The sequence below is a fragment of the Myxocyprinus asiaticus genome, chromosome 17 (genome assembly GCF_019703515.2).
Source record: "Myxocyprinus asiaticus isolate MX2 ecotype Aquarium Trade chromosome 17, UBuf_Myxa_2, whole genome shotgun sequence".
NCBI lineage: Eukaryota > Metazoa > Chordata > Actinopteri > Cypriniformes > Catostomidae > Myxocyprinus > Myxocyprinus asiaticus.
This window is the reverse complement of record NC_059360.1, coordinates 1348135-1492313: the sequence shown is the minus strand read 5'-3', so window position 1 is coordinate 1492313 and position 144179 is coordinate 1348135. Positions and strand designations below refer to the sequence as shown.

General features: G+C 36.9%; 2 protein-coding genes and 1 pseudogene across 4 annotated transcripts in view; 1 reads left to right on the top strand and 2 right to left on the bottom strand.

Annotated features, from left to right (window-relative positions):
* The window catches only part of LOC127455357 (serine/threonine-protein kinase Nek9), a 20086-nt gene extending 6620 nt beyond the window's left edge, over nt 1-13466 (bottom strand). The window contains exons 1-14 of the mRNA XM_051723188.1: nt 13046-13466; nt 12467-12644; nt 12138-12193; nt 11974-12044; nt 11763-11868; nt 9090-9221; nt 8814-8924; nt 8638-8702; nt 7009-7059; nt 6379-6571; nt 6063-6207; nt 1735-1935; nt 1601-1647; nt 725-886 (exon numbers count right to left, since the gene is read on the bottom strand). Coding sequence (XP_051579148.1) covers nt 725-886; nt 1601-1647; nt 1735-1935; nt 6063-6207; nt 6379-6571; nt 7009-7059; nt 8638-8702; nt 8814-8924; nt 9090-9221; nt 11763-11868; nt 11974-12044; nt 12138-12193; nt 12467-12644; nt 13046-13225 — 1698 coding nt within the window. The 5' untranslated portion in view covers nt 13226-13466. The remainder of the gene's footprint in view (nt 1-724; nt 887-1600; nt 1648-1734; nt 1936-6062; nt 6208-6378; nt 6572-7008; nt 7060-8637; nt 8703-8813; nt 8925-9089; nt 9222-11762; nt 11869-11973; nt 12045-12137; nt 12194-12466; nt 12645-13045) is intronic.
* Nucleotides 13467-26357: 12891 nt separating this feature from the next.
* Nucleotides 26358-28776, top strand: LOC127455409 (zinc-binding protein A33-like; annotated as a pseudogene).
* Nucleotides 28777-29161: 385 nt separating this feature from the next.
* On the bottom strand, nt 29162-137456 carry dph6 (diphthamine biosynthesis 6). 3 transcript variants are annotated; one of them, XM_051723208.1, is made up of 15 exons: nt 137355-137456; nt 136868-136959; nt 136392-136585; nt 123086-123159; nt 120194-120312; nt 101533-101594; nt 101326-101420; nt 100869-100962; nt 90980-91133; nt 88159-88284; nt 83924-84053; nt 83632-83806; nt 50513-50752; nt 38544-38913; nt 29162-31123 (listed from the first exon to the last, which is right to left on the bottom strand). In XM_051723208.1, exons 1-15 carry the CDS (start codon nt 137375-137377, stop codon nt 31005-31007), a joined length of 2067 nt encoding a protein of 688 aa, XP_051579168.1. In that variant the 5' UTR covers nt 137378-137456; the 3' UTR covers nt 29162-31004. The 3 variants fall into 3 exon arrangements, with proteins under 3 accessions (XP_051579168.1, XP_051579169.1, XP_051579170.1); XM_051723209.1 differs by having other exon boundaries at nt 38544-38910; XM_051723210.1 differs by lacking the exons at nt 29162-31123; nt 38544-38913; nt 50513-50752; ... (1 more) ...; nt 83924-84053; nt 88159-88284 and adding an exon at nt 89603-89741.
* Between the last annotated feature and the right edge of the window lie 6723 nt (nt 137457-144179).

Sequence of the window (144179 nt, the reverse complement as noted above, 5' to 3'; positions counted from 1 at the left end):
AATTTGGTCACAAACTGTACAAGTGCTACTTTTTATTTATAGAAAACCATTGATAATTCTTTTCAGGATTTTTTTTGAATGTGTGTATGTTTAGATGGTAAAAAGAATAAAAGTTGCAATATTTTATACCATTGCGATCAACAATGCAATTTTATCAACAAATAAAATTAAAATCTTAAAAATTGAGGGTTAAAGCATCATAGGTGCACTACAGACACAAAGGCTGTTTCAAATGGTAAGTATCTTAATTAAGTCACCTTCTTTTTGTCAAATTCTAAAATAATAAAAAAATAAAATAATAATAATAATCCAAGATGGCGGATGAAATGGGAGAAATGTTGATTATTAATATATTTCATTCAATAACAAAAAGTATCACTAAATGTTCAATCTAATTAAAAATGGACTACTTTACCAATATCTGTGTGTGCTGTGCATTGTTATGCTTATTACAGTATTGCACAGTTAGCTTTGCAACATGCAAACATCAAAAACTAAAATCAATAGTGAGTTGACGCTCCCGAGCACTTCACATGAGGAGCGCCATTTGTGTCGTGCCTATGTCGAGTATTGCAAATCAGTCACTTGTGAGGTCCTTTGACAGTTAGGATGCTGCCTGTAGGAAGCAGACAGTGAGGCAGCACACCAAGTTTTAGACCAGAGCTATTTAATAATGCATTACACCAACAGTAGAGTGTACGCTCTCTTTTCTTATAGTACATACTTCCCCTGGGTGGTTTTTGATTCCAGTGATGCCCTGATTCAGACCCAGTTTGTTCAGTTCATTGTTGCCGCACGCTAAAACCTTTCCAGATTCTGTCAGGAAGAATGTTCCATCACTGCCGCAGAACACAGAGTCAATGAACGCACCTTTAGGAACCTCCAGCTACATGTGACACACAACAACAAACAAAAAATCATAAAACAACAACAAAAAAATAATGATCAATATGTTTTCTCAATAGCTGATGCCAGAATCTAGGGATTAAGTGGCCAATATAATGCAGATATATAGGAGATAAAACAATTATACATGACTGTCTAGAATACTTGATTGTGATTGTCATTGATCATGTCAATGGGTGATCAAATATTTGTGTATAATGAGTGCTAAACTGATTAACCTCGGCAACTGGTTTTGGCCATTATCACTTCATGGACTTTTTCATATCAGTGCAAGTTAGTATGACTACTTGACGCCATTTAGTGACTGAAAATGGCTACTGACTGAAGCTAAAAAGGCCTTGGAGTTGCTTGGCCTTAGACATCAGAATTCAGTATAATACATAAAGTGAGCATAAAACTTTTGATAGATGGCCAGAAGTTCAGGGGTCTCCCATAAAAGCAAGAAAACGAAAACATTGCTAGGAAGAACAACAAAGCAGTAAGAGACACAAAGAGATGGATGAGAGAGAGAACTTAAAATAAAGGAAAACATGTTACACTGGAGCTAAACATGTTCATAGAAACCATAGAGCTGCATGCATTATAAAAGATTTAGAAAATGCTGTTTAAAATCGAGTTTAGCATGTCACACCACAGGACTGTCAACTTTCCACAGACTGTTTTCTGATTCCTGAACTGTAATAGTGTCACTCACTTGCATTGGAGAGGAGAAATCATCCTCACAGTCGAGACCGAGTCGACCTGTGGAGAGAACATAAGATGACCGTCACTGATGATGTCATTGTCTGTAACAGTCCATCAGTGATGTGATTGTGTAAGTGAGCTCACCGTGTTCTCCACACCCCCATGAGAAGATTTCTCCGCTCTGAGTCAAAGCCACCACATGATTATCTCCACACGACACCTGCTTCACCGGACGCTCCTCGAAGAACTTCAGCAAAACCGGCTCCAGAACCTCCATGCCCAGCTCGTTCTCCACACCAATGCAGCCGTAGTAGTCTGACCCGAACATATACATCTGATCCTCATCTGAGAACACGAAGAACACGAGCAAACCTCTTCAAACAAACACAAATGCGATATGATTTCTAGACTGTCCATTTTATGTAACATTTGACTTCAAGTGAACAATACGTTGAAGTAAATACTGTAAATATACGCTTAGCTAGGTTTTGCTGGTGAGAAGCATGGCTATGACCAGCAGCAAACCAGCATAAACCAGCTTGGACCAGTATGGGAATCACATACTGGTTAAGCTGGTCTTTTTAGCAGGGAAGTTGACAAATGTAGTTGAATTTGAGTTCTGTGTCTCTTTTGTTTTAATGTCAGCAGGAACAAAATCTGATGATCATGTTCTCCAGCATGATTTGAGATGCTCCAAAGAGCATCTTGTGTGCTTCAATTAGGTAGACCGTACGATTAATCGTGCCGATATTTTTTCATTCCTCTTTGCTGCTCAATCTTTCATCACTGACAATATTCATCCATATTTTTTATCCTAAATTCAATGCATATTTTGTTATTTTGATTAAATAATCAAGTATCTAAATTGAAGGGGCCTGGGTATCTCAGCGAGTACTGACACTGACTATCACCCCTGGAGTCGTGAGTCCGAATCCAGGGCATGCTGAGTGACTCCAGCCAGGTCTCCTAAGCAACCAAATTGGCCCGGTTGCTAGGGAGGGTAGAGTCACATGGGGTAACCTCCTCGTGGTCGCTATAATGTGGTTCTCGCTCTCAGTGGGGTGCGTGGTGAGTTGTGCGTGGATGCCGCGGAGAATAGCGTGAAGCCTCCACACGCACTATGTCTCTGTGGTAATGCGCTCAACAAATCAGGTGATAAGATGCGTGGATTGACGGTCTCAGACGCGGAGGCAACTGAGATTCATCCTCCGCCGCCCGGATTGAGGCGAGTCACTACGCTACCATGAGGACTTAAAGCGCATTGGGAATTGGGCATTCCAAATTGGGAGAAAAAGGGGAGGGAAAAAAAAAATTCTAGATTTGATCTAAATTGAAGCAAGGACATGCAACAAAAAATCTTCAACTTCATATCTTGTAAATAATAATAAACCTTATTCCTCATTAAACCACATCTGGTAAAGTATAAATATATTTATACCATGGTCTGTTCTAATACTCTATTCTGATTGGCTGGAATGCGTGCGGTTCAAACCGTTGAATGCACAGGTAGTTCCAGTCAGTTTTAATCACCGTTCGATATTAATGTGCTGTTTATAACCCTAGCAACATAACATAAAACAATTCCTAAACCACTTTCATCAGCATAGCTAATATAATGGAATTCAGCTTGTTTTGCACGGAAGGTGAGAGAAGGAAATCAGGACCTACTGCTGCCCGATAAGGCAATGCAAGTCTTGTGTATGTTACGTTGCTGAGCTGAAGTGCCGCCGATAGCCACTAAAGCCCCCCCAGCGCTCACACATCTCTGACTCAAACGCTGAAGGAGAAGCATGTTTACATTTGCGGTGAAATGCTACCATTCAAGGACAAATTGCAATTTCATTCTTAATTCAGTCAATCGTGCAGCCTTGATGGAAACCATACCGATGTCTGAGAGGTCCAAATCTGCAGGTTCCAGAGTGTTTCGAATGGGTTTCCCCTTATCATACAGTAAGTGCTACTTTTACTCTCAATGCCATGTTTATAATGTCGGTTTTCCCACATTTATGTGAATGAATAAAAATTTAATAATACATTTTCTCTGGATTGACAACCCCTCTACCTTCTGTGGATATTATTATTTCTGGATTTAAATTCACAGTTTTGACCAAGTGTGTGTTCACACTACTTTTTCTCTGTGTCTGAATAGGCAGAGCTGCAGATCTAACGGCACTTAGATAAAATTAACCGTTATTTTTTGTTCTTCCAGTCAAAATTTGCCCTGCAAAAAAATGTATGACAGCTGTAACTAATCAATTCTGGCAAGTGACCATGGTATAAGCGGGATACGTGTGCCTTATCCTCCGCTTCGCATCGGGTGGTTCTTTGCCTCCACGTTGTGCATTTAAAATTGTTTAATGCACATCTAGCCGTGGATTATCCCTTACATATATAACCCTTCATCTGGTAAATATATAGGCTATAAAATGCTTAATTTGTTTAATACTTATATATAGAGCATTGTAACAGGACCAAGTCTCCGTTATTTCAAAATAAGAGTCTCCATTGTGTTTTAGACTTGTTTATAGTTAAAAGTCCCGCGTAATGCCCCAAATCTCCTTCTTTTCTGATTATTATTGGGATTTTGGTTGAACAATAAACTTTTATTTTATTTTGGACTCTTGTAGCCTCTGTGTCTGTGCAAGTCTTGGTAAGAAAAGAATGAGAAATAGTTTATAAATCATTCTATAAATAGATTTTAAAAACTGTCGGCTGATTAATCGGTTATAAACCTTTTCCACAACCTTAGTTATCGGTATCGGCAAAATCCACAATCAGTTGATCTCTAGTCTGTACAAAGAGTTCACGTGATAAATGACACTAATTTACTTACATTTCATTAGTAACCCAGAAATGGTGAGAATCTTAAAGGTGCACAAAGGTTTTTTTTTCTTTTGCTAATTGCTAATCTTTTCAACAAAAAAGAGTTATTCTCTTTTTTATGGGTGTTTCTTCAACTTCAGGCACTTTGGACTTCTAGAAAGAAAAGTCTCATTACAACATTCTCAAACTCTCACTAGTTTTTTAATTTGTCTACTAACAATGTCATTTTATGTCTTTATAGATTTATGTCATTTTTGTGTCATTTCCAACACATCTCAAATTCTATGTAAATGCAGCGTAGTTCTAGCGGGAAGACTAGCAGCTGTACATCATAGCACCATTAGCTAGGTAACTCCTAGCCAATCACAAGTCAGCCATTGCTTTATAAGTCTGCTCACAATCTATCACATTGCTGTTTCAGTGTGCTAACCCCTCCACCACCCCACCGCCACCAGTTGAGTCCCGTCCTGCACGGGGGTAGGCTCCTCGCCCCTGCCTCCTATCTCCGGCAGGATATGACGGTTCCGAATACAACTTCTTCGGACTGCCAGACGGGGCTTACACCAAAGAGAGACATTACATTTCTGTTTTATATTCATCAAATAAATGTCATCTTCAATTTCACTCAAGTCTGCGAGTCTTCCTGATAGAAGTGTTGTGTTTAATAGAATTCTGTGCTGGAAATGACGCTGATGGAAGTGCCATTTTTAACACTTTAAAAAAAACAATGACAGACACCTATGTCTTGCTAAGGTTAATTACATAGCTAAAAACACCTCTTGTTATAAAAACAGTTCCCATACATAGTTTTATGTATCCTAAATTCACAATTAAATCATATATTCACACTTTTTGCATATTTTTGCAAAATTACAACTTGATTAATAAAAATATTCTGCTCACAAGTGATATTTCCCTTGATTTTTCGTTGTTTTGTCTCATATTTCATCTCCAGCGTGCTCTTCACTGACAGTTTTGTCCACTTGGTTAACAAGTACACTAACTTCTGAACAAACTTTATTAGGGGCAAAAATGTTTGGTGAGGTGGAAAATGATGCTACAACTGTGGGACAGTTGTAATTGTTGAAAAAAAGGATCAAAATCATTTTCACACAAAAATATTGAAATGTTTTATGTTTATTTCACTCTTTGTTTAGATTAACAGTTTTAAACATGTAATGTGTATTTTTATAATGTATTTTCATAGTTTAATATTGAAAGTCTGGGTCTGGCACTAAAACAGTCAAATCTGTGCATAAAAGACATTTGAAATATATAAATGATGAAGTCCTAGTAAAAAGTCAGTTTTAATGAGACCTTCTTATAATAATAAAAATAATAATAATAATAATTTTATATATATATATATATATATATATATATATATATATATATATATATATATATATATATATATATATTTTTTTTTTTTTTTTTTAAAGCAATCCCTGGGACATGAAAGTGCCCGAAGTTGAAGAAGAACTCTTCAACTTCACTGGGTTCAAACTTTTGGACCCAACTGTATATCTCATCTTACAGTACAAAGTCCCTTTCAGTGTCTCCAATAATAATAAATTCAACAGCTGTTTTCTCAAATGTACACTCCAGCTTTTAGACTCTCTGGCATTTAATAGTGTGTCTTTACTCACCGGTGATGCAGGCAGTGAAATCAGCCCCGCACGACACCTGTCTGATGGCTTTCCCCTGCAGACGCTCCACGCGCCGTGGCTGACGGTACGAGGCCTGATCACCATGACCCAGCTGACCCACCATCTTCGCCCCTCCCTGAACACTCTACAAACACATCAACGTTCAACAAGAACATTTATTTCTGTAATTCTTACTCTGTCCATTTTATTTCATCTCCTTCCATACGTACTACATATGTATAGACCTTTAACGAACAACATAGATTGATGGTCAGTTCATTTCTATACTATGAGAAAACAAGATATGAATGCATACAGCCCAAGTGTACAGCTCTTTCTCTACTGTAACGACTGCAAAATGCGTCTCTCCTGCGCACACGTGCTGCGCGCTGCTGCCCCCTTTAAACATGTCCAGCTTCTGCGGTGTGAACTTCCCCCCGCCCCAGAAATACACCTCCCGGGAGCGTGTGGTCACCACGGCAACCGACGTCTCCGTCACTGTGCTTAACCTGAAACAAATATAGCCGGAAAAGTCATCAACAGGGTTCCAGATGATCCACAGAATATTTGCACATTTGGTCAATTTAAATGAATAGATCCTGCAAATGTTGCTTTACCACTGTTTTAGTCAAATTTGAACTTTTTTGACAAAGTAATGAGGATTGTTTAAAGTGCCAGAAAATTGGTGAAATTTGGCACGTGTCTTCAGAATGTCAGGGTCAATTAGTCTTTCAAGTCCATGCCCAGACATTTACTTGGCTCAAATCTGAAAAACAAGCTGACTAATACAATCTTTTTTTTTATGCTTATGATAACTTTTTTTCAGGATGAAAAATGTCAAATTCCATGTAAATCGAATAGAATGTCCTTCAATTAAACACCCCGATTTTATAAACAGGGCATTCCAGAAAGACTTGTGGATTGTTGGTAATGAAACTTCACTTACTTTGGTTTCTTGATGGCAGAATTGAGCGCTGCCACTCTCTCCTCCAGCTCTCTAAACACACACACGAGAATCACTCATCATGTCAACATCATCAGTGTTCTACATCCTGCTTAAAAATCTGTCTGCTTAATTGGACAAGTGGGAAAATCTCATTAAAACACGTAAGGGTCATATTTCACCCCAAAATCAAAAGAAAAAAAACAACAATTAAACAAAAATATTTTCAGAACCATTCTTCATGAATGTCTGTTAAATCGGCTTAAATTCAAGGCAGTAAATACTTTATTTAACCTCGTGCGACCCCACGTACACATGCGTGGACGTTGTATTTTGGCTTCGCTATATGCAACGCATAATTTCATTTAAACCGACTGATCTCAGTTCAGGAGACTCTGGGCAGTCAGTACAGGGCTAAACTTTCGATGCACTGAGTCATGTGACAAAATAACTCTGCGCAGACCACAGCAGAGTTTGTCTTTGGGAAAAATGCCAACAAAACTACATCTGGTAAGAAAACGAATTATGTTTTTACATCAAAACCTGATTGAGTCAAAAGATTAGAGTCTCTAGTTTTATCCGATATGCCAATTTTTTAATTTGAGCAATTTATCGCGAAATGGCACGCTGTTAAACACAATGACCACATATGTGGACTACAGGCTAATTTTCCTTAAAATATCCTATGTTTACTGTGCATTATCACATTGAGAATTAATGTGTTCATCCAAAAGCTGAAAAATGTTGCTTTCAGAGGCTTTATATGGAGTTAAGATGAAAATAAGGTGCATTTCAAACTGTTCTGAGACCAGTGCAGACAGACAGCACACTGGAGGTTAAGTCATTCACTAAATAGGGAGCAAGGGAGCAACCTATAGCTCTCTATGCAGTTAAGTGCATTCACTCCTAAAATCTGATCAAAAGTTCAGTTTCAGGCTGCAGATGATGTTTGGATCACTCAACATGTTTGACAGACATGTGACAATGATAATCAGTACATAGATTCAGAATTTATAATGTATCATTTTATTTTAACATGATTGACAGTGATTGAATGATGCTGGACATTACTTTGAATCAGAATTAATTATGCTAATTTCTGATGTAATGTCTGTAACGTCTCATCATAATAAACTATTTGATGAAAAAAGTCAGACTTTCTATAGTTTGGTATTTCTTAACATTTCCCAACTTAGTCCCGCTGTCCACATATGAGACATTCATTTTTAGGAAAACTACTTGCTCTAAAAACATTATTTTTTTACAAATCAAATCAAAAAGGGAGATGGGGATGGAAAATCCACACAGCAGTCACGCTTGGGTCTCAGGAGGTTAAATATTATGTTCTAATATACTTTTAATAAATAGAACTTTTTTGCATTACAGTAATTAGAATTGATGGGGAAAATGTATACATATTTGTAAACATTCTAAGTGGCTGGAAAAGCTCTGCAGCACTTCAGCAGTAGAACGGGGCATCCGTTTACTGTCGGCGCTATGCGACGCGCCGCAACTGACGCTTCCAGTGTAGACAGCGTCATTGATAAGAATGGGAAAGATATGCTTTTACCGCGACGCTTGCGTCCAGTGTAGACAGGGTGTAAGTGTACAGTAGATCACGTGTTTACTCACGGTCTCACACGAGAGATGACAGGCTGCTCTAATATCTGCTCGGCTGTGGGTCTTTTTTCAGGGTCCTTCAAAATCAACACACATTAAATATCATCATGACATCATGATATTTATGATCGACAGACACATTAACCCATAAACACTCATTTATTAAAATGATAAGAGCAGGGCAGCACCTGATCTAAACACTCATACACCAGCTTGATGAGTTCAGATGAATAAACATCAGAGTTGATCTCCATGGTCCAGTTGCCCTGAACGATCTTCACACACAAGTTCAGAGGATTCTGAGAAAAGAGCAAACACACATCTGTTACGAAAGCTTGAAGAACACCTCATGTCATTTGATTAACAAATCAGACGAGTGCTTTACAATCTAAAGTCTGTGATGGAAAGTAAGTATCTCTTAAAGGACAGTGATGTTGATTCACATTTCAGATAAAGATAATTACCGTGGCATCAAAGGTCCTGGTGAGGGCGAGCAGCTCAAATAAGACACATCCCATAGCCCAGATGTCTGATTTAAAGTTATATTTCACTCCTTGACAGAGCTCAGGAGACATGTAGTATGGAGTGCCAACACACTAGAGTAAAAATACATCACATCAGATACATAAACATAACTCCAATGCAGAGTGATGTGAGAGATTTGATTTGACAATGAATAGGGACAACAGAGACTTATAAATAAAGAAACGCGTTTTCTGAAGTTATAGGCACTCCAACTTTGGAAAACAACACAATCTCTCCCATTTTTGGACTCTCACCATTGGCATATAATGCAACAAGAGGTGCTGATGTCAACTGATTTTAGTAATAGATCAACCCATCTCTGTGTACAAATAAAATTATGATGCGGACACATTTCTAGGGTTATTTTTTCACCTGTAGTCTTGCTCCAAAATCATAGGCGACAATTGTCATTTTGACCCCCTATACAAAAGATTTGTTTAACTTAATTCAATTGTGGACATTGGTTCCATAAAATGAAAATGAGTTTCTTTTTTTTTTCTTTTTTTATTAAAATGTAGGCTCTACTCAAATACTTTGTATTGCAAAAATAACTAACTTAACTCTATTGAATCTCACAGCTTGTTGCTAACTAGCAACAAACACTTTAGCATATCATAAATATATTATTGTATAACAAGGATGGTGCTTCTGAGACTTTAGAGATCCCCAATCAGTCTTTTTACTGATCTCAGTATTTGCTCCATAAAGAAAAGCAATACACACTGGTTTTTCAGTAGTAATGTACCCAACCTCGAACTAACCATTAGCTCCACTCTTCTCCACAATGGTAAAAATTCAACATGACAGAACATTAAACACTAACAAGTATCCTACTTGTTTCATTTTGCATAGAAATACATCAAAATAACACTTAATTTTAAAATGTACTCTCCCAATCCAGTCCCATACAAAGCATGCTGGGAACTGGAAATCCCTTGCCCAGTTTCAGCAACACATTGATGCAACATATATTATTCACTTAGTCCCAACACAATTGGATTAAGTAAAAATAGATGAATTGTACACAAAGAAATTAAGTTGAGACCAAATGCTAAAGGATTGTGTTGCATTAGCTCTTTTTAAATAACTAAAGGGGTCATTACTCAAAACTTGATCTTTTGATATATAAGAGGTCATTGTACTATAAAAACATACTGTAAATTTCAGAACTGAAAACTTCCTCCTTAATAGAAAAAGAGCATTTAATTAAACCAAGCTGCAAAAACATCTCGTTTGGAATTCACAGAACTTGTGATGTCACAAAGACCAAATACATCTGCATATACAACACCTATTTTTCTGTCATTGCACCCTTGGCCACGCCCACTGGTGCTTATTTACACAGGTGAAGAGGAGAGTGATGGGCCCGTCATGGGAGATTCATCCTAAATGGACTTACACATGTCACCTTCATGTGACGGTCTGGATTTAAATGTTTTTCTACATAAACATGCACAGACAGACATCTTTAACTGCTTGATACATATCTCGGGCCGCTTTTAAAAGACGCAGTGTCAAGTTACAACTCTGAAGAGGAGAAGCTCTCTGTCATGGACATGTACTTTCACCCATCTGCACTATTTTTAGTTGTAAGTGTATGAAGACATGATGGAATTGTGGCGGGCGGGGCCGAGCGATGAAGTGTGCGGAGCGAGGCCAGGATGGACACCTGGGGCAAATGATCTCGCCCAACTGTTGGTGATTGCGGTGTTGGCAGGTGAGGGATAAAGCCGTGACCAGAGCTGCAGTCGGAAGTGAGACACCGAGAGAGAGAGACGCAACAAAGCTGTGTGTCTGTGTGTGTGATTGACAGCTGCTACTGATAAGCAGAGCGACTGAGAGGTCAGTGAGCTGGAAAGCCACTAGGGTGCGTGCTGCTGGAAAAGCAATGTGTGAATGGGAAGACGCTGAAAAGTGTGAAAAGAAATGTCATATGTTTGGATGTGCACCCAGCTCCCACTTCCTTTTTCCCAAACAAGCAGAGGCACAGGAGTGAAACTGGAAACTGGATGTGTCTTCAGCGTATTTCAGCATGGATTGCTTGTGAACAGTCATAAAATGATTCAAGCTTTGCAAAGGAACTGTTATTGAAGGATGGGGCAGTTTAAAACACTTGGACCTGATGCAAAACAGTAAGTAAACGGTTCCATTCATTAATATTTAATATGTCATGACTGTTTGATAGTTTATAGTGCTGACATCCTGTTTACACCAGGCGTGTCCATTGACATGTCACGAAGCAACGGCTTGAGGCTGTTTACACCGAGCGTGTAGACACGAACTGTCTAAACCGTTTATTTGTGTTGTTGGCAGTAGTTGCGCCAGCGCGTGTAGCACAAAATGGAACGGGACATCTGTTTACTGTCGGCACAACATGACGCGCTACAACGTATGCTTCCATGGTAAACAGCATCATTGATTATAACGGGTACTATTGCTTTTGACATGACTCTTGTTAAATTTCATATTTTGGATTTCATCATCATCATCATCGTTTATATTTCTTCAGAAAAAATGTAAATTAATGAAATAAAATGTGTTGATTTGACATGGAACAACTCATCTGTGACATACTGAGTCATATACAGAAGATAATGTATGCATTAACTCACAGTTTCAGCCATGGAATATTGCGAGTCGAGTTTCTTTGCCAACCCATAATCTCCTAACTTTATCAGGTTGGTTTTGGTGAGGAAGATGTTCAAGGTTTTGATGTCCCTTTTAAAGAGACACAAACTGTTTAATGGAAATCCTAGAAGAGCTTTGATTATAGAAATGTATTGATCATATTAGAGATTACAATCCTGAAATGAGATCATTTACCTGTGTAAGACACCTGCTTTATGAATATGAGCGACAGCTGCGGCGATCTGATACAAGTACCATATGACGACCTACGAGAAAGAGATTATTCAAATAAAAACCTTTTTGTGCCATACGTGTCATGCAGAATAAAACATCTGAACAGGTTTTGGTTATAACTGTACCTCTTCCTCGAAGAGTGTCCCTTTCTGCTGGTTGATTTTTTCATAAAGATTTCCACCTGCATTAAAAACATTCAATTATTGGTTGTTTTATTCTTTTGTGATCAGACTGTATTATGTTTATTGTATCATCCAGGACAAATAAATCATAACCCAAACATATTCATCATCATTATCATCATCATCATGACAATGGAAATCATCTTTAAATAATAACAGCAAACACAAACAGGGATGGGAGTGGTAACAATGTTACTGTAGATGTTATTGGTTTATAATGATCCTCTGTGTCTCTGGAGTGTTGTATTTAACATTAGACGGTGGTGTCGTACCGTTGCAGTATTCCAGCTCTATGAGCAGCGTGTTTTTGTCCATGAAGTGATTGAAGTATGCGATGATGTTGTTGTGCTGTAGAATGGACAGGATGCTGATTTCATTCATGACGTCTCTGCGCTTCTTATCGGAGAGATTGTTCAGATCGATCTCCTTCCAAACCACCAGAGAATTATCCTGAAGAGACCACAACGTGTGTAAATGACTCAAATACTAAGACCATCATGAAACAGACCATGTTATCAACTTTTACTTTTCACAAGCACTCACAAAGAGCAATATTTAGCCAATTAAAAATGATAGAAATGTCACTGATTTCCAGGCCTTGAAATCACTATTTTAAAATGACTGATATCTCCCTGTATAAACTCTACTGTATTCTTCCTATTGGGTTCAATGGACTTTAAAGTGATCATCGAGATTAATTTGTTGAGGTTACTTGAATTTATAACCCTTCAAGCAGTGGGCGTGACCAAAACACCCCAATCCACCAATCAGAGGGGTTCCACATACTTTTGACCACACTGTCAACACTGTATTTGTTTTCATTAGTATATTCATGACTTGTTGTTGTTTACCTCAGTGCGTCTGTACAGTGTCGCTTCTCCAAAAGCCCCTTTTCCCAGCACTCGAATGGGAATATAATGTAACTTCTCCTCTTCTCCACTGTAAGATGTTGAAGATCTTCCACTGACGGATTCACATCCAGACTCCGAGTTTAAAGAGGCGTAATGCCTCTCATACTCCTCTAAAGACATCTTACTCACTACACCACACTGGAGATCACACAGAAAACACACTTTAGGGTTTGTTTGGTGTCTTGGCCTGTTCAGTTCAGATAGACAGAACAATCAAACATCTGTCTGTCGCTCAAACGAACTTTCTAGTATTTTAATTCGATGATTTCGCTGCGCTCCGTCTCGAAGTTGCTGTTGAGAGTTGTTTCCAGCAAGGAATCGATTCCCTCTGTCACAAGTCTACGTTCAAGCGAGTCTAAATGAATCTTTGAGAGTCGACTCACTATTGACATCTCTGTTCGGACAGAAACAACAACATCCTTTTCCGGAACCGGAAGTGGCCGGAAACTGGCTTTTATTTCAAAATAATGTGCCAGCAAACTATATTTATTTAACATGTAGTTCTAAAATGTATTTATATTAAAAATAAAAATCACAGAGACAACGTTAATATTTTTCACCATTGTATGTTCAAAACCACTTGTATATATATATATATATATATATATATATATATATATATATATATATATATATATATATATATATATATATATATATATATATATATATAAAATAAAATACAATTTATTGCAAATAATTGATTAAATTAAAAGAGGTCTCTGTATAGGCTATTATATTACTTTTTGATAAACATATATTTAACATATTAAAATTACAGAAATTAATGTTTGTAAAGGAAGAATTGTTGACAGATTTTTTGTTTTTGTTTTGTTTTTGTGGTCAGATGAATGAGTGAAAAAAAAAAAAAAAAAAAACCTTAAATAAAATTTTATGTCCATGAAAAAAACAAAAAAAACAAACTAAAAACAAGGTTTGATTCATTACCATTTGTACAAGTGAAATTTGTCAAAAATATATTTTAATTTTAAAGTGTTATTAATAATGGGGAAGCCAGAGTTACAATCCAGGAACAAGATCATAGTGTCATTAATTTCAATTATTTTCAGTCAACAATTAACGCTGTGTTGTAAAATCAGATTGTAGGACATAACAAGTTAGAAGTGGTTTAAGTACTTTGTTTCCCCTATGTAATAATATACTTATTGTTTGATGAATTCTTTTGAAAGTTTACCTGATAATTTGACTTTTCATTAACAAACACTATCTCTGAATTTGTATTGTTAGTGGATTGAGTAAGAAAGCATCTGCCAACAGCATCAATGTTGTGGACATGATATAATACAGGGAGTTGTGATATTGTGAAATACCAATGCTGAACAAAACTGGAACATTTACATGATCTTATAAACTAAATATGTAACTCCTAAAACCAAAATGTAACTAATTTTTCGCTATAAGTCTTGAAGTGTTTCAAATCATGATCGTGCCAGTTATATTACAGATGTCAAGATTTATAGTGAAAAATACGTGCCTTGTGAATAAGTGAAACATTTAAACTCTATTCCAGCAATTTCTTTATTAATTTAATATTTTAAATATGCTATAGGTGTTTACCCCTTTTTTTTAGTACCTTTTCCTGTGAACTCAATTTAACACTCCTTTTAACACAGAAAAGTGGTTCTGTGTCCCACAACACAGTGCTCAAGGTAAACAGTGTAGATTTAATGGGATGTGTCATGAATCACGCTCGACACACACAGGATGACAATGCTAAAAACACACATAAACGGCTGAATCCAGACAGCACTAAGTGAGATTGTTTGCACTATTGAATTCACTCATATATTGTATTAATTATTTATATCTCAGCTAAATGGTTGCTAGGGTGTTGCTAGGCAGTTGCTGGTGTTATTATAAAATAATGTATTCCATTGTAACAAGGTCAGAAGGACTGTGAATGTGATTCTGTGGCTGGCTGCATGAAACCCCTTAAAGGGATTGTTCACCCCTCTCATCATTTACTCACACTCATGCCATTCCAGATGTGTATGACTTTCTTTAGGGGTGTTGCCATCATTTCAGAAGTGATGGGGACAGAATGTCAGATGTAATACCACTTTTTACTGATCACTGACTAATTACCGAGGTTTATTTCTCTCACATCTCTACTTGCTCTTAATTGGTTTAAAGGATTAGTTCACCCAAAAATGAAAATTCTTTCATGATTTACTCTCCTTTAAGCCATGCCAGATGTGCATGACTTTTCCAGAACTGAAATGAAGATTTTTATAAGCACATTTCAGCTCAGTTTGTCCATACAATGAAAGTGAATGAGTGGCATCAGACTGCTGTCTGTTTGACGGTCCAAAAGTCATATTTAGGCATCATAAATGTAATCCACATGACTCCATTCGATCAATTAATGTCTTCTGAAGCAAACCGATAGGTTTGTGTAAGAAACAAATTGATAATTAAAACATTTTTAATTTTAAATCATTGCTTCCGACCAGCTCTGTATTATTGTTTTAAATGACCTAACTCTCATGTGACGTTCATTCCTCTGTTGTAAACAAAGCACGCGCTTCCGACTTCTTGTGTGAACGCGCCATTGCGCTTACATCACTGATGTGTCGACTGCTGGCAGGAAGCTATTATATAAAGTTAATAACGTTTCAATTATCAGTCACTGGCAGATGGGAAACTGACAGTGGCAGCTCACAAGACCTGCCACTCTGTACTGGTAGGAGGCAGTCCTCTAGTGGCAGATCATGTGATCAGCCACTTCGGCAAATGGCATGAACCATTGACAGCTGGCAGAAGTATGAGGATTTTTAATCTAAAAGGTATATTTACAAAGCTCAGAATTTTGTTCTTTTCCTTTTACTGTCACTCCAAGGAATCATTTTCACTTATTCTCATGGATCTAATCATATGCATTAACGGCGTTTTACAGAACTTACTTGCTATTAAAGTGGTCGAATTACCATGATCCCAACAGCTGCTATTTCATTGAAGCTTCGAATTTTGAATTCCTCCTTCTGCTCTAAATGGAATTACAGTAATAGACACTCATACTGGTGGGTAAGTTATGCATTAGAAGTTTTTTTACTGTATTTATTTGTTATTAAAGCTGTCTTCTGACCTTGAGCCCAGAAAAATTCCGCTTGTTCTCATATAGACATTTAGCCCACCGTCTTTTGCAATATTCCTTTCATTACACCGTGTAACAATTTTTTTTTGGTTCCTGGGTAGTAAGTGTTATTTCCTAATTGCTTATGCCTCAAAAGTATAGAAAATGGCTATTATTCCCCACAAACTTTGCTTTTGTGACCAGGACAGTGATATTTTGAAATTTACCTATTTTCCAGAACATTCCAGATAGATTCAGTGCTGAGTAAACTAACCCCAGTAATATAAATAGTAGTATATATACACCAGCCCAGCAGTTCAGTGTAGTTCCAGCTGCATAAATGGATACATATCTGCATTTTTCTGAGATGGCAAAAATAGGGTGACCATATTCTGGTTTTCCAAAAAGAGGACACCTTTTTTTTCGCCGGGGGGTGGGGGACTGTGGTGGGGTGGAATAATAGTTTTCAAAACAGTGTTACTATGAATGCAAACTTTAATACAATAAAGACAATCTATTAGCATAACATATATATATATATAAATAAACATTTCCAACATTCTTTTGAATGTCCATGTACTAAAATAAAATATTTGATGCCATGAGTGTACCTTCATTTACTATTACTATTATTTTGAATGGCCATGGAAAATGAAGCAATGTGATAACAATTTTAGTAGTCCGTTAATTCACCTGATGAACTTTCACCTTTTGCTGACCCTTTATGCTTTGCAGAGCTAATGTGTGCTTCTAAATCATTTGCATCTTTATTAGCAACTGACACATAAGTGCCAGCTTTACATGTCATACATTCTGCTTCCCACGGATCTCGATCTGGACGAAAACATGGGAATTTGTGTGCAAATCTTCAGTAAATTTGCACTTTGGTTTGGGCATTGTTTCCACTCAGCTGTCATTTGTTGCTACTGTCAAGCAGCTGTTTGATGCTGAACACAACAGCGCTTCTCGCATTCGCGGAGAGACTGACAGGCAGGAATTTGGCCAATAGTTGCTGCAAGCCTCTTATAATCGACCAATTGGTGTGCGAGAAGGCGGGACTTACAAAGAGGGGTTAAAGCAATGCAAATATGCGTGCACACACAATGAAGTATTAGACCAGATGCACATCATAATGCAACTAAAACCGAATTCCGGATATTTTTGCAAATGTAGAAATCCCGGCCGGATGCTTTTTTAAGGTCCGAAAAGAGGACATGTCTGGGAAAAAGAGGACGTATGGTCACCCTAGGCATCAAGAGGCTGCAAGCATCCGGCACACGCATTTTGCCATGTCTGTGGCCAATTTATCAAGAGAAGAATGAGAAAGTACTCCGTGGAAGCATCTGCTAAGATGTGTGAGGCCTACAAGGCATATTTCGGCATGACTGTTGGGGATCAAGACAAACCCTGGGCACCTCATTTCACCTGCGAGCACTGCAAAAAAACTTGGAAGTTAAGATGGACAATTATTGCTCGGAATTTTATGTTATAAAATTTGTTAATTTTTAAAATTGTAAAAGTTTTTAATTTTAAAATGTTTTACAATTTTCAATGTTATTGAAAAAATATATCATATATGAAAAATGTTGTGAGAATCTCTTACACATCAGTCATGAGTGAAATAAATGTATTTTTGTAGGATGGTACAGAGGGGAAAAGAGAGCCATGAAGTTCACTATCCCAAGAATTTTGCGGGAACGCACTGACCACTCAAGCAACTGCTACTTCTGCATGGTGGACCCTTCCAAACATTGGACTGACAAGAATGCACCTGCTATCACGTATCCGGACCTTCCTTCATCCATAGCCCTGGTGCCACACTCCCATGAGCTCCCCGTACCCACTCGTCCGGAGAGAGAGTAGCCGTCTTTTGAAGAGAGCAGCAAGTCAGAGCGCGAGGAAGATGTTGTAGATCCAGATGACATTTTCAGAGGTGGAGCTGAGGAGAGAAACCCATACTACCCCAACCAAAAAGACCTCAACGACTTGATTAGAGATCTTGGTCTCACCAAGTCCAATGCCAATGCTTTTGACGTCCTGGCTCAAGCAGTGGAATTTGTTGGATGAAAGTGTGCAAGTCGCAGATCAGAGGAAGCGTCACCAACCTTTTTGAGTGGCACCTCTTCATAGACAGCTCATCCATGAGCCTCAAAGCCGTGCTGCTCCATAATGTAACCAGTACCCGTCTCTTCCCCTGGCTTACTCTGTGCACCTCAAAGAGGATTACAACAGCATCAAGACCTTGCTGGACGCTTTGAAGTATGATGAGTACATTTGGGAGCTGATTCATGAAAGTGATTTACAGTATAATTGTAAATCTCAAAAAACTACTCACTTCTAAATATTTTGTAGTCATTTTTGTATTACTTTAGTATAAATACATGTTCATTTGGATTCATATGTTGTTTTATTCTGACTTTATGTGAACGAAAAGAATGGAAATAGGTAAATTTCAACATGTCACTGTCCTGGTCACAAAAGCAAAGTTTGTGGGGAATATTAGCAATTTTCTATACTTTTGAGGCATCAGCAATTAGGAAATAATACTTACTACCCAGGAACAAAAATTGTGTTACATAGTGTTATCACTCCCAAAGAATGAAATTAATTGGTTTGTATAGATCTATTTTTATGCATTCGAGGTTTTTAATTTTTTTTTTTTTTACTGTATTTATTAGTTATTAAAGCTATTTCGTCATATTAAGAGTAAAATGTTGACAAAAAAGAACTAATTCATCATCAAAATGAGGTATTGTGTGAGCTGCCACTGCCATCTCCCCATCTGCCAGGTGTTGGTGGCAGGTCACATGATCCACCAGTGGCAGCTTCTGCCAACCAGCTAGAGACTGAACCTCTTCTCAAGAAACATCACAAGAGTCTGTTTATAAAAGAGTTAGAGCACGTTCTGGTCTTGACACTTGTCCAGAGCACATTTTTCCAGAGTGAACAGCTGGAGCAGACCATGACTATGCAGTATCTCCTCCTCAGTCCGAAAAACAAAAAGTATGAGTACAATTTCTTTTCAGCTTTATGAAATAGTTCAGTTTCAGTTCTCTCACTTTGAACTAAATCTTAATATCATCTTAACCTGTTCAGACCCAAAATTTGTTCCAGGGACACAGAAAATATGACCATGCTTAAAGGTGCACTCAGTAATTTATTCCTCATTAAAAAAGTTGACCTCCTAAAGACATGAATTGTAATTTTGCAATATATGTATGAAATCATGAGCACTCTTATTAAAATGAAGACTCCAGTCCAGTCCAGTCCCAAAACCTTATAAAAGCTGTTTTATTCTACATGGAGAGGGTCCGCACATGTTACAATCACATGACCAGCAGAATACTACTCACTAACCTAACCCTAACCCTAACTAACCCTGCATTCAAGCCGCTAGGTGTAAGTCCAAGACCTTTAAATGCAGCACAATTGATAAACAATCAATTGGTTTACATTTTAAAATGTCCCATCGACAATCATCATTGGTTCTGAACAGCAGTCAGATAATTATACAGATACATTTATAAGTCATGTCAAGAAAATCTTAAATGAATTATAAGGTAATGCAAAGTCATGATGCTATATACACTACCGGTCAAAAGTTCTGAAACACTTGACTGAAATGTTTCTCATGATCTTAAAAATCTTTTGATCTGAAGGCGTATGCTTAAATGTTTGAAATGAGTTTTGTAGACAAAAGTATAATTGTGCCACCATATTAATTTATTTCATTATAAAACTAAATTTAATAAAAATAAAAAAAAGTTTTTGAAATGGATGACTTGGACCAAATAATAAAGAAAAGCAGCCAATAAGTGCCCAACATAGATGGGAACTCCTTCAATACTGTTTAAAAAGCATCCCAGGGTGATACCTCAAGAAGTTGGTTGAGAAAATGTCAAGAGTACATGTCTGCAAATTCTAGACAAAGGGTGAGTACTTTGAAGATGCTCAAATATAACACAGTTTTGATTTATTTTGGATTTTGTTTAGTCTCAACATAATTCCCATAGTTCCATTTATGTTATTCCATAGTTTTGATGACTTTACTATTATTATAAAATGTGAAAAAACAAACAAACAAACAAACAAACAAACAAACAAACAAACAAACAAACAATTATAATAAAGAATGAGTAAGTGTTTCAAAACTTTTGAGCGGTAGTGTATATATATATATATATATATATATATATATATATATATATATATATATATATATATTGTGTGTGTGTGTGTATATTTATACTGTAGATTCAAATACATTGCGACCCAACATGTATGGCTATGCGAACCAATTTGGTTTATAGTTTAAGGAACTCTGGTATAGAGAGAATACCAAATGCATTTTGGTCCCTTACCACACCATCCACAGTTGTAGCACAATGTGTGGACTTTTCAGACGGTCCCTTACCCACTGTAGGCAAAATTTCCAATGAATATCAAGGTTAAATTAATGATCTTGATCGATACTGCTGTGACACCAGCAGACCAGCTTAATCATGGGACAAATCACGTTCTGTATTGATTCGATATGGGACACATAACTTCATCTTTAAATACAGGACGATCCCTTATTTTACAGGATGGGTGGCAACCCTTATTACAACATGCTTTCCATCAATTGCTCCTATGTAACTGGGGAGGTTTCATTTTCTCTCAAGTCCCTCCACAATGGCTTCCCGATCACTTTTTTTGGGCTATACCAGAGATACCCAATACTAGCTCCAAAAGTGCTTCAATGAGAAATCATTACTATCTATGATAAACCTCTTTTAGGGTTTTGTTTAGGTTAGTAACGCAGATCACTAATAAGTATTTAGAAGAAGTCTCAACACTGTTATTCAGGATAAACTTCTGTTCTATTAGTACTGTTCATGATGAGCATATATCTCTGAGTTCTTTAAACAGGTTTGATCTCCCGATCCCCATTGACTCATGATGTGGTTGACAGAGAGACTCAGTGCACTCATGTCTGAGTGAGATTTAGAGCAGGCTCTCAGTCACTTTAAACGTGCACGAGCTGAGTCAGATAACTGCTCTGTACAATTGTGGTGAGCAGAATATCATCTCAGAATGCACAACATGTCGAACCTTGAGGCGGATGGGCTACAACAGCAGAATAACACGTTGGGCACTTTATTAGGACCATAGTGTTCCTTATAAAGTGCTCAGTGAGTGTACTTTGTTTTAATGTAATGTAACTTGTGTTTCCTATTCACCTTATTCAGCCCTTTTCAGCGCTCTGCACTTCCATGTTTTGTCTTTTAACTACCGGACTGCACTGAAGCTACTGTGAAGAGTCGTTCAAAGTGGATTACGTGTGGGAGCACAGAAAGTATTTTTCACTAAGAGTTGACAGTGTGAGTATACGGCATCCCTTTACATGAAAATGCTCGTGAGGTGTTTTCCTGTCACTGTAAATGCTTTCATGAGCACAGAAGAATATCAGTACGTCCACAGCGTGAAGGTAGGATCTTGTGGATTTATGAATGAAGTACTCTTGTTTTAAAATCTCTCTGCTCTGTTTCCAGTTGTTATGACATCTTCTGAACAATTTAAAATACTCATAATAACTTTTGACAACTCTATAACCTGTAAATCCACTTTGCTAGCTAATTACACTTTGACATCAACACCATAGAAATCTATATAGAAAATGCTAGACCGGAAGTTTGAAGACAACATTTTTAAGAAGGCTGCGTGCTAGTTTCTCTGCCACATAAGCCTAGCCTGTTGGGGGCTCTAAGCAACAATTTTGTGTGGGGGTCCCGTCAGTATGTTTGTAACACTACTTATAATGTCTTTGACAGTGTGGGGGCCCCCTGGCAGGTCTGGGGCCCTAAGCAACTTGCTTAGTTTGCCTATAGGGAGGACTGGCACTGCACACACTGTCTCATGCCCCTGAGAATCTGAAGTAGCTGTGTTAACCACCACACAAACCAAGCATTTGCTTGGGGTCCCAGACTTCATGGCGGCCCTGGTCAGAAAGCTGAGCAAAACACTCAAGCGGTGACGGAGGATGCGTTTTTTTCTGTGTTCACGCGTGGTGACGCTGTTTTCAGCTGCCTCAGAGCGGTTCACATGCATTGTGAAGGCAAAGTTCTGCAGGTGCACCCATTCACACTCTAAACATTTGAACCCGCTTAAAGTCATGATACAGATCTAAAAACGCAACATAGTATCACAGAAATCTAGGAGGTAGGGTTGTCACTTTTGAAGTTTTAAAATAAGGGACACTTAAAAGGGGGGGGGGGGGATCATGGGCCCTAACCACATCCTCCACAGTTTTAGCAATAAATGCGTTGTTAATATGCGTTATTAATAAAAAAATGTATATCCTTTGTTAAATGCTAAAATGAGAACTATCCTGACCCATGACTTATAAAAAAAATCTTTTAAATGCTAAAAATATATTTATTTATGTATCCATGTTTGATGGTTTATACATATTTTTTTAAAACTTTTTTTAATAATTGTTATTTATTTTAATTGTTTATTTTTTTCCTTCACCTGTACTTGTCTTTATGATTGTATTCATACATTGTTTGATCTTATTGAACATTTATATAGAAAAAACTCCACAGTTTTACCAGCATTTGTGGACTTTTCAGACGGTCCCTTACCCACCATAGGCAAATTATCCAACTTTTGTCTATTTTAACTCCTGTTTTAAAGTGTATGAAATGTCTTTTAAAACTGTTTAACATCCTATCGCTGGAGGTCACGTGACAGGAAATAGGAAGTGTTAGTACCACATCATTGTATATAAGGAAGCAGCATGGTTCACTAGGCCTACCTGTGTTTGGACAATGATCATCAGGTGTCTCAGATTGTGGAGTGAGCAACTAGTGGATTGTACTGCTATTCTACTTACCATTCTGAGATTTTGCATCACCTTTAGATTATTGCACTTTGGGAAGAGCACACCCTCTTCCCACACTTAGCATCAAACCCTCACTTTATCTTGTGTTGCATAGTCGATGCGGCTGATCATTACAAACTCATAAGTTCAAAAACCTCATCATAAAAACCAACAGGAAAATCCAGAGGGAACCCATGGTGAATTAGACTTCCGTGTTCGCCTACAAATTGACATTATGGCTGAACAGCTCTACTCAGTATCATATTATGACAATAAGCTTGACTGAACAGTTATAAAAATATTCATCTGGGTTCCAAAATATAATTATAGAAGTTGATAGAAAATATAAGTTGTAGTTTTCGCACACCCTATTAATTTACAAGAATTATTATTATTTTTTTTTATATATACACAGTATATGTAGGTAAATATTGCTTTTTTAATTACTGCATTGGTGCTTATCAATTATATTTATTATATTATAAATTAAATACCATTTTTCTTTGTGTTCATTTAGTGGAAAAACTGTGGAAAACTTGCATTCATTATCTTTATCTAGATTTTTATTTGATTAGGGTTAATATTTTGAATGTACTTGACTACAATGGATGTTAGAAATTATTTTGAAATTATGATATAATATCACTAATTTTCCCTGGCTATACACTGAAAGGGGGCCCTGGCTGGACAGTTGCTTAAGGCCTTTGAAATCATAACCCCACCCCTGAGAATCTGATTCTACTCGTTTGAAGAAGGAAAAAGCAGAGTGCAATTTTCTGTTTCTGGCATTAACTTAATGCCCATACAGAATTTATAATTTCATATTTGTAATCATAATTTCATATTTATTTCATTTATCATTTCATGTTTCTATATGCATAATTTGATATTTAAAACATTCTTTCTGGCAAACTTTATAAAGGTCTGAGCAGGCACATTTTCCTAACCAACTGAGTGCTTCAACTACCCCTTTTGCATTCTGCTTACTGTTGACAACCCTAACGAAATGTATATAAACTCTGATTTTTTTGACCCCCCCTTTGTTCAGGGACACATTATTCCATTTCTGTTAGTCACATGTCTGTGAAACTTGTTCAGTTTATGTCTTAGTTGTTGAATCTTTTTATGTTCATACAAATATTTACACATGTTAAGTCTGCTGAAAATAAAAGCAGTTGAAAGTGAGAGGACATTTCTTTTTTTGCTGAGTTTACATTGTTCTGATCCCCTTGGTTAAGGCTTTAGAGCCACCAAGTGGTACTTTCCTGTATTTTGTTTAATGTTGTTGTCAGGGTGTTTGACCTCTAACCTCATTAGCAGCCATCTTTTATTTTCACCCACATGTTGTCATACTGGACCTGTTTCCACCTGGTATTAAGATGCATTTCGGGTGATCCTATCACATGTGATCAGCCGTAAATACAGGTCTAAATAGGGTCTAAAACATTTTGTGATCGGATCACAAAATTCACATATGAATGTGGTCAGAAACACATGTGATCACATCACATCTGAGGTGTAAACGCTAATCCATCCTGTATGCGTCCCAGCAGCAGTGAAGCACCACCCCTCACCTGTCAATCAACTGCTGCACAAAAACAAAAGTTTAAACTTTGCAGGTTACGAATGGCCTTAAAAGGAAATATCCATCCAATCGGAAAAGTTTAAAAAGTGAATACGAACCACCTCCTCCTTCAGTTGCCACATCCACCTGCACAGAGGTCTATGGAGATATTGGCAGAGAAAAATCCTGTGCAAAGATCTGTCTGGTGAACGTGTACCCAAAAGATGAGCCACAGAAAAAGCAAAGAGTTTATGCCATCTTAGATGATCAGAGCAACAAGTCTCTGGCAAGACCAGTTTTCTTTGAGATGTTGAATGTAGCAGACAATACAGCGCCTTACATTTAAGAGTTCCATCAGGATGAGTCAAGAAGTTGGGTTGCCCCATTTCCATTTTGTAGCCCACAGCAACGCCTCCCTAACAATAAGGAACAAGCCAGCAATCGGCTCGCCTCACTGAATCATAAGCTGAAAAACTTTTTGCATTTTGTGACTTCATGAGCAAGAAATTTGAGAATGGACATGCAGAGTTGGAACCCCAACTACACATCGATGAAGAGTGCTGGTATTTACCAATTTTATATGTAAGGAATAATTGATGATGGACCGTTAAATTATTGAAAAATAATGCACACCATAGGTGGTAATGCGGTCAAGACACGCAGCGGAGTTGCACCTCTTATTTTGCTGTGGTAGCATGTACGAGAGGAAGAGAGAAAGAGAGGGAGCCCAAGGACACTTTTCAATAATATTGAAATAAATGTAGGATATTATAGACATTGTTTGTCATTCTTATATGATGTACTTAACCAGTATCTTTGTTTTAATTGGTTATTTTGTTGTGGTTGACTTTACAGCTCTTTGAAATAACTGAAATAATTTGTTGAAGTGATATGGAACTGTTATGCGGTCAAGACCTGGAATTACTTTATAGCCGTGCATTTACTTGAAAAATAATTTCACACCTTAGAACATCTGTCAACCAATCAGAATCAAGCATTCAACAGACCCATGATGTATATATATTTATATTTTATGTTTTTAATTTTAACATAATGTAACTTGTGTTCCCTCTACATGTGCATACACTGTCTCATGCCTGTGAAAATCTGGAACTGCTCATTCTGAGAAGGAAAAAAGAGAGGGCAATTTTCCAGTTCTGGCTTTTACTGCTTTTAATGCCCGTGCAGACTTTAAGAAATGCAGATATTTTACTATTTATATTTCCTTTTTTTCACATTTATTTTATTCATCATTTCATGTTTTTATATTCATAATTTCATCTTTAAATCATAATTTGAATCAGATTATTTCTAATAATGTAATGTTTTGTTTAAGTGCATTAATGCCACATCAGTGGGGCATTAAACTGTCTGTGTAAATGCATCTTTCTGTTGTATATGCCACTTAGGAAGCAGTTTCTGTGCCACTTTTGCAGTGTAAAGTTGGCATTATACTAATTCATCTGAACTATAATTCAATGTGTGAAAAGTTTAGGTTCGTAATCTTAAACACTTGATTCTTTGTTCACTGCTTGCACTTTCCTTACAAATACCAAAAGAGGTAAATACCAACAGACAGACAAGTCCACTGTGACATCAGAAGCTCCTCCCCCTCACACGTCATTATTTCTCTCTTTCATGTCACTTTGGTGATTTTAATGGTTATTCATTTTTTAGACCGACATTTAAACAGAAGGTGAAAGTAAAGTTTAGATCGTTGGAGCGTTTACAATCAGTGGAAATGGATTCACTCTCTGTGGAAGATCTTTCTTGTCCCGTGTGCTGTGAAATCTTCAAGGTTCCTGTTCTTCTGTCGTGTCGTCACAGTTCTGGAAATCTGCAGGAGAATGAACCTCCTGTGAGTATTTCATTAAAGAACGTATGCGAGTCGTTCCTGAAGGAGAGAAATGAGAGATGTTCATCAGGGTGTGAGGAGATCTGCAGTTTACACAGTGAGAAACTCAAACGTGTTTCGTGTGCAGAGATTCAGAGAAACACGTCAATCACAAATTTCGCCCCATCAGTGAAGTTGTTCCATCTTACAAGGTAGGACCAATTTAACTTGTTTCATTTGCAAACAAAGCACTGAGAGAAATATAGAAGAGTGTTTTTCTGCACCATTTAGCTCATACTGTGTGAAATACATGAACATATGAGAACTGTATGTAACATACAGTATATACAAGTCACATGTTGAAATCTCACAGGTTTTCACTTTGTTAAATTCTAGGAGGAACTCAATACAGCACTGAAGTCTTTACAAGAGAAACTCAAACACAAATGAGAGTGTGATAAAACAGTCAAGAGTCAAATACTCCACATTTCCAACACAGTTTCATGTGATGTGTGTGAATGCAGAACTGATTCAGACTCAAGATGAGCACACGGAGCGTCAGATTAAAGAGGAGTTTAAGAAGCTTCATGAGTTTCTCCGAGATGAAGAAGAAGCTACAATCACTGAACTGAGAGAGGAAGAGGAGCAGAAGAGTCAGATGATGAAGAAGAAGCTTGAGGAGATGAACACACACATCTCAGCTCTTTCACACACAATCAAAGACATGGAGGAAATGATGAAAGCCAATGATGACGTCTCATTTCTAAAGGTGACAGTCAAACTCTCATCATTGATTTCTGCTCTTATTGATCTTTTGCAGAACTTTAATGTGACAATGGAAAGGTAAGTGTCTCCTCTCTATGGCTGTGAAGTCAAAGTCACTGCAGTACTGACTCCTGAATGTTCTTCCAGAGTCCAGAGCTCACAGCCGGATCCACAGATGACTTCTGGAGCTTTCATTCATGTGCCACATTACTTGGGCAACCTGACATTCAGAGTCTGGAAGAAGATGCAAGACATTGTCCACAAGAGTGAGTCTGCCAAACATCTGTGCTGGAAATACATTGAAAGATTTACAGAAAATACAAACAAATGTTGGTACAAGATTCTCTGAGTGTTTGAAGTAACTGAGGATCATACGAGTTCTGATATACAATCATATTTACAATCATGTGAACGATCCTTTCTTCATGAAGATTTACATCAAAGAGACAAGTCAAACATGTCAGACATGAACAATAAATACTTTAAAAATAATAAACAGAGCATGAAGAGCCACAAGTGAACATGACCAGATACTAAAGAGAATAATCACAGCAGAGATGTCAACAGTTTCTGTATTTGTCCGAGACATTTCCATGTTTGTGTTGTAAAGAGATCCTCTGTGTGTATTTCTTCGTATGAAATGTTTGACTCTTGATAATTATATTCACATCACGATAAGAGCAGCTGTTGATTGTTTTCTCTCATCAGTTCCTGTGATTCTGGATCCAAACGCTGCACATACATGTCTGATCCTGTCTGATGATCTGACCAGTGTGAGATACAGCGAGAACAGACAAACATTACCTGATAATCCAGAGAGATTTGACAGATATTCGTGTGTTCTGGGTTCAGAGGGTTTTAACTCAGGAACACACTGCTGGGATGTGAGGATGGAGACAATACATACTGGACTATTGGAATAACTACAGCATCAAACCAGAGGAAAGGAGATGTTTTCTTTAACACCGGTGTCTGGTGTGTGCAGTACTCAGAGAATAAATATTCTTCATTATCTTTACAGTTAAAGAGAAACTTGAGCGTGTGAGAGTTCAGCTGCATTATGAAAGAGGAAAAGTGTCATTCTCTGATCCTGAAACTACAGAGACACTCTTTCCATTCTTTTATAGTTATGATACTAACCCTATTAACCCTCTGAAGATCTCATCAGTTAACAACCAGCACATGAAAGAAATCAATAACAAGAATAAAAGATAGTGGGACCATATTATAAATGAATATCATATGATTATCAGACTTCTGTAATGAATGATCTGTGCAGAGTTGATCATAAAGGGACTGAATCATGAAGAAACTTCAATATTGTTGGTGGCACAATGATTCTAAAGGGGCATTTACAGGTTTTTCTTGATGATTTGCCACGTGGATTTTAATACAGCTTCCCCAAAAAGATTTGTTCCTTTGCTAATTTAGTAGAAGTATTATTGTGTGTCCACTAGAAAGATTGTGTAAACCACTGTGGCAGAAATCTATTCACATGTCTAAATGTCATCAATTCAATCGAGTCTCAGGAGCTCACAGAGTTATAATGTTAAAGCAAATGAATCAGTGTTTGTCATCGTCTAATATATTATGTGTATGTTTTATTATGTGTTAGTAATGATAACGGCATTAAATAAGGATTAAAAACTTGTTTATGCATGTCACATGGTTCAGAGTTGATCTTATTTCAGTGTTTACAGTCAAATCTTCATGTAGTCTTTGAAAGGATGACACAATGACATTCATTATTTCTGCATTTCTAAATGTGCTGAACAAACATTCATGCCTTGACAAATCAACAAAACAGTTCAAGTTGATAAAAGTGCTTGTAATAAGTTACCTAATTCAACTTTTATAAAAGATATTTTATAATCAGTTTGTTAAATCACCTTTTCTTCACAATGATTCATGAGATTTTAAATGAAGACGCAAGATATTTTATTGACCCATTTTTATGTTGAACACAAACTGACAGCACGAACAAATGCAAAGGAACATTTTTAGAATAATAAAATATCCATGTAACACATTAAACTTGTGCATTAATCCAGAATATAAAGAGAATCATTCACAGCGACCAAATGAGGGCGACACACTCCACTGAATACAGTTCATACACATTCAACATCTCTAATCATTTATTTTCTCTGAATAACTTTATAACACTGACATCACAGATATCCTCCATATGAGCACTAATAATGACCTAACAGGCTGAATAAACCTTCATAAGCTACATATGAGTCAAATGAATGAATGAATATATTTCTTGATTATTGAAACACACAGAGATGAGTGTGTGGTGACGTGATGCTGCAGCTGATGTTTTATCTGTCTGTGGCACTGAATTATTGTGAGTATGTGAGACAGACAGCAGCTCAGAGCGTAAAAATACATAAAAAACAAAACCTAGTAAAACTATCATATCTGTGGCATGTCTGTTATATGAAGATAGATAAAGACGTGTGTTTTCATTCACAGAATCAAGAGATCCAGAGATGAATTTCCTTCATATTCTAACTGTGTGTTATAAACGTCCTTCAAAACTGAATTAATATGACGTCATTGACATTATACCACAGCAGAAGTTAAATGATTACATTACACAATAACACTCTGAAATATCTCAGTTCAGACTCTCTAAAAATGGAGAGGTGTGTTTGACTTTCTAGTTTCTTTGTTTTCATCTCTTCTCCGTCTCTGTGGAGCTCAAATGTTTGTTTTTTTTAGTCCAGATTTGTACAGGGTCACATTTCAACTTCTTTTAAACTCATGTCAGCGTTGTGTTGTCTGTGTTTCAGTGTTATTGTCCTGCTGAATCTCCTGTCATTTGTGATACTGGATACAGATTTACAGTAGTAATGCATCATTCACACCAACTTGTGAACCGTTTTGGGTCAAAGGAACAATTCGTTCACAAATCAGACATCACTATGGCATGTGACCAAGTTTTAATCTACAAAAGAGCAATATCCTGCCAATGAGGTACTTTTAGTGTAGAGAAACACTAGAAACATGCATATGCATTATACACATTTCCATGACTTTTCAATGCCTGGAAATCTCAATTTTAAAATTCCCTGATATTTCCAGGTTTTCCATCGCTGTGGGAACTGTGTGACGAAGGCTGTCATTGAACTGTGCTGTTTCCAAATGTTGAACTGATGCCACAGTGATTACTTTTTTATTTGGTGTTATGTTCTTGGACAGCTTTATGTATTGACCAATCTATCTGCTCACTCCCAGGAATAAGGATGCTCTGTTTGGAGAGTCATAGTAAATATCATATACAGTATATCAAGACAAAGACTCGTCTCTCTCTCAGTTTGTAAAGTTGTCAGCGCTGTGTAGATCAGTCCTCTTTTATTAAACAGAGTTTCACCAGATCAATAGAAGCAATCAGACGTTCACATTTCCAACCCATTACACAATAATAACACAGTAATAACACATCCTGCAGAGACAGACTGTGTGACCCCAGACATTCATCTGAAGGCTGGGAATTATCTTTCAGATGGGAGAATATAAAAGAACAACAGAGTGTCTCTTCCATTCAATGCAAGTAAACAGCAACCACAGGATGCTTTTTAAAAAAGCATGTTAAAAGTATTCACTGATAATCTGTCCCCGTGTCTGTCTGTGCGCTAGTAATGCACCTGAACTCATTAATGTCAACACTGTGACTGTGATTTGAACATGTTCACAGATGTTACACTGTGTTCGATTTTCTTCAGTTTGACGTCAACATGAGTCACTCATGAGTTCTTCTGGAGAATTCTACACACTGAGCCAGCAGGAGAACTGAAGGAGAACACGGTCCGGCAGATCTTTAACAGGGACTCGAACTACAGCAGGACTGGACCGCTCCAGAACGCTCCTCAAGCGACACTCGAACCCTACAGACACACACAGGGCAGAAATGAAGAAAACACCACCAGAGAGATTTGTTTTGTGTCATTTATATTGCTCATTTTTTGCTTTGCTCACAGCACAGAACAAAAAAAGAAAAGAACAGAGATATACTGCATATATACACAATAACAGCGTTAGGACAAATTGTACATATCGATTCATATGTTTAATTGAATTAATTACATGAGATGACGAGAAATTAATCACTTTTATCAATATCTGCTGAGAAACACAATTTAATATATAATAATAAATATAATTATGAATAAAATAATTCAGTGTATTAGAAGTCAATACACTGTTTTATTTCTATAACATTTAACCGTCCTACAGTCCACAGCAATCCAGACTACAATTAAATGTTTCAATCTACTGTAAACTTAAAGGAATATTCCGGGTTTAATACAAGTTAAGTTCAATCGACAGCATTTGTGGCATAATGTTGATTACCACAAAATTTTATTTTTACTCGTCCCTCCTTTTCTATAAAAAACCTCTGTGTTCCAGTGAGACACTTACAATGGAAGTCAATGGGGTTTAAACAGAAATATGAAGTTTATAATTTTATAAAAGCACTTCCATTAATTCTTCTGTTAAAACTTGTGTATTATTTGAGCTGTAAAGTTGTTTCAATTGTCATTTTTACAGTCATTTCAGGGTTTTAGGGTTTGTTGAATCACATCATCATGGTAATGAAGTTGTTAAATTGAATATATCTTCACACAGATGTGGTTAGTAAGTGATTTTATCACACCACAATCATGTTAACACACATATTGTTTATGTCTTGTGTCTATACTTTTGAAACAGTATTTTAATGTTTATGGATTGACCCCATTGACTTCCATTGTAAGTGTCTCACTGGAACACACATTTGTGCTTTTAAAAAAAAATAAAACAATTCTGCTAATCAAAATTGTCACAAATGCTGTCGATTGAGCTTAACTTGTATTGAGCCCGGAATATTCCTTTAACAAAAAGTTAATTTCTGCCGCAGTGACACACACACTTCAAATAAATCCAGAGTGCTCACAGTCAATTGTCCTTGTGCTTTCTAAAGACGGTTTGTACGGTCAGCACTGCAATTAACCCTTAACCAGAGAACACACGAGTATTCTAAAATTATTGACTCGCTCTAATCCACAACAGCTTGTAGCTCTGCGCTCAAATGCCGTGTGGACATCTGGTCAACGGAGGGCCGGACAGCACGATACTAAACACACGTGTGTATACACAGAGGACGAGAAAATCTTTAGTTAGCCATTAGCAACAGATTATCAGCTCACAGAATTGATCGAAATTCCATTTGAGGGAACGTCTGTAAATGCAGGAGGGAATTCAAGACAGTTCTTCTGATGTTCACTCAGTCAACAAATGAATCGTGGTCATGTGATATGTCTCGCACAGACTGGAGCCTGCTGTTTATAACAGTGTAATTACTCACTTTACAACTGAACACAACGCTTGTATGTGCGAGGCGTTCTCATTGGTTGGTTGTCAGTAGTTGTTAAGTTTGTTTGGGAGGATCCTGTCATATTACAAGACACTGTCACATGACCTTCATAACACCAATTAGATTTATTAACCTGCAGCATTGGAAATAATGGGTTTTATTTAGCTCACTGTGCATTTGTGAACTACACTTGTGTAAACTATGAAAGTGAAGAAGACAATCAGACAAATGTGAACTTGTGATATTAAATTTGGGACAGAAAGTTGAAATCTCTTTCGTTAAGAACACACTCAGAATGTCGACTGCAGACTCAAAGTGTTCATGTTGAAAAGCCTTTCATCATTGTGTTTTCATGACAGTATTTACAGTATGTCCTGTGGAGGTCTTGGGGATGTTGGACATTTAAATGAGATGAACCGCAGACAACAGCACTGTTCACAGAGATCACACCAAACACAAGTTATAATAGTTCATCAGTCAATAATTCATGTCAGACTTTCATCATGTGCTCAGTTAGCAGGGCCCAAATTAACATGCTCTGGTGAGTAGATAAAATATTTCAAACTTGAATAGGAACTACAACAAATCATGATTTAACTGAATGAACAATAGTGTAACTCTTACTGATGTTAGTGATGTGAACAATTCAAAGCAAACCGTCTATTATTGAAAATATCTCATGATTTGCAAATATATATCAAACTTTTTCGCTCAAGTAAATGTTTGATCAGAAGTTTATCTAGGACTCCTAACGATTTTTTTTCCCAGAACTCTATGTGGTGACACATATGTGAAATATTTCTCACATTAAACCACCAAAACTAAACTATAAGAAACAAAATCATAATGTGTGTTGATGTGTTTGCTTCACTGAGAGACAGACTCATCTTATATATGTGACACAATCACCTGCACTGACTGACAGCATAATTCCCAAATTCATTTTATAATAAAAATAATACAAAATACAGCTTCATAAGAAATTTAGGGCCAGTACATTCTCTCAATTCACCTGCTATTAGCTGGTGTGGCAAAAAGTTACTTTTGGACATTGATTGCATAAAACAGAAAACTACACTTCATATTTATTTTTATAGAATTTAAAAATGCTACAGTAAAAACAAAACAAACAAAAAAACTGTTACTGGTGTTCTTATTGTAAAAAACAAATATATAAAATAATAATAATAATAATAATAATAATAATAATAATATTATATATATATATATATATACACACACACACACACACACACACTGATGAGCCAAAACATTATGACCACTCACAGGTGAAACGAATAACATTGATCATCTCCTAACAAGGCCACATGTCAAGGTCTGGGTAGATTAGATATAAAGTGAACAATCAGTTCTCATATTCAACGTGTTGAATGCAGTAGAAATGGGCAGGAGTAAAGACCTGAGCGACTTTGACAAGGGCCAAATTGTTATGGCCAGACGACTGGATCAGAGCATCTCTGAAACGGCAAGACTTGTGGGGTGCTCCCGGTCAGCAGTGGTGAGTACCTACTGACAGTGGTCCAAGGAGGGACATACCACAAACCAGCGACAGGGTGTTGGGTGCCCAAGGCTCATTGATGCACGAGGGCAACAAAGGCTATTCCTTCTGATCTGAACTGACAGAAGGTGTACTGTGGCACAAGTCACAGAAAAGTTTAATGATGGTTACGGGAGGAATGTGTCACAACACACAGTGAATCGCACCCTGCTGCGTATGACCGGTCAGAGTGCCCATGATGTCTCCTGTCCAAAAAAAAAAAAGCACCTACAATGGGCACGTGAGCGTCGGAACTGGACCTTGGAGCAGTGGAAGAAGATCGCCTGGTCCGATGAGTCCCGTTTTCTTTTACATCATGTGGACGTTGTATATGTGTTTGTCGTTTACTTGGAGAAGTGATGGCACCAGGATGCACTGTGGTAAGATGACAAGCTGGAGGAGGGAGTGTGATGTTCTGAGCAATGTTCTGCTGGGAAACCCTGGGTCCGGCCATTCATGTGGACGTCCATTTGACACGTGCTACATACCTAAACATCGGTGCAGAACAGGTACACCCCTTCGTTACAGTGGAAAAATATATTAATCTGTGTTCCCAGAAGTCCCTGCATGCCCACATTTGATAATATTTTATTTAAATAGTTTCTACGTATTTTTCACAACAACTATGTTCATTCATGTGTTTTATGTTACATTTAATTTTGTTTATGTTTATTGCATTATTTTAGTGTCACATATGTATCTACATGTTTACTGGCCGATTCTTTAAATCATGTGGACATCAGTTGCATTACCTGTGTGACTGTGGTGATTATAAAGTGCAAAGCAGATTTTTGTAGTAATGGCCTAGTAGTAACAAACACTCTCCAGACATGTTGAGTTCCAAACCATCAAATCAGACCAGCCAAACCAGTGAAAAACAGCAAACCACCTTAGGTTGCTTTAAACAGATTTTGAACAGGGGGAAAAAAGTGTAAAAGCCACAAAAACAAGTAAAAACAACAGAAACTCTGTTCTTTCTATAATGCCTCAAATAAAAACTTGAAATCTTTGTCATTTCCATTGATAGTGTTGTGCTGGTGTGACCCGAGGCACGTCAGTGAGGGCCGTGAGCCAGTGCTGCAAGCACACATCTCAAACCACTTCATATTAACCGCTAAACGACTGGGTCATTTGTGGCCGTTCACTCATGAAATTCAGTCATTTACACTGGGGTGAGGAAATAATGTGGCTAACAGACTGAGAGAGCAGTAACTGGAGCCAATCACACAGAAACGCCATCAAGAGGTGATTATCGAGGAGAATTGAGTGAATTCAGTCCACAGAGCAGTTAAATCACTGTTAACTACAGTATATTCAGTCTTCTAGACTCGAACACAAGACAGCATCATACCTGTGCTTCATACTGTGGTGAACGGCCCCTGCAGCAGAACAAGCGTTTGAGGGCAAATTTCTCAATATCTCCCGTGATATTTTGGGGGTGAGGGCGGGCTGTGACCCCTGAAGTTGCTTGTGGCACTCTGTGTGTGTGTGTGTCGGGACAACAGATCTAATGACTGTGACAGGTCAATAAATGTGTCTGAACATATGTAACATGACCAGGTCATATGGACACATGACAATGTCTGCACGATGACTTTTAGGAGCCATGCCGTTTCTGGAATATGATCATTCTAAAAAAGAAGATACATATTTATTTTCAAGTCCTTGATGCTAATTTAATAGTAAGGGGAGATTTTAAATGAATAACTTAATTCTTTTGGTCAATCGTTTGGCTCGTTAGACACACTTTTAGGGTGATTTTATGTTTTTTTATGCATGAAAACGTCAGTCTCCATTCATTACAACTCTCTGGAAAAGAGCAGCCAGTACATTTCTCCAAAATATTTCCTTTTGTGTTCCCTGGAAGAAAGTCATACAGGTTTGTAATGACATGAGGGCGAGTAAATGATGAGATAACTTATATGAACTATCCCTTTAACTGATGTCCAGAACGAAGACACTTCTGAGAATCCCCACATTAAATCACGGCTGCAGTTTGCTGGAAACCATGTGACGATCCTGACAACGCTGAATGTGCTCGTAAAAACCCTTCTGGATCGTCATCACATCATTTTAAAGACAAACAAACAGTTGTGTGGTCTAGACACCGTGACGAGACTGTGCTCATTTCTATTCATCATCTCGCACTATAATTTCATTTCCTGTAATAAGTTTCAGTCAGGCCTGAATATCAGTGCTGGACCAGATTTAAAACACTAATTGATTGTTTCAAACAACAACTGTGTCCACTTGATCAATGTCTCATTTTTCTAAGTGTGTGGCGGCTCTCATGAGGTGATTTTATGAGATTTTATTCTCAAGACACATCCTGTAAATATGTAAGAATCACACGAGATACACAAATTCAAGTGTTGGCCGGGCATGATCTGCAATGCGCAAAAACAAAGTATACCTGGGCCTTCAGTGTACTATATAGTGTACTATATAGGGAATAAGGAGCAATTGCAGACTGTTCTGAAGAGAACTTACCAGTTAAAAGCTAAATGCCGTTGATTAAAGTTATCTCTGATTGGTCAATGACATGAAAAGATACACATTTCAAATGAATGTAAGCGAAGTTTGCCGCCTCTCCCACTGAAATAGGGAACTTAACCACCTTTATATGCTACGAATAGATTGTTTTTAATTCTATGACCATGCTTGATTTAAACATGGGCCTTATCTGTCTGCATATGACATATTTCAATTCATTTGTGATTACTGGTGCAATAAATGTTAACATTACATGATATGCAAATCGATAAAGTTTATTCCACGGTTTGCATACAGTCTGTTTGTGTGTTTGCATCAAGTCATTATGTTGCATTATGTTATCCTTTAATCATATGAGATCTATAAAGCATGTAACATTATATTTCTGTTTATACATGCAGCCACACATAAGCCAAACCTGTGTCTATGCTGTCTAAATTAAAAATGTTCAGTAAAAACTTTGAATCTTTTTTTTGTTGTTGCATATTTTTTTAAATAATTATGAATCATTCTAAAATACACAGAATCGAACTGGATCGAACTGTGACCAAATTTCTGATTTCACGATGCAACGTAATCGTTAGGTAAAGAATCGTAATCGAAAATCACATTGCTGTTACACCCCTAATTATCACTGTATCACTGTTATAACAATAGTAATAATAATAATTATTTATATTTATAATAATCATTTTCATCATCATCATATTTAAGCAATATCTCAAGCAAGAATGCTTTTGTCCACTGCGACACCCTTTTTTTGAATGCCAGTCATATCTATAGCCCAATATTTGTAGCTTTGGTGCTGCTGGTAGAAGTTTTCAGACGGTCCCTTACCACACCCTCCACAGTTTTAGCACAATGTGAGGATTTTTCAGACGGTCCCTTACCTACCGTAGGCACAATTTCCAATGACTATCAAGGTTAAATTCATATCTTGAATGATTTCCAGGTGACTCCATCGGACCAGCTTAAATACAGTACTAATCGTGTCCTGTATTGATTCAATACAGGACACATCATTTCATCTTTAAATACAGGACGATATTTTATTTTACGGGACGTGTGGCAACCCTACTTAGGACTGCCACTCTGAAATGATGATGTCCAGAGATTGGATTGCATTCAGACTAGCATGGTAATGCACGGAGTTAGCGCATGCAATGCTACGTAAAGAGACCTTGTCCAAGAAGAATGATTCGTAGCATTGATGGATTATTGTGATTGGACAGCTAATAATTAACGTCAGAAAAATGCAGCCTCTTATTTATGGTCGTTTACGTAAAGCTGGAGATATTAACGTGATTCAATAATAGAGGTCACTGTTTCCCCAAACATTGCAAATGTCCAGTTCTATCCTTCTAACTGGTAATTTGTACTCGTGACAGAAAAGATCTCGCGACCCCGCAGCCAATGATCCACGACCCACTTTTGGGTCGCATCCCAGTGTTTGAAAAACCCTGGGCTACATGAGTGTGTTCAAAAGTATTTAAGCCATTTTTGGTATCAAAAATGGTATGGACAATTGGGAAATTTTACTGGTATCGGTACCGAATACTGAAATTTTGGTTTCCTGAAAACCCTAACTAAATGTTTCAGGTGTGAACTTAATTATATTGTGCGTCCTGTAAATAACTAAACACACAGGCCAGATCCACACTAAAACATTTCATTTTTTGCTATGTTTACACCTCTCATCCACACTATGAACGTTTAGAAAACGTTCTTCATAACCACATACTTCGGAAAACAACGAAGTGAGGAAACTGAAAATGTAGTTTTTAAACAAAAACAGATTAGTGTAGACGTGACCTCAGAAGAGGAGTGACAACTGTATTTAGCTGCAGTGTGAATCGATCTTAACATCACAACAGTGCTGAAAATGTGAACATGAATATACCTGTGATGACCTCAGTGACTGATGTGTCGCTGCTTTTATAGAAAACTCTTGCACACAGAGGAGACAGATTCTTCCCAGTTTTCTCAAGAGCATCCTGGAATAAAGACACCAGCGCATCTGTGAGCTCCGTCGCAGTGTTTGATGCATTCACACACACACTCATGGACAGAGAGGCGTATCGACCGCAACTGGCCTGCAACAGCTGCCATTCAATGGTGCCGCCTGCTATCTGTGAGGTCATGTGACAGGAAGATCGTTCTGCGGGATCATCTTCAACAGCGATGACGTGCAGTTCTACTTCTGCTCCTCTGGGTAAATATGGCACGACTGCAATACTGCTTTGAACAGGAAGTTCACCATCACAGTCCTGCTGTAAACAGACAGAGAGACGTTAGTTCTGGTCATAACCTAGTGTGCTGCCTAACTAGACAGCATTTTAAGGCATCATAGACATGCTCCCATGCAAACACTTTTCCAAAAGGTAGACCACAACATTACGTTCACCTGAAAGGGTTTATTTTTTGATAATGACCTGCTTAATACACGGCTACTTAACACATACACCAACCACGTTTTCTAGATGTGGGCGTTACAGAAGGTTGAACACAAAATTTAGGTGACAAAATTAACGTAACTTTATTAGTTTAAATTTAAAATTACTTATCATTTTAAATAATTATTTAATTTACTGATTTAATTGTAATTTATTCATTATTCATTATAAAATACTTATTTAAAAAAGGCCTATTAAAATAAAATTGGCATGAGTTTATAGAAGTGGCTTCTCATAATAAACCCAATGAAATAAACAATATATAATTATAACATTACGTAACTGAGCGGAGAAATTACGGTGAGTATTTTACCACATATTACAGAGGCCAGTCTTAGCAGTCTCCATGATTTGGCTCTCCTTGTTAATTTTATTTTCTTATTTTTTCATGGGATGACAAAAAAATCTACATCCTATAAAGGCGCGCACCAGGCAGAAGATTGGCGTGCATAAGAGCATTCTTAAAGGTAGTTCACGTAGGTCAAAATACATGAGAAGTTTTGAGAAATTTCAATCAGCAATCACAGACATTCGCATTCAGAAGGAATTACATTTCTCAGAAGACCCTCGAGTTAGCCGATAAACAGGAGGTAATTTGCTCTGGAATTTTCACAGAGGTTGTGTGAGAAAAACACAGATTGTCAGATTCGGACGGGATTCAAATCAAAATATGTCTGTGAAACAAATTTCTGTAACGTCCTCGGGGAAAACTAGTCCCATCTGAATTGGGCTTTAGTCCCAATGTCCACATACACCGATCAGCCACAACATTAAAAGCACCTGCCTAATATTGAGTAGGTCCCCCTCGTGCAGCCAAAACTGCACCAACCTGCATTTCAGAATAGCATTCAGAGATGATATTCTTCTCATCACAATTGTACAGAGCGGTTATCTGAGTTACTGTAGACTTTGTCAGTTCAAACCAGTCTGGTCATTCTCTGTTGACCTCTCTCATCAACAAGGTGTTTCCGTCCACAGAACTGCCACTCACTGGATGTTTTTTTGTTTTTGGCACCATTCTGAGTATAGAATATAATCTCTGAATGCTATTCTGAGATGTGGGTTGATGCTGTTTTGGCGGCATGAGGGGACCTACACAATATTAGGCAGGTGCTTTTAATGTTGTGGCTGATTGGTGTAAGTGCTGGACATTAACTTTTAGAAAACTATTTGGTCTAAATATATATATATACACACACACACACGGTTATGAGGGTTACTTTTGAAATGTATTCCATTACAGATTACAGAATACATGCTGTAAAATGTAATTTGTAATGTATTTCATTAGATTACTCAAGGTCAGTAATGTAATCTAAATACTTTGGATTACTTCTTCAGCACTGGTAGATTTTTTCACTTGTTTTGACTATATAAACTCTGCCAGTACAGTAAGACAAAATACACATGTTAGAAATTAATTCTCTGAAAAACCTAAATATCTTATGCAGTGTTGTTTCTAAAACAAGATAAATCTAATTAATCTTGTTTTAAGGATTTTTAGATATTTTTACAGGAAAACTACAAAAATTATCATCAAGAATATGATTTTTGCCCTAATATCAAAGATCTTACTAGAAAAATAGAAATTATGATCCAACATGAATTTTCTTGATAAACAAATATGATCGTGTCTGGTAACATGTGCATGTAAAATGGCTAGAAATAGCATTTAAGCTTAGCGTAAAGCTGACAATTTACACAAGGTTTATTTCTATTTCTTCTGCTCCAAACTTACTTCAAACTTACTTCTCTGTCTGCTCGTATGAATGTAACACATCATAAGAAAGTGTTTCACCGCTGTTCAAATGCACTTTGGATCACATCATTTATATGTATAAATGTTTTCCATCTGAAAGGACTAAATATTAAATGAAACAAATGACAATAAAATGCAAAGTAATCTCTTCAGTAATCAAAATACTTGTTGAATGTAACTGTATTGTAATTACCAATGATTTACACTGTAACTGTAGTGGAATACAGTTACTTATATTTTGTATTTTAAATATGTAATCCCGTTACATGTATTCCATTACTCCCCAACCCTGTGTGTGTTTATCTATATACACACACTATCGGTCAAAAGTTTTGAGAAACTTGACTGAAATGTTTCTCATGATCTTAAAAATCTTTTGATCTTAAATGTTTGAAATTAGTTTTGTAGAAATATAATTGTGCCACCATATTAATTTATTTCATTATAAAACTAAAATATAATAATAAAAAAGTTTGAAATGGATGACTTGGACCAAATAATAAAGAAAAGCAGCCAATAAGTGCCCAACATAGATGGGAACTCCTTCAATACTGTTTACAAAGCATCCCAGGGTGATACCTCAAGAAGTTGGTTGAGAAAATGTCAAGAGTACATGTCTGCAAAATCTAGGCAAAGGGTGAGTACTTTGAAGATGCTAAAATATAACACAGTTTTGATTTATTTTGGATTTTGTTTAGTCTCAACATAATTCCCATAGTTCCATTTATGTTATTCCATAGTTTTGATGACTTTACTATTATTATAAAATGTGAAAAAAATATCTATATCTATATCTATATATATATATATATATATAAAATAAAGAATGAGTGTTTCAAAACTTTTGACTGGTAGTGTGTGTAATATATATTTATATATATATATATATTTTTTTTTTGCTGCATGTTTATTTGGTGCTACTAGTTACAAATCAAAAAGTGAAATGGAAAATACACACAGCAGTCACACTCTTGTCTCAAGAGGTCTTTTACGAGATTACATTTCAGTTAGGATGCTACCTTAGCAGACAGTAGAAAACCTGCTGAAACAAACAAACAAAACAAACAAACAAACAGCTTAAACCTGCCTAAGGTGCCATGCTGGTTGTAGAGGGTTTGCCAAGGGTCTTCAACAGGTGTCCCCGCAAGGGGACCGCAAATTATTGTTTGATCCACCATTGGTGGCATTTGTAATAATCACAGGAGTATGAATTATCGACATGTTGAAGTCCTTTGCAGCTGCATGCCAAATCTTAAAGTGTGACTAAACAGCACTAGTCAGAAGCACGCAGCCCGGACAAACCCTTCACACGACCATTGCTTATCACGAGCTGATCAAAGCGCGACACATGTCGGGTCAGGTTCAGGTTCAGCAGTGCTGCAGTGGAGGGTCACATGAGTAAAACGGGTCTGCTTTGCGTTGATTGAGTTGTGCGGTTGAGCAGATAAGAGCCTGCTTTCAGAACAAAACCCCTTTAAAACCAGCCTGACCAGCTATGACCAGGCTGGGCAACCAGCTAAAACCAGCCAACCAGCTTATGCTGGTTTTAGCTGGTCTTTTCAGCAGGGCAGCATTTAATGATTATTTAAATGGCTTTGCAATGTAAACATCATGAAGTATACATACAATAATATGGTAGCCTACCATCCACGTTTTTATAGGCATAAAACGCAACACTCCATTTTATACGATATGTAACGGGGGTCCCAGCACCGTCTCTCTACCCACCAATGGGTCCTTGGCCTGAAAATGGTTGAAGACCCCTGGTTTAAGATGTCTGTCTTTCAGCAGGGCACTGAAGCAGCTCACCAGGTTTAGGAACAGATCATCTGATTTCATCCGTTTATTTCAAATGACATTGAGCACTAAGATGTCCATTTCTTTACAAATACCACAACAAAGACAAATTAAGTGATTGTGTAGAGACGCTGTTTTCAAAAAGAACATTTCAGACATGCACGGGCCATTTTACACCGTTTCAAACACACATTTATAAGAGCGCTGCAGTGATGGCTTTAAATGATGTCATCTGCAGAGTTAAAATCTTTCGCTTCTGTGGAGTCTGTGTTCAGCTATTATCACCTCTCAAACGTCTCTTTGCTCGTGCCCGACACAATGCGGCCCTCAAATAACACTGCGCGATGCTCTCATCCACTAATGGGTGAGAAATGAGTGTATACAACAGCGCTTTTGTTGTGCCGTCGATAAGGGCAAAAACACTTAACCCGCTTTTCAATTTGCTGGATCAATTTTCACCCACTCCATGAGAGCACAATAATGATGGGTTACATACACTTGATTTTGAAATTCACTCAAAAGCAGATGAGGAATAAATCAGAGGCAGCACAGGCAGCTTTTCTCCCAATTTCATGCCTCGTGACCCGATCCGTGAACGCCACTTACATCAAGATTAAACCAGTGAACGGCTGATTGTGTATCAACATCAAACCACTTTACTGCTGTGATGAGTGTACTGCTCCCAGGAAACAATAGCAGACTTTAAGTAGCTGTAAGTGTGTGTGAAGCGTTGACTCAGACGTTTTCTAACGAGTGTGCTTTAATACCTGTTAGATTAGCACTTTACAGTGAGCGCTGGTAATGAAGGGACAACACACTCAACACTGGTTAATAGCCCTCTGGGGCAGTAATAATGCAGCTGTGGGATCTACAGGGGCTTGTGTAGTGGGTTTAAAGGGCGACCCTGTGGCCCCCAATATCCAGCCTCTCAGTGTGGGGCTCAAACACATCGAACGCACACCAAAAGCCCTCCAAACTCTCAGCCTGAATTAAAATCTCCTTTATTCTCCTCTTCTAAACTTTATCACTGTCTAGAGTTTCATCTTTTATAAGCAAGTGTGTGTGTGTCATGCTGGGTCGAGCTCAACAACTCATTCTGATCCTTAAACAGGACGGGGAAGCACTCGTGTGACACTGCGACTGATGAGAGATCATTTAACAGATTAATACAATCAAATAAAAAGGTGGCGAATGTTGATATATGGTGAGTGTCACAGTGTGGCAACTTCAAATTCATCCATGTAATTGGTGAATCTCATGAAAGCATGTGCAGGTTAAATTTCACCACATCATATAAAAAAGACATTTGGGTAAAAAAGGGCTAAAGGGTAATCGACGGGCCAAAGACGCTTGGCCATTGGCCCTGAAGAAGCCCTGAGGAGGAACGATGAAGCCCTGGAAGTGACAGTGGGAACGCAACTGGCCCTGGCATGCACTAGCACGCCCCCTTATTTGGCCCGATAATGGAAATGCAGCTATTGACTCAACCAATGATATGAGTTTTGGGTGGGAGTATCTGTTTGTTAGACCACTGGGGGTTGTGTTTAGTTATTTTGGCAATTCCCTTTGGCGATGCTATAGTGGTACAGAAATTACACACTTCATCTTTGAAGAAAATTAAGCCTACTTTAGTACAATTAAGATTTTGCAAGATGATATTATTTGAATGACAATTTAACATATTTGCCCCCAAAATTATTACTGTAATGCATTTTGATCTTTCTTTTATTATTAAGTTCATTTTTATATCATTTATAATTATATATTTCATTTAATTAATTTCTATAAAAAGTAAAACACATAAATTCACCAAGATTGATGTTATGTCTACAACAATACAGAAAGAATGACATGGTTAAATTGTTACCATTTAAGAAATTATACATAGTATTATATATTATCCTCATGTGACCCCTCGCCCACGAGTGGACGTTGTATTTTGGGTTTGCTATACACAACGCATAATTTAAAAACCGACTGAATGCTGTTCAAAAGACTCTAGTCTGTAATTTAAGGGTTAAACTTATGCCGCATCGAGTCACATGACACAACAACATGCCGTCGATTTCCTTGAAGCGCTTCTACAGACCCAGCACCAACAAAAGTGCGTCTGGTAAGAAATCTCTTAAAGTTTTTTTCATTGAAACCTGTTTGATTGTAACGAGTAGAGTCTCTAGTTTCATTTGATACTTTAAAAAAATCTGTTTATTTTTCAACTGTTCAACTGCCGCTCACTGGATGTTTTTTTTTTTTTGGCACCATTCAGAGTAAATTCTAGAAACTGTTGTGTGTGAAAATCCCAGGAGATCAGCAGTTACAGAAATACTCAAACCAACCCATCTGGCACCAACAATCATGCCACGCTCAAAATCACTGAGATCACATTTTCCCCCATTTTGATAGTTGATGTGAACATTAACTGAAGCTCCTGACCCTCTTTATTGTTAATACAGTATAAACACTTGTGTGAAGGGCAGAACCTTTGTAATGTGTCCATCCAGAGTCACTACACTGACACACACACCACAAACAGACACAGCCCTTCTACCAAGATGAGACTACAAGCTTAGTAAAAAAATAGCATAACGTGGACATTCTATGAGCGATGTTGAAATACTCTCTTATGATAGAGCCGCAGAGGTTATTATCTCAGTAAATAAAAGAATCTCTGACTTCACTTCCCTGTCAGTGCTAAAATTATGGATATAAGAGCTCTTAGCGCTATTTAATGTACAAAACAAGCCCAAATGGGACTTGTATGGGGCATTTTAAATACTACAGAAGCAAGTCAAGTCTTAACTATCACCAAAATGCAGAATGAGACGTTTTTGTCTGCAAGCACTTTTCATGTGGAGTTCAAAGCGATACTGGCGTTGACGCCCTGACGTGAATCATGAACATGGCTTCACGATTGTCGTAACAAAGCAGATAGCCACAGTCTACTGTCAGATTTATAGTGTGAAGATGAGAGTTTAAGAGTTTTAATGCCCATTGCAATGAATATGTAATCTATGGGGAGTTATTTCAATTACTCAAACCTCCACTTAGACTTTGGCAAATGTTACTTGAGCTGGTGCTATTTTAGTGCATTTCTATCTTTATACTGTGGAAGGCTTTGTTTGGAAAATGTTAATAAAGCATTATATTGTTACATTTTGTTTTGTTTTCTTTCCTAAAATGGAAATATATGGATTTTGACATGAAAAGTATAGTGTAAAATTTCAGCACATTCAAAATCTGCGATTAATCACGATTAACTACAAATATTATGTGATTAATCACAATTAAAACAATTGAATCGACTGACAGCACTAATGACTATTTTCAGATTACAGTATTGAGAAAGAGATTTGTATTTTGTATTTTAATTTTTGCATGGGAATTTGGGAGAAAAAAATGTGTTTAACTGTCATGAAAATAATACAAATGATACTAAAAACAGGCTCCATTTTCTTTATACAAAAAATTATTTCTTATGTCTTCTGATTTTGGGGTGAAATATGAAATGTTCTTGACAGGTTTCATAAGATTCACTCTATTACTGTATTAGTGATGTAATGTTAGAACATTAAGACCTCCAACACTGTCAGGTCAACCCATTAGTCCTCTCTCTCTCTATAGTATCTCCCAGTGTTGGTGGGTTGGTGAGGGGGTGTGCGAGGTGCACAGTAAACACAGTAATAAGGAATGTGTAATGTGTCTCTCAGTGGGGGTATGATGGGGTTTGGATGCTCCGGCAGTTCCTCTACATTTCCTCAGCAGGAAGTCTTGGTGTTGTGGGCTTTGAGTGGTCGTGTCTCCTGTGTGAAAGTGAGACAAACCGCCTCTGCTGCTCCTCTCACCTCAATAAAACCCATCAGCGCAGCTCAATCCCCTTAATAGTGCACATATGAGATGATCAGACTGTGAGTTACTGCAGCTCGTGTCTGTAGTCGAGTCTGTACAACTGAACAGGAAGACTGGACTAGTTGTTTGAGGAAGGTGTATTCAAACCAAGTACATATTTTCACAGCACAATTTCTGCATGACAAGATATTAAAATGAAACAATGCATCATTATCAACATCCTCACAATAAAGAGTGAAAATTTGCCCTGAAAATGTGTTTTGTTCTCTGCTGAATAATAGTCGATATATTTTTGTTGAAAACTCACTAAAAAATAATATACACTGTGCCCATTATATACATATATTATGGGGGCAAAACAGAAAATAATGATATAACATCTGAAAATATAATTGTAAATCAAGATAAATTGTAATAATTATGATTATACATAAACACAAGTATATAATTGTAAATTGAAATATATAATTTTAAAACTTAATATATAGTTAGTAGGAGACAACTTTTCCTTACATTTTAGCATTGGATTGTATTTTATATTAAAGAATGTCAAGAACTGCTGGCCATTTTGCTTCATGTTCAGGTAACTTTTCTTAAACTGTGATGGAAATGTGTGTCACACTCAATGTGTGAATAGCTTTGCCGTGAAAAATTACTTGCGATTTTCATCAATGTTTCATGTCACTTTCTTCAGTTGCTTTTGTTCTGAACAGTATAGAACAGTACAGTATAAACTATATTACTGTGAAGGTAAAAGATTAATGTAAAAGTACAGATTACAATTACAAATATAGCTGCAAGCAGCAATGATCGGGGCCAAGCCCTAAAGCCATTCCCTAAGCACAATACAAGAGCCCCGGCACAACAGAGTCACATCATTTAAACCAGCTGAGGCGGGTCTCGAACCGAGGTTCACCCAGTCCTAATGAACTGAAGCCCAGAGCTCTAACTACTGTGCCACACAATCGACAAATCTGACTGAGGTCAAAGAGTGGCACAAGAGTTTACAACAATTTCTGATAAAACAGTTACAGCTTATATTTTTTAATGAAGCAGGAATTACGCAATAAAGTACAGTCTACATGGTAGTAAGCACAATATGAAGACTCAGAGGTCAACAGAGGTACAAATTTTAAAACTGCTCTTTTCTGGACTCAAACTCACAACCTTTTGTATTCCAATGCTTTAATCACTGGGCCATTCAGTTGACACAGCTCAAAAGTGCCAAGGAGACACTCCAAGCTGAGAGCAGCAGGTTTTAAATATATAGATAATAAATAGATGTGAAATGTATCTCTGCCAATTTCAGAAGACTTAGACTAAGGAAGCAATGTTTAACAAAAGTTTTGTTTAAATTGACTAAGCATTTTGACCACTATGTGGCGCTGTCTCCAAACTGCTTAGGTACCCTCAGGACATGATGTCGAAGACCCCTGCCAATTTTCATTCAAATCAGACAAAATGTTTAAAATATACATTACTTTTTCATAAAAGTATGATGGAAAAATTGATATCGCTGAAATCCTCATGACACAAGGAATCCAAATACACCAAATTTTAGGACAAAAGGGCAAAAATAGAAATTTCTTGACCCATAGGTGGCGCTGTCACCAAACTGTGCATGTTACCTTGGATCATGGTCCTGATGAAGCATACCAAATTTAGTTTCAATAGGACAAAGCGTTGCCGAGACACAGCCTCACATCCATTTTCAATGGGAATCCCCGCCCTCAGGGAGTTCCCTGAAGGGAATTTCCCTCTAGAGCAGTCACGTAAGGAGTACCTCAAACACGCATTTGACCAGGTGAGAGTAATCGATGGTCAACAGCTCCAGCCTAACATCGTGCTCGCATACCCTTATTTTTCAATGATCAAAGATAGGTTGTATCGAGTGACGCAGACACACACACACACACACACACACACACACACACAGAAGAAAAACCTCACATACTGACAAGAACTTTACACACACAGATGATCTGTGACACGACTTGTTGGTTCTTCTTCATAACAATCGATCATGTTTAATATGCGAATCTGATGAAGAAATGTCCCAGTCATATTTCACCTCAAAATCAACATTTCGCATAAAAATATCGAAGCCTGTTTTTAAGGCCATTAAGATATTTTTTACATTATAGTTCTGTGATAATTAAGCACATTTTTCACCCCTAAAATCACCTTACAGTAATTTGAAAACATGTAGCTGATGAAAATCATCCCGTCTGGAAACAACAATTAATTTTTATTAGATTACTTCATGATGTATATTACAACTGCACTTTACATTCAAATCATATTTAATCAACAATAACACTGTAAAGAATATTTTGCACAAAGAAAATGAAACCTATTTTTCAGACCATTCATATATATATTTTTTTATATATGGGGTTATTTCATTGATAATTAAGCACATTTTTACCCCTAAATTCTTCTTACAGTCATGTTAAAACACTTGTCATTAGTGTAATACAGTCATGAAAAATCTGAGAAAGCATGCAATTTAATTTGTTCATAAAAACATATCTGATTTCATTTTTATATAATTATAAATTAAATGCTGTTCAACAATCACTACATGATGTATAAATATAACTTTAAAAGTTTTATGCATTACAATAATGCAAATTAAGGGAGAAAATGTGCTTCATTGTAATGAAAACAAAGCAAAAATATTTTAATGAACCTACAACAGTCTTCATTTTCTTTATGTAAATCAAATTTCTTTCGTTGGATACTGGGGTGAAAATGATCTGCACGTTTTTAAAAGATTTCCTGAGATTCTCTCTTGTATTATTCTCATTTGTTATTCACTTTAGGTAAAAGTGTCTGTTAAAAAAAAAAAAACATTTAATAAGTGTAAATCTTTTGTTCAGCTATATATGATCATTTCACCCAAACAATAACATCTAACTTTTTTTTTTTTTAATCTGAACTGAATCTTCATAATTCTGAGTGAATCAATACGAGACAGCAGATCTCATGAGCCGTATGGAGATCACAGTGTAACGGGTAAGGGATGGGCAAGGAGGCGGCGGGAACTGGCAGAACAGTCAACGTAAACTTTAATGACAGAAATGAACTTAAATCAACATAATACACATAGACAGACACACACACACAGCGGCCGCGTGTGTCTCTCTCGAACTGGCGCCTCTGGCTCGTCTTTATCCCCCTCCCGGCTGATTAGCCTGATTCAGGGCCGGCCGTGTGTCCTCACGGCACGGCCCCGCCCTCCTCCTCGTCACACACAGATCACAGACGGGGCAGATTGGGGGGGTTGGGCATTAAGACAGACATCTGCCCCTGCGCTCTTTAAACACACACACCGTTCGCACTATATCAACTTCGCATGAGCGTTTACTAAAGAGCGACATTTCCATGTTCTGTGAGCTCTCATCGCTACAGATCAACAGTTTGTGAATGTTTTCAACAGGCCTCCAATTCATTTGCATGTAAATGTGAGGTATGTATAGGGTCTATAGGCCTCAGGGATTCATTGTTTTTTCCTAATCTAGCCCTCTTAAATATACATAATGAAACTATATTGTCACTGAGAAATTACAGTATGTATCTAAATGCAAACATGTTTATAAAGGATTAAGATCAGATGTTCAGTGTGCACAGGTTTATATCAGTCCACCAGGAACGTTCAGTACACAGTATTGTATCTTTGTGTTTTTGTCTGATTTTCAAATACTTTTTTTGCTTCAGATCAAAGTTTGTACAGTTGTGATTCACTCAGGAGCTGGTTGGTTTGGTTCATGGTGCACAACTCTTTAATGAAGGATTTTATGAAATCCCTATGAAAGAAATGAATGGGGAAAACACTTCCGGAACCAAGATGACTGAAAAAGTCTAACACTAACAGTGTCCTGACAAAGTGTGATTTGACAAGTTGTTGTGGACGCAGCTGATTAATACATGGAAAAGATGTCTTTTATCACTTTACGGGTTAGGACAAATATCAGTTATAGATCCTCACTATAAAACGAAGATGAGTCTGACCTGTATGTGGTGTAGTTTTCTCTTCCAGGCCGCAGTGACGTCAGCGATGTGTTTGCGGTGATTGACGTACAGTTGTGCCTGCAGCACGTGACGCAGCGTGAGGTTTGAACCCACAGCGGCCAGAACGCGCTCCACATGAGTGAAACACAGACAAGACTGCAGCGCCACAGACCCACTCACCAGCTGCATGCGGCAGGGCACCAGCGCAATCTGACCCGCACAGAACACTGCATCATCCACCTGCAGAAACATCGCAATAAAACATGAGAGCTGCAGGAACATTACTCTACATCTTCACCCGTAACACCTTACATTCAATGACAAGTACTGAGTGACTTGATAATAAAGGTGTTAATAAATGTGATTATATCACATGAAGGTCGCTGTTAAAAACCGATTCATATAAAGCTCTTTAGAGAGTTTGGAGAGTAACTCTACAGGCTGGTATTTTACAGTAAATGACTCTTATAATCTGCAATGAAGAATCACAGCATTAAATTAATCTATTTTGGAAAATCAATCCATCAATTGTAACATAATTACAGACTGTGAGCAGGGATGTGGTCTACACGAGATGCGGTTTTGGCAACACGTCAAGATGATATAAGGAGTCTAAACAGAGTAACGCGCAGCAACTACTGAAGCTTTCTTGAAATTAAATGACGCCATCTTATTGACTTCATTTATCTAAATGGAAAACAACATTACACTGAGATATCGCAGGAAAAGAAGCTTTTCTTATGGTACAGAGAAAAATGTACTTTATTAACATTAAATTAACACAGCCTGACTTTAATCACATCAAATATTTGACCATTTTGATATTTTAGTAATCGCCGATACAGAGTCCGATACGCAATATCAGCAGTTTATTTCAATTTTATCATTAAAATTGTGTTTAAATAAACCTTTAATCAAATGAAAGTATAACAATTAATTTTCAACATGAAATTGTACTATTTTTATCAAATGAAGAGATTTTATACAGAACCTCACAGCACAATACTAAATACAACATTGAAGTTATTTTTGATTATTTTTGATTTTAGATATTGCTTAAATATAATACAGATACTAATTAGTATTATTATCAGTAGTAGTACTATTATTACAGTGATAACTATATAGTAGTGATCTATTTCTGTCATATTTTTTCATTTAAATTAAGCTTTTATTTTGAAGTGTTTCTGTGTTGTTAGACCAAGGAGCTCCGACGTAATTACGGCAGATTCCCAATCTGGAGAAGCAGGTCGCTATGTAAATCACAGTAATTACTAAACCACAAAAGGCAACTATTTAAATAAATAAATATGTAGTCTGTATATGACTCATGCTAAAAAGTGAATTAGTGCTCTGCTTGCTGTCATCTGCTACAAACAGAGCATGTGATGCTCATATTAGTGTTTTCCATGTATGAGCCAAGGATCTCTAAAAGGTATGAGCAGTTTGTGTCTCTATGCCTGCACAACACCGTCTCCACACATTCACAACACTGCACGTGCAAACAATCTATTTATCTCATTAAACTGCCGCTTTAGCTGTTAAATAATCTCACTAGGACATTTTAATCTGTGTGCTGAATGTTTACATAATGATATTCGTATGTCAGATGGTATAGTTTTTTGGTATCTGAGCATTTTTATGTACAAGTACATGAGCACGGTATCGGACCCGATTCCGATTCCGATACCAGTATCGATACATCCCTAGTTGAAATCCTCATGACCCAAGGAATCCAAAGACACCAAACACATAATTTTAGGACTAACGATTCAAATGTTACGGTCAAAAATAGCCAATTTTGAGATTTCTTGACCCATAGGTGGCGTTATCACCAAACTTTGCATGTTACCTCGGATCATGGTCCTGATGAAGCATACCAAATTTAGTTTCAATAGGACAAAGCATTGCCGAGACACAGCCTCACATCCATTTTCAAGTCAACATCATTAATTTCGCGTTGGCATAATTTCTGAACGGTAGCACAAATTAAAATGATTTCTGGTCAGTTCTGTGCGGCTCGGTCTGGAGATTATTTTGAGCCATTGTTTGGAAAAATCAGATCAAGTTTGAAGGATGTGAAAAGTTTAAACTGTAAACGTCATAATCCAAGATGGTGGCCACTGTAATGGGACTGAGTTTTAATGTAAGGGGTCCATTGGAGTCATCAGGAGGAGAGTAATCAGATACAAAATGATACACACAAAAGAAAAGTGAATTTCAGACATGATGGTGGTGTTACAGAGTATGTCCTAGAGACCCTAAATTTGGTATGGGGGCTATTCATGACAACCCTTATTAGTGTGCCAAATTTCATAATTTTCCTATGTACGGTTCATAGGGCTGCCATAGACTCCCAGCCAGAATAATAATAATAATATTAATGATACAATAGGAATAATAGGAATAATAATTCAGATATTTGAAAGACATTACATTATTGTGACATTTGAGTAAAGCATTGATTACCAAAAAACGCAATATTGAGGCGTGTCCCATATTTTGCGATCAACGCTGTTACTGAAAAATTGAGCAGTGGAGATGCCTTAAATTGCGTAAAATGAAACATTGCTTTTTATTTTATTTTTTCATTTTCTCAATTTTTACACCAATTGTTGTCAGATTCATTAAGCTCAATCATTCAACCCCATTACCAAGGTTATTGCATGAAAAATGATCAAACAAAAATGTATTCTTAAATATATGGGAAACTAGCTAACACCTACAGAGTAATAGCTTAATACAGGCAGAATAAAACATTTCATATTTAGTTTGACCTCCTGAGGTGAACAAGAAAATTTTCTGAAAGCTAAGCACTTCCTTTCACTGACAGTTTGCTGAAAGAGAGCAAAGCACTGAATTTAAGTCATATTCGTGGAAAGTGGCATATTTTATTAAACCTTTTTTAATGATAATTTCACCAAAATGCCAAAGTCTTACATCAAAAAAGGTGCAATTCATTTACATTATTAAAGCATTTGTGTTTGAACAGCAGAGCATCAATTACCGCACTACACCTTCATTGTTATTTTATTACCTACAGCTCCCATTTCACACCATCAATGTGTGCACACTCAAATGTGCAATTCATACACATTAATAACAATGTGATAATTAGCTGAGAATCCAAAGACAAACTCACTCTTCTACTCGATAATCCTACAGCTAAAAATACACTACATGAACGCCCATCAGAAACGTTTTGGCATTGAGAGGTCGTGTCCTCAGAGAGTGGAGCGCGGTACTGAACACATCGCAGCTGTAGGAGACGAGGTGTTAATTGAAGCTCTTGTACACCATTTAGCGTGAGAGCCGCACGAGGTGGACAGTGACCTCTGCTCAATCACACAAGACAAAATCAATCGATGCATATTGTGAAATGCAGGATTTTAGTCAATTAGCATGCATGCACTGGTATCGCATTTCCAAACCAGATTACCAGAGTAAATCCAGACCGCTGACAGCAGTACACACTCAAAACTCTTTCACATGATGCACGTCAGAGCTTCAACATGAGTGACATGCAGCACCTTGACCTCCACATGAAAAAACGTTGCAGATAGGGTCATGGAAGGGCGATTGTGTGCCGTATGAATGTTCGTGAAACTTTATTGTCTCAGGATGCTCTTCTTAAAATGAATTCAAGAAATACGCACAAGATCAGTCTCTCGTCCATCTTGTTTTCATTTTCATGACTGCATCACCCACGTAATACCTTTTCATGTGAATTGTTGGTTAATCGTTGAGAGGACAAAGTCACATTACAATCAAGTGGCTGGTTATCATTGTTCAATTAGACCCTGCTGGTAGATGTCGTAAATACGCCATTTGGGAATCTTTTTCCATTCAGAAGAAGCAGTTTATTCTGACTGAGTACATTCATTAACAACATATACACAGAGCTCTCCAATACTGTACTCTTGGCTAATTCATTCTTTGGATGCAGGACCAAACTGGAATTGCAATAAAATGAGCAGCAGAACTTTCACAGAGAGTGTAATTACTGCTGGAAATTCTGCTGTTGTGTGCCGTTTATTCTTCCGAGAACAAAATCATCATTTTGCAAGATGCGATTTGGAAATAACAGATCAACAGAAAGTGTTTTGCTGGAGGAAGGAAATAGTCACATCCATTTCCATAATCATATGAGTTTCCCATGATTCGTGCTCCTGGGTTCACTTGTCAACATTGATGAATCTTCAACAGCTGCCCGGACGCTCCAAATTACCGGGATGGGGGAGCGCGTGGGGCGAGCGGGGGAGGCTTACAGATTTCAAATGGCAGATCAATCAACGGATCATTTACCTGCGAGCATTATTTGGCAAAGGGAGAACGCAATCCATCTACGCCTCCACCGTAGCCTACATGTGTATCACCAGACATCAACAACAAATCGTCATTGGCATTCCAGTTAAGAGCCATCAAACGCCATCAGAACTTTGGCACAGATTCCCAGATCGGATCGGACGTGCGGCACGGATGATCTCACTAGGCAGCCTTCAAAAGACCCAGAGGTTTCGGTGTCTCATAAAAGGCCGATATTTTGTTGATTTGAATATCAAAAGACGCCAGAGTGAGACCTCTCAACTATTATAATATTTAAAAAATAAAAAGCAGGTGTGCAGTGATCAATTATTAAGAGCCTTGCTCAGGTTACGGTGGGCTGTTGGGGACAGAGGGGTGCGGCTTCTGCCAGGGGAAGATCTGGAGAATACTATTAACATAAAATTAACAGTTCAAAAGATTGAGTTCACACACCAATCAAACTTGTTAATTGACTGTCAATGGTGTGTCCCTGAGTATACAACACAACTACATTATTCATCGTCTCCGTTGACAAGGAAGACAGGCCAATTTGCATGGGCATCCAAAATCTTATCAACAACTACAATGCCCCATGCATTTTTAATAGAGACTGTTAATATTCATAGGGGTCAAACTACAGCACCATTCATTTAAATCTTTATAACCAACAAAGTGTTGTACAAGAGCTCAAATTAAAAACTTAAAAGGTCATGAAAGAGGGTTGCTTCTGCAATTTTTCAAATAAAATGTAAGACTTTTTAAGACCTTTTTTAATACCTGAACAAATAAAATTATTACTATTTATAATGAAATCTATCCTTCCTGTCATGTAACAGACCAGACAGGGTCTACTAACCCTAACTTAACCTTACCCTAACCTAACCTAAACTAAGTCCAAATTAAATTAAATTCTAGATATAGTTTATTGTACAACCAAAACACCAATAATGAACAGAAAAAATTATAAATGCATAACGCGGGATTTGTAAATATAAACAAGCCTGAAATAGACCGGGGACTATTGTTTAGAAATGTCTGTGCTTCACTGCTTCCAGCTGCTCGCTGACCCTGTTTCCACCTGGTCTTTAGATGCGTTTCAGGTGATCCTATCACATGTGATCAGCCGTAAATACAGGTCTAAACGGGGTCTAAAACATTTTGTGATCGGATCACAAAATTCACATATGAATGTGGTCAGAAACACATGTGACCACATCACATCTGAGGTGTAAACGCTACTCCATCCTGTATGCATCCCAGCAGCAGTGAAGCACCACCCCTCACCTGTCAATCAACTGCTGCACAAAAACAAAAGTTTAAACTTTGCAGGTTACGAATGGCCTTAAAAGGAAATATCCATCCAAACGGAAAATTTTAAAAAGCGAATACATACACAATCACGAGAGCTTCACGGATCTTCTTTAGTGTGTCTGATATCAAAGCAGATGACAAGCACGAACACCTGAAGCTCCTTTAATACAGCTAATCCACTAAAATAACGGATAATTCTGCTTGACATGTTGCGTTTGTGCTTGGATTAAATTTCAACCGCATCTGGGAGAAACAGCGCACCGATTTTTGCGCTTTGTCTTTTCTGACTTTGTTGTGCTTTAATATCATGCAGTAACACACTGACATAGTGATTAATGTATGTCGTGAACAGAGACCCTCCCCTCCAAATCTGAACAAAAGTGGTCACAGGAGACACATTAAAACACCTAGGTGTAAACAGCGATGCGTCTCGCCTAACCACCTTTTTGAAGATATTTAAATCTTTATATGACCTTAGATTTGAGACATTTTATGACTTTTTAAGGATCTGCGGGAACCCTGTGAAAGACAATAAGCAGATCTTCAAACTCCTGGGCAATATATTTAAGCAATAAGGCACTCAAGTCTATATTGTGAATATAGTCATGGCTGAAGGGCGTTGTTAGGCATGACACAAAGCTGAGTATCTGCAACTTCTTTAGCCGTGACTATATTCACAATATGGTACCGCCTCGGGTGCCTTATTGCTTTTATAAAACGGTCACCACATAATCAAAATATTAAGGACACAAATGTTCATTAACCCTTTAAGCTTGGATGGGATCAAATAAAATTATCAAAATATGAATAACTAAGTCCTGACCAACACAATATAGGTATCATTTGAAATCTTAGAAGCTCTACTTTACAATGCATGTAGACATTATGACCAAAATTAAACAAGTGCTTTGAAATTAACAGATAAATCAGAAGTGTTCTGTTTTGATAATTTATAAGAAAAAAATATGCACTGTACATATTATTGTAATCAGTAAAAACATCAAACTCATCAAATAACCATGTGTCATATGTTGTTGGAAAGCTCTCAAAGAGTAGAATACAACCAGCCTATTAGTTTTACTCACAAAAATATAGTGAGTAATAGCTAAGTATATGTCTTTGACAATTATGTTGCTGTTGCTTGTATATCGCGTTTTCGCTTATAACTTCATGAAAAATAAACGTAACATAAAATGTCTTTATTTAGAGGAGGTGATTATCTTTCAAATGAACCCACACACAAGGTAATCAGATGCATAGATCATTAGATAATCCACATGAAGCACAATGTTACATATGACCACCAGGAGATGGCGCCAAATACATGACACAGATTCAATGATGACTCAAATGACACAGAATGAAACTCATTCTGTGAAATCTCATTACTAAAATCATGTCTGCATGCTGTACAAACCTTTAGTCGTTGTGTTTGCATGTGTAATTAGTTCTTATGTACAATTATTATGTTTTATTTGTTTGGAGATGCTTTTGACACTATGATAAATTATTTTTGTAATGCTATAACTTTTTATTGCTTTGTTGTATCAACACAAATCTTTTCTCAGATACAGTTGACATGATTGGGAACAAAACAAAAGCAGTCAGCCACCTTATTTACACCCAGAGATATATAATGTCAAATATAAAAAAAACATATGAAAAAAAGGGTAAATATTTGGCTTAATTTATTTATTTTCAGCAGTTTCTTAGGCTGAGAGTCTCAGAATGTATCATAATCTATATCATTAAAAAAGTTGAAGCATTTTCTTCACAATAATACCAAACACTTGACCCTCCTTGGTGTTTTTTTTCCAGAGTTTTAAGCCTTTAATGTTGGGTATGCCACTGAAACAGGAAATCTTAAAAACACCTTCTGAGCTTAAAGGATTCAAATTTTATATTTTGTACGTAAAATCATTAAATGCCATCCTTCCACCAGAAAATATATTCCCTGGCAGTAAACAGTTAACAGAATACTGCTAGGCAACAAGAATAACTGTCAGATATGGGTGATGCGGAGTAATACAAATAGAAGTTCTGTAAAGAGATCAGAGCTGTGATTTATCATGAATAAAGCACGGCTGTTGACCAATCAACATTCAGGACCGGAACTATCCGTTTCACAATGTTGTGCATTGTTACATTTAGTTGAAGTCAGAAGTTTACATACACCTTAGCCAAATATATTTAAACTCAGTTTTTCACAATTCCTGGCATTTAATCGTAGAAAACATTCCATCTTAGGTCAGTTAGGATCACTATTTTAAGAATGTGACATGTCAGAATAATAGTAGAGAGAATGATTTCTTTTAGAGCTGCACGATTCTGGATAAATTGAGAATCATGATTTTTTTTTGCTTAGTATAAAGATCACGATTCTCTCGTGATTCTGAAGAAAAATTCTTATTTTAATGATTTACAAAACCTGGACATAAGGGTATTAAACAAAAGTAACGTAATTTCGTTTTGGACTCAAGATGGCGCCGAGTATGGCTGCTGCGTTGCGAGCTCCGACACAACATAGTAGTGTTTTGTTTGTTTTGTTTACAATTCTTATGTTTTTTGTCTTGGATGTTGTCTGCCTTATTGTCTATGACAGACAAACACTTTTGGACATTGGTTCTGCAATTACACACCGTAAACCGGACTTCAAATTCCTCAATGCCTACCTGCTGTTTACAAACACACCAGTGGAGCCCTTTGTCTGGGCAGCCCGGCCGCGAAAATGCAAAAGGAAAAGGGGAAACAGAGCCGGCGTTCTCATCAGAGTAAGACGTCGTGCAAATCGACCCCCGCTACCCAGTATTCTACTGGCAAATGTTCAGTCTCTGGACAACAAGCTCTGCGAGCTGAGAGCATGGATCTCTTTCCAATGAGAGACGAGGGACTGCTGCATTATCTGCCTTATGGAAACTTGGATGTCTGCGGAGATTCCAGACTCAGCCATTGAACCCGCGGGGTTCTCCGTGCACCGAGCGGACAGAGCGAAAGACCTCTCAGGTAAAAGCAGAGGTGGTGGTGTATGTTTTATGATCAACAAATCCTGGTGTGATCAGAGGAACGTACATTCTATCAAGTCTTTCTGCTCTCCTGATCTGGAATTTCTCATGCTTCTGTGTTGACCATTCTGGCTACCGAGGGAATTCACAGCAGTCATTATCACTGCTGTGTACATCCCGCACACAAGCCGACACAGACCGGGCACTCAAGGAACTGTATGGGATTATAAGCAAGCAGGAAACCGCACACCCTGAGCCACGTTCATTGTGACCGGGGACTTTAATAAAGCCAGTTTAAAATCGGTCGCACCAAAATACCACCAGCACATTGGTTTCAACACACGAGGGGACCGGGTTTTGGACCATTGCTACTTTCCCTTTCGGGATGGCTACAAATCCCTCCCCCGCCCACCATTTGGCAAATCGGACCACACTTCCATTCTGCTTCTGCCCGCTTACAGGCAAAAATTGAAACAGGAAGCACCCACCCTCAGAACGATCCAGTGCTGGTCAGACCAATCAGACTCTATGCTACAAGACTGTTTTGATCACGCGGAATGGGAGATGTTCCGGTCTGCCTCTGATGATGACATCGAACTTTACACTGATAGCATAACGTGTTTCATCAGAAAGTGCGTAGAGGACGTCAATCCGACCAGAACAATACGGATCTACCCGAACCAGAATCCTTGGATAATAGCGATGATCGCGCGGCACTTGATGCGCGGACCTCCGCTTTTAATTCTGGGAATGCGGAGGAGCATAAACAAGCCAGTTATGCCTTCTGAAAAATCAGAACAGCAAAACGTCAGTACAGGAACAAGATTGAAGGACAGTTCAACACCACCAACTCTAGAAGCATGTGGTTGGGAATTAATATCATCACGGACTTTAAAGGGAATAAAAACTCCGCCGTGAACACCGCTGCCTCTCTCCCGGATGAGCTAAATACTTTTTATGCTCGTTTTGAGGGAAATAACACCGCCCTCGCAGAGAGAGCTCTCGCGGCCGAAGCTACAGAGGTTAGTTCACTCTCCATCTCTGTAGCGGATGTAACCCGATCCTTCAGATGGGTGAATATCCGTAAAGCCGTGGGTCCAGACGGCATTCCTGGCTTCGTCATCAGAGCATGCGCGAACCAACTGGCTGGTGTTTTTACGGATATTTTCAACCTTTCCCTCTCTTTGTCTGTAGTCCCCACATGCTTTAAAATGTCGACCATTGGGCCTGTTCCAAAGCAATCCAAAATCACTTGCTTAAATGACTGGCATCCTGTTGCTCTGACCCCCATCATCAGCAAATGCTTTGAGAGACTAATCAGAGATTACATCTGCTCTGTGCTGCCTCTCTCTCTAGACCCATTGCAGTTTGCTTACCACAACAACCGCTCCACTGATGATGCCATTGCATCCACAATACACACTGCTCTCTCCCACCTGGAAAAAAAGAACACTTATGTGAGAATGTTGTTTGTGGACTACAGCTCAGCATTCAACACCATAGTGCCCTCCAAGCTTGATGTGAAACTCCAGGCTCTGGGCTTAAACAGCTCGCTGTGCAGCTGGATCCTGGACTTCCTGTCAAGCAGACGCCAGGTGGTTAGAATGGGCAGCAACATCTCATCACTGACCCTCAACACTGGAGCCCCACAGGGCTGTGTTCTCAGCCCACTCCTGTATTCCCTGTACACACATGACTGTGTGGCAACACACAGCTCCAATGCCATCATGAAGTTTGCTGATGATACGATGGTGGTAGGTCTGATCACTGACAATGATGAAACAGCCTACAGAGAGGAGGTGCACACTCTGACACACTGGTGTCAGGAGCACAACCTCTCCCTCAATGCCAGTAAGACAAAGGAGCTTGTGGTGGACTTCAGGAGAAGAGATAGAGAACACAGTCCCATCACCATCAATGGAGCACCAGTGGAGAGAGTCAGCAGCTTCAAGTTCCTGGGTGTCCACATCACTGAGGAACTCATGGTCCGTCCACACTGAAGTCATTGTGAAGAAGGCTCATCAGCGCCTCTTCTTCCTGAGACGGCTGAGGAAGTTTGGAATGAACCACCACATCCTCACACGGTTCTACACCTGCACTGTAGAGAGCATCCTGACTGGCTGCATCTCCGCCTGGTACGGCAATAGCACCGCCCACAACCGCAAAGCCCCGCAAAGGGTGGTGCGAACTGCCAGACACATCATCGGAGGTGAGCTTCACTCCCTCCAGGACATATATACCAGACAGTGTGTGAAAAAAGCTCAGAGGATCATCAGAGACTCCAGCCACCCGAGCCATTGGCTGCTCTCACTGCTACCATCAGGCAGGCGGTATCGCAGCATCAGGACCCGCACCAGCCGACTCCATGATAGCTTCTTCCCCCAAGCAATCAGACTTTTGAACTCTTGATCTCCCACGATCAAATACACCAGCACTGCACTTTATTACTCTTACTCTTATATCTCACACCGGACTGTCATAAATTATATTATTATTATATTATATTCTCTCTTAACAACTGACTATCAACCGACAGCCTGAATGTCAATACAGTACAATACAACCTACTGTACATTTTATATATACTATATATACTTTTTTTATTGTATAATGTGTATTCTACATTGTGTGTATTGTATACTGTACATTGTATGTTATTATTTGTATATTGGGTTATGTGTAATTATGTGTATATTAGATTTTAAATTGTGTTGTAAACCTGATGTTTATTGTAAATTGGTATATGTCCCATCACTGTCACGACAGCTATGTTGGTCGGAACTGCACCCAATAATTTCACACACTATTGCACTTGTGTATATGGCTGTGTGACAATAAAAGTGATTTGATTTACTAGAGGTTCTGACAAAATTTTCTCTGCTTCAATCTATGCAAAAATGCAATAAAGTTGTAAATCAAATATATAAATGTAAAATATCCTAAGTCCACAAGAGGGCGCAATGAATACATTATAAACCAAACAGCACCTTGTGATTATTGCAAAAAACAAAAAAAAAAAACAAATCCTGTTAAACAACTGCATAATAATAATAATAATAATAAAAACGATTTAACCTGTTTCTCACATGCTGAGTAAAAAGCAAAAGGAGCAGAAAAAAGCTTCATTAACAGTTCTATATTAACCTGGTGTTGCACATGTAAGTAAATATGCAATAAAACACTGTTATTTTACAAAAGTTGTTTTTAAATAAATATTAACAATTTAAATTAAAACAACGAGGCCTTCGGTGTTTCTCCTGTACAACTTGCTTCAAGCCTGTAAAGGAATTATTCAAGAGCCAGTAATTAAACAGAGAACAGAGTAAACAGTGCTTTAAGTTTTTCAGCAACAGTAGCAATTAAACATTTAAAAAATAATAAAACATTTAAAAAAGGTAATTTAATGCAAAACAAAACTACTTAAATACTTGACACTCTTTACTGTGTGATAGATCTACATTAATACTGATTCGATGCAGTAAGAATGCCTGAATGCCTATAACAGTCATCATGTAGCTTATATACATTTAGAGATTGCACAAATCTAACATTTTGAAGAATTTGTCCTGTCTGCTTATACATTAATGTCTGTGTTTGCTTTAATATCTCGTCAAGACAGCACAAATTTAATCCCGTCTAATTCATTAACAGCTGTGTTTACATAACTATCACCTAAAGAGGGGTATTCTAATTAAAAACAGTGCAGAGTCTCATGCAGCAGCGCTGCATTCATCACGAGACACAAGCGCATGGGCAGACACATGCATGTGAGTGTTTGAGAGCAGCCGGCTGTAATCAAACAGTGCACGGGAAGTGAACTTAGTCAGATCTTGGTAATGGCATACTTTTTTAGCATCAGTGGCATTTAAAAAAAAAAAAAAAAAAGTTTTCCCCTTTTTCTCCCCTATTTGGAATGCCCAAATCCCAATGCGCTCCAAGTCCTCATGGTGGTGTACTGACTCACCTCAATCCGGGTGGCGGAGGATGAATCTCAGTTGCCTCCGTGTCTGAGACCGTCAATAAGTGCATCTTATCACGTGGCTTGTTGAGCGCGTTACCGCGGAGTCATATAGCATGTGGAGGCTTCATGTTATTCTCTGCGGTGTCCACACACAACTCACCACGTGCCCCACCGAGAGCGAACCACATTATAGCGTACACGAGGAGGTTACCCCATGTGACTCTACCCTCCCTAGCAACTGGGCCAATTTGGTTGCTTAAATCAATCAAATCACTTTATTGTCACTCAACCATATACACAAGTGCAACAGTGGGTGAAAGTCTTGGGTGCAGTTCCGAGCAACATAGCAGTCGTGACAGTGATGGGACATATACCAATTTACAATAAACATCAGATTTACACAACACAATTTACAAAACTAATATACACATAATTACACACAACACACTATACAAATAATAATATACAATGTACAGTATAGAATACACATAATACAATAAAAATAGTATATATAAAATATACAGTAGGTTGTATTGTACTGTATTGACATTCAGGCTGTCAGTTGACAGTCAGTTGCCAGTGTGTTGTAAAGAAAGAATATAATTTATGACAGACCAGTGTGAGATAATAAGATTAATAAAGTGCGGTGCTGATATATGTATTTTGAGAGATCAAGAGTTCAAAAGTCTGATTGCTTGGGGGAAGAAGCTGTCATGAAGTCGGCTGGTGCGGGTCCTGATGCTGCGATACCGCCTGCCTGATGGTAGCAGTGAGAGCAGCCAATGGCTCGGGTGGCTGGAGTCTCTGATGATCCTCTGAGCTTTTTTCACACACTGTCTGGTATATATGTCCTGGAGGGAGTGAAGCTCACCTCCGATGATGTGTCTGGCAGTTCGCACCACCCTTTGCGGGGCTTTGCGGTTGTGGGCGGTGCTATTGCCGTACCAGGCGGAGATGCAGCCAGTCAGGATGCTCTCTACAGTGCTGGTGTAGAACCGTGTGAGGATGTGGTGGTTCATTCCAAACTTCCTCAGCCATCTCAGGAAGAAGAGGCGCTGATGAGCCTTCTTCACAACGACTTCAGTGTGGATGGACCATGTGAGTTCCTCAGTGATGTGGACACCCAGGAACTTGAAGCTGCTGACTCTCTCCACTGGTGCTCCATTGATGGTGATGGGACTGTGTTCTCTATCTCTTCTCCTGAAGTCCACAACAAGCTCCTTTGTCTTGCTGACATTGAGGGAGAGGTTGTGCTCCTGACACCAGTGTGTCAGAGTGTGCACCTCCTCTCTGTAGGCTGTTTCATCATTGTCAGTGATCAGACCTACCACCATCGTATCATCAGCAAACTTAATGATGGCATTGGAGCTATGTGTTGCCACACAGTCATAGGAGACCTGGCTGGAGTCACTCAGCACGCCCTGGATTCGAGCTCACGACTCCAGGGGTGGTAGTCAGCGTCTTTAATCGCTGAGCTACCCAGGCCCCCAGCATCGGTCGCTATTAAAATATTGAACTGAACAGAGATTCCGTCACACTCCTAGCTAATCGTGGCTGCACCCTGCAGTTTGTAAACCACTGTGCTGGACAAACATCTTTGGCCGTTGCGTTTTAGTTTATTCAGTGTCTTGTGCAGGAGCGCTGTGTTTTGTAGATGCCATATAAAGTTTATCAACATTTAAAAATGCATCTTGAAGAGCATTTCGAATTGAAATTTGACCACCTTACAAATGCATGCCACTGGAACATTAATATGCATTGCAGAATCTTTGTCATTTAGAAATGAGATTACGTGGGTGTCTAAATCGAGATTGCGATCTTTTAACTATTAATCGTGCAGTTCTAACTTATTTCAGCTTTTATTTCTTTCATCACATTCCCAGTGGGTCAGAAGTTTACATACACTTTGTTAGTATTTGGTAACATTGCCTTTAAATTGGGTCAAACATTTTGGGTATTCTTCCACAAGCTTCTCACAATAAGTTGCTGGAATTTTGTCCCATTCCTCCAGACAGAACTGGTGTAACTGAGTCAGGTTTGTAGGCCTCTTTGCTCACTTTGCGCTTTTTCAGTTCTGCCCACAAATTTTCTATCGGATTGAGGTCAGGGCTTTGTGATGGCCACTCCAATACCTTGACTTTGTTGTCCTTAAGCCATTTTGCCACAACTTTGGAGGTATGCTTGGGGTCATTGTCCATTTGGAAGACCCATTTGTGACCGAGCTTTAACTTCATGGCTGATGTCTTGAGATGTTGCTTCAATATATCCACATAATTTTCCTTCCTCATGATGCCATCTATTTTGTGAAGTGCACCAGTACCTCCTGCAGCAAAGCACCCCCACGACATGATGCTGCCACCCCCATGCTTCACGGTTGGGATGGTGTTCTTCGACTTGCAAGCCTCACCCTTTTTCACCCAAACATAACGATGGTCATTATGGCCAAACAGTTACATTTTTGTTTCATAAGATCAGAGGACATTTCTCCAAAAAGTAAGATCTTTGTCCCCATGTGCACTTGCAAACTGTAGTCTGGCTTTTTATGGCAGTTTTGGAGCAGTGGCTTCTTCCTTGCTGAGCAGCCTTTCAGGTTATGTTGATATAGGACTCGTTTTACTGTGGATATAGATACTTGTCTACCTGTTTCCTCCAGCATCTTCACAAGGTCCTTTGCTGTTATTCTGGGATTGATTTGCACTTTTTGCACCATACTACGTTCATCTCTAGGAGACAGAATGCATCTCCTTCCTGAGCAGTATGATGCTGCGTGGTCCCATGGTGTTTATACTTGCGTAGTATTGTTTGTACTGATGAACGTGGTACCTTCAGGCATTTGGAAATTGTTCTCAAGGATGAACCAGACTTGTGGAGGTCCACAATTTTTTTTCTGAGGTCTTGGCTGAATTTTTTTTTATTTCCCTATGATGTCTAGCAAAGAGGCACTGAGTTTGAAGGTAGGCCTCAAAATATATCCACAGGCACACCTCCAATTCAGTACACCTCCTATCAGAAGCTAAAGGCTTGACATTATTTTCTGGAATTTTTCAAGCTGTTTCCAATTGTATGTAAACTTCTGACCCACTGGAATTGTGATATAGTTAATTAAAAGTGAAACAATCTGCCTGTAACAAATTGTAGGAAAAATTACTCATGCACAAAGTAGATGTCCTAAATGACTTGCCAAAACTATAGTTTGCTAACATGAAATCTGTAAAGTGGTTTAAAAATGAATTTTAATGACTTCAACTGTATTAATGAAAATGATTAAATATAATTCTTCCTTGTGTAAATTCAGTGAAAAACGACAGTTTTTACTTTAAACTTAATTTTAAATCTACTTGGCTGAAATGGCTTTTTTACTGAAATGATTGATCTTATGATGACAAAACAAACAAACACTTTTAAGCCATTTCAGAACAAATACTGAAATATCAATCATCAATAATAAAAAAAAAAAAAAAAAAAAAAAAAAAAAAAAGATTTCATTCATGTAAACAATTTCCATTAAATGTATACAGTATATGAACTGTCTCAAGCGTGACATTTGTGAAAGCTACTGGCTTCATTCCACTTTATTTCACGGCTTAAACTTCATTTTTCATGACACAACAATGTGCCAAAAGGTCACGCAGTCTCAAGGTCTCCGTTCGGATGCAGGAAGTAACACGTATGTAAATGTTCTTCGCTGTGGCAGCTTCCATGCCGCAGATGACACCTCACAACACATGGCCGGCATTTTAATTGTCTGCAAGAAAAATCTCAAGAGGTCCAAGAACCGTTTTTGTGTTTGTGTTGTGAGTTTGGAGGTGACCTTAATGCTGTTATTTTTGGCAGAAGATGGGCCGTGTGAGGTAAAGTGACCTGATATTGACGAACAGTCAAACTCACTGGCCCTGGTCAAGGACGTGAGAGGAAAAGCTGCTCGCAGCACCATCAGGTATGCTAATGGGCGCACTTCTCAACTGAATGTTCATGCATAATTGATCCATGGAGGAAAAGACACATTTACTGATGGTCCACTCTCAAGCACCATATGATACTGAGCTGAGCAAATCTATATGAATGCATGCTAAATACATTATATTTTTCTTGGATGATCTACAACTACACCAGTGAAGACACTGGAGAAGGTTCAACATCACTTTGATACTCAACAATTTATAGAAATATTTTTTAATAAAGATCTATTCAATCTTCCTCAGGCAATATGTCTTTGTACTTTCTGCCAATTATATTAATAGAAAGGAAATTCATTTTGTGTGTGTATTTTAACTGGTTTTGCTTCAGGACCAAGATTTATATCGGTCATCACGGGTTGACCCAACACAGTACGAGAATTGCTTTTTGAACAAAAGTGTCCTTAAAATGAAACATGAAAGTGTGGAGTGATACAAGACACATGAAGGAAATCACAAGAGTCAATAATACACAAGGCTGCAGAATGACACCATTGACAAATTACAATCAAGTATTCCAGTTAGCAGTGTATTAAGCATTATTATTATGGCCCTGCTGATTTGTTACTGGCTCTTCTAGCATTAGATCACACGTGTGATGATTTGAGATGAGCTCCTGGTGAAACACTGATTCTCACACACCTCATTTCTGTAAATACAAAATGCCCAAGAGAACTTCAAATTAAAAGAACTTCAGTGCAGCGGCGTTCATACTGAAGATCTCTCGATGTGTCTTTTCTGCAGTTTTAGTTTCTCCATTTATGTGTGGAGATGCAGTGGCACGCACCCAACTGTCACACGAAATCAGTGTTTACATGAATGCTGATATAACCGCTTCATGAAATTCACAAAGAAAGGCCTTTAATCGGCACCCTCTCCTTCTATTACTGGCTATAGACTTTATACAGCAGGGTGCACTAGTGAAAATTTCGCTCTCTTTGATAATTCAATACAAATATTTTCATTACAAATGATATAATAAACATAACAGTTTGTTTTGTTGGACAAGAAAAACTAGCTTCATACCATGTGACTCACATTTGGTTTTCGACCATTGAAAAATGAATAAAACATTTTTTGGATGGAGCCACATAGACCATATTCTCAGTAGCACCATATTTTATTTTTAATGTGAATGAAAACGAGGCTGTAAAGGATACACTTACAATGCCTTCTATGTCATGCACTGTATAAAGCTGTTTGTCTACTGAAATTTCTTGTTTTTTCTCAATATTCATCAGCGGAACGATCCAAAACACTTTAAACAACAGTACAACACATTGAAGAGACTGTGGGGAGAATTCAATAAACAGTTGCATCACTTTTGCATGTGGCATTTCAGCACAAAAACCTGCGAATTATTCACGAAACACCCGCAATCTAGTTTAAGCAGGCGCAATCAGTGCTGAAATTGTGCTGCCTCTTGGGTAAGTCATCGTCATTCCTTTCCGTGCAATCAAGCATCCTTTCTATTTCAATTAGACTCATTATGAATTGCACTTCATTGACAAAAATTGCCCGGTAACTTTACATCGCACTGTTACCGTCAAAGAAAGTATATTTAAAAGAGATGTTTGTGTACATTTTCTATTGAGCATATCAGCAGTAATTCATCAAAATGATGGAGAAGAGCATATAACTTGTTATATATCCAGATGCGTGGTGTAGTCAAGCACACTTTCGACATGTTAAAGAGATGATCTGGATCACAGTGATTCTGTTCAGTCCTGCCAAAGTGTATCAGATAATAGTGGTGTGCTGCATCCTTCACTATATAGCGCTCAGACTGAAAATGCGCATGCAAACTGCGCTCAGCACAAGTTTTGTCTGTTAAACCAGTGCAGACAGAACATGCAATTCATCCCACACAGACTCGTTGTCATTCCCGTCAAATATAAAAAATGATACTACTGTGAAAAAGGTCCCCATATCTCTGGGATTTAAACATATAGGGCCTTAAAAATGAAGACACAAAAATGTATGTTTGTTCTGAAACTGGATCTAAAAGGATATTAAGATATATTTAATATGTCTGGAGTTACAGGCACTCCAACTTTGGAAAAACAACACAAAAAAGTGTTTTTTCTCATATTTGGACTCTCACCATTGGCATTTAATGCAACAAGAGGTGCTGAAGTCAACTGATTTTAGTAATGGATCTACCTATCTCAGTGTAAAAATTATGACACTGACACCTTTCTTAGGTGATTTTTTTCACCTGTAGTTTTGCTTCAAAATCATAGACGAAAATGGTCATTTTGAGCCCCCTCTACAAAATAATGGATAGCCAAGCAAATACTGATCTATAGCATTTTATATTTTGCCATTCTGGAACTTCCAAGAGACTGAGCCATTGAATTAGACACGCCCCCTCTTTCAAAACCCCGACCCTCCAAAGATAGTGTTGAGACCGACACCAAACAGTAGAGTAGTGCGTCTTCTTACAAATGTCAAACACAAAAGTTGTTAATAGCATCCTCAGCTGATGACTGACATTTAAGACATTAAACCCGAATAATCCGCTTCAACTACTACACTATAAAAATGCGCAAAACGATAAACAGGCAGAAAACACAAAGTCTCCAGACTGGCTGATTAAAGAATGTGTCTGCGGCCCGCTCACAGCACCTTTAACATCATTTCTGTTTATTTTTCTTTACAAAAAAATATTAATAAAATGAACGATTTTAGCCGGGGGAAGTTTCTGAAATTCGGTTAATTTGACATGTAATTACCCAAATTTCTCTTTTACTTAAACGACAGCGTGCACTCCAAAACCTGATGATCATATTCCAAAGAGCACCTTGTGTGCTTCAATCTGACCATCTGTACAAAGACTTCACATGATCAATGTCACTAATTTACTGCTTACATTTGATTAGTGACCTAGAAATGGTGGATTTTAGTAAACAAAAGCTTTGACATAAAAGGAAAAAGAAATACGTCAGATCCTACACTATTTTTGCACCCCACTGTGTGTAACAGAATCAATTCTGGTAGACAATTATATGTGAGAGTGAATGAATGAACTGGTTGAGCTGGTGTCTGTATGAACTTCCACCACCAGCGATGACATTGGCCCCTCCTCTACTGCGGTAAATACCCAGCCTTCCTTTACTGTCTGACCCCAAACATGCCCCGAGACGCTCCCCCGATGAGTAACACTGTCACGTCGGCTTCTGTCAACTTTATGCTGATTATTCGTCTCTATTTATCAGCTGTTTGGAGAGGATGTGAGATCACACAGTAGCACTTTAAACATCATGTATTATATTGTTAACAACATCCTATACTTTTTGAAGTTCCACTCATCTGATCAAATAATGTATTATAAAAACAAAACATACTGTAAGATTGTCAAAATGGGTGTTTGAAGGACGAGTGGCCATCGAAGAGAGAGACATCAGAATTGGGGCATGTTTTGGCCCCATCGCTGTGATCGCTCTCCACCTCTGATTTTTTGACGAATTGGTTGTGAGGTTTTTTTCGACTGATGCACATCGCAAAAATCACGTCTGCCAAGCTTCACTCATGACCTGCCCGCGGGACATGACAAAGCCCTCCACGCGTCGCTCGATCAAACGGCGTCTTTCCAGGACAATGCAAATTATGACAAATTCCATCATACCACATTATGCGCTTTCCCACTAATCTCCCTAATTCGAAAGAATCGCGAGGGTTCAGCCGTTTCGGCCGAGGGGCGTCATGTCTGTTTGAATGATGCTGATGCGGCCTGTGCTGCATTTACAGCAGTGGTCTTATCTCTCTCGCTCACTCTCTCTCTCTCTCTCTCTCTCTTCCACTAAAAACAAAAACAAGGTCAGTCGAATCCATCAGCTTTGAGAACTGGTCTGTGATTGGATCTGGGTGAGTCTAGACTGGATGTTTGTGGTGGTCTGTGTATAGCTGCAGTATAATGCTCAGCATCATGTCAGGCTGACTCACATCACACACACACACAAACACACACACACACACACACACACAGACAAGTGGGACGGGCAGTGTGGCTTTATTCGATGTGGTCGGATGATGACGTCTCAGCGGACAGACCCGCAGCACAACACTCACAGCAACACAACAACCTGCACAGACATTTAGAGTGTGTAAAAACACAGAGACGACACACTTGTGCAGTTACACATCCAGTTCAAGAGATGGCAGTATGACTTCATCATAAACACTCAACACACTCACGCCTGCACAGGTTATATCTGTGATAAAGTAGTACTGAATATTTGCACAGGTCATTAACAGAAAGCCACGAGCTAACTAGACTCCCTGTCTAATAGTTATTATGAAATATGAAAGTCAAAAGGTTTTTTTTAAATGTGTGATTCATATGAAGGCATGGCTCTCTTGCACTCATATAATAAGTTAATAATTGCTGTATTCTATTTGTAGAGTGATTTCTTTTAAATATCCAAGATTGTAGAATGCATGTTTAATAAAAATACATCGAAACTATTTTAGCCACATTATTATTTCCCCCTTTACCTCGTTAAATGCATAGTACACATTCCAGCTAATGTTAACTTCATACTCATGCACACAGACGGATCAAAGAAATATGAAGATTATAGTTTTTCATAATGAAAACAAAGCCTACTTTTAGGAACATTAAGGTTTTTTGCATTTGCATGACATTATTTTCATGACAAAAACACATTAAAACCCCTAATTCTCATTACTGTAATACAGAAAATATTGGGAAATGTAATATATTATTTACATTTTACAATGTACAAACCACGTTGGTATTTGTTGCACCACAGATTTAAATACAAACTCATGGTATTAGAGTAATATACACTGTATTAAATGGAGCATATTACTTAGTTATTAAGTGATAATAATAATTACTAACCAATAAGGTCATGAGTATTTTGGATAAAAATGTGTCTTATTTTCACGGAAGAAAAATAACCTAATGGTCCTAAAATAGGCTTCTTTTTCTTTAAGCAAATAATAAATCATTATTTATATGACTTTTGTTTGATTTTGGGGTGAAATGTCACGTGGACATGTTTCTGTGAGATTCACCCAGACAAAAACACAATAAAAACTTTGTTATGAATAATGAATATGTATAAAACGACAGACTCGTTGTCTATTATTAATCTATAACACTTTCCTCTCTGTGGAATGTGCTGAAATGACAATAGCTAATGAAACATGAATGAGTGAGGTTAAAAGGTACGACTCAAACGAGCCCTCGATGAGAAATTAATGACAGCACGAGCGGCCAAACGTAAATGGAACATAAATGTTAATATCAGTGAACCATCCGTTTTAGTTACCGCCATTAAAAACCAGAATCTCCTTACAAAATTAACACACAAATGTGATCTTGCGTGAGAACGCAATAACAATGTTTTAGCAGGACTTTCAGACTCTGATAAAAATGTCTGAAATACATAATCTTGCTGTATAAGAGACATCAACACTAATAGGGGCTGATCTTTGATTTCAGCGTTTGGTTTAGTAATGTACGTCTCTAATATGTGCCTTTATCATTCTACGGCTGCTCTATACAGTCTTCCGCTCTCAGTGGGTGTCTCCCATGTCACTGTCTGTCCCGTCAAACGCTGCCGTACAGGAATAGAGCCCTCGTTACCATAGTAATAGAACGATCACACCGCTCTCCCCCCTTTAGACGGTGATTAAACCGGACAGCACTCGCTGTTTTTTCTACTTTCAGATAGAAGCATTTATTATTCTGTTTCTGATGGTGGCCAACAACACAGCCATTCCACTCCAGCTCGTGTACAAGTTAAAATGACCTTCCATTTTCAATAAGCGTTTAAAATCCACCTAACATGTGCACTGAGTGTGTCAGAAGAGTTTAATTTGTTGAAGCGGTTTTGTGCTGATACTGTAAGTGTTTTTAGTGTTTGAAATGTCCTGCACGTCTCTGTGACGAGTGTCTTCAACATACTGTCAGTAAACATTTCTTCACATGAAATCCTGCATCATCACAGCATTAAAAACACACATATTAGTCTGTCATTTCATATGTCCAGGTCATATTCCACAGCAAAATCAAAAGAATTATCATTTGTATTAATGAACCCTAAATTTAAAAACATTACTAATATATATTATATATATATATATATATAGAAGAATTGTATGTATATTATGTTGTTATATAAAATATCTATAAAATAAATATATATAAAAGTTAAGCCTAAGTTTTGGAACATTGTGACATTATTTTCATGACAATTAAACACATTTACCCCACAACTTTACATGACTGTAAAACTAAATAATACTTTATTATTTATATTGTAAATCTTTGACTTAAACATCATGTTAATGTTTTTGAATTACCTTTAATTTATACTGATTTGAAATAAAACTCACTAAAATTACACATTTTTTTCCAAAATTCTCATTACATTAATGCAATATAATGCTTTACTATTTAAAATGTAAAGGATTTATTTATACACCATTTTAGTGTATTTGAATTGCATTGAATTTATACTGATTTGATGTAAAATTTAGTTTTATAATACAGTAAAAATTACTATATTAATGTAATGAGAATCATCTAGAATAATAAGAATTACAAAAGTACAACCGCATTATAATAACGAGAATTTGAGGGAAAATGTGTTTAATTGTCATGAAAATAATGTTGCAATGCCATAAAAAAACGTCATTTTCTTAATTACAGAAAAGTGATTTCTTAAATTGCTTTTTGATTTTGGGGTGAAATGTGACCTGCATGTTTTCATGAGGTTCACTCATCTAGACGACATCTGAGGTATTTCCTTCCAAGACTCTGCAGGAAACACTTAAAGAAATGTGACTCTAAGTGTAGAGACGCTGTGTATGGGACGGATATAGATGACAGGAAGTGCAGAAGACAAACACCTATGTGACCGTCAGTGTCAACTGATACATTAAATATAATTCTGTTAGTTTATTTGCAGCCACACCTACTACACGAGAGCAGACCGACTTCCTGTGTGGTGTTGATATGAAGAAAGCCAGTCAGGCACCAATAACACATGACTAGACATTCAGAGGCGATTAGCATCAGTTGTCAAGATGAGCACGTTAATGAACGAGCGCGTTAAAGAGAGCACAGCCGCGGGAAGACGATTCGCTCTGACAGACCCGGTGCTTCCTGTATCCTCTCCCAGTAAAAGCTCACACCAGCACAAACAATGTTGCACGGCGGAGAACATGCAGAGAAATGACTGATGTCACGGCTGGTCATGATCAAAACGGGGGGCGAAACAATCACCCCGTAACACCACTCTCGCCCGAATCACCCTCAAACACACACGTCCCTTCAGTGTAAACCTTCGTGTGTTATCACTCGAATATATGGGTGCGTTACTATACTATATACTATACGTAATCTCGTTACTATACTTACATTTTTGCTAACTGATTTTTAGCTCGTACATATCGTGGCAGCAACAACGACTTTTATTCACATTCACACAAATCACGAGTAAAACGGCAGATTATCAGTTCATAAACACTTACTTTTCGCCCTGTTCCTCACATGACACTATCTTGTGACATCTAAACACTTTTACTATAGCGCATGACTCATTTTAATGTTTGCATTAATTAACTAACTACATTTACACGCATGTTCGAGTGTGATCAAATAGTGCAGTAGCTCGACTGATACAGTCGCGAGTCGACACGTGAGCCCAAAGAGTCATCGAAGCACCACAAAATTACGTGGTTGTATTTTCGGGATATACATTTTGATTTTGATTTTCGGGATTCATTTTTTCCCCTTATTTTTGGGATATACTGTACATTTTCGGGATACATTTTTTTTGCTTATTCTTTCGGGGTAACATTTTATGGGATATACATTTTTGTTTATACTTTATTTTCGCGATATAAAGTTTTACTTACAATTTTGTGGTATAAATTTTTGCTTGTTTTCACATTTTTGCTTATTTTTTATATACTGTACATTTTTCCTTAAACTTTATTTTCATGATATTCACTTTTGGGATAGAATTGCTATTGTTTAAGGTTTAGGGTAGAAGTCGGTTTTGTTGATTTAAAATTTCAATAGATCATTAACCTTAAAAACCTCATCTGTTTGAGAGAACATTTAACTCGCTTTTAGCGCCACACAGTGGACATTTCACCTCAAAACTATCACTATACGTGTCATGATGTTATATAACCAGAGACGCTGGTTTAAATCGTCCTACAAAGATAAAACTACCCCACTGAAACTAAAAAATGTCTTGAATTTTTTTGACTGTCCAGACAATTGTGTATTATAAAATAATTAGTTTCCTTTAAATCTGAGCATAGTTGAGTTAAACTCGTCTATTACAGGACAGATCAAAGTCTAAGAGACACGATTTCACTCGTACTGTAACAAACTCATTTTTTTTAACTAAATGTGCAGTTACTGTGTTTTGCTTTGACTTCACAAGCCAATGTGAAGAGAAACTCCCACAGTGGTGAATCAGACTGTGATGACAAACACTGCAGCGTCAGCATCAGATGACGGCGGTGAGTTAGTGAAAGAGGTCATGAGGTCAGTCTCTGTTCCTGGTTGTGTTGCTGTCAGGTAGTACTGGGTGAAACAATTATTATTTGTCATATATTTAATATTATTTTATTGCCAAAATGAAATTACCTTGTGAATACCCCAATGATTTTTCATGTGCTAATTATTTAGTTAGCATTTTGGCTTATTATTTCGCTAATTATCTGGCTAGGTTTCCTGAAGACTGAAGGCCAGTTTCACATCAGTGCCTATGATTATATATACAGATTTTTTATTATTGTTGTGTTCCATTTAAAAAGGATTCAATATTTCTTCTTTCTTGATTTGATTTAATGAAAACATGCCTTTTCTGAAGATCATGGGTCCGATTCCCAGGGAACTCACAAACTGATAAAATATATACCATGAATGTAAGTCGCTTTGGATAAACGCGTCTGCCAAATGCATAAATGTAAACTGGAATATTCTCAAAATGCTCAAAAGCAAGTTTTTAAACGTGTTTATGTGGCCTAAATATTGCTGTTTATGACTCTCTTTTGTTATATTGGTGCATATAAATGAAAATGATTCAATATCATTCTTTCTTGTGTTCATTTAGTAAAGAAAAGTGTGAAAAACACCTTGATTATTATTATTATTATTTTCTAGATTTTTACTGTATTTTACTTCTTGCATTAAACAGTTTAAATCTACCTGGCAATAATGGCTGTTTGATTGAAACAATGGTTCCTCTGATTAAAACACAAAAACGTAACCTTTTAAAGGGATAGATTCACCCAAATATGTAAATTCTCCCATCATTTACTCACCTCATGCCATAAAAGTAATCCATACAACTCCAGTGGTTTAATCCATGTCTTCAGAAGTGATATTTTAAGTGTGGATGAGAAAAAGATCAATAGTTAAGTTCTTTTTTACTATCAATCCCCACTTTCAGTTTCATATGTGAAAGTGAAACTAAACACCACATGTGACTTTCAAATGTAAAAGTGAAAGTGGAGATTTAGAGTTAAAAAATTAAAAGGACTTAAATATTGATCTGTTCCTTACCCACACCTATCATATCACTTTTAAAGACATGGATATAACCACTGGATTACATTATGCTGCCTTTATATACTTTTTGGAGCTTTAAAGTTCTGGTCACCATTCACTTGCACTGTATGGACCTGCAGAGCTGAGATTTTCTTCTAAAAATCTTCATTTGCATTCAGCAGAAGAAAGTCACACAAATACATAGACATTTTTAAACTTTTTTTTAAATTAATGTTTTTAAATTTAGTTAAATATAAAACTAAAATAATAAATTAATGAATATTTTTATTGCATTTAAAAAAAAAATAAAAAAGCATTTGCCAATGGCTTTTCTATATTTATTTGCCACCTGAGATAAAGCAATAGTTCACCCAAAAATTAAAATGTATCGCATCATTTACTTGCCATCATGCCATCTGTTTCTCACCCACACCTATCATATCACTTCTGAAGACATGGATTAAACCACTGGAGTCTTATGGATTACTTTTATGATGGCTTTATGTGCTTTTTTGGAGCTTCAAAGATCTGGTCACCATTCACTTGCATTGTATGAACCTACAGAGCTGAGATATTCTTCTAAAAATCTCTGTTTGTGTTCAGCAGAAGGCGGCGATATGTTTATCATCATGAGGCTCATGTATGCCACTGCACATGAACATGCAGAAAGGTCAAAGTTCCCAGACTAGCTAAAAAGGATATTTATTAACAAAATATTTTTTAAGTATTATATGAAAATAGTATATGAGAATATAATTATATATTTTGAGGTTAAATGAGCTCGTAATCTGCTTCCCTCACGAAAAAGGTGTGTAAAAAAAATAAAGGTATGCTACAATATTAGTTAAACCATCATCATAAAATCATGAAGATACACTAAACATATACTACTTTTAATTAACTTTTATTAACTTCACCCATATTAACAAACTTGGCAAGCTAGAAACAACTAAAAGCTTTTTAAGTTATCTTGGCATTGGTAAATTGAATTGGAAGTCACTAGATACTAAAGCCATTCAACCAGCTCGGTTGAGAACGGTTGAGGTTTATAATCGTGCCAATCCGTGCTCAAGTGGAAATGCTACTGTAACTGCTCCGTACCATGCTCAGAATCGTTCGGCCCGATGGTGGAAAAGCAGCTATAGTGGTGATTTGAAAGAGTTGTTGTGTGCATCAGCGGTTGAGGCAGATAAACGTAGGTAAATATTGTTGTTTATTACTATGTTATACTGGTGCATATACATTCAATTAATAAAAATCATTCTTTATAAAAAAAAAAAGAAAAAAAAAGATGAAAAACATGCCTTTATTTTTTTTTATAGATTTTTACCGTATTTCTTACGTTAAATCTACTTGGCTGTTTAGTTGAAATGATGGTTCCTGTGATTGAAAAATAAAAATCACCCTTTAATATACTTTACAGCATATTCATAAATATTGTCAAAAGTAGAGGTAGACAGATACATTGGTTTTACCGATTAATCGATGCCGATAGTTGTTTTTTAATTTCTCTGTGTTCCTCTGAAAATTATGTTTTTTAAATTGAAGCGAGGGCATGCAAAGAAAAATGCGACTATAGAGAAATGTCCCTTGTCAGCAAATGTATTGAAACGGAGTCAAGTCTACATAATTTCAAAATAAAAGTCCCTGGTGTGTTTCAGGGTTGTTTAGTGTTAAAAGTCCCATGTTATGCACCCCATCATCTTTGTTTCTGATTATTATTGGGATTTTGGTTGAAAAATAAACTTCATCTGGGATAGTATTCATTTTGGATTCTGACCTCTATATCGGTGTTGACTGAGAAAATGTTATAACATTCTATAAATCGATTGTAAAAACTATCGGACGATTAAATGGTTCTCGGCATTTTACACCACCTCAATTATCGGTATCCGCAAAATCTACTATCGGTCGACCTCTAATCAAAAGCCCTAGTGTCCATTAATCCATAATTGTGCAGCTACCAAAAATGATTTAGTTAAAAGATACCAAAAACACAAACCTCCACCCAAAAATGAAGAAATGATTCATGTTAAACAAACAGGAAATGTACAGAATGTGTTTTTTTTTTAGAGTTGTTGTATGTACATGTTTTAGTTGTATGGTTTTATTCACGGCAGCAGCTCATTTTTCTTCAGCTCAACTGCTTCACTACTTCCCCCCTCATCTCTCTCTCTCTCTGTAAGTGATCGCCGGCTCTTTTATTAGAGCAGATAGCATCCTTGCATTGTTTCAAGAGCTGTCCTGCTGCTCTCGCCTGCAGCGCAGTGGATTATTGCCGCATTATTTCACGCTCGCCTGCCTCTTTTATCAACTGCTTCTCAAGTAATGTTAATAGACTAGAAAATTGAGACATTTATGAAGTATAGGCAGTGTTTATGAAAAAATCCATAAAATATGACAAGGGCGAGGTGAGATAAAAGCGCCGTTTTAATAGATTACGGCGAAAGGAGATGAGAGCGGGCACCGACGAGCACCTCCTCCAAGATCGCTCTGTTTTATCCCATTCATTTAGTTGTGTTACATACAAACAAAGTTAAATGTTGTAATTAATCTGTACACAAAGCGCTGCCTACCTCCAGTGAAGCTCATTTTCTTCCTCAAGTGGCTTCAAGAGATGACTTCAGTTTACAAGGAACATCTTTAAAGATATAAACATGTGATCTTATAATATATTAGAAGGGCATATAATATCCTCTTATTAAAGCAGCTGGCCTCTAAGTGAGTGATTTAGCTCAAAGACTTGCTGTTAATCAAAGGGAAGCATTTAACAATGATCAGAACATCTCTTTTATGAGGTTTATCTCAAAGCAGCTGTCCCTCTAAATTCATTTATGAATCCAGATAACGAGCACGTGTTCACGTCTGATGACAGTATTCTGCTACTGAACTGGATTCGCTCATTGTTTTAACAGATTTACTCTGCTTAAGCAGATTATTCTACTTTCTCCGCAGCAGAGGTCTGTGCCTTGTCTTTGACGCTAATTGTGGGCGTCAGATTCAAATTTTTACCATTCCCAAAATCCAATGCAAATCCAATTTCCGGGCTGCGGGAGTGTACTATAGAATAAAACGGCCCTCCTGACGGAGTGGGCGTATTCCCAAAAATGGGACTAACATGACTACATCTTCCTTGTGGATGTTAAATTGGATTATTGAAGCAAATTTTGCATGCCAGGTCCCCGGGTGGGCCGTTCATCGTAATTTAGCAGCGCGGTCGTACCCGGAGTATAGCGAGGTCTGTTGTTTGTTTCTGGATTCCATTATGCAGATGTGATCATTGGAGTTGTAAGTCACTCTTCCAAAGGGATTTTAGGGAGCAGGAAACATTAAATCACAAAGGTGTGCGGCGATGCGCAATTTACAACTCCCGCTGTTAACTGCGACTTTGGTTAATGGAGGGTCAATTCTAACCATCTGCCAACATGCAAAGCTTAATCGTCTGTTATGAGAGAAAATTGATTTTTTCCCCCCTTCACTTGGAAAAATGTTTCTCCTCTTCATTTGACGGCTGATGCTGCATTGCTGCAAAAATCGCAATATTAGCAGGGAGGTGCAGCAATTTCTCCTTCACTCTTACTAATGTAACATCAAATATCATTTCATCAGACCTCATTAAATTCAGATATGGGCTGCTTAAAAATGTCCTGGACATAAGTATATCACGCTAAAATAGGTGGTAATGATAAAATGCTAATTAAATGAGCATAAATATCAAAATAATAGCATAGGAACAAATGATGTAGAAGAAGAATGAAATATATCTCAAGGCAGAGCAAAGAAAATCTGTCACACATCCAGAATTCCTCATTAAGGATATCTGGACTATTATGCTAAACGTGACCTCGACACGCAACCTAATCAAGGGTGAAACTGAGAAAATATAAAACACACATCGTGCCTGTTGGTTAATTTAATCCAAATAATGGCAGAATGAGTGGAGCGCCTGAAGCTACACAAACGCAAAGGTTAACGAATTTTCTCAATCACATCTGATAGAGATCTTCACATTACTGAACAAAAGCAACATATTCTTGGCAATTAGACAAAAGACCTTCTTGAGGAACACATACTGATTATGAAATACATTCAATATATTTGGTACAAAATGACACTTGAAACAACTCTTTTTTTTATTTTTATCAAATTATCAGTGAAATTAAGTGCTTGACCTTCAGAAAATGTTTATTATATTAGCTGTTTTATCTTACATTTGTCCTGTTTTGGGACATGTAAGAATGTGGTTTTTTTTTGTTTTTTCTAGCAATAAACATTTACCGTAAATTTAACAGGATTTATTCCTGAATATTCACCAGAATGAGTCATTCTCACAACAACACTGATAACAAGGTTGAATGGTTGAGTTTGATAAATGAAGTCAACACTACATTATTTGTATATATTTAGAAAACTAAATGAGATTATGCACTTGTTTGGGCCAAACAATCTCACTTCCTGTGTGTAACATTTTGTTGCATTTTTTGTAATAAGGGAAAATATGCAGTAACAAGGTTCTGTGGGACACAGCTAAATGTTTTTGGTTATTATACTAAGTTAATCATTATTCATATTTTTAAAAGAGTATCTTAGCATGCACCCGTTTCCTATACTGTTCTTTAAGCGATGACAGCGTGAATATAAATCATCTCTAAACAGCAGCACAATGGACAGCAGACGAGGGGTTATAATAAATAAGATGCCCCAAAAGCGATCATGCTAACTTTAGATGTTCTCTCCAGCTTTTATAATGGATTGAACAACGAATCCGTGATTGTTCCGGGGAAAGGCAGAGAATTCTCACAGAAGAGCTTCTGTCGGATCAGAAAACACGATGAGCACAACACTTTCTCACTGTGAGCGCGCGGCAGGGGTTGACGTGTGCGCATGGGCACAGCGAGGGGGTAATTATAGCAATATGGGCAACTGTCTACACTTTTCCAATTTAGCAAATGTAACACGGGGCACTGGCTGTCATGCGTGATGATGGTGCGTGCAGAAGCGTTTACTCATGATTGAACTGTTGAATTTGTGATATTACACTCGCTGTGTGTTCGAGAAATCACAGATCATGCTTTATATTATAATGCCATGCTCGTGAAGATTTGATGTGCACACTTTTTAAAATAGTTTCATTCGTCAACTGTTTTTGAATCACGTCACTTATATCAGTGATGAACTTATTCTAATAATTCAATTTAATCATGTATTATGTTGTAAAGTTACTGCCAACCGGCGAGTAAGTCAGTTTTATTTACTCGTCAAAGCAAATTGGTACCCGCATTTAGATTGTAAGCATTTATCAGATGCTCTTATCTACTCACTACTTCTAAATGTCAAGTAAGATTTTGTGCTACTTTAAAGACATTAATTTAACATTTAATTTGGCATATTAATCCTTTAAGCTCTGAAGGTGTTTTTAAAGATTTCCTGTTTCAGTGGCATACCCAAAATTAAAGACTTATAACTCAACAAAAACAAACAAAAAAACAAACAAAAAAAGCAGGGTCAAGTATTTGGTATCATTGTAAAGAAAACTTTAAAAATGTTTTTAATGATATAGATTATGATACATTCTGAGACTCTCAGACTAAGAAACTGCAAAAAAAATAAATAAATAAATAAATAAATAAAAATAAAAAAATCACAAAACAAATTGAGCCAAAAAGTTTCCTTTTTTCTTATTTGACATTATATATCTCTGGGTGTAAATAAGGTGGCTCCGAAAAACGTTTGTTCCCAATCATGTCAACTGTATCTGAGAAAAGTTTTGTGTTGATACAACAAAGCAATCAAAAGTTATAGCATTACAAAAATAATTTATCATAGTGTCAAAAGCATCTCCAAACAAATAAAACATAATAATTGTACATAAGAACTAATTACACATGCAAACACAACAATGACTAAAGGTTTGTACAGCATGCAGACATGATTTTAGTTATGAGATTTCATAGAATGGGTTTCATTCTGTGTCATTTGAGTCATCATTGAGTCTGTGTCATGTATTTGGCGCCATCTCCTGGTGGCCATATGTAACATTGTGCATCATGTGGATTATCTAATGATCTATATACATCTGATAACCTTGTGTGTGGGCTCGTTTGAAAGATAAAAGATATTTTATGTTCCATTTATTTTTCGTAAAGTTATAAGTGAAAACGCGGCATATAGGCAGCACCAACATAATTGTCAAAGACAAATACTCAGCTATTACTCGCAATATTTTTGTCTGTGAGTAAAACTAATACGCTGGTTGTATTCTACTCTTTAAGAGCTTTCCAACAACATATGACACATGACTATTTGATGAGTTTGATGTTTTTACTGATTACAATAATATGGACAGTGCAATTATTTTATAAATTATCTAAACAGAACACTTCTGATTTATCTGTTAATTTCAAAGCACTTGTTTAATTTTGGTCATAATGTCTACATGCATTGGAAAGTAGAGCTTCTAAGATTTCAAACGATACCTATTTTGTGTTGGTCAAGACTGTAGTTATTAATATTTTGACAATTTTTGGAATTAGAGATGATTAAATGATTTTGAGTAGTGATACACTGATATAGTATATGTAATCATTTGTATTTTTAATTATATTGAAAGTCTGGGTCTGGGACAAGATGAAGACCTGGTAAAAAACTTTCCAAGTCAGTTTTAATGTGACCTTCACACTGTATAACAAAAAGTAAATCTGTTCGTTTAAATAAAAATCCACCCCTGGAACATGAAAGTCCCTGAAGTTGAGGAAACACCCATAAATGGCTTTAAATGCAGCACAAATGCACGCTTTGAGTCTTAGCGAGAGGACAAAAGGACAGATGCAGTGCAATACACAGTAAACACACACACACACACACACACACACACACCTACCTTCAGTTCAACCAATCAATTCCTTCAAAACACACTGGCAGATCCAAACAAACACTGCTGGAAGAATGACTCCTCTATCATCTTTATCATCTTTTAATGTAAATTAAGACTCGATTCATTTGTAAAGTGTGTGTGAGTGTGTTGTGAGGAGTCGTACCCGCACCGCCTGACCGTAGGGGCCGATGTTGGCCGGGGCCCAGTGAGACAGACTCTGGACGTGTAGCGTTTGTTTTTGTGGAAATGGCTCTTCCTCAGACACCAGCATCCAATCATGAAGCAGAACGTCCATCCGCAACAGCTGACCGACAGGAAGTGACACCTCAACACACACCCTGAATGACAGTGAGGTCAGATGATTGTCATAGAATCACACTGAGATGAAGCCTGATAGTTGTCTTTATCTTTATTAAAGGACAGTCATTAAGACTGTGTGTATGTGTGTGTTGTACCTGGCGGGTGGATTGTGCTTGAAGTATCTGCTGTACACAGAGTTGATCTGACTGAAGTTCTTCATATCACTCACATATAGATGAACCAGAACAACATGCTTCAGCAGGAAACACTTCTCCTGCAGTTCACCTACACACACACGACTCATCATGAAACATTGTTGATCAAGAAATCACATTTTCACATCTCAGGCTCAAAATACCAGCGCATAATCAGCACAGACACTGAGAGACCCTAAATGAGCTGAACAAATATGTTTTGTTTTTCAATTGCCGACACTATTACACACAATATTAAATATGTGTTTACTGCCTTGCAAAGCACCAATAGTTATCGATCATTACTAACCGTAAACATGACCCTAAAGTAGGGGTGGGCGATATGACCAATATCTTTTATCATGATATGAGTAATTTTATATCACAATAACGATATACAGTATATCACAATATAGTAAAAGTTTTTTGGAAAATCAATAAAAAATGATTTATCTATTAAATAACCCTATTGTAATGCCTATTTTTGGAACTCCAGTCAGTGAATTAAATACTTTATAAATTAAACTACCTCCTCTTTCTTTATTTGGAACAAGACAAACAATGTCAAAGTAAATAAATAAAAATCAACTTGTTTTCAAAAATCAACCTTACATAAATGCTAAGTATGCCACATTTCAGTTTAAAATGTTGTTGACCAATATTATTATTATTATTATTATTATTATTATTATAAACTTTGCTCAAGAAACTTAAGATCTTCTCAAAGCAAAGCGACAAAGAAAATAAAACGTAAGTAAAAAAAAAATATCCAACTAAAATTATCACTTCTTGCAAAATAAATAAATAAATAAATGACAGAATTAATGCAGAGTTCATCTTTTGGCTTTCATATTATTTTGAGGTGGTAAAACGGTTGTGCGAAACAGTTTGCAGATTCGATTTTTCTGCCCTGTACACCATGTCGCACCTGTTTTAATAACGAGCTCCTCTTCATTTTCTTGACCTGTTTGGGAGTCGTCCCGTTCTGTGGAGATTTCTTTCTCCATTTGGGGTTTTCCTGGGTCAAAAATGTGATCCCGCTCTGAGCACTCCTGTCTCTGGAGCACAAATATCGGAAAGCCTGCTGGATTTGCGTGCACTTCAGAGCTCCAGAGACAGGGTGCGCCACAGTCACGTGTCAATTGAGAAGAATATATAGCGCTTTTACAGTGCCAAACGTGCAATGAAGGTCATTAAATTTGCTTGGGTGGCCGCAGAAGAATGTTCAATGCCGGAAAAAACCCTGTCCATGTTTCTTCAATTCTCTCAGTCTCACGTGAAGCCCTGACCACTGATAGATAAGCCCATGCTACGCACATGGATATTTACATATCGTGATATACATAATATAGCAAAATCTCTATGTGTTGACACTTTATTTCGTCGCCACAATATGTATCGTCATGTCGCCCAGCCCCAGCCTAGAACACTAGATATTTTTTAACCCTGTCACAGTAAAATTGGTATTCATACACAAAATATAAATAAGTACATTCTGTTTTTATCATTCAGTTTTTATGTGCCTTGTGATTAATCACACATTATGCCATAAATATTTTTAACTCATGAAGTTTCTCTTTTAAATCATGTTTTGTGTAAGGCCTGTTACATTTAAAATATGATTATGTCTAATAATGCCTGAGAGATTTTTCTTATTGTTCTTGGCACAACACAAACATATTCATTATGTTTGTGCATTGTGCCAAGAACAATAAGAAAAAGAGAAATTTAGCTCTGTTTGAAACATGTGGTCAATATTTATTTATCAAATATGGTATCTGAAAGATCAAACCATTATTTGTAAAGGGGAAATATCACTGCACAACAGGGTAGAATAAAAAAAAAACTGAAAGTGCAGGAACAAAGACACTTTCAGCATTTACTCAGAAAATGTATAAAGCATTTTAGGAAACAATTACGTTTTAAAAGTTTAAGTTCTGGGTAGTAACACTTTACAATAAGATTCTAACAATGAACAATAGTTTTACAGCATTTATTCATCTTGGTTAATGTTCATTTAAACATATTCGAACACATTTAAGCACTATGAACTAACACAAACTACCAATGAACAAGTGTATTTTTACTAACATTAACAAAGATTAATAAATGCTGTACAAAGTATACAAGTTCCCACTCTTTTCAAGGCACAATTTTCCAGGACATTTTATGCGCCCAACAAGTGTAATATTTAAGCAAAAACGCGTCTATATAAATCAAGCTTTTATTTTGGCGTATCTGTGTTTTTTTTATGTTAGTTTCTCACCTCCAGATAAGCAGTTTGCTCCATGGCCCAGTGCGATTATTAATCCTTCTTAAAACTGTGATTTAATTAAATAAATACATAGTCTGTATGTGCTGTGCACTTCAGAGTGCTCTCTGTCTCTGTCATCTCACACAGAGTGTACGTGATGATCATGATGAGGTGTTTTCAGTGTATGAGCGGCCGTCTCTACACATTCATGTTGAAGCGCACATCTCTTGCAGATTATATATTTACTTAATTAAATCACAGACTTTTGCATTTTAATTATCACACTAAGACATATCACAATTTTAATTTAATTCATTGTACATTCAAATGTTCATTTTCGTCCAGATATGTCATATTCCACGACATTCTGCATTTTATTGCTGATGCCATTTTTATGACTACATTCTACATGTGGTAACCGCAGAATAAACTGACTCCGATCACTGAATTATTGAACATTAATTCACATCCCGAGGTATTAAGGCAGAATCAACATGCTACCACTCAGGGTGTGAATTAGTTTTCAAAGAAATCAGTGGTCCGACCGTCAAATGTTTTTGTGGTTAACACAACAGCAATGCTGGAATGAATTTTTTTCCATATCAATAAAATATCTTCCCTGTTGAGTAAGGAAAAAGCCATCTCTGTGTTGCTTTTAAATCCTTTCAGATCTCAGAGTTGCCGCCACCTCTGAAAAGTCAAGCCGATGTTGATTGGGGTTTTATTACGGACTCTGTCGCTTTCCCTTTGTGCTCTGGACTCTGCTCTGTTCGGGGTTTCTTTGTTTTTACACCCGGTGATTCCCCGGAGGTTTTCCGTTTGAATGATCCATGATCCACACACGCACTACAGTAGCCGGAGCTTATTTTCTCTGTGTACAGATATGACGTCAACACACACGGACGAATGACGTATGAACGCAATTTCCCGCGAAATCCGTCCCGACAGCTCTAAAATATAAATAATTATTATAGATTTATCAAAGTGTATTTGGGAAAAGACATGGTTTAGAAGATGGATTTTTGTTGGATCTCATTAATAACATTTTGTTATTTTTTAACAAAAAAAGTTACATAGTGTAGCTTTAACAAATACAACCTTATTGTAAAGTGTTAGCATGTTTTGATCTCAAATTATGCAACTAATTTCAGTATCGTGAAAAACATTGCTTATGTGATACTTTTAACTTTTGCTGCACACACAATGGAAAAGTGAGGAAAACACAAACGACGTCCCCATTAGAATTTCACATGTCAAGATTGTTTTTCCTTTCAGGCGTTTGTGTTTGCGTGTACTTTGCGTGGTTTGCTCACAGAAGAAAGGCCATCATTAAATATTAACTAGTTTAATATTGTCTCGGCTCTGTGAAGGCTGTTTGCTGAAGTAAGACGAAAAACATTAAATATGCTTTTCATCTTTCTTAAGATTTTTCTCTTTGCTCTTGAAAAGTTCTGCGGGTGATAAAAACAGCCACACAGCGCGAGTGTGGTTTTTGAAGCAGTGGCTAATTTGAAGTGTCTGCCCTCGCCGGTGATGGATGAAGTCGGTGACACGCGCCTCGCTCACATCCCGCTTAAAACCCGCTGCTGTGAATAAAGACCTCGCCGCACCTCTTAAAAGTGCATTTTGCAGCACAACAAGGGGGAAAATGAAAGCGCGTTTGGAACAAAGGCCTGTTTGCGTGTGTGTTGTGGATGATGATGGTTTGATGGTGGACTGAACTGCACCAGAGTGCCCACAAGCACCAAACAAAAGCTTCATCTTCTTTATTCTTCATTATTTCTACACAATCGCCATGGTCAAAATACCCCCGCCCCACACACACACACACTTAAAATAACACTCAAGGCTACATCTGAGAAAACACACATCACAGAGACCCCTCACCCCATGTATATACTGTGATCATATAAAGAATGGAAAACAAGAGAAATGTTCGTACTTTCCAGGAGGGTGAAAACATCTTGGGTTTGACTCTGGGCATTGGGGTGTTCAGAGGGAAGAGCTGTTAGACCAGTTATCCACTGGTAACCCACTGAACTCCTGACCGAGTGTGATGGCACACAATCTTTAAGAGAACACACACAAACACACACAAGTCAACATCAACTGTGGTGGTACCATGGTACAATGATGGTATCAGATAACAATACCATAGTACTTGATATATGCATTAGTACTACATTACCATCATACTTAAACACCAAATATATTATATAATGGTTTAGAAGTGCTGATGTTATATAATGTATACGGCATTGATATGGTACTAAAATGAATACATGTTAGTGAGAGAATGTGATACTAAACACATAAAAAAACGATTTAGCACTTATTTTGTCAAAGATGTTTCAAATGCAGCTCTGTGGACATGAGGAAATCAGACTAGTAAATAATTAAAATGATTTCAATTATTTAAAGTTTGACTTTTTGGCCCACAGCAGTGTTTAACATTATATATAGTCTTCATTCCTCTTAACTAGCCTATCAAAATTGTAATCGGTTTAAAATGATACATTATAAATACCACAGCTTGTAGGAATGACCCCCCCCCCATTGAAATGTATTAATATGATGGTTTAATGCTCTCGAATCTGTATTTAATGTAGTCTGGGTGCTGTTTTCTTTGATCTTGTGTAGTTTTATTGAGTTTTTAAGGACGAGTTCATGTCACACAATCTTCCAAGTGACAGATGTGCTGAAATCCAGTAGAGTTTGATGGACACACAACCTTTGACATCAACAGAAGATATAGGAAGAGTTTTTTCCTCCTTTAAGTCTATTTATTTAGCATTCTTAGTATATTTTATTTGCATTTAGCATTTTTTTTTTTTAGGAATGTCCCGATAACAAGGTCCGATACCGCGTTTATGTACTTGTGCTCATAAAAATGCTCTGATACCAAAAACCAATACCATCTGACGTACGAATGTCATTCTGTAAACATTCAGCACCCAGATTAAAACAATGTTATGTCCTAGTGAGGTTATTAAACTGTAAAGGCTGCAATTTAATGAGTCAAATATATAGTTTGCATGTGCTGCGGGCTTCAAAATGAATGTGTGGAGCCGGTGTTGTAGCTTTTAGAGATCTTTGGCTCATACAGAGAAAACACCATCATGAGCATCATGTTCTGTTTGTAGCAGATGACAGCGAGCAGAGCGCTAATCCACTATGTAACGCGCAGCAAATACAGACTACATATTTAATTCATTAGCAGCCGTATGCGATTTCATAATAAGGGATGCGTTTCATTCAGAAGTGATCATCCCTATGCCCTATTCCCTTTGAAGACTTTACAGTGCACTGTGAGAGCTCTGGAGGACTGAAAGGTGTGCAGCTCATAAATAACATTCATTCAGAACTCACCTTTTAAGTCATTTTTATTGAAAATGCTGTTTGACATGATCTTACAGCATGGCTATCATGACTGTTCTCCCTTCGAAGTGCCCTATGGAGGCTGATTTATCCCCTTTGGAAAGCAGGGTATGTCACACAGCGACCTGCTTTTCCGGAGGTGTGAAGCTACCGTCAAAAACACACGGAAACGGAAAGAGCTTCACTCCAAAATAAAAGCTCAATTTAAATGGAAAAAGGTATGACAGAAATATATCTACTACTACTACTAATAATAAATCAACAGTAATTGTATTATATTTAAGCAATATCTCACATCTGTGATGCTCTGTTCTGCAGCACTTTATTTGACAAAATATAACTCCAATGTTGTACTGTGGATTAAAAGCACTTCATTTGATAAAAATAATACACAATTATGTTGAAAATTAATTGTTATGTTTTCATTTGATTAAAGTTTTAATGAATTCATTTATTTAAACACCATTTTGATGATAAGATTGAAATAAATATTTGATATGGAGTTCAGAAAACATGTATTGTATCAGTGAGTACTGAAAAGCATCGGTGCTCATACTAGTTCTTAAAAAATACATTTTATTTTTAATATATGCGTAATACACGCTCGTTTTGTGGTAATGTGTGTAGATGTACATCTGCATTATACTATAAATTGCACTGCAATTATTATCTCAGTTTATGTAATACTTTAGTTTAATAGCCCAGGTTATGGTTTATAATAATATATGGAGAGAACTAACTGTGTGCTATATGATTTAATTACAAATATATGATATGAATAAACAAATATATAATGGATACTTTTGGAGCTAGATTCCTTTATGGTTCTGATCTATCTACCCTGTCTGGTTTATGATCACTCGTCCACCGCTTATATTAGAAACATAAAGCATCAGACAGCGCTCTCATGATACACATCGTTTATGAGACCGTTTCAACAACACTATTTCAGTTGGACTTTTGCATCATCTACAACATTGTCCAATGCTTTGGGAAAATCAAATCTTTTGAATATTGGCTGGAAAAAACGAAATCTGTCAATTCAATTTCAAGTGTTTACAGATGGCTCTTGACTTTTCCAATATGGCAGAAGCGCTGATGTATCGCAGTCCATAAGAACAGCTCTACTTATGTATATCTATGCAGGGTTTCACCAAAAAATAATAATTCCCTGGCCCAATAACGTAAGAAACGGCCTGATATCACCATGAAACTGTGTCCAGAAAAACCATGGTAGTGTTTAATAAACACAAAAGCAATATGATTATTAGTGGATATCAAAGTGTTCTGATGTGTTACGTTGTGAGAAAAAGATGATTAAAACTGAATGACTATAATAACTGTATGATGAACAGAACACACACACACACACACACACAGCTCACCCAGCTCCCTCTGACTCCAGTGCTCAGTGTGTGACGGACAGTCTCTCGGCAGATCTGCAGTCGTTTTATCAGCATATTCCAGCTCTTCTGTCAGACTGTCAATGCGGCTCTGACAAGGACATCTACTGACGACCGGCGACCGTACGCCACAGGCCTGCAGAGAGAATAGCATCACACACACACACCTATGAAATCATGAACTCTAACAACAGCAATGACATCATGAACGTTATCAATAAAGCTACTCATATGTGCAGCACTCTTTAATAATAAACACTAATATGATCTGATCCTCTGTATTTCTGGCTCACACACTGGAATCTCTGCTCCATCATTCTGGGTCAAAACTCCCTAATTCTGACCTTATTCTTATGCTCTCTTCTCTCTCTGATAGTGCTGTTTAATTTAGTATTGTGTGATGTTAACCTGCTCGTTTACTCTGCTCTTGTTTTCATTTTTCATATCACTGGTTTATTTGTATATAATTAGTTTTTAGTTTGTTTTTAACCCCTTTGCTTGCTTTCCGCTTTAATTTTTGATTATAGAATGTCTATGAGGTTTAGAAAGGTGCAGTCTAAATCAAATATATTCTTATCACTATTATTATTATTATTACTTCACAGAAAAATATGATAAACATAACTGAATACCACAAGCACATTTCTGTTTGATACTGTAAATGTAGTATTATAAAAACATAGTTCTGACTCTAAATTCTGATCGGATGAGAAAGTGTTGTGACTAATCTGATTACAAAGTAATTCGTTACTGTAATCTAACTACCTTTCAGTCAAACCAGTACTGCAACACATTCCAATTTAAATGATTGTAATCAGATTACATTTACTGACTTCCAGTTAAGTTAGTTACTTTTCAGTACATTGCTTAAGTTGCACGTATTTCTAAAACATTTAACATTTATTATGTTCATATTCATGTCTGTTTGAGTTTCTGTGACAGGTCAAGAGACAACGAAAATGAACAAGGAGGAAATAGACATTATTTTGAATTTGTTGCATGGAAAAACAAAAACATTTTGTGGTTACTTAAAAATAATATGATTACTTTTTCAATGCAGTAATCTCTAAAGTAATTAGTAATTTGTAGTGGATTAACGTTTTTGAGTAACATATCCAACACTGGATGAGACACATTCAGAGACATTGTAAAATGACAATAAATGCGCACCTGGGACATTTTAAGCAACCGAAAATAGTCTAACGTCAGTTTAACGACCATTATTGCTTGCCAGAAACATTGTTTATTCCAGCAATTATTAAACATAATTGAAATTCTTGAATTATAAATGAAAGTCACTCGATTCCAAGTTTACAGCGATTTACCACGATTAAAGGGTGTTCTTAGCTTTATTTTTAGATGTCACTCAGATCATGACATGAGCGGCTGAGTTCAGCAAAAACTCTCCTTGTCATTGTTTACATATTTTAGACAATGACAAAGAAGTCATTCTCAAACTGAAAGCGCACCAGACACAAAAAACATCTCATCTCTCTTTTATATGGTGTTGTCATCTGCAGTTGGCCATGTGTTAATTAAATTAATGAAAGTGCAGCATGTGAGTTTAGAGCAGCATTAATTCAGGGCAAATGACCCCCCCACCCCACCCCTCGTGTCCTCTAGCGGCCGCAGCGGTTTCCTCCAGAGCTGATGTCAGCGCAGATCTGTCAGTGTGACAGACAGTTCTTGCGACGGCTGCATGCGGGAGAAATCTCCCAGAGCTCGCGATAAGCTGCGGGGTGAGAGCTCAGCGGGGGTGTGCTGATGGCCGCATGGCTGCAAGAGCTGCATTCTTGGGTGACGTGTTTTCATTCCCTCAAACACTCCTCCAACACACACCATAATACACACTCACAAACACACCTCTACTTAACTATTTAAACAACAACATTTCACAGACTTCTATTGTTTTTATTTCAAGTTAATTATAATTATTATACAATAGACTGTAAGCAACTTGCATTTTTAGAATTTAATAATTTTTCCGATTGAGGATGTCCCAAATGTCCCCAAAGGACACTTTTGTCAGATTTAGCGGACTTCTGGGGACATATATGTCCCCAAACTATAGCTAGTAAGCGCACACACTTGTCTACATTGTGACCCTGCACATGCTCAAAACACACACACACACACACACACACACACACACACACACACACACACACACACACACACACACACACACCTCATGTTAATAGCTCACATTAGGAACTGCTGAAGATCCAACAATGCAATGTTATCATAATATGTGGTTTTTGATAATATGCAAATAATAAAACAGATAATTGTGGTTCTGAATGCTGATTGGTCAGTACAGTGTTCCTACACAATATATTAACTAGGGCTAGGTAAAAATATTGATTTCCTGATTTATCATGATCTTCATTTCAACAATCTCTTTATATATTCTTAAATCCCAAGATCGATCTTTTACGCTACGTACAAGCCACAACAATGCGACTAAATCACTAACATATGCATCCAAATTTTTCGCTATGTGACTATAAATGTCTGTGATTGGCCACTGGCTGGTAAATGTTAAGATATCACTCAGCAGTGATTGAACAGTATAGTGTTGAAGTTCAGCAGCGAGAACTTTTCACTGCAAGTTGAGAGTAAATGTTTGGTTTGACTGGTTCTGTGTAATGTGTGTCCAAAGACAAGATCCACACACTCCATTTGTCATTAAGTAATGTCTCTTTTAATATATTTTCTGTTCTTTACAGTAAGTTGATGATCAAAAACAACAAAAGAGACATTTAATTCTAATAATGTGCAAAAGCCATTCAACTTCACTCTTGTTAATATGTACTCAACCAAAACACTTTTGTGAGACGCTCGCTGAACTAAAGCTATTCTTAAAGAGACAGTACAGTTTTAATACACATTTCAATCTTGTAAATAGTACAAATTATGCGTGTAAACATTAAACATGTAATTATATGTACAGTTGAAGTAAGAAATTTACATACATTTAGGTTGAAGTCATTAAAACTAATTTTTTAAAACACAGATTTAATATTAGCAAACTATAGTTTTGGCAAGTCGTTTAGGACATCTACTTTGTGCATGACACAAGTAATTTTTCCAACAATTGTTTACAGACAGATTGTTTCACTTTTAATTGACTATATCACAATTCCAGTGGGTCAGAAGATTGCATACACTAAGTTAACTGTGCCTTTAAGCAGCTTGGAAAATTCCAGAAAATGATGTCAAGCCTTTAGACAATTATCCAATTAGCTTCTGATAGGAGGTGTACTGAATTGGAGGTGTACCTGTGGATGTAATTTAAGGTCTACCTTCAAACTCAGTGTCTCTTTGCTAGACATCATGGGAAAACCAAAAGAAATCAGCCAAGACCTCAGAAAAAAATTGTGGACCTCCACAAGTCTGGTTCATGCTTGGGAGCAATTTCCAAACACCTGAAGGTACCACGTTCATCTGTACAAACAATAGTACGCAAGTATAAACACCATGGGACCACACAGCATCATACCGCTCAGGAAGGAGATGCATTCTGTCTCCTAGAGATGAACGTAGTTTGGTGCGAAAAGCGCAAATCAATCCTAGAACAACAGCAAAGGACCTTGTGAAGATGCTGGAGGAAACAGGTAGACAAGTATCTATATCCACAGTAAAATGAGTTCTATATCAACATAACCTGAAAGGCTGCTCAGCAAGGAAGAAGCCACTGCTCCAAAACCATCATAAAAAAGCCAGACTACAGTTTGCAAGTGCACATGAAGACAAAGATCTTACTTTTTGGAGAAATGTCCTCTGATCTGATGAAACAATAATTGAACTGTTTGGCCATAATGACCATCATTATGTTTGGGTGAAAAAGGGCGAGGCTTGCAAGTCGAAGAACACCATCCCAACCGTGAAGCATGGGGGTGGCAGCATCACGTTGTGGGGGTGCTTTGCTGCAGGAGGTACTGGTGCACTTCACAAAATAGATGGCATCATGAGGAAGGAAAATTATGTGGATATATTGAAGCAACATCTCAAGGCATCAGCCAGGAAATTAAAGCTCGGTCACAAATGGGTCTTCCAAATGGACAATGACCCCAAGCATACCTCCAAAGTTGTGGCAAAATGGCTTCCAGACAACAAAGTCAAGGTATTGGAGTGGCCATCACAAAGCCCTGACCTCAATCCGATAGATAATGTGTGGGCAGAACTGAAAAAGCGTGTGTGAGCAAGGAGGCCTACAAACCTGACTCAGTTACACCAGTTCTGTCTGGAGGAATGGGACAAAATTCCACAACTTATTGTGAGAAGCTTGTGGAAGGATACCCAAAATGTTTGACCCAAGTTAAACAATTTAAAGGCAATGCTACCAAATACTAACAAAGTGTATGTAAACTTCTGACCCACTGGGAATGTGATGAAAGAAATAAAAGCTGAAAGAAATAATTCACTCTACTATTATTCTGACATTTCACATTCTTAAAATAAAGTAGTGATCCTAACTGACCTAAAGACAGGGAATGTTTTCTACGATTAATTGTCATGAATTGTGAAAAACTGAGTTTAAATGTATTTGGCTAAGGTGTATTTAAACTTTCAAATGTATATATGCAACATAATATATGCAAAGACATTATCGTTATTGATGGAATACATAAAATGTATGCATTTTTAAAGCTAAAATGTGATCAAAATGCTGAGAAACTTATGAGAAAATAATAATAAAAAAAGTTTGTGAAAATTTGTGTCCTTAATATTGATATTATGTTATAACTGTTTTATAAAAGCAATAATGCACTCAAGGTCATGTTATATTGTGAATATAGGCACTCCGCTATAGAGGTTGACCGATATATCGGTTTTGCCGATTCTTGCCGATTTTGCTGATCAGTTATCTGCAAAAATCCACACTGATAGATTTTCCCTGTTGCGTCCGGAGCTGGAGCAGCTGGGAAGGGTCCGCTGTCGTTATACAGTATAAGAGCGTCCTCTAGAGGCGAAATAAAAACTATCACTTCACTGATGCCTTATGCTGTTTGTTTTGACGTGAGACTATATGAAGCGAAACACTTCAGATTCGGATTTAAAACATCAACAATGAAATGTATACGGTACACTACAGTACATGTTATATCATTATAAAGTAATTCATTTGTTGACTAGATGCTGCATTAGTAGAGAACAGCAGTATAGTAACATTAAAGCTAACCTCAAGCAGTTAGAACAATGTGACTAAAATATATGCAAGTCCTACCCAAATGTTTAAATGTCACGATTGTTCCCATCTATTACTATCTATTGCCATCTATTTGCATTAGTTTATATCCAGCTGGTGATGTTTATGCATTTGTTAGTCAGCTAGCTGCATATTTAAAGCTAGTGATGTGAGAAAGCAAATTAATATCTTCATGCGCCGAGAGAAACGTATAATCATATCAGAAACATATCTGATTTCAATTCAATGTTTTTATCCTCACTGTAATACGATGACTTCAGATCGATCACATTCTTGCACTAAAAAAGGCTAGACACAGTGCAACAAATACAGTTTAACAGAAAGCAGGTGTCTAAAGATGCTTTTTAAAGCTCTTTTTAATTAGACACATCATCTAAAAAACACTCGCTCCTGCAAGAGACGCTGAATAAACAAAAACAAAGTGAAACAAAGACGTTCATCTAGCGCACGTTTACATAGAAAAACAAATGGATGGTTGCAAAAGCGTTTGGTGTGAACACCCCCTTACAGTTGGTGGAGGTCTTTGGCTATTGCATCCTGCTCTCTTATAAGCATTTCTCAGATTATGAGTTGTTTAAATGCTTCGTCAGGAAAGATGTTCAACTTGTAAATGTGTGTCTCGAGATCCTCGCGTTTGGTTCCAGTCTGTTGTGTTTCATCTGATTGAACAGCCCCTGGCCTATGCTCATAATCTGAGCCGCTTCACCACCGAGTTCAGCCGAATACCTCTGCTATCTGTGAATATTGCTACTCTACATACAGCTGTACTGAATAAAACACAATGTGGTATTTCACTGTTATTATGAAGCTTGAGTCTGGAGTAGTAGGAATCAGTGCAAGTGGAACACCATGTGAACTGTCTATTTCAGCGTTTCCCCCCTCATTTTACTTTTGACTTAACATTTGAGAATATGGACCGACTAAAACTTTATTTTATGCACATTAGTTGACAATGAAATGCTCTTTTTTAACAGCCAGGATAGGAATGTTCTTTGCAGTAATATAACGGTGCTGAATGGTTTATATATTTATTGCGCCCTCTTGTGGATGAAGGAAACAACGTCAATTTAAAATCAGCTGACTTTAAAATTTGAAAATTAGTTAATATATATTAATATTTATATATTTATTTCATTTTAAAAAAATACAATACATTTTCATGGTTCAGTCAGTACTGTTTATTTTTGTAATAAAGTTCAGCACTATTTTACTTGCTGTTATTTTTTCATTCAGTATCTATTTTAACACTATCGTTTGATTAATCAGTTATCGGCAAGTACTGCCCAACTTAGATATCGGTATTGGTGAAATCCATTATCGGTCGACCTCTACTCCGCTGCACATTGTGTCTAACAACACTCTTTATGCATGACTATATTCACAAAATAACACACGACTAGGCCTGTTGCATTATTAAATAATCGTCAAATCACAGTTATTTGATATTAACTTAAAATAACGGAATCTCAAAGGTTTAACCGTAGAGACTTAAAATAAAGTTAAAGGAATTTAGGACAGAAATATTTTACTATTGCATATTATAATATAATATAATAATATAATATAATATAATATTGCTTTTCAGGCTGGCTGGGATCCAAAAACAACTGTGCAAATGCAAAATGGACCAAAACTATAGTTGACCAAAAACAGATATTTTTAGTATTTAGAAATACAGTATTTTGATATTTAAAACATAATTTTTCACGTATTCATACGTTTTTTTTATTTGATTTATATATTTGAAGTTAAATATAAAAAATTACTTTAAGGTGTATGAAACACACAAACACTTTAAGAAATATGAAAACAAAAAAAAAAATACCATCATAGCCCTAAAACAGACAATTATTCATCATAATTGCAATTATTTGTTTGACAGTTAATCGTCAGCCAAATTTCATAATCGTGACAGATTACACAACCTTGCCTTATTGCTTAATTAAGATTATTTAAATGGGTTGTGATCTTCGTACCTCTGTAACAAGTTAAATACATTTATTAAAAACCTTCAATGTGCTTTAAAATCGTTTGTAAAAACGTTTGTACAATGCATTTTGTTAATTAATAGTCAATAAATAGTTAGTTCCAATTTAACTTTAACCTGACTTTAATATTGTGAAAACAGCTACTGTGACACTAATTTGTGCAGTTCATACGATGTGTTATAAAATAGGGTCGATTAATCAGCCAATATACGACCATTGTGAGATTTTCAGCATTATCGGCTCGAGCACTGAACAGAATCTAATCTAATGTCTGTTCCAAAATCTACCAACAGCCTTGACAATGGACGTTTTTATTGTGTAAAGAATTGTGTTTAAAATAAGTTTTTAGCTATTTTTATACGTTTGCTATCATTAGCTTTATGCATATATATTGGTATCAGGTACCAGTATCAGCCATTAAAAAACCCATATTGGTCGACCACTATTATAAAGAGTGTGATTGTGTAACGGCACATTAAAGGTGATTTACTGCAGTATGATACTGATCTCAGCACACACAAAGAGCAATATATGAACTGATGGGACACACAATAAACAGTTTTCAGTTCATATAGAATGTCAAACTCTGAATGTAAAGTCACACACCTGATCCGCATGAGAAATGGCCTGAATAACCTTCCCTTATATCCTGTGTGTGTGTGTGTCATCGCCGCAGTGTCGCCCAGCGTACCTGAGCACACAGTGGATCATATGAGTGGACATGTTTGTCAAGGCAGGCCAGGTTTCAGGCACGAGTGAATATTGCAGACGTCACAGTTGCCCAAATGAGGGACAAAAAGAGAAATTGCAGAGCGCCTGTGGAATGAGCTGTGTGCGTGTGTGCGCATGCGTGCGAGTATGTGTGTGTGTCTGTGTGTTTGTTTGTGTGCATGTCTGTGTGTGTACACATTTGTGTGTGTGCGCGTGCGTTTGTCTGTGTGTGTGTGTGTGTGTGTGAGTGTGTGATGCCGTACAGATTGCTGCTTCCTGTTTCAATATAGCGGTGCCGTTTCTTTTTGTAGCTTTTTGCACTTTTATATCCACAGTAAATGTACAGCTGACATGAAATACTTTTGGGAAGTTGTCATGTCCTGCAGTGTGACATGCTATACTCCATCTTAAACTATTTTAAACTGCATTTGGATCATTATTTTATGATTATTATACATTGAGCTTTTATGAGCCCATTAAATCAGAGACTACACGGAATATTTGTACATTTTTCAAATAATGAAAGCAAAAATGTTATTAAAACGGTGGGAAAAAAATAGCTTTTATCCAATATTTGTATAAATAAGACATTTAAATCAATTTAAGACACAATACGGCCAGTTATTTTGTCTATTTTTGCTCTGTTAATGACAATAGTTTCAAACAAAATCAAAGCAGCATCAATCATTGTGTTGCCAAACTAGTCTGTCTGAAACACTGTGAACACAGATGTTAGCCAATTTTAACAGAGATCATTTACATACAGATCTCTTAACCCTCCTATGGTATTGAAAAATCTCACCTCCCTTTGGTATTCGGGTTCATTTTTGACCAGAAGTGTCAGATGTGTGACCCTTTTTTTATGATGAAAATGATAACATTTATTCTTCCTTGCAATACAATTATGCATTTCTTTTGGAATTTTATGCCATTTTTATCTTATTTACATGTACATTTCAAAATGTTACAAATAAGCAAATTTTTCTGAAAAAATAAAATACAGTTCAGAACCTATACTTCTATAAGTTGAAACATGAAGAAAATATGAGAATGTGACATAAATTGGAGGCAGATTGCTGCCATCTGGTGAACAAAATATAAATAACATGACTTGAACACCATGTCATGCCAGTAACAGCCAGTAGATGTCTGTAGCCACCTAACGTGTAGTCTGATGACTTATTGTAAACTAATTTAATATTTTATCACAAGATATGCATTTGGATATATATTTAGACATTACAAAATTATTTGTCAAAGTTTAGCATTTTAAAATGGATTTGAAGTGTCAGTTTTTGCAGTTAATGTCATTAAGCTTGCAATCAAACCTGACCATGGTGTTACAAAGACACAAAATAATCATTTTTCTACCAATAATTTATTTCAAACATAAAAATGTAATAATTCAAAGTAAATGCATAATAATGTCAAGAAAATGAACATCAAGAAACAGAAATGAACTGCAAAACTCTGAAAATTCAATTAGAGCATAAAACAGAACACTTTAGTACCTCAAAATTAAAAATGTATTTTGCAAACGTGTGTGTGTGTGTGTCTGGTCTTTCCCATTAATTTTCAATGGTCAGTCAATTTTGACCGTGAATACCAAAGGTGTCGCTTTTTTTCTTTTACGACCACTTAGACTTATCGAATCAAGCCCAAGTTTTTTTTGTTTTTTTTTTTGTATGTTCAGATGGCAAATGGAGGAAAAGTCACCAAGTCTTGTACTGCTCAGATAAAGAAAAACATTTTTATTAAATGAGGAAATTTATTTCGGTCAAAAATGACCGAATACCAAAGGAGGGTTAAAGGTGCATTAGCAAAAACAGAGAGAGGGTGGGAAATGGCTGTTTTTTGGCATTTGTGGTGACTGTCCTTGACTAATATAAAAAATGGCCCTTAGGGAAAACATTTAAATGACAAAAAAAGTGTAGAATACATTAAGCATAATGTTACTCACATTACTTTTGTCCTCTGTGTGCATGTGTGTAAACCGCAGGTATCCGACAGGTGCGAAAGCATCCGCTGAGTGAATGATGGTTTCCATGGAGTCACTGTAAAAATAAACATCATCACACTCATGACACCACAGTATAAATGTCACTTTTCTTCCAAAACTAGAGATGCACCCCTTTTGAACTGTTGACCAATAGTTGATAATTGTATGTTACAGCCAATAACTGATATGCTGCCATATTTTATAAACCTAATCTCTTGGTACAATTGAAAAGATGCAGAACTGTTTAATACATTTGTAAACTGACTTCCAATATTGTCCGATTCAGACTGATGCTGATAATAAAAAAATCATATTAACCGATACTGAATTATATATTGCACATCTCTGTGTAAACCACTTCTCTTTTACTCACACATGGGTGTTTACACTACACAGATATGATCAACACGTGACTCACATGACAATCTTTTTCTTAAAGAGCGGACAGTCGAGGGTGAAGGTCTCATACTCGCCACCTTCACCACAGATATGAACTCCATACTTCTCTGAAAGCTGCCACATACACAGTCATTACATAAAGGGTCATATAATGATAATCTAAATAATCTTATCTAACACTTGAAACAACAGTTAAAGAAGGTTTATTTAGTTCAATGCTCCTGACCTCATGCAGATATGGTTCCATCTCCGCCAGTGATTTTCCTAAATGTTTCTCTGGATCCAGACCTGAAGCACAAACACACGACACACCAGCTGATCACAGAGCATTAGCACACACTCAACACTATATTTTTGACTGTGTACACTGTGACAATGATCTGTGAACTGTTGAACAGCTCAGCTCACGGCTGGTTCTTGTGTGTAATGGACAGAGACTAATAAATAAAGGTACATTTCTAGTTTTATCATTATTTGTACTTCAGACCTTTATTTTGTTGGACAAAACTAGCTTTATACCATGTGACCCACATTTAATTTTTGACCATTGAAAATGGGAAAAATGTAACAATTTACAGACGGAGCCACACTGAGAGCCCCATATCTTTCAGATTAGACCATATAGGGCCTAAACATTGAAGATACAAAAAGGAAAGTTTGTTCTGAAATAGAATATAAAAGGATATTAATATATCTTTAATATGTCTGGAGTTATAGGCACTCCAACTTTGGAAAAACAACACAAAAAAGTGTGTTTTTTCCCCATTTTTGGACTCTCACCATTGAAATATAATGCGACAAGAGGTGCTGAAGTCAACTGATTTTAGTAATAGATCAACCTATCTCTGTGTACAAATAAAACTGACACTGACACCTTTCTTAGGTTATTTATTTGACCTGTAGTTTGGCTCCAAAATCATGGACGAAAATTGTCATTTTCGCCCCCCTCTACAAAATAATGGATTACTCCATAAATATTGATCCATGGCATTTAATATTTTGGCTCTTTAATATTTTTTCTCCAGAAAAAGTATTAACACCATAAAAAATTTCAGTCGGTGAAGTTTCTGTCTTTTTGACATGAATAAACCCTATAATATATAAAGAATTAAATGCCAATATTTTATCTCACAATACTGTGTCAGTATATTCTAACGCCAGGAATAAATATTTTCAGTTATATTTTTTGGATAAAAGAGACTTTCCACTGCTCAGTGCAAATGTGTGATGAGATTAAACATGCCACAGCATTCCCACACCTAGATGACATACTGACCGATGCCATGTGTCAAACTGGTAAATATTGTAAATTAAAATGTGCAGGGTGCAGCTCAACATTCATCTGTCTATAAAATATCTTTACAAGCCATTAGAAATGCATTATAAAGGTGATAAACATATAGCGAGTATGGAGTATTGGGGTGCAGTATGTAGTTCACATCATGGAAGGTCACATGACCATCACGTGCAGCCACCTGGTTTTGATCTGCCTCTCTTGTAAACAGGTCTTTGCCCTGCTCTTTCATAAACAAACACACGAGTTATTCATATCATAACCTACTGCACGGAAAACCACAGATCCCATGAGCGCTGCCCTCCTGGCACACACTGGCGCTGAGGGAATCTAAACAGTCTGCTTTTTCAACAAAACACAGACATCAAAATAAATAAACAAATACAATCAAAAACAGAAGGGCTGTATGACAAAACTCTTTTCGTTCATATGCAGAAGCCGAGGGTGGCAGCATTCTTTTTGTTGTTGTTGTTTTAACCTCCGGAGACCCCCACATGACTGCTGTATGCATGTGTGCATTTTCCATTCCCCCTTTTGATTTGTAACTAGTAGCACCTAATAAACATGCACAAAAAAAAAATAAAAATAAAATAATAATAATAATATATATATATATATATATATATTTTTTTTTAGACCAAATAGTTTTCCTAAAAATTGATGTCCACATATGTGGCCGGTGGGACAAAGTTGTGAAATTTTAAAGAATACCAAACTATAGAAAGAATATTATATATATATATATATATTATTATGTTTGCAGGAGTGTTGATTATTCATGTTTTTGAGATGTTACAGACATTACATCAGAAATTAGCATAATTAATTCTGATTCAAAGTAATGTCCAGCATCATCCAATCACTGTCAATCATGTTAAAATAAAATGATACATTATAAATTCTGAATCTATGTACTGATTATCATTGTCTCATGTCTGTCAAACATGTTGAGTGATTCAAACATCATCTGCAGCCTGAAACTGAACTTTTGATCAGATTTTAGGAGTGAATGCACTTAACTGCATAGAGAGCTATAGGATGCTCCCTTGCTCCCTATTTAGTGAATGACTTAACCTCCAGTGTGCTGTCTGTCTGCACTGGTCTCAGAACAGTTTGAAATGCACCTTATTTTCATCCTAACTCCATATAAAGCCTCTGAAAGCAACATTTTTCAGCTTTTGGATGAACACATTAATTCTCAATGTGATAATACACAGTAAATATAGGATATTTTAACTGAAAATGAGCATACAGTCACAAATGTGGTCATTGTGTTAAATAGTGTGCCATTTCACAATAAATTGCTCAAATTTTTAAAATGGCATATCGGATGAAACTAGAGACTCTAATCTTTTGACTCAAACAGGTTTCAATGTAAAAACTTTATTAGGTTTCATACCAGAATTAGTTTTGTTGGTGTTTCTCCAAAACAAACTCCTCTGTGATCGACACCATACTGTTTGATCACATGCCTCAAAAGTTTCACCCTTTACTGACAGCCCAGAGTCTCCTGAACTACGATCAGTCAGTTTAAATGAAATTAAATTATGCGTTGCGGACAGGGAAGCCAAATGTAAAGCTCACGCATGTGCAGGGTCTCAGGAGGTTAAATAAAAGGGATTTCCTTGCGAAGAACACAAAATAGTGCTTAAAACTCTTATGAAGTCTTTTTCTTTTTCAACAAAAGTTTGGGGATAGGAGGTGCTTAACCTTCAGGAAACATTTAAATAATATTAAATACATTTGATGATTACATAACATTATAGAATATTGTATCTATTTAAATGAGGTTTGTGATTTTTGCAACCCTGTTACCAAAATTTGGGACAGTTCAAAACCCTGATTTTGTGATGGGGATTTAGCTTAAATTACACTTGGTTAGCTTGTTACGATCAAATGTTGAGTTCTAGTTTCTGATATTTCTTATTATTTCCCATAAATTAAAATGATTTGTTTGATCATTGTTCTAACAATAACAATTGTAGCAGGCTTGAATGGTTGAGCCTGAAAAATGCAATCAGCACTACAATGTGTGTAAAAAATTGAGAAAATGGAATGGCCAAATGGTGACAATTTTATGCATTATTCCATTTTGTTAATAAGATGAAAATTATGTGGTAAAGGGTTGTGTGTAAAATGTGGGACACAGCTAATTATGATGTTTTAAAACAAGAAATATTATTTTCTGCAATTAATTGAATATAAATTCAACGGATTTTGTCAAAATTATGACATTGTATGATTTTATTTGTTGGACACAATAGAGAAGGTCAAGACCTCTAATGTGGGACAGATCAGAAATCACCTTTTTAAGTGGTGATAAAGACATTTGATGAGTTTAAAACCTACTTTTCATGCTATGCTCCGTTTATTTTAGATTCTAGATTTTCCAACTTGTCTAATAGTTCTCACTCCAAAGAACACAGGATTTTTTGGTTTAAAAAAGGAATGGATGACTGTTTTTTTTTTTTATCATATTCATGCAAGTACCATAACATGACCACACCCTGTAAAACTCACATCCCAAATCTATCAAGAGGTTAAACTCAACACTCACTGTCTTCACTACAACCCAACATCAGCCAAACCCATATTTTCTGTGTGTCATGACTGCTACTGTGAAACGTTGTGTGGTGAGGGTCAGGGTCTTAACTACAAGCCCTGAGGGCAGCTGAGCTTTACACAGCGTGTTTTCAGAGAAGCGTGCTGGAATGGCGCTGATGTGCGGAGGAGAATGCGAGTGGGCCCAATACCCGCCCCTGGGGAACACCGCTCATAATTAGTGTGAGAATATCTAATCTGTTCCTCTTCTCTCATGTTAACCCCACACAAAGGTAACAGGGAGAATGCAATTCAAATTAAATCCTATTTAAATATCCTTTTTAATTAGTCATGCTTTCTTAACAAATTTTAATGATTCTACTTCAAACGGCGAAGAGGGAGGATGTCCATTAATGTCTTCATTTTAAATAAAAAATGAAGCACAATTTAATGTTGAAAGCTAGGACGCAGGAAGTAAATAAAGTTAAAAACTATTAATTGCATCATGCCTCTGGATGCATCTCGTTTCACTCCCTAGTTCCCCCTGTAGACTAATCTTCAGCTCTTCAGTAATCAGTATATTGTGAACACCAATTTGGGAACTACAATCCTTCTGGTTTGGTTTATTTTGCATCGTTCTTTATTAAAGATGTTGATCTGAGAAATAAAGAAGTCGAAATTGCGAGATATAAAGTCTAAAAAAAGCTCACAATTGCAACTTTTCTTGTCAAATTTAGATTTATTTTTCTTGCAATAAGTAACAATTGTAAAATATAAAGTGAGTATTGCCTCTTATTTTTTATTCTCGGTGGGATCCAGCTTCCATAAGCCATAATTTCAGAACAATGAAATTGTGAGTTCATATCTAATAATTATGAGAAATAAAGTCACAACCGTGAGAATTAAATTACTTTAAAAAGTAAATAGCCATTATGAAAAACGCAGACATGACAACCAGAAACATTGATCATGATCTATAACTCTGCAAAACATTAAATGGCATCTATGCTAATATTATTCTATTTGTTTCCCTGTCTCAACCTGGGGACTCCTATCCTGAGGTCACCAGAATCGGCCAGATCCAGCTCCATTCCTGCTTGGTGTCGGACTATACTGCTATGTGTCTCTGAGTGATGATGACTAAATGCAACCGGTGCCAGCCAAACATCACTTCAGTCTATTACAATTGACTTCAAAGGATGAACTGATGCCAACACCAACTGTAAGACATCAGATGCTTCATATTCTACTGCCTGAACCTTGGACTTAGGATAGACCTCACCGAAATTACCTGCCGGTTGAACTGTGATGCACCTAACTGATCTCGGCCTGCATCACCTTGGTTTAATGATGGACTACACTCTTGAACTGGAATATACAGACTATCATTTAACTGCCAACAAAAGCCTTCATCAGCCAACTAACAATGGAAAATGCATCTATGTGAACTTCTGCAGTTAATCCAGGATGAACTTCAAAGACATTAGTCATTAATCTACAGTTCATACAAAATCTTTGTTTAAACACTGACCCTAAACACTTACTTAGTTTAATCATTTTAAACCATGATTTGCACTATACACTGTGTGCCCAATTATTAGGGAAGTGAGTGTATTCTGATATTATTATTTCTATGCACATTTTCCAACTCCAAACCATATAAACTTGAATGCTTATTGGATTCAATCATTTTCAGGTGGTATGTATTTGTGTAATGAGGGAGGGTGTGGTGAAAGTGACTAACACCTTATATCAAGGTGTGCATAAATATTAGGCAGCTTCATTACCTCAGGTAAAATGGGCCAAAAAAAGAGATTTAACTGACACTGAAAAGTCAAATATTGTAAAAATGCCTTTCAGACGGATGCAACACTCTTGAAATAGCTCAACTATTGAGGCGTGACCACCGGACAATCAAACGCTTTGTTGCTAATAGTCAACTGGGGTGCAAAAAACACATGGAGAAGAAAAGGCACAAATTAACTGCAAAAGACTTAAGAAGAATTAAACGTGAAGCTACCAGGAACCCATTATCCTCCAATGCTACCATATTCCAGAACTGCAACCTACCTGAAGTGTCCAGAAGTACAAGGTGTCAAGTGCTCAGAGACATGGCCAAGGTCAAGAAGGCTGAAACTCAACCACCACTGAATATATTCACAAGCTGAAGCATCAAGATTGGGCAAAGAAATACATGAAGACAGATGAAATAAGAGTGACTCTAGTTGGACCAGATGGATGGGCCTGTGGCTGGATCACTAATGGACACAGGGCACCACTTCGAGTCAGGTGCCAGCAAGGTGGAGGAGGGGTACTGGTATGGGCTGCTATCATTAAGGATGAGGTAGTTGGACCTTTTCGAGTTGAAGATGGACTGAAACTCAACTCTCAAACCTACTGCCAGTTTCTGGAAAGTACTTTCTTCAAGCAGTGGTACAGGAAGAAGTCCTCAGCATTCAAGAAGGCCATGATCTTTATGCAGGACAATGCTCCATCACATGCATCCAAGTACTCCACTGCTCGGCTAGTCAGCAAGGGCCTCAAAGATGCCCAAATAATGACTTGGCCCCTTCCTCACCTGACTTAAGTCCTCCTGAGAACTTGTGGGATCTTCTCAAACATGAGATTTACAGTGAAGGAAGACAATACACCTCTCTGAACAGCATTTGGGAGGTTGTGGTTGCTGCTTCAGTGAAAGTTCATGGTGAACAGATCAAGAAACTGACAGACTCCATGGATGGAAGGCTCATGGCAGTTATTGAAAAGAAGGGTGGCTATACTGGTCACTGAATATTTTTGAAAAGCCAAAAATGTTATTTAATTGTCATTTTGTGTTTTTATTTGTTGCACCTACTCTAAAAATGTAGAATAAACAATTGAGTTGGGAGAAATTATTTTTGTAATTTAGTTGCCTAATAATTGTGCACACTTATATATCCCCCAGAGAAAGACAAAACTCACTTTTCCTTTGTTAAACATTCAGGTTTGAGGTTCAATAACATTTTGGATTGACTGAGAGCATTGTGTTTGTTCAACAATAAAATTAATCCTGAGGAATACAATGTGTCTAATAATTGGGCAAGCAGTGTACATAAGTAATATTGGCATTATATTCATGATGTTATTCAGAGGGGAACTGGCCCCCACAGTGAGTCTGGTTTCTCCCAAGGTTATTTTTCTCCATTAACCAACATCTTATGAAGTTTTGTGTTCCTTGCCACAGTCACCTTCAGCTTGCTCACTGGGGGTCTAAATACAATTATTATTTTATTATTTATTTTTAAACAACTCACAATCATATTTTATCAAACTAAACAATGATGACTCTAAGACTTAATAGATTTTACAGTTTCATTTTCTGTTAATGCATGATTTTCTGTAAAGCTGCTTTGAAACCATGTGTGTTGTGAAAAGTGCTACACAAATAAAAATGACTTGACCTTTCCAGTAAGTGAACATATTTTTTAATGTTGCATTTTGGGAATTTCTGATGGCCGACTCCCTGGGCAGTGTACTCACTACTGAAGAAGGGAGCAGAATTAGACATAGTCTCTGTCATGTGTCTTTAGTTATACCAACAAATCTAACGGCAAAAATACTGAACTTCTGAAATAAAGTGCATACGGGAGACCTGGGGCATCATGTATGAAATTTTGCATATATTTTATCTTAAAAGTATGAGTATGTAAAAGCAGATTTGAAATGTAGACGGTCAAGATTAGCCACAGTCATTTGCATATCTGCAGCCTCGACATTTACATGAGCTGCACGGCGTTTCGTCTGCACCTGTTTTACTGCCTGACCTAAAGCTAATGACATCACCCCCTTATGGCACATTAAACACAAATAAAACACTTGAGGCTCATTCATCTTTTGTTCGTTCATTCACACTGCCCTTTAACACAAGCACAGTCCTGCTGAAGCCCAGAGGAGTGATACAACTGGAAAAAGACTTTAACTCATTATTATCCTATAAAGTAGAAATTTAATCCAATGAACTTCCAAGCCAGTAAACTGGGCAGAAATGGATTTTATAGTTTTGCGTTAGATTTCACAAGCTTCAAATTAGAGCAGATTCTCTTTAGGTCAAAAGTTCTTACAATACAGTCAGAGATTTAAAGTGTTTCTGTCATTATGTGCTGCTGCCTCAACTGTGAACACTATTTCAGGCCAGTGTGGGTTCAGTTTGATTTTAAACAGTGTTTAACTACACTTAAGTACATGTTTCATGCGTGTAGCATGACAGTAGTTCAGGTATTTTCACAAAACGCTTCATTTGTCACATTATATAGTGAACGCAGTATTGGAATCGAGCGAGTAATCAAACACACTCACCTGTACGTCCTCTCTCTCATGTAACGCTGGGAAAAATCAATCACTTAAGTGAATCGGTTCATGTAAATGAACTGGTTAAAATAAACAATTGGGAACTCGGATTGTCAATGTAAATGATTCACTGATTCACCTGCGCCTGCACAACCTTAAAGGGACTTTACCTTAAATATTTAGTGTTTCTGCTGCTTATCACTATATTTCGATTCAGTTACATCAAATAGGGTGTTTTCTAGTTTTATTCATGTATACTGAATATATACTATCATTCAGTTTAATGTTGTCATGCTGTCTGTTTAACCCTTAAAAAAAAAATTAACCATGGTTTTACTGTAGTTATACTGTAGTAACCATGACTGTAGTAACCGTGGTTAATGTTGTGGTTACTATGGTTATACTACAAATATCATGCTTAAACTATAGTTACAGTAGTAAAACCATGGTTAATTTCCATAAGGGAATGTCATCCTAATTAAATATATAATTATCAGATGATCTTATTGAATTCTGCTATCAGATTCTGATGTCAGAATTACATAATATGTGATTTTTGTCTAAAAACATTTTCTTTAAATAGATGCATTGTAGTTAACTTCTTTTAAAAGAGTATCTTGACTGTACTTTAACTACTTTAAGGTAGGAGTACAGTTTTAAAGTAGCTTCACCAACAGTGATTGTAAAATTAACTGTGGACACAAAGCATGGAAGGTTTACTTTATTTACACATTTGTGCACTTCCAAATAGTTTTGTACTTCACCAATTTACTGTACAAATGTAATGATCTCACACAATGACACAGTGGAGATAAGCCGCTTATTCTAGTTCAATAGAGACAATATTGGTCCACTTAAAAGCATCTGAGTTTGGTTGTTTTAATTATGATTCAAGTGTGAACACCCAAACACACCTTAATACTAGTAAACCCTTTTGATGAGCTGGTTCAGGTGTGTTTGACAAGAGTTGGAACAAACTCTGCAGAAAGTTACATCTGAAAAAAGTGAGTGTAAAGTGACCTTCCAAACATACCAGATCTCATTGTCTTCAGTGAAAGTTTTGAGCAAATCAATGCGGTTTCATTCCGCTCTTATCAACGACTGACTCCAGTATCACAAACAACATCATTAAACTCTCTTCAAGTAAAAGCGCTCATGACCTGACTGTGTTTTTAATTTGAACTAAATCTGCAATCATTCCAGATAGCAGCGAGAGACGCTGAGAGTATCAGACTCGTAAAGGTTTTCCGGATCCTCGGAGCGCAGACTGACAGCTCGTCTTTAATCCTGCCTTCAGAGAGCAACGGCGGGAAAATTGCATTCATGTCAGGAAACATTTGGGCTTTTAAAAGGATGAAATAAGAATGTCGTGCTGGAAGGTGAACTCGCTCATCCTTTGAACAATACTCGAAAAGACCTTCATGGAAACAATACCAGCCTGATATCACCTGATCTCTGAGCGAGAGAGGTTTGGGTATTGAATCGTAGAGCGCAAGAAGAGACATGAGATGATGAGATTACGTGTGATCTTAAATTTGTTGGCGCTCTTATCTGGAATTCAACAGCTGTGTGGAATAATAGCCGTACTGTGAATACAATTCTACAGACACATCACAGATTTAATCTTTTTATCCAATAAATTGAATAAAGCTGCAATTATAAACTCATCTGATGTTTATCGTTAACCGGTTAAAAGTGGCAGTCTAATAACCTGAATATTGAAAACATAAAACCAGTAATAAAAATATGAATCACAGAAACAAAACGCTACAAAGATTAATGCATGACTGACATTTATGATTTTTATGTAGAACTGCTGATGTTTATGTGGTCATTGATGATGAAATAAACAGGTTTTGGTTTTGTCTTAATCTGTATAGAGAGTGATGGTGTTAAATTGCTTTTACTCCAGTCCGTTTGAGCATCAATATATTGTCCATGACGATAAATCTGCAGATATTTGAACATTTTGACATTACTGTGTCGATTGATTCTTGTCTGTTTGGCCAATGGTTGCTTGAAAATGACATCAGTCAAATAATAATTACTACTCATACTTATCTGGCCAAAGTCACTTACAATTATTCATTTAGCAGATACTATTAGCGATTCACCGATATGAACACTTCTTGCAGACATCGCTGCTGATTTTAACAAAAAACTGTTGTCCGATACCGATACAACTCGCTCACCTTATTTTTACATAGATTTATTGTTTTGCTTAGGAATTATGTTTTTAAAAATGTAGGTGCAAAAGCTAATTTATTGTTCTAACAACAAACAACATTTATCATGGATTGGATCTGTTCAACACATGAATTTTTAAAGACCTAAAATGAAAAAAGTAAAAGTTTCCTTTTGATTCATACCGTGTATTTTGTATCCAAAGACGAGACTCGCACACTCCAATTTCATTTCATGTCTGTTTTAAAATCCTTTCTGTTATTTACAGTCAGTTGGTGACCAAAAAGATCAAAAGAAACATTATTTCTAATCATACATTGCACGGATGAGGGAAAAACCACCGTGCAACTTCTCGCTCATTAATGTGCGCTGTGCTCACTCAACCGTAAATACTTGCTGGCGGAGCTGCCATTCTCTTAAAGAGACAGTATCGCACATATAAACAAACATGTTACAAAATACGTAATGAAGCGTAATAAATGTGTAAATACATAAATATTTAAAAGGCACAGTCATTGTGAAATATTTGAACTACTAAAAAACACTGTAAATATGAATTTTACAAATACAAATCTTTAACAAAGGTTTTTTTTTTTTTTTTTTGCATAGTAGTTTTGATATAGTAGCACTTAAATTAATATTTTTATAATATAATTATTAATTATATTTAATTGTGAATATTTTGTTAAAACTGTATGAAACTTCAAATAGTGACAACAGATTTTATCATTATTGAAAATGCAATTTTTATGACATCATAAAAATTCACAGAATGTGAAATTTGCACATTTGTACAAAAGCTAAAATGTGATTAAAAGGATCAAAAGCGAAATATGAAAAGAAAATGTATAATCTTGCATACTATATTGGGTGAAATCATATATATGTATATTATATGATGATGCCTCTTAATATCTTTTTTAGTTTTTCATTGCATTACACTTACATGTTGTCAAAAGTCTGGCGAGTAAAAACAAAAATGTACTAGCCAATGGCGATTAATTCTCCAACGTGTCCGTAGAGGGTTGCCAAAGTGAACTGATATCCAAATCCACACACTGATTTCACACGACATTACTTTCAGAAGTCTTAGTGCACGTGCTTCAAACATGTTGAGCTGAAGTGCTCATGAGGGACACACAGGTTTGAATCTGATGTGAATTGTGTCCTGATTTGCCCCGTTATTTCCCATCACTCTCTGAACAAAAATCCCCAAAATAGAATGAAATACAAATATGTTGAGAAATGGTCATGTAGAGTTACTTAATGAGAATAAAAGGCCAACAAATAAAGTGTAAAAAAAAGAAGCTGAAAAAGTGAATATAATAGCAGAAAATACATTTATAAAGCAGGTAATAAAAGGGAACGCGCAAATAGACCTTTAAACTTCACACATTCCAAATTTGTACTGGAACTGTCATCCAATTTACTCCTGGAAACAACACTGTCACCCACACAAATCAAGCAATTAACTAATTACACGAATATCTGATGCTGCTGGATTTACCAGCCAATTAATTCTGCAAAGCTGTACAGAGGTGGCGAGTGATCACGTGTGAAGTTCTCATTGGGTTTTGGCATGATTACAGCGAAGAACTCGCTGGCACAAACTTGAGCGTTTATTGTGTGGCTGGCTGTCACAGGACAACAGATTTCCACCTTAAAACATCCTCAAGTGTCTCCCACAATCAGCAGCACTGTGAATATTGTGATGATTTTAATATGCGTTATATCTGGCCATTGCATATCTTAACAGTATGTCATTACACTAGTTTTATGATCCTTTCTTCCAGAGATGTTGTAATAGCATCTCTGATTTAAACTTCACTAGTAATACTGCAGTTCACTTGGCAAGTTCAATTCAATTACACGAATCAGTTCAAATTGTATGTTTCGTTTGCATCATCTACTTTTGAAATATTCATGTCTCTGTTTGGTATTTTTGTTAAATACATCTTTTGATTATATATCATTTCTTTTGTTCATTTCATTGTGAAAACTTGCATTGATCATTTTGGTAACACTTTCTATGAAGGTCATCATTATAAATGCATTTATAGTCTCTCATAATACACCTTATAATACAGTATGTTCCAACTTTAATTGTAGCTTCAGTTATAATACATAATACTTAACATAATCATAGTTATCCCTTGAAGAGAATACTGCATAACACAATCAACATCCAAACTGTATCTGCAGATGTTGTAACGTAATATATACACTGTATATTAGGTATTCAATAAGAGCTGTCACGCAAAAGCAGCATAATTTAAACAGTCTTGAAGCTTTATGAAGTGATACCACCATAAGTGGTCTTGGCCTGCTTCAAATAAAGTTACAAAAGCAATGTTTTAAACTTGTAACATACAATACATTACAAGTCAAGATAATATAATAAAAGTTATATAAAATACACAGAATACAAAGGAACACAACATGGTTTTATTTATGTGGAACATAGGCCATAGACTTAATGAATATATAACATATCAAGTATTGAGACTCTCTCAAAATGTTTCGTCACTTGAGGAATGTTATTTCGTATATATGTCTGGGTTAACTGAACTGTAAAGTACCAAAAACCAGACAACACAAGAAAACCATGTTTCATTGGATTATTCTCTGCTTTTGATGTCAAAACGTAAACAGTCATGCACACAACACTTGCGCACACTGGATAAGCTGGTAAGAATGCCAGTTAAGGTGTTCACATGCAATGCGAAATCAGAAACTGTATTGATTGGTTTAAGATTTTACGCTATTTATAAAGGAATGCTGTTTAAGGAGTTAACATGACAACATGTTGTTGGCTTATTAAGCAAAATTTCTGTAAGATTGTGCATGCATACACTGACTGTTTGGTTCAAGTAATTTCAGATCAAATACATAAATCCCAAGACATTTGTGGAAAAATATCATGTTTGTAGTTTGCAATATGTAATTTCACTTGTGGTGACCCCTGATGTGGTGTATGTATGTAAATTGCCGCTTACACAACACCTCAGTCACCCGATACACACTCGCAGCTCACCCAACATTGTGACCCGTGCAACCCATGAAAGCTGCAATTACTGCAGCGCTGCTGACGGCCCTGCGGACACACAACTTCATCTCATCCTCTAATGTCTCATTACCTCTGCCTGAGGCTGGGTGAAAAGCCAAACTGATAACATCTCACACACCTCAGTGTGCGACAGGAATTACACTTCAACACAAATGTGGGGAATTTGCTTTCAGACGATGATTTATCAAGAGCAGGTTTGGAGGTAAAGATTGTAAGCTGTGGCCGTGAACGCCAGTTCAAACAAACAAGAGATTGTCTTGAGTGCGATTCTGTCTTCTGCAGCTCATGTGAAGATTTATCGCTTATATTCACACACAGAATTATCATCTTATAAACACATGCTGAAGAGTGCAGATTAACAAAAATGACTGTGATTTGGCACACCGATAGGGGTGGCATGAATAGCCCCTATACCAAATTTGTGGTCTCTAGGTCATACTCTATAGCACCACCACCAGTTAAAAATTTTACTTCAATTAGTTTTTGTCTGATTCCTCTCCTCCTGATCCAATGGACCCCTTACATTAAAACTCCGCCCATTACAGTGGATTATGATGTTTGCAGTTTATCACGTCATTCAAACTTTGTACGATTTGTCCAAAAGACAAACCGACCCGCACAGAACTGCCAAGAAATAATTTTAATTTGTGCTACCGTTCAGAAATTATGGCAACGCGAAGTTAACAAGGTCGACGTGAAAATGGACGTGAGGCTGTGTCTCGCAACGCTTTGTCCTATTGAAACTAAATTTGGTATGCTTCATCAGGACCATGATCCGAGGTAACTTGCACAGTTTGGTGATAACGCCACCTATGGGTCAAGAAATCTCAAAATTGGCTATTTCTACCCGTAACTTTTGAACTGTTTATCCAAAAATTATGAGATTGGTGTCTTGGATCATGATGATTTCAACAATATCAATTTTTCTAACATCAGCCATATAACCTCTCAACCATTTTGAATTTTATGAAAAAGTAATGTATATTTTAAACATTTTGTCTGATTTGAATGAAAATTGGCAGGGGTCTTCGACATCATGTCCTGAGGGTACCTAAGCAGTTTGGAGACAGCGCCACATAGTGGTCAAAATGCTTAGTCAATTTAAACAAAACTTTTGTTAAACATTGCTTCCTTAGTCTAAGTCTTCTGAAATTGGCAGAGATACATTTCACATCTATTTATTATCTATATATTTAAAACCTGCTGCTCTCAGCTTGGAGTGTCTCCTTGGCACTTTTGAGCTGTGTCAACTGAATGGCCCAGTGATTAAAGCATTGGAATACAAAAGGTTGTGAGTTTGAGTCCAGAAAAGAGCAGTTTTAAAATTTGTACCTCTGTTGACCTCTGAGTCTTCATATTGTGCTTACTACCATGTAGACTGTACTTTATTGCATATTTCATGCTTCATTAAAAAATATAAGCTGTAACTGTTTTATCAGAAATTGTTGTAAACTCTTGTGCCACTCTTTGACCTCAGTCAGATTTGTCGATTGTGTGGCACAGTAGTTAGAGCTCTGGGCTTCAGTTCATTAGGACTGGGTGAACCCCGGTTCGAGACCCACCTCAGCTGGTATAAATGATGTGACTCTGTTGTGCCGGGGCTCTTGTATTGTTCTTGATGAATGGCTTTAGGGCTTGGCCCCGATCATTGCTGCTTGCAGCTATACTTTGTATTACTATTCTATTTACATTTATAATTGTATTTATGATCTTAATTTGTATTGGTAATTTTCCACCTGTTATTATCATAGACTGATATTTAAGTCATGGCAAAAGGGTCCAGGAGAGGAAGTCAGAGACAGTAAATGTTTGGATATTATTTATTATTTTTAGACCACTTAATTATTTTAACTACTTTTTTGTTTCCTTATGTAATTTAAAGTGTAATTTAAATTTACAAATATATTTGGCTTAAGTTTTTCTAGTTTCAATAAATTAAAGTTTTAAAGCAAAACTGACTAGAAGTGGAAGTGAAGTGCGTGCAAAAATGATCACCAATCCCTCGATCCACAGCCTAAAATGACAGGCTGATACAAAAGCTAATGAGATTTTTAAAAATTAACTGCACCAGACACCATGCAGGTAATGCCCCTCACTGTAGCTTGACAGAGGAAATGATAAATGAGCGTTTGTTTGCAGAAGGTCCTTATTGTTTTGAGCTACAACTTTTATACAGTCACTATCACAGAGGAGACAAAAAAAAAAAACTGAACAGAACTTTTAGTGGGAATCTGAGAGTAGGCGACACCCACCACCAACCCCTGCAGCCATTTACAGGATTAAATGCGTTTTAATCTGACAATTTACAACGCATCCAACACTTATCAACATACTGTTATCGTACACACATGGGTTGTGTCAAAATATTTCTGAAGGTAATTCCTCCTAGACATTTCTAGCATTATTGAGCAATCTTGGCAAGGACCTTCAGCCCGTTCTGACTCAGTGTGCAATGACTTATGTAGCAGACAATAATAAAAAAAAAATCTCCTATTATGCTGTCAAATTAAAAATTTCAATATTCATCTAATTAAAAAAAACTGCACCTACAAATGCTAAAATTGTGGATGTTTGCCAAGCACTGATGATGACTTGCATTCTTGGGCTAAAACAGATGCTGTGAAAAGAATAAAACAGAATGAGGGTGTCTCAAGATGCATTTTAAATATTTAATTTCCTTTTAAATTTACACAGCATTTAAAAAATGCAGTTACTGCACAAGACGGTAAAAAAACAGCTAGACAAGACGCGCGACTAGCGCATGCTTACATGGAAAAAGACAGACACTTTCGGCGTGTACGACCCCCCCAGAGGTCTTTGGCGGTTGTGTCTTAGGGTGTGTTCACACTTGGCAGGTTTGGTTCGATTAAAACGAACTCTGGTGCGATTGCTCTATTAGGTTGTTATAACACCCAATAACAGACAGTGCCCGACCGATTTATCGGTATGTTTTTCTATATGCGCACATATAATGCAGAATACAATGCTTGGGGTGATTTAGAATTGGTGTCATAGCGTAGTTTGTCCAGCAGAGCGCGCTCTGACTCCATTGTTTACAGAACTGAGCTGACGGTTTTGCAGACAGGGCGGAGTTAAGCGGTGCGGTGTTAAGTGGTGTGGAGTTAAGCGGTGCGGTGTTAAGCGGTGCAGAGTTAAGTGGTGTGGTGTTAAGTGGTGTGGAGTTAAGCGGTGCGGTGTTAAGTGGTGCAGAGTTAAGTGGTGCAGAGTTAAGTGGTGCAGAGTTAAGTGGTGCAGAGTTAAGCGGTGTCTCGGTAAGTTAACTAGTTTGTGAAATACATACTGGAAAGTTAATAAACAAACAATGACCCCATCATTTTCCCTTTTCAAAATAACTAATATAACATTCACCCTGTCCCTGACAACCATGTCACTCATGTTTATCACATCTGTTTGCTGTTAGCCAGCTATAGTTTGTCAGTGCAGTCAGTAATGTAGCAGACTGAAAGGTAAACATCAGAGCATCTTTTCTGCAGCTCAACAGACAACGGTGCGGTGGTGGATTGTGTCTGTTGAGTGTTGATTTCATGCTACGTTGTTATCTAGTTGGTGAGATGCAATGCTGGAAAGTAAATAAAGTCCATCTTTTACTCTCCGTGACTTTATGAGCTTATAGCTAACTAGCTAATCACATAGCTACTTTCATTGTTGTCAGCTGAATGGAAGCTAATGTGTAAAAATGTATTCACCAAACTGTTTTGTTCACGATTAACAGTTTGGTACCCCCTTCAACCGAACAATTCCGGTAGTTGCATTTATAAAATGTAATATTTAAAAGTCTGGTTTTCCACCATTGAAAGTTTCCCCTGAACTTGTATAGCAGAATACGGTGTAACACCGCTGCCGCTGTTGTCTCTTGACTTGGCAGGTGTAAATGCTTCTTGTTTTACAACCTGCCCCTAATTGACTGGCAGTATTAAAATAGTCAGCATTTGACTGATACTAAACAGTACTGATGTTTATTTAGCTATTTATTGTATTTTTATTTATTCTTTATTTTAATGGTCAGCATTTGACTGATATTAAACAGTACTGATGTTTATTTAGCTATTTATTGTATTTTTATTTATTCTTTATTTTAATGGTCAGCATTTGACTGATATTAAACAGTACTGATGTTTATTTAGCTATTTATTGTATTTTTATTTATTCTTTATTTTAATGGTCAGCATTTGACTGATACTAAATAGTACTACTGATGTTTATTTAGATATTTATTTTATTGGTCAGCATTTGACTGATCCTAAACAGTACTGATGTTTATTTAGCTATTTGTTGTATTTTTATTTATTCTTTATTTTCTCAGTGTTCATTTCTAATATTTGTTGAGAATGTATAATAATAATAATGTCAAATATTCTTTGATAAAAAATATTTAAGAAAGCAGCCTTCTGAGTACCTTTGCATAGTCATATCGGTGCAAAATCGGTGCACAATCCACATAGAAAAGGTCTGTTTATTCCCTCAGATTAACTATACCGGTCACATATCGGTAATCGGTGGCTTTTCTCCCTCTAAAATCGGTATCGGTCTCAAAAATCCCATATCGGTCGGGCTCTATTAACAGTGCAGAATTATCCAGACCCTTAGCTTCTCGCCATCACCAGTAATATTAGTCTAGCTGATAACGACAACTAAGCGGAAGTGTGGAGCATCCGAGCGGAAGTCTCTCGCCGCAATGATGCTGCCCATGGAGAAGACAGGAAAAAGGTGGATTGAAACTTCAACTAAGACCTGGAATGCTCATTGATAGTTTCTTATGAAGACTGGAAATAGAAAACAGCAATTAGAATCATCATGGCACCACCCAGTGGTTAGTCCTGTTGAAAACACCTAGCAATTCCCAAGCACCATACAGGATACCCTAGAAACCAACCAGATCTCATGTGAAGTCTTAATAAGAATAGTGGAAAAGATGGTGAGATTGTAAGAAATTGTTCAAGTTGGCCCATACAAAAACGTACCACTTTAACTCCCATACAGTAAAATAAACAAACAGTGTTATTATGTTTTTTTTTTGTTTGTTTTTTTTTTTTTTTAAAGCCTTAACCTTGACCTAAACCTAACCATTCTTTTAGGAAAATCACTGAGGAGTAGCATGGAAGAAAGAGAAAAATTGGGTTTGTAATGAGCGTTCTTATGATTTTTCCTTCAAAAATTATTGCATAAATAAATATGGAATATCTAAAATTTGTTCTTTCTTAAAATGAAGTGTTGGATAGGATTGATTATCACAATTTGATGTGTGTATTACATCGATTTAAAATTCTGTTTGTTGATTTGTTGATCTATGTGAAAAAAAGTCGTACCAATTCATAGGAGCAAGGCTGCACTATATGTTATGATTTCATCATCTTCTAAAATTATTGTCATGAGATTATGTTTGTAGAAACTGCCTAGCAATCACTCAGATCACTTAAGCAAACTTCTAGAAAGGTCTTAAGCCTTGTTACCCACCGAACGCCGCCACTTTGATGAGGAGGGCGTGAAGGTCACTCGATATCATCTCTCTGAGCAGCACGGCCTGATCACGGCGCCACAGGTACGCCAGCGACTGGAGCTGTAGCCTTGCACACCTGGAGAGACAGCGTAAAGTGGAGAAATTAGATATTTAAAGACATACAAAGCGAGCTAAACAGGCGTGGAAAAGGAGATGGATGGAGTGTCCGTGTAAAGAGGGCAGCACTCTGACACTTCAAAGACGATTAGCGCTCACTTTGTGGCCTGGCAGAACATCACTGCAGGGATCATGTGACATGCGTGAGTGGCCGCTCAATGTCAGCATCAGAGGTCGAGTGATTAGCACAAGATGGCTGTGTCCCGCGGCAACACGGTCTGTCAGGTATACAGATGAGGTTACAGTATTAAGCACGCGAGATCAGTCACAGGACAATACCTGACTGACACTGCTAAAGACACGGCTCAAGTCCGCTGCAGGCGAGACTGACGGACTGAGCTGAAACTTGAAAGTGAAAAACAACCAACACTTACAAAACAAAACAAACCGGGGTTCACCACGTCCTTTGAACTGAAGCCCAGAGCTCTAACCACTGCACCAAACAACTGACAAGTCTTAATGATGTCAGAGACATTCTTGGTTGAGAGTATATTACAATTTCTGAGAAAATAGTTACTATAATAGTAAATTAGTTTTTTTTTATTGAAGCAGGAATTACGCAATAAAGTACAGTCTACATGGTAGTAAGCACAATATGAAGACTCAGAGGTCAACAGAGGTACAAATTTTAAAACTGCTCTTTTCTGGACTCAAACTCACAACCTTTTGTATTCCAATGCTTTAATCACTGGGCCATTCAGTTGACACAGCTCAAAAGTGCCAAGGAGACACTCCAAGCTGAGAGCAGCAGGTTTTAAATATATAGATAATAAATAGATGTGAAATGTATCTCTGCCAATTTCAGAAGACTTAGACTAAGGAAGCAATGTTTAACAAAAGTTTTGTTTAAATTGACTAAGCATTTTGACCACTATGTGGCGCTGTCTCCAAACTGCTTAGGTACCCTCAGGACATGATGTCGAAGACCCCTGCCAATTTTCATTCAAATCAGACAAAATGTTTAAAATATACATTACTTTTTCATAAAATTCAAAATGGTGGAAAGGTTATATGGCTGATGTTAGAAAAATTGATATTGATGAAATCCTCATGACCCAAGGAATCCAAAAGACACCAAACACATTTTAGGATAAACGGTTCAAATGTTACAGGCAAAAATAGAAATTTCTTGACCCATAGGTGGCGCTGTCACCAAACTGTGCATGTTACCTCACATCATGGTCCTGATGAAGCATACCAAATTTAGTTTCAATAGGACAAAGCGTTGGCGAGACACAATTTCGCGTTGGCATAATTTCTGAACGGTAGCACAAATTAAAATGATTTCTGGTCAGTTCTGTGCGGCTCGGTCTGGAGATTATTTTGAGCCATTGTTTGGAAAAATCAGATCAAGTTTGAAGGATGTGAAAAGTTTAAACTGTAAACGTCATAATCCAAGATGGTGGCCACTGTAATGGGACTGAGTTTTAATGTAAGGGGTCCATTGGAGTCATCAGGAGGAGAGTAATCAGATACAAAATGATACACACAAAAGAAAAGTGAAATTCAGACATGGTGGTGGTGTTACAGAGTATGTCCTAGAGACCCTAAATTTGGTATGGGGGCTATTCATGACAACCCTTATTCGTGTGCCAAATTTCATAATTTTCCTATGTACGGTTCATAGGGCTGCCATAGACTCCCAGCCAGAATAATAATAATAATAATACTTATGGAGGATACAATAGGGGCTAACCCATTTGGGCTTGGCTCCTATTAAATAGTACTGTATATGAATAATAATTGTAGGTTATTGTACATACACAATATCTCACAAGCAAGAGTTAAGTTTTCATGCTCTGTTGTGCAACACTAAGTTTGTGCTGTAAGAATCTGTATGAAAGCACTTCATTTCATAAAAATATGGAATGTTATGTTGAAAATCTATTGTTCTCTTGCCATTTGATGACTGTTTTATGAAGACATCTGATTAGACACCCTTTTGAGGATAAATTGAATTAAGCTTTAAAACATGGGATTCAGAAAAAATTAAATAGGAAACACAGAAATTATGAAAAAATAAAAGAATTTTGAAAAAAAAAAATAGAGCCCTAGATTAAGGTGCCACTGAATGTGTATTTCCTTGTTTTAGAGTCATTTCAGTCTAGTTTTTGCAATGTGCTTTGTTGTGCTGCTGGAAATCTTCGGGCTAAATGCACATCTCTGGCTGACTGAAGCTGTCCAAAATTAACACTCACTAAGCACCAAAATGCTAGTAAAAATTGTGAGCAAATTATAGTCAGAGTTACCGGTCAGATCCACCATGAGGCTAGCTAGAGATTTGCAGGTGAAATGGAAAAAAATAGTAGATGAATCGCTTTGACATATATATTTTATTTTTTAATTAAGTAATGTAAAATGCAGCTTGACAGTAAGTAAAAATATATTGCAAACATTCTCAAATCAGCATCTATTCTTATGACTGGCAAAATGTTAACTCTGGACCCTGGCTCTTTATAAACTAGGCTCTATCTAGCTCAAGCCAAGACTTCTGGTCACATGCACAGGTACACTTTTGACAATTGGTGCATTATGTCTGGTGCACACTGTGGCTTATTCTGGACCAAAAAATTAAAGGATGAAGCTGTTATACATAGTTTGTCATCTGAGCTCTGAGGAAATAATTTGTTAATCCGAGTAGGACCAGTTAATGATGATTGTATTTATGATATCTTGATATCCTTAACAAATTACACAATAGCTTTATAACAAAAGAAAGAACGTGCTCTTACACATTTTCAACTCGTACTCTCTGGTAGTCAGACAGAATGGCCCCCACAGACACCGCATCAATGTTCTCCTTTTCCTGAAGAATGAGAGAATGGAGGAAAATCAGACCTCAAAACAAAAGCCTTTACATTCACCACTTACAACCACACAACATTACAGCTTGAAATATTGATCAATATACATTGTTTATTTAATCACCAAAATCTGTGGAAAGCAAAATGACCTTAAAATAAAATTATAGCAGTAATTTCAGACAGTTTTACGCAACAGTTCTCTTATTACAGGTAATCAGAGGTTGTCTTGTTCTATTGGATTAAACCTGCTATCTTTTGTATATCAGAATAGATCTCTAACTGCTAGTCTCCACCAGCCCAAAACAGAAGAGAACGTGAACCATGAAACCACACATTATGTAGCTGCAGGTTTGAACCCCACATGAGTCAATCCTCGAGCATCATTTTTAAGCCTTTGAGAAGGGCTCTAAACCCCAGATTACTGCACAGGAATTTAAAGGAATAGTTCACCCCAAAAAAAATAAAGTCGGTTAAACTTTCAGTGTAGAACAGGGGGTCAGCTTGTCTTTAATAGAAGATTTCAATCATTTATTAGTAACAGCTTTGTAAAGCCAATACAAATGATCCTTAATAAGGGGTTTAATTTTGTTTAGTAAACTTGATATATGATCTCTGAAAATGAGCATTAATTGCATTACTTTCTACACAAAAATAAGACGCTTAATAAAAATGTAAATTATGGCTAGGATAGACTTACACTTCATTCAGTAAATCCTTAATTACAATCTTATTCATGCTCAAGTAGTGCATTATTGTAGACCCTTAAAATAAAGTGTAACCAAAAAAAAGAGATGCAAGGATCTAAAGAATCAATGCGATATTTTCTCCTACAAAGCAAACACAAAACATCTGGAATAACAAGAAAATGTTTCCAAATGAAAATGAATGGAAACTAAAAGCTGAAATGTGACACAGGTTAATTTTTTCTGACACAAATCTTGATGACAGTAGTGTGACTATCTGAACTTTTAAAGAAGAAAAAAAACCTAAGTCAAATGAACTGCAGTAAAAGTAATTACTTGAATGATGATGGGAAAGTGTGTACATAAGTAAGCCGTATGCCAGTACTACAGCAGTATAGCGCAGCGCTAAGTACACTGACTCTAAGAATGGGTTACAAAAGCCAATTCGTAATCTTGAACGACAGTTTGAGAGATTTTCTCGTTCAAGCAGATAGCTATTTGTACTTGCATCAACAGAAAATAGCAGGCCGGAAGCATTTCCAAGATGGCCACTGAGTGACCTGACTCACCTAAAAGGCACTTCGATAATACTACATTATAAATTGTGTCTTGATACCACTGACTCCTTTGACGTGTACTATTTGTGTTTGCATGTGAGCACTGGCATCTAGCTACTCACGGACCCCGTTTCTATGCACTTAAGAAAACTGTTTATTCCAACGTTTTTGCAGGAAGCAGCTGAAACATCATGTACACGCGAACATCGCTTAAGGGATGAGAAAGCAGTGAAACACACTTAGATTTCTGCCAGAGAACACGGCTTATAAGACCATGTAAACTCATAAGTGCCGCTCTAAAAAATGTTGAAGAGTCACCGGGGGAATCCCGGAGTGTGGCGTTAGACGGAAATCTCACTATTGCAGCACAATGCCTTGGCACGTCTCGATGGACCGTTAAAGAAACAAACATAGCAGCTACTGTGGGACATCTGGAAATAAAAGCAAAACAACAGAGAACCAAAAAATAGCACAGTCATCCTCAGACAGCATGTTTGTTATTTACACAAGCGTTGCGGGGAAACTATGTTGCTAACTGACCTAGTAAAGAGGGAGTACGCCACTAACTCAAGGTATGTAAATGTGAACGTCACTTTCTTAAACTGCTTTCTGGCATCCATGTAAATGAGCTCATTAGCTATCATTATTACTTCATTATCACTTTGTCAAAATGTTGTTGCATATTTGCAGAAAAAGTTTTCAGCGCCACCCAAACAAAATGAATGATATTCATGTCACGTACCAGGCTTCCCTCGATATGTGTGCTCCAGAGATCAGATAGCTCGTGCCAGTCAACCAGGTTGGACTTGATGTTCAACTTTTGCGACCCTTTTGAATTACATTTTTTAACTTGCTATGGAGGAATTCAAACCTCTCCAACAGCCGTAACGTAATAAACGGCACTGATAATGATGGAAAGAGTAGAAAACACTGTGCCATGCTTCAAGATCAAGTACAAATCATTTTAAACTACACATCAACCTTACTAAAATTTAAATAACACACAAATGTTCTCATTTCATATTGAATAATCTCTCTGGGGTAATCTGTAAGACTTCATTATGATTACATCTGAGGCATTTGTAGTTAAAGTTTCTTAAGGTGATTAAGCTTACACTATACATTTTATAATTTATTTATATTTAGAAAGAAAATCTACATTGATATATGGAAATAAACTGTCTATATTTTCCTTCAGATATTCCTTGAGATGATGTAGAACATTCAGTGATGAAAGGTAAACATGATCTGTTATTGAACAGAAAAGAAACATTAAGTAAAAACTCAGTAAAGTGCTCTACTCATGGGTACAGTCAGAAGAAAAAAATAAGGTGGTAATTAAAATGTATTTAACACATTAAGTTCCACTAATTTAAGTTAATGTAGCATGATGTCCCACAGCACCTTGAATTCATAATTGAATCTTTGTTGAATTCATAAGGTTCCAGGTGCTTGAATGAAAAAACAACATGTATATCCAATGTAAACATGAAATGCAACTACGTAATAAATGTTAAATATTAATTAATTGTCATAATATAATAAGCCAACTTTCTGTAAATGGCTGTGTGTTTTAGCCACCATCAAAGACCATTTTTGACCTAGGAACACCCCTGATTTGACCAATAAAACTTTTGACATTTGAGGTTCATACATGTATAAAAAAAAAAAACAGCAACAAAAAAGCACAAAAAAAATATGAATGACAATTTACTGGAAATATACAATCTAGCACCATGACTTTGACTATTGTATGCACAAATCCTAATCTTGCATACTAGGCAAAAAAGATCCTTTGGTTATATTCATCACTGCTGTGGCCTGAATCATTAATCTTCTGATGTTGATCATCTAGAGAGTGTCAATGCTTTCTAACTCTCTTTTTCCTTTGACTTCCTCTCATGTGTTCAGTTTTTCCCTGATGGATTCGTGTGTGTTTGTTCCAGAGAGAGACTGTATGAAACACAGAGCAGCTCTGGATCAATATCAATCTCTCCTGCATCTCCACAAACACACTGAATCTGATTCAATGCAAATAACTGCAGGTCATCATGTGAGCAGCTCGTCTCTTCGGTCAGACATTGGACCGGTCTAACGGCACTACTGGAACCATGTTGAACTGCTGTTTGATGCTCGAGCCCTTGGCAAAGCAAGATAAGCACTATCACTTTCCATAATCACTAAACAAGACTGAGCAAACTACATTAGGCAGAAAAATACAAACAAATTACAAGAGCTTTAGGCTAGATGCTTTATCTGGCATTTGGGACTGTTAGCGTGTCTGAAACTGGTTTACCACACACACACACATCTGACATTATCAGAGACTCTCGCTCAGCCGTTCCTATGAGACAAACAAATGACAGACTCACACTGCCTCAACATAGACAACTATTTGTGTTTAAAGGAATAGTTCAACCACTCATGAAAACTGTCATTATTTACTCACCCTCATGTCATCCCAAACCTGTAAGCTGAAGAATCTTCACGCAGCTCTTTTACAAACAACAGTACATAGTAACCACAAATGTCAAACAGGACAAAAGTACAATCAAAGACACCAAAGTAGTATCAGGGAAACTTGTTCATATGATTCATGCACTATATTCTTCTGAAGTCATACATACAGAAACTTTTTGTGATGAACAAACCAAAATGTAAGTGGTTATTCTTTGATAACTCCACTGCAGCTCTGAAATCTCATTCTCCGTTCCACATATTCAAACTGGCACATGACTATGCGTTGCGACACATGAGAACCAATGGTGTTTGATGTCAATTAATGATGAGCTAAAGAAACAAATGATATCCATAAAATAAGAAAACATTATATCATGAAAATATATGTAATATATGAGAAATGTATATCACATAAAGTATAAGCAAAAATGTATAGCACAATAATATTGTATAAGCAAAAATTTATATTGCAAAAATTAAACAAAAAATGTATATCCCGAAAATAAGAAAAAATAATGCGAAAATAAGCTAAACTTTATATTACAAAAAGCATAAGCAAAAATGTATATCCCAAAATATTTTAACCCGAAAAAAATAATAAAATGTATCACGAAAATATATGAAAAAATGTATACTGCGGAAATATAAGCAAAAATGTATACCCTGAAAATATTGGCAAAAATATATTTAGTGAAAACAGACAAAAATTTATATCACAAAAATCAGCAAAAACATTTTATCCTGAGAATATAAGCAACATTTTATCACAGAAATATCAGCAAACATTTTTAAAATTAAAATAGAAGCAAAATTTCTATTGCAAAAATACAGTACAAGTAAAAATGTATATCCCAAAATAAAACAACAATATTCTTGACATTTTTGGTCGATAATGATCTATACACGATATACACATTTTTATTGAAAGTGATTCAAAAACAAAACTAAAAAAATTAAAGAACGTTTCTTTTTTATTTTAACTATGTCCAACTTTCTGGTAGACCGGTCATGTCCAGTGCAATTAAACAACTCCATCAATAAATCCAAATAATATTTAATCAATTTTATCTACATGGCATTGTTTTTCATTCTAAGCAGAAGATGAGGCTTCTCTCCTTTTAGTCGAACATAAGTTTGCTGAAACAAACCCTGCATTTGTTTTGGATTTAGACTTCCATTAAATACTGTAACCTTTTAGCGACTATATCATAGATATAAATGCATGCATATTATTTAATCATTCCTGAAGTTACTTTTTCTCTCAGAACATAGTGAAAGGAATGCACATTACTGAACATGTGGTGGCATTTTGCATAACTTTGATAAGAGATACTAAGATTTCTACCAGTTGACACATTTTTACTGGTATATCAATTTATGCAGTATAAATTGCCCACCCCTAACGTCCATGACATGAAAACGAGCACAAATGAGATGTGAGAGCTGCAGTGGATGGGACGATTATCAGCTTCAGAAGACTTGGATTTAGTGTGCAAGTCATTTGAATTACTGTCATGACACTTTGGTGGTGTTTTCTGTCTATGTTGGATCTTGACAGTCGTGGTCATGAACTGTTGCTGTATGGAAAATAGCTACATGAACATTCTTTAAAATGTCTCCTTTTGTGTTGGAAAGAAAACATAGCACACAGGTTTGGAACCGCATGAGAGTGAGTAAATAATGACAGAAGTACATTTTGTGGGTAAATTACTACTCTTAAAATAAAATATGCCTATAACAGCTCTAGCAGAATAGAAGAGCACTGACTTTTTCGAGCCCTTGTGTAAGATACTGACATGTAAATGTCACGTCGTCAACAATCAAATAAATGCGGCAGTAGTCGCTACTATATCAGTTATTTAATAAGGACAGATACTGAAGCTGTCTTGCAGCTACACCCCCACTGGCTGCTCTCAAACAGGTACAGCTCACTTCTATTAGCTGCCGTATTGATCGTGAGCATCCTGGGAGTGACCCGAGAGGTCATCATTTATGTATTAAGCAGGTTTAAAGCGATCCCTTTCTTTTATGTTCTGTTACAGCAGTAATGTGGAAGTAATCAGAGACGGGTTTGATTTTTTCTCTTCCTCCACGTGGCACGCAGCGCTCCTGACACCTTGGCGCGTGTGATCGATCGGCGTGGCTCGTGTTCCGCCGCTGTGGCCCGTTCCTGAGCCCTCGTGGCGGGAGAACTCCGCCTAGACAACTGCAGCTGTGCGGCCTTCTGAAGCACACGGATAAAAGTTAGCCCGACCGGAGAGGAAGAGAGAAAACAAACGTGTGTTTGGAGGGGCCTGAGGGGACACGCCCTCAGGGGCCTCGCGCCCGTCTGCACGTCAATAATGGAGCAGAGTGCCGACCACGTGAGAGATCTTAAAGAGCAGCTTTAGCTCCAACTCTGATTTGTGGAAGGAAGTGTCTGAACATCTCAAGGAAAAGACATAAGCCGCTTAAAATAATCAAACTGACATAAATCCATTAACATTTTCATTCTCAAACAACTGAGCCAAATATTGTGACATGGTGACACTTTACAATAAGATTAACAGTTTACATGAACGAACAATGAAAAGTACCTTTATTAATCACAATCGCTCTGAGTTAATGCACTATAAACTAACAGTGGAGTCAAAGAATCTGATCCCCCTGGTGAAAATGCTATAATTTTTCCAATTATTTTTTCATTATTTATTTTTTACTTTGTGTACAAACAACTCGACATTCTTAATTGACATAAAATGCACAATAAATTGTAGTTATTTCTAATTCATTTTATATCATAAAATGCCTTTGTTTTTAATTTTCATATTCCTAAAACTTTTACATTTATTTCCCAGTTTAAATGAGATTTTCAATGTGGTCTCAGGCTGTTAAAAGTGACTGTTAAATAACAGAAGCTTACTGTAAGTGAAATGCACCTAAAGGCAGAATGGAGCGGGTGATATTGTTTTCTTCACATATCTTCCGAAAGCTCATATGGTCATTATATTCCACACAATCGAACAGCAACACTAGTCAATACTCGTTTTGTGTTCTTTCTCCCTTTCCAGGTCTCTTCACAGATCTTGAAAGGACTGCTACAATAAAAACTGTGATGTGTGAAGATTTCATGTGTTTTATAATTCACAGTAAAACGAAACAAGCACCGTATTTTTTTTGGTGATCACTTAAAACAACTAAAAATCCTTTCACACTTTTTTTTTTTTTTTTTGGAAAAGCACTCCAACTGAAAATAAACACTGAGCAAAAAAAAAAAAAAATCTATTACTCAATGCATACAGATTTAAAAAATGGTGCTGTTTGTAGTAGAACATTTCAGGGAAATGATCTATTTTGTTACCCTTTTTATCGTGTCATTTGACAAGATTCCACTTTAGGCCTAAAGTAAAAGGGCCATAACCACCATAGACATTGAGACACACATTCTACCTCAATATTCAGATTAGTCCTTAATAAATATGGGTTTTTCAATGGCTATTTCTTTAACAACTCCCACCAATACTAAACACGAGTTATTTGTCATTATTAACCCAAACCACAAAGTTCTGCATCTTTTCAAACCCATTACAGTAAGTTTGGAATTCATATACTTGTAATTTGTGTAAATTACAGCAGTAGCACTCAGAAAGATCAAAGTATTATTTTTAAAGGGGAAGTGTCACAGGATAACAGGGTTAAGTGAAGGGGATTCTGTACACAAATGGCAAAAAGGTTTTGTGAGAATGACCCATATATTTAGTTTTCTACCTTCAGTTGGATCAAACGGTTCAGTCTCAGAAAACTCATCAAGTAGACAACATGATATACACGGATGATATGAGGGTTGTGTTTTCAACGTGGGAGCAGAGAATGATTGAAAAAAAAAAACACTCTGATCTTACCTGATCTGATGAACATGCACAGAAGATTGGACTATTTCTTATTACACAACAGTGTCACAGTGATCTTTGAACTGCTACTTTATAAATTCCCTTTTTTATTAATAATCTTTCTATATTTCATGGATGAATAATCAAGATCTAAAACGGTGTTGTGCAACCCAACATATGTAATATATGCCATGTACTGACTCCTGTACATGCTTTTCAATCACAAACACATTAAATGTGATCAATATTTAAAATATCTGTGGCAATTTTCATGGTGAACAAAAATTTAAATACAATAAAAAGGTATAGTGATTAAAAACCTATACAAGGCTTATAAAATTGATTTCTTTGCTAAGAACTCCAAAACTAATTCAGGCCTCGTAAAATGCATCGCAGTCATAGACATGACACACATTTTTTGTCCAGATCTATTAAATTAAATATATACACTACCGCTCAAGTTTTGAAACACTCATTCTTTATTTTATATATATATATATATATATATATATATATATAGATATAGATATTTTTTTCACATTTTATAATAATAGTAAAGTCATCAAAACTATGGAATAACATAAATGGAACTATGGGAATTATGTTGTGACTAAACAAAATCCAAAATAAATCAAAACTGTGTTATATTTGAGCATCTTCAAAGTACTCACCCTTTGCCTAGAATTTGCAGACATGTACTCTTGACATTTTCTCAACCAACTTCTTGAGGTATCACCCTGGGATGCTTTTTAAACAGTATTGAAGGAGTTCCCATCTATGTTGGGCACTTATTGGCTGCTTTTCTTTATTATTTGGTCCAAGTCATCCATTTCAAAACTTTTTTATTATTAAATTTTAGTTTTATAATGAAATAAATTAATATGTTGGCACAATTATACTTTTGTCTACAAAACTAATTTCAAACATTTAAGCATACGCCTTCAGATCAAAAGATTTTTAAGATCATGAGAAACATTTCAGTCAAGTGAACCCAAACTTTTGACCGGCAGTGTACACACACACACACACATATATATATATATATATATATATAAAAATGCAATTCACACAAAACAATTACTTGACTACACTGGTGATGAACATGTTTTCATTTACTGACTTCAAAGTAATTTTGATATTTTTGTTTTAGTAAAAATATAGTCTTAAAGTAAAAAATGTCATGAGGTGAAACCGTCCAGAGACAGTAAAGTCTCATTAAAAGCTGAAATTCTTGAAAAAAAAGAAATGTTGGCACGAGTAAAAAAAAAAAGCAGTGAAATATCATTGATATTTGAAAAACGTTTGTCCATTAAATCAGTCATGTGGTGTAACCAACATGCAGGTAAAAATATAAATCTGATGAGACCCCTTTAGACACTCTATATCAATATTCTGACATTTCTGTGAAGACACATTTTGTTCAAGTCATGTGGCGTAACCCTGAGAAAACTTCTTGAAATTACTGATTAAAAAAAATTTACATTAAAAAATGTTTGAAAACTTTGTGAAATTAAAGATTATATTGTGTACACTCATGTATTCCAGAAGCAATTAAAGTATTTTAATACCTTTTACTTGATTACACCTCATGATCAAGTCAAAGACATTGTGTTTGTCTCCTCTTCTTTCTTTTTTTTTGAAAATACTACCAATGTTTATCACAATTATGTGAAAACAACATGGACACAAAGATTATATTTCTGCAAACTCACAAAACATGTGTTTTAAATGAGATGTTTAAAAGATTTTTATCACCTCCGACAACCATATCTGTCAATCACACAAATACACACAGACATAACTACACAACAATATTCTTAACACATTCCACCTTTAAACACTGAATGTACAGAAGGTGAATTCAATCCTTCATGTTGTTCCAAACCTGTATGAACACAAAGAGATATGTTTAACAGAAAGTCAGTCTCAGTCACCATTCACTTTCACTGCATTTTTCTTCCATGCAATAAAAGTGAATGGTGACTGAAGCTAACATTCAAACAGGTTTGAAACAACATGTTGACAGAATTATTATATTTAACCCTTTCATGACATCAAACTATGATGTTGATTCCCGACTAACAGTCCTACACACACATCCAAAGTCATCTAATTTTGTCTCTGGAGAAACTCGAATCACACGCTGTCAGATAAAGCCGAATCTCCGTCTGGAATCACACCATTGAGATGTACGTTTAACGAAAAGAGCAGGTCAATCTCTGCAATATCCTGCGATCAACAGACACATAACACAACAAAGTCTTTGACTGAAGTGAACACAGGGTTAAGGGTTCAATCCCATCAGCAGATGACTCGAGATTCTCATATTACAGCGACGCATGTGATTATCAGCGCTGCATAAAGACAGGTATAAATGGCCTTTATTATTGACAATACCACTGGAGAAAATGATCCCTTTTCACTCCTGACAGAATCTTTCAGAGGAAATGCACACTAAACCTGCTGAAGCTGCAGCTATAGATGGCACTGTTGCACCATCAAACACACACACACACACACACACACACACACACACACACACACACACACACACACACACACACACACACCTTAAAAAAATAAATTTCTTAATGTTCATGTGTCATTTGCCCAAAAGATAACATTTAATTAAAGTCAAAGTGCTGGAAGAATCTTTCAAAATATCACACTTCTTAAACCGATCAGACTTCTGATGTTAAAGTTGTTCTGTTCATCGAAGAGAGATTTTAATAGCTCATTATCATACAGTTTCTTTCACCATAAAATCAAACTCATACTGACACACACTCCTTGACAAAAAAAAGACAAAGTAAAATAAAAATATCGTGGACTAATTTGGTCATAGCAACATTTTAATTTTTTTTTTTGTATTTGGTTATTTTTGTCAGTATGGCAATTAATATAATTGTTTATAATTCTCTCTGATTTTTTATTAAAATAATGTAATAAAAAAAGAAGCTTAAAGAAATGTTGTGGGTTAAATACACATTAAGCTCCATTGACAGCAATTGTGGCGTATTGTTGTTGATTCACAGCAATTTCACTTTGTAGCTAATTTTTGCTTTAAAATCTGAGACATTAAAACACTTTCAATGCAAGTAAACAGGCCAACGCAATACACATTAAACACACACCGTTTTAAAAGTATAGCAAGAGGATTTAAACATTATAACATGTAAACACAACACTACTAACCTGTCATGACTATGTAAAACCAGTAAACCTGATAACTTTTGCAGCATGAGATGCACAAGAATACAAGGATCTTTACACAAAGAAAAATCCAAGTATAGGACCGTGATAGATAACTACATGATCATCAGCAAAGAACAGTATAGTCCCACACCAATCATGATGACTTAAACAACTTTACAGCACAAATAACAAATCTATTTGTACAGAAGAATATATGAAAATAATAATTCATGTCATTCATGCGCAGGGATAAAAATGCTCTAGAATGTCCATAGATTACAACTGTGTGTGTGTGTGTGTACGTGTGTGTGCGCGCATGCGTGCGTGTACGTGTGTGTGTGTATGTATGTGAGTGTACGTGCGTATGTATGCGAGTGTGTGTGTGTACGTGTATGTATGGGAGTACGTGTGTGTGTGTGTGTGTATATATGTGTGTGTGCGCATATGTGTGCGTGCGCGCCTGTGTAAACTCTGAAAAACATCTGAAAAAAAGAGGCAAGTCTAAATTATATTTAACTGATCAATAAATATGCCGATATATTATGAATGCCGTAGGTAGAGCTTAATTTGTATTAAACCTGGAAATCTCCTTTAAGAGGGCTATCAACATTTCAGCTAATATTTCATCTCTATATTATAAATATTAAAGCCATCCAATCCAGCGTTCTGTTGCTGCTCTATTACAGACAGGAAATGTGTTTAACAAACAGAGCAGTGAGAGCGCACACAACAATATATGGACAGCCTATCTGATGACCCCTGACCAACGACCTGTGACCTATTGACCCCTGACCCTGTGGATGTTTAGATAAACTCAGAAAACAGCAAGTTAGGACACTCAACAGTCTGTGTGGTTAAAGTGATCAGGACACAGGAGGAGCTCCAGACAGATATTGAGAACTGGTTCTTTTTCAGAACTACTGAAATATGGAAAAGTCAGTGTCAAATGATGTCTGAATACTAGCAGATGTAATATGTTGAGAAGTCCCTTCTTCATTAAAGCAGTACAGGAATTTAAACACAGATAATCACGGCTGACGCTTGTAGTGCGGAAATTACACACACTGTATACACCTTTAATACCCGTGAGATGTAATTCAGTGAAAATGGGTCATGAGATCAGGAAAATCCTGAGAAATCTTTTCAAATTCTAGTTTAAAACACACATCAAGTTTGTAGAAATTTATATTAATATACATGTTTTTTTTTATTATTATTAATGACTTTGAAAATGTCATGTGGTGTAACCATCAAGTAAAAATACTTTCCCTGCACACCGTTCACAATCAGTCCTTATTTAAATGAAAAGATCTTCAAACATATTTTTCAAGGAAACATATTTAACAAATATCATGCAGATTTAGTCAAGAATATCAAGAAGTTTTCTCAGGGTTACACCATTTGACTAGAACAAAATGTGCCTTTTCATAAAAACGTCAAAATATTGGATTTGCATTTTTTAGAAACGTCCCACATAGTCAGTCACGAGTCTCTTTTCTCAGTTTAATTTTATTTTTTTGTCACATGACAACACAATGACAAACTGCATGTTGGTTACACCACATGACTTTGAATTGATGGACAAAAGTATTTCAAATATTCATATTTTAAATCGAAATTAGTCTTTGAAAAACTCGATTCTGATTGGTCAGTGGCAGCATCTACCGGTCTGACAACCACACATCTGGGGATTTATATGTATCAGACCACACATCTGGGTATTGCAAGTCATCTTTCCTACCTCTCACATCACTGTGCAATCTCTACAAGCAACATACCAAAATAATATCAACTCAAATACATTTTTCATGTGCATTTACTTATTTACTTGGCAAGCAGTCTTGTAATAAGCTGGATAATGAGCATTCAGACGGTCATTAATGACACCAACAGAACTCAAACTGGAGGTGGAATTTAGCTGTACAGTGATTAACTTCTTTTTACATAATTACATCATTTCAACTCAAATCAATGTTTCATGTCCATTTATTTATTTATTTATTGTGTTAGTAGCCGTGTAATAAGGGGGATAATGTACAGTCAGCTGGTTAACCCAAAATAAACCCCTTCAGGGTGAATGGGACACCGACAGAAGCAAAGAGTTTTCACTGCTTATTTTTTAAGAAATAATAATAAAAGATTATTCCTAACTACTTATGCTAACATTCTTTTTGTCATGAATTTGAGCTTTTAATGATATTTTTTCCCACCATCTCCGGACGGTTAAACCTCTTAAACATTTTTTTTACTTTAAGCCACAGGAAAAAAAATATTAAAACAACTTTAGACACTAAAATCGAAAACATGTTTGCCATAGTAGAGGTGTATTAAACAACTTGCCAAAACTATAGTTCGCTAATATGAAATCTGTGGAATGGTTAAAAAAATGAGTTTTAATGACTTCAACCTAAGTGTATATACACTTCTGATTTCAACTGTACATATAGAGTCTGTTGCTATTGATGTTTACCTTGACAAGCTTCAACAGATGGTAAAGATCCTCCACCTCATCTCCATCTCTCTGGCTGTATTCTCGTCCGGTATCCAGACTCGAGCCCTCGATAGTGCGTCTGTAGAGCGGCAGATCCAACGCTTCAGCATACAACTCGACCGCCTGATGCCCCACAGTCTGATACATGTAACTGTCCAGTTCATCTGAAACAACTGACAGACAAAACATATTTACCTTAATGGTGAAAATAATAGTTGTAGTCAGCAAATAACATATTTCAATCTTTTGCCTTCACTAGTTCATTTAAAATGGTCCTGCAGTGTGACCAATTTCTAAAAATACAACTATTCCACGTCATGTCTAAATTAGTGTGCATAATAATTAGACAGGGAGTAGAAAAGATTGTTTTCTAATCTTTTAAGAAGTATATCATGTCAAATCAACTAACCAGAAACAGAATGAACCCAGAATGTTGTGTAATTATCTAATCTTACCATGTTTAGCAGGCATGAGGTTGGCGAGTGCCACTATAGAGTGACCAGCAGACACACACTGCATCATATTATAACAGCTGTCTTTACCGCCACTGAAACACACAAACACAATGACAACAGATATTATATACGAATATATTACACATATTCTCGATCAAAAATGTATTTAAAACTGCTGTCTTTACTACAACTAATAACACATATAAATAATATTCATACTGCAGTGTTGGTTTTATTTTATTCTAAATTGAATAATATGAATTTGAACTGCAGCATCTTTTAACAGCTGTCTTTAACAAACACAACACACTCACAATGACATTAAATTCGATATATTACTGATGCTTTCCTCTCTGTCAAACCCTTGAGTGTAAACACTGTTTATAATCACTGGTAATAACTGATGATGGATTTACGATTAATTTAAATATATTTCACAGCATTATACATGTTGTGTCGTAATAAACACACGTGCAATGAAAGTTACCTGATCAACGCAACAACTCTCATGATGTTTATTAGAAAAGTACTCAGAGACAGGCAGTAACTGAAGAGAAGCTGCACACACGTGCTTCACTCTACTGTAAACACTGAGACTGAAGGACCCCTGCAGAAGGCTGTCTCGCCAACTGCCTGAACTAAAATACTCTCACTCTGACCGGAGAAGAAACCTAATAAAGCACATATTTATAGTGTGGCATATAAGGATACTTATTATTCAAAAATGCAAACTACAGTCATGCATGAAACCAGACAGACTGAGAAGTTAGTTTAGTAAAATGGTGTTAAATGTAAAAATCACTTCAAGTGTTTTCATTATAAAGTTGTTTGACAAGTGCACTACCACGCCTGAATATAAACAAAGATCTAATCTTCTTTCTTTCCTTTTTTCTCTTTCTTTCAAAGTAAAGTCATCTCAAATTATTACCTAACTTATTAATATTAAAATATTGGTATAATTTTAATTTTAATGTAACAAAATACTTTTGTTAACTACCTTTAATAAGCTCTATATAATGTTTCATAGGTTGTTTCAAGGAGCACAATACTTGTTGACCCCTCTCCAAACATAGCGCTTATGGTTGTGACCATAAAGCTCTATTTTGGTCTCATTTGGCATTGGCGCAGTAAAGTCTTCTTTCTGGCAACTCGACCCTGCAGCTCATTTTTGTTCAAGTATCATCGTATTGCGCTCCTTGAAACAACAACACCGTGTTTTTCCAGGTTACCTGTGGGTTTTTCTTTGTATCCCGAACAATTCTTCTGGCAGTTGTGGCTGAAATCTTTCTTGGTCTACCTGACTTTGGTTTGGTATCAAGAGATCCCCGAATTTTCCACTTCTTAATAAGTGATTGAACAGTACTGACTGGCATTTCAAAGGCTTTGGATATCTTTTTATATCCTTTTCCATCTTTATAAAGTTCCATTACCTTGTCACGCAGATCTTTTGACAGTTCTTTTCTGCTCCTCATGGCTCAGTATCTAACCTGCTCAGTGCATCCACGTGAGAGCTAACAAACTCATTGACTATTTATACACAGGCACTAATTGCTATTTAAAAAGCCACAGGTGTGGGAAATTAACCTTTAATTGCCATTTAAACCTGTGTGTGTCACCTTGTGTGTCTGTAACAAGGCCAAACATTCAAGGGTGTGTAAACTTTTGATCAGGGCCATTTGGGTGATTTCTGTTATCATTATGATTTAAAAAGGAGCCAAACAACTATGTGATAATAAATGGCTTCATATGATCACTATCCTTCAATAAAAGACAGTTTTTTGCATGATCAGTCCTATTTTAAAAATCAATGCCAAAATTTCACAATTTCTGCCAGGGTATGCAAACTTTTGAGCACAACCCTTGGAGAATTGGTAATATATGTACCATTTTTAAAGAAAACATGAGTGAGCAGGCAAAACACATTTCTTTTATTTCTTATGGGATTCATATTCAACTGTAGGTTATAACTGAATGGCACAATCATAAAACAAAACATGGCAACAAAGAAAAAAATGAAATGACCCCTGTTGAAAAGTCTGCATACCCTTAGTTCTTAATACTGTGTATTGCCCCCTTTAGCATCAATGACAGTGTGCAGTCTTTTGTAATAGTTGTCTATGAGGCCCCAAATTCTTGCAGGTGGTATAGCTGCCCATTCATCTTGGCATAATGCCTCCAGGTCATGCAAAGTTTGATATCTCCCCAGAGTGGCTTGATGATATTAAGGTCAGGAGACTGTGATGGCCACTCCAGAACCTTCACCTTTTTCTGCTGTAACCACTGGAGGGTCAACTTGGCCTTGTGCTTAGAGTCATTGTCCTGCTGAAAAGTCCAAGAGCGTCCCATGCGCAACTTTCGTGCAGAAGAATGCAAATTGTCTGCCAGTATTTTCTAATAACATGCTGCATTCATCTTGCCATCAATTTTCACAAGATTCCCCATGCCTTTAGAGCTCACCCCCCCCCCCCCAAAACATCAGTGAGCCACCACCATGCTTCACAGTGGGGATGGTATTCTTTTCACTATAGACCTTGTTGACCCCTCTCCAAACATAGCGCTTATGGTTGTGACCATAAAGCTCTATTTTGGTCTCGTCACTCCAAATTACAGTGTGCCAGAAGCTGTGAGACGTGTCAAGGTGTTGTCAGGCATATTTTAACGAGGTTTTTTGTGGCATTGGTGCAGTAAAGGCTTCTTTCTGGCAACTCGACCATGCTGCTCATTTTTGTTCAAGTATCGTCGTATTGTGCTCCTTGAAACAACCACACCGAAAACAAATATACAATAAACAATAACCACTTACTTGATCTGAAAAAATAGGTGTAATTTTAAAGCTTAGAATCTGGATTTTATAATGCATATATATGATCCCACCAATTCCTAAATAATGTTTTTTTATTTTTTTTTCATATTTATCCCCTTTTCTCCCAATTTGGAATGCCCAATTCCCACTACTTAGTAGGTCCTCGTGGTGGTGCGGTTACTCACCTCAATCCGGGTGGTGGAGGACAAGTCTCAGTTGCCTCCGCTTCTGAGACCATCAATCCATGCATCTTATCACATGACTTGTTGTGCATGACACCGCGGAGACTCACAGCATGTGGAGGTTCATGCTACTCTCCACAATCCACACACAACTTACCACACGCCCCATTGAGAGTGAGAACCACTAATCGTGACCACGAGGAGGTTACCCCATGTGACTCTACCCTCCCTAGCAACCGGGCCAATTTGGTTGCTTAGGAGACCTGGCTGGAGTCACTAGCACACCCTGGATTCGAACTCGCGACTCCAGGGGTGGTAGTCAGCGTCAATATTCGCTGAGATACCCAGGACCCCAATAATATTTTTTAATTTGCTGTTTTCTTCTCATCATTTATACATTTGTTATCACAACAATTATATTCAGAATTGGTAAAACCATAAAAAAGATGAGATAGCCATGTGTTGTATATCGTTGGAAAGGTCTCAATTTGTAGAATGCAATGAGCAACTTTTTTCACTCAGAGGCCAAACTGCAGTGAGATTTACTGTATGAAATTCCCACTGACACAAATAAATATTATAAACAGGAGTGTCTTTTTGTCACGTTTTTCCATATTACTTCCTGAAACATACATATAACATAGTCAATGATGTATCAAATCTTACAGCAGACTATCCCGATTCAAACGAGCCCCAACACAACATAATATGATGAGTAGACCTTGAAATATTCCTCAAAGAGTGTGCACGGAAAGATCATGCACAAAAGGGCTGTCCTGAACTGTGTGAGTGTGACTGACTGAACTGGATGTAGTTTCTCCAGTCGGAACATGAGACGGCCTGTTCTTCTTTCCTGTGTTTACAGACATGATGTAATGATGCAAGGATGAACTGTGTAAGTCAGCGATTTCGTGCCAAATCCGACCCAACAGCTCAGGAGGCCCAGCCAACAGTCCCCACGAGATAAATTTCTTATTAAACGTACTAAACGATGTTTTTTTTTTTAGTTTTTTTTTTATGTAAAAATACAAAAAGGTTTCTGTGAGGGTTAGGTTTAGGGGTAGGGTTAGGGGATAGAAATTATTGTTAGATCTGTATAAAATCCACAAAATGCATGGAAGTCTATGGAGAGTCCCCACAATGATATAAACACAAGTTTGTGTGTGTGTGTGTGTGTGTGTGTGTGTGTGAGAGAGAGAGAGAGAGAGAGAGAGAGAGATGCAGCAGGTAATGCAGTGCATATGAGCTGTTTAAAGCAGCACAAAGTCAGTGAATGACACACTTGGCCTTTAGCTTAAAGAGTGTGTGTCTCTTACCACTGATTTACACACACACAAACTCATTTCAGTCACACAAGGACACAAATAAGAAGAAGAAGCCCTGAAATTGTGACACAGACATACAAAACATCAGGACAGTCAAGGTTTAGCACAGACACACTGCAGTCTGGAACTATTCATCTTCTTTTAGGGCACAACAAAACAACAGTCACACTGCCATAACAAACACGGTTGGATCAGTGTGAATCAGCCTTTAAATGTGACATGCTCATTTTGTGAGAAGGAAAATGGCTTTTTAATTTAAATGAGTTTTTAAGCAATCATGGTTTATATAAAAATATTGTCATGATGACAGATGCTGACCTGATTATTTGCCTTTTTCAATTCAACTCTTAACATCTTCTTAATGTTTCCAAAGCTCTTATGATATTCCAAACCACATCTGCTGTGAATTATTCTCTCTATTAGACACCTATTAGAACAATTCAAAGCCATAATGGCATCACAGAAAAGAGCAAAATTTGATTCTCCTCAACTGGACTGAACTCTCAGAGGAATCACTCAGCTTCCTGCAAAATTACAGTATGACTAAGTCATAACTGCAAGTCTATTTACATCATTTGACAAGTATTTCCTGTGCAGTAAGGGCACATTTGTAGCTGTACTTCAGACTCACGTCTGCTGAGCCTCAAAACTACCACACAATCCAGACTGTGACTTTAAGAATTCACAATTTTTCATGCAGCCACAAACAGAGAACAGATCTGTTTAAACACTGAAGATCTATTGTTCTATAGATCCACACAGTGAACTAAACATTTTCATTCACATGTAGCAGTGATGTAAACAGATCTAATAACATACTCCATCTACTGCCAACATGAAATCAAAACTCACTCCATTTACTTTATTATTACATGTTCCTGGTTTTATTGTACAAGATTTATCAGTGCACAATATTGGAAAGTAGGAAAAACCCGATGTTTGTCTTCGTAATCTTGCTCCGCCTCTGAAACGACTTTCCTTTTCAGCTGACATCATCAAGCCCTCTTATTTTTCATCCACCTGTCACATAGAGAGAGGCACTTTACACCATCCAATCAATTCACCATGGATTAAATTCCCACCCTACATTTTTTGTTCTCATTCAATACACTGTTTTGCTCAGGTTGTGAATGCTGTTTCATGTTGACTTGTGTTCATGTTGAGCACATTTTCCACATTCACTCCAGTAATGCAGATAAAGCATGTGATTAAATGGCTGAGTGTGTATCTGTGGAATGTCTGAACGCATGTGAATGAGATTGTGTTTGGCAGCACATTGAGTGCCTTTTTGCTTATACTGTATAAAATAAATAATACATAATAAAAATATTTAGGAAACAAAAATTCATTAAAACATTTAAAAATGCTGGCAAAATGTTACATGGTTCTGAAGGTCTGAAGTCATTGATATAGATAGTATTTGATGATACAGGTTTCACAGCACTGATTCATCATTCTCCCTGTGTCCAAATATGTATACTTCCCTTCTATATACAGTAGTATGCCAAAAACAGTATGCCAATGGAGTGGTATGTCAGAATCCTCATTATTCATAAAACAGTAAGCGAGAAATAACAGAATGACCTACTACATCAGGCCAAACTATGAAGTGCGGATGACTGGACACTTTACGATCCCATAAACCCTCGCGAGTTGAGGAGACATCACGTTAAAAAGAACGGTGGAAAACCACGAGTCAGATGGCTCATTCAACTGTAACTCTTAGGGCCGTCCTTCAGCCAGGCTCACAACAGGAGTGGGCTAGAGATGACGAGAGGCGCAACTTTATGAGCCTCATTTGGACAGCAGATGATGAGGCACATCTGATGTGAGAGGAGCCTTATCAATGCTGCTATAAAAATACAGAGCATGCCTCTCCTCAGGAAGCCAGCTCCTTGTGTGCACACACTGGCTTCCTCGCATGTCCAGGAACGGAGCGGGGAGTTTTCTGACCGAATTAAATGCGCCCCAGAACCCTTGTGCAAATTAGATGCAACGGTGGGGGACTGGAGCACGTGCCGTGGCCGACGGGCATGGATATGGCCCACCTTGCCCTCACACTCGCCGTGACCCATGGGAAGACAGGCCGCCACATAAGCTGCCACCCCACACCCCTTGCAACCCAAGCCTTTGGACACTATTTTACCCTTTTTCTGTTGTAATGATTTCCAATAAACACCTCTCCGAGGCCTGATGCCACACCCATTGTGTCTGTCTCTTGCTCACCCCGCCACGCAGTATATACCAAGAAAGTTGTTGCTTGTGCTCTAATGGTCCTTTTTTAACAAAACCAGAGTAGATCATTTTCACAATTTTTGTCATTACATCATACTGTATATTCGGGTCACTGGACAATACCCACATCCCCGGATGAAGTATGTCCGGAATCTATTAATACTACTCATATGCATACCTAAAAGAATGCACTGTTTTACTGGCCGAGAAATGTGTCCTTCATCACATACAGTACATACACTCATAGTAGGTGATTTCAGAATTTAGGTTTGAGAATTTAGCAACAGTATGTCAAAACTTCTTCAGTTGAAATCAATCTGCGCTTACCAAAATTCTAACAACTGCCCCCAGTGGCCAAAGCTTAAAATGTTGTTAAACATATGGGCACGTGTGAGATCGTTTCCAGAATGTCCACAGAAGGGTGTCAAAAGCGAGTTTTATTTATAGTTATAAATTATGTAAAACAGACAACAGGAATGTATTTATTATTTACCATATACTGCAAACCCAACCACAACCATAAACCAAACCATCAGTGGAATAACAATGTAATTTTAGAGCCAAAATGCAACTTCGGAATTGCACTCACCATTGTTTATGTGAATGTGGTTACTTCCTGGTTTCCATTGCCCTTACAACAAATCTAGAGTTCTGGCAAACGAGCCGCAAACTTGTCACAAATTGGCATAAAATTTGCCAATCATTATTTTCACATGCAAATGAGCTTTTGATTCGCCACAAATGTTTGTCAGCAGTTTGCAGCTCTT

Bases quoted from the DNA above. Each gene is read 5' to 3' on its own strand.
- dph6 (XM_051723208.1), bottom strand. From the start codon at position 137,377: ATGAGAGTTGTTGCGTTGATCAG. The intron at 100,963-101,325 runs GTGAGTCACGTG...TTATTTTTACAG, and splicing joins TTTAAGAAAAAGATTGTCAT to TGACTCCATGGAAACCATCA. The intron at 38,914-50,512 runs GTCAGACTCATC...GTCTGTTTACAG, and splicing joins GAAAACTACACCACATACAG to CAGGACTGTGATGGTGAACT.